This window comes from Watersipora subatra, chromosome 7, assembly GCF_963576615.1.
Source record: "Watersipora subatra chromosome 7, tzWatSuba1.1, whole genome shotgun sequence".
NCBI classification, from domain to species: domain Eukaryota; kingdom Metazoa; phylum Bryozoa; class Gymnolaemata; order Cheilostomatida; family Watersiporidae; genus Watersipora; species Watersipora subatra.
This window is the reverse complement of record NC_088714.1, coordinates 46,659,457-46,793,497: the sequence shown is the minus strand read 5'-3', so window position 1 is coordinate 46,793,497 and position 134,041 is coordinate 46,659,457. Positions and strand designations below refer to the sequence as shown.

General features: G+C 36.9%; 4 protein-coding genes and 1 pseudogene across 4 annotated transcripts; 1 reads left to right on the top strand and 4 right to left on the bottom strand.

Moving 5' to 3' along the window:
* Nucleotides 1-14,910: 14,910 nt before the first annotated feature.
* On the bottom strand, nt 14,911-37,240 carry LOC137399381 (E3 ubiquitin-protein ligase COP1-like). The gene is made up of 10 exons (XM_068085464.1): nt 37,189-37,240; nt 32,442-33,062; nt 31,651-31,864; nt 30,752-30,906; nt 30,388-30,579; nt 26,720-26,854; nt 23,848-23,971; nt 18,592-18,690; nt 17,614-17,758; nt 14,911-15,352 (listed from the first exon to the last, which is right to left on the bottom strand). The coding sequence occupies exons 2-10, from the start codon at nt 33,042-33,044 to the stop codon at nt 15,196-15,198; spliced, it is 1,824 nt and encodes a 607-aa protein (XP_067941565.1). The 5' UTR covers nt 33,045-33,062; nt 37,189-37,240; the 3' UTR covers nt 14,911-15,195.
* LOC137399627 (uncharacterized) lies at nt 20,813-21,463 on the top strand (annotated as a pseudogene).
* A 4,404-nt stretch (nt 37,241-41,644) lies between the features above and the next one.
* On the bottom strand, nt 41,645-45,373 carry LOC137400822 (uncharacterized). The gene has a single exon (XM_068087161.1). It carries the CDS (start codon nt 45,371-45,373, stop codon nt 41,645-41,647), a length of 3,729 nt encoding a protein of 1,242 aa, XP_067943262.1.
* Nucleotides 45,374-50,976: 5,603 nt separating this feature from the next.
* On the bottom strand, nt 50,977-123,556 carry LOC137399676 (talin-2-like). Its single transcript, XM_068085863.1, has 48 exons — nt 123,421-123,556; nt 123,184-123,281; nt 117,521-117,650; nt 115,535-115,684; nt 114,574-114,716; nt 113,694-113,821; nt 113,167-113,335; nt 111,217-111,315; nt 109,538-109,693; nt 107,130-107,206; nt 104,738-104,927; nt 101,087-101,230; nt 100,390-100,550; nt 98,507-98,696; nt 96,819-97,052; nt 94,961-95,062; nt 93,696-93,878; nt 91,477-91,635; nt 90,820-91,176; nt 90,217-90,360; nt 89,954-90,073; nt 89,697-89,781; nt 89,369-89,595; nt 88,920-89,078; nt 87,810-87,941; nt 85,617-85,818; nt 84,875-85,048; nt 83,776-84,020; nt 82,897-83,058; nt 81,148-81,288; nt 80,778-80,789; nt 79,182-79,428; nt 77,641-77,802; nt 75,407-75,564; nt 74,781-74,948; nt 73,776-74,003; nt 72,032-72,178; nt 70,187-70,356; nt 69,387-69,570; nt 68,100-68,498; nt 66,940-67,074; nt 65,216-65,324; nt 64,969-64,986; nt 62,171-62,295; nt 61,285-61,479; nt 60,519-60,708; nt 59,072-59,187; nt 50,977-51,871 (listed from the first exon to the last, which is right to left on the bottom strand). The coding sequence occupies exons 1-48, from the start codon at nt 123,554-123,556 to the stop codon at nt 51,743-51,745; spliced, it is 7,689 nt and encodes a 2,562-aa protein (XP_067941964.1). The 3' UTR covers nt 50,977-51,742.
* LOC137399626 (streptococcal hemagglutinin-like) lies at nt 52,263-58,922 on the bottom strand. Its single transcript, XM_068085808.1, has 4 exons — nt 58,913-58,922; nt 53,402-55,418; nt 52,835-53,354; nt 52,263-52,340 (listed from the first exon to the last, which is right to left on the bottom strand). The coding sequence occupies exons 1-4, from the start codon at nt 58,920-58,922 to the stop codon at nt 52,263-52,265; spliced, it is 2,625 nt and encodes an 874-aa protein (XP_067941909.1).
* Nucleotides 123,557-134,041: the final 10,485 nt, after the last annotated feature.

Here is a 134,041-nt window from a genome sequence, read left to right as displayed (position 1 = left end):
GTAGAGAGAGGGACAGCGCAGCTTATCATTCAGAATCTAGGGATCTTGCATCTAGCTCCTCAAGAGCTCAAAACAGGCTCTATCGGTGAACCTTATTGAGTTCACCTGTACTCAACAAGTGAACTCAACCTAGTATAAATTTATTTATTTTTATAAATCCTATTTTGTCAGTGCCCATGTGTCTGTCTGTTAGTCCATGTAAATTCTACGCGTTTCCATATTTTTTGCCGATTTTATCCAAACTGTACACATATATGCTTCGTGCCCTCCACCAGATCGCTAATGATATTTGGTTTTAAAACTCCGTCAGGTTCGAGAGAACCAGCCACTCAAACACCCTCCTCCAGGCTCCTCCTCCAGGCTCCTCCTCCAGGCTATCGGATTAACAATAAAAGATCTTTCGGGCATCCCTGAGCATTTAACAATAACTACCATTTTCTAAATATATATAAATATTTTTAAAAATATAATTAAATAATTAAATATAAAATAGCTAGTTTACTAACTTCCATTTTTGAGCTGTGACCAACCTACAGGAAGAAAAACAGTAAAAGACTCACCACATATGGCACAGCAGTGTCCAACAGGAGTTATGGGGTTATGGCAGTAGGCTGTTGGACAAGGTCCTACATAATCACATATCTTCTGTTTCCAAGGGGACTGATTAGTGCCACAGTAGCAGCCAGCAGGGTCGCCACAAACTCTACATGTAGAGGATGATCATGCAAAGCAGAATAGTAGAACGCTTACTACAATGGCCTTATGAAACAGTATTTATTAACTATGGTATGATTGGCGATGTTTGTGTAGTTTCAGTAGTGGGGTGTAGGTACATTTGGTATTAACCTCAATTTTTATCTTATAGGTGATAACCATCACTTATAAGATAACACCATAGCTGCGGTAGACAGCTTTCTAGCAAGCTGCATATTGTGCAAAATAGTTATGAGATTTTTTAACAAAAATAGAAAATACACACTACTAAATAGAAAGATTACAACAATTAATAACTAGATATTATACAATAATAACTGCACCTGAACATGTGTAGGTACATCTAAGCTAATAAGTGTTCTGCAATAATAATATTTGCTACATCAGCTGTGTTCGTCTGTCTGTGCAAACCCACCAATTGGGGTAAAGGATTGCTTTCATACGAGATTGAAACACCTGTCATTTCAGCTTACTACCTTGGCACTCTAACAGATGCACCAATCAACTGCCTTCCAACTTTTCCGAACAATTGTGCATGTATTTATACTTTTTGCTTTATTGGCACTCATGATGATCTCTCACGGCACACTAAACTGCCAGGGAACCAGTAGTAATAACAATAGAAAGGGTAAAAATAAAATATTGAGAAATACCAAGAGCTGGTAATACAACTTAGAAAACTATGGAGTGCTAAAAACTACTACGAAGTAGTATATGTATTGATTGTATAACACTCAGTGCAGTAGATAAATTGTTGAGGTGATGGGTCTCAATTTGGAGAGAAAGAGATCTTCTGGGTACAATTTGAAGAGCGGCTGAGATCAGCAAAGTTTCAAAAGTCAGCAAAGATCAGTAAAGCCTTCCAAACTAGTTGTTCTTAATTATTCATTTACCAGCTAAACATCAGTTATGAAAACACCCAGTAGTCTATATAAATCCTCATGTTTGACATTTGTCTTTCCAGTTATAGCGATACAGTTTTAGGATCGGAAATTCTGCTTTGCAGAGGATTTCAACTCATCCAGGTCTGCAGACCAGCAAGCTAATCCACTACACCAAGTTGCCCTTACCATACTATCGCATAATAGGGCACATACTCATGCATCAGTGGCGAAAATACTAACGTGCTTTTAAGTTCATGATGGGTAACGTTACAAGCGAGGTTCAGATGTAACACATGGCTCTTATTATAGTAAGTTACTAGCTTTACTAGCATAGTTACTCACATTTATTGGGCAATTATTTTATTACTTGTGCAAAGCCAGGCATTCAGTCAGACTCTACTACAATAAAAGCCATGTCTATCCACCTGTCCAAAGGCATTGTTAGAGGTTGTAAAAAGATTGTGTCATACAGGTTTTAAACGAACAACATTCAACTTACTAGATCGACACTCTACCTACCAAGTGACCAACTCGTCGCAATTAGAATAGTTGTGAATATAATTATTCTCTGTGCTTTATTAAAGCACCTGACAATCTCTCACAGCCCACTAGACTGCAAGTTATAACTAATAAATACTAATAATACTGTCTTAGCAAAAGGCGGTGTACCATCATATTTCAGGCCTATAAAATGCTTACTTCTGAGGTTGAAACTGTTGGCGCCGACTATAAGTAGTAAGATTCAAGATCGCTAGTGTCATGGGTCAAAAGGATGTACAAAAAGAGGCAGGGAAATAAAAGGGCTTGTAGTATATGCGATCATAAAATACTGCAAAATATGCTTTTTGCCTTTCTGAGTGACTTGTGTGTGACCTCCAAAAGGTTAACAACAAATACTGTTTTTTCTAATCTTTAAATAAAAAACATATTTTTATGTTTTCTGTAAAATGTCTCAATTTTGCTGAGTAAGACCATTTGTAATGGGTTTGGAATACTACAGTGTGCTTTTAAATGGCCAGAAAATGAGCAGGACCTGTTGTTAGTGTTGGTGTTAAATGTCCCAAGTCAAAGTAAATAATTGAATTTGAAGAACAAAAAGCACACTTGACTGAATATACTCTGGTCACGTGTCAGATTACTCTTATGAAAACCAGTGAGTGAAAGAAGTGGACAACTCCATAAGTAACTAAAGTAGAAAAATAGTTACAAGCAAAAGAAGTTCCCAGAATAAGACTTCCCTTACAATTTAGCTCAACAATTCTAAAGCTAGTTTTCATGTCCACTTTACAGACAGACAATAGTTCCATTTTTCTCAGTTTAGTGAACATGATTATTGGATGTATAGACTATAAGAATGCTTATGAATGCCTAACAGTATATAAAATAGACAAAAAGACAAGATATCGAAAGTTGGAGGGCAGTTCTGAAATGCAAAGTAAATGGTTTTGGAGAAGTGCACATTCAAAAGGTTAGTTTTATGACGATAGCCTCTCATCGCTTCTTTTCATCATAGGAATGATTTTGCTCATTTCAATATAGAGAAAGGCAAAACATACATGTTGCACTGTAGGTAGCTGTTTCCAAAAACAAGGCAAAAATCTACTACCTCCTTCATATGAAATATTTTAAAATATTTGGCAGTACAAAGCAAAGTATGGAGTACAGAGTGTCCTAAAATAATGTATACACTCTTTGACTTTAAATAGCTAATAGTATACTTTTGTTATCTCAGATTTTATTTAACATTATTATCTATTTGAAGTCTTAGAGTGCATACATCATTTTGGAACACCACCCTGTGTGTAAATAAACACAATAAGTGTATAGTGGGGACATTGGGGGTGCAGTTTGGAAGAGACAAGAGTGCTATAACAGTGTTAATGAGAGGCAACAGCGGCATCATACTAGATAAGCAGTAAGCTATGCAGTCATTGGGAGACAGCGACTGCTACAGTTACCTGAATTCAATGGATTTGTAGTCAAGCATAAAGGAATGAGAAGCAAAATTGAAAAGGATTCCAAAAGGCGCCTGAGAAAGAGGCCAAAATCAAGGTTGAATTCAGGTAACATGGTGAGGGGAACATGGTCTGCCATTAGTCAGATATGAAGTAATAAACAGAAATCAACAGGAACTAGAAAAGATGATGCAGGCTATGCGGCAGTGTACTAAAAGAGTTGATGGGAATCATCTCTATGTGCAAAGATAGGGAGGTGGAAGAGAACTGATGAGTTTACAGTTGCATCTGAAGAGCAGAACATGGTAGAAATACATTTGGAATAAAGACAGTGTTATAATGACAACCATACAGCAATAGGTAGGAGTACTGATAAAGGTAAGAGATTGAAGGTGAAGCAGAGAGAAGAGATTAGAACAGATTAAATAGTTTGTTGCATAAAGCAGCTGGATATAGGCTGAGAAGCTCGAAGCCCTAGACCCAAGTCCAAATTGTAGTGAATTAAAACAAAGCCTTCGAGTACTAACAACCAGAAAGTCAAAATTGAACACATGAAGGTTTACTTGCAATAAAATTCACATTTCAGTTATTTGGTATCAAAAGATTCACCATGTCTTACTCTGCTGTGTTTTAATTGCAAAATATGTGGAAATATGATTACAAGCTCTTAAAATCTCCAAAACGAATGGTTAATCAGAGCCATCATGAAAACGCCGTAGACTGGAATCCCTTTCCAAAACGGCTCAAATGGGATGTAATTGAACAAAATGGCTTCTGTTTACACTTTCATGCAACCTCATTCATTGAAATATTTTCAAAAATATACTTCACGCATTCAATAAAACCATGTCCATTGTCGTTACGCGTCTTTTTCTTCATCATTGTATTGCTGTTACTTTGAGCACAGATATCTCAAAACCGACCGTAAAAATTCGTTTAATTTTTTAACCTTATTTCAAAGGAGTGCATATCATCTTCTGATAATCATGAAGAGCCTGTGGGTCACCTGTGATAGTCAACAAATGCTGCAAAAATTGTTCGTGCCATTTGGCAGGAAGTATGGATCACATGATCAGATTACGACTAGATGATTAGACCAGGCTGAAATGAGACTGTAAAGTAGCAAGCATCTATATTTGATACGGGCTTTCCGGTAGAACCCGAAGTGTTTGTCATAAATTAGTGCTACGAGACGTTTTATATTGAGCTTTTTATTGGCCTTTATTTTCACGTAATAACATCACGTGTCAAAAAAATAATCACAATGTTTGGGTACGACGTCAAAATTAAGAGATTCCAAACTACGACGTTTTCGTGATGTGATTAACTATTCGTTTTGAGCTTGTGAGAGCTTGTAATCACATTTCCACATATTTTGCACCTACAACACAGCAAAGTAAGACATGGTGAATCTTTTGATACCAAATAACTGTAATGTGAATTTTGTTGCAAGTAAAACTTTAAGAGAATAACATGCAGGCAAAATGTTGGTATATTTGGTATAAAAAAGACCAAGATATTGGTACTTCTTCCAAACATGAAAAACATGGTTTTCTTTTTCCAAACATCAACACGCTTTGCCCACCACCGTATGTCTGAGTTTATGAACTATTTGTTACTATAACTTTCAATTCACTATCTCGACTCCTCCACAATACTGTTAGATTACCAACTTTTAAACACATTTGTTCAATTTCTCAACAATTCCTTATTTCTGTCATTTCATTGTTTTTTTTTGTAAAGAAAACGGTCATTTTAATGATGATCACTTACGCCAATAACAAGTTATAATACTAAAGATAAAATATTAACGCATATCATCAGAGAATATAGTAAACTGGTACCGACTATGAACTAAAACATGATAAAGAGGCTGCCTTCATACACTGGAACATCATTAAAGAAGCATGGAATGCCTCACACTAAGTCATGATATGAACACAGAGTTGAAAAAAAGAAGCAGAGAATGAGCGAGTGAAAGGGAGATGGAATTTCAATAGACATGTTGACGAATTCATAGAAGCAAATTGTCCAGATATTATTCAGGTCAAAAAAAAGCTAAAAGGCGGTTGCTGTACCATGAGATGGAAAAACAATAATAAAGGAAGATAAGAAAGAAGAGATGTATCGCAACTTAGGACAAGAGATCTAAAGACTGGTAAGTTGAAACAACAGCTAAATATATACAGTAAACACTAACATATTACACTATATCACCAGAATATTATTGCAGAACCTTATAAAAACTGACTAATTCGGGTTTTTTGTACATAAAGCTTAATATCTCCTTCTTCCTAATAACACTATCAGCTTAGATAAGAATACAAACAAAGATTTTCTGCATGCATATAGTTATTTACCCTGAGCAATATTTTAACATTCTGGATGTGACGGTTTTTAAAAATCTTCCTAGTTTTAAATCTGGCACTGTATAGCATGTGCTAACGAATAATTGAAGAGCTCACTGTGTTGTCATGTTGAGAATGGAAGGTGAAGAACCTTGCTCTTGTATGAACTCCATCTGTCCTATATCCGTTGCTATATATTCATTGAATGTGTCAGTTGAATAAAACTGCAAAAGATTCAGTAAACAAGTGTTAAGTAACTTGAATATAATATATGCAAGAGAGAACAACTCCACAAAATATTTCACGATCAAATGAGTAAAGGTTACAATCATGATGCAAACATTGAAATACTTAATTAATAAGTTATATAGTCACTTATCAAACAAGGCACATTATGAACAATGCCTTTAGTATATTTCAATTTCAAGAGACAACTTTGCTATGTGTTTCCAGTTTACTTTTACGTTTGCGTAAAACAATGAAACATTTGTCTTCAATAAAATAATTTAGAAGAAAAATTTATGTGAAATGTTAAATGTCTATTGCCCATTCTACCGTACTATTGCATGTACAAGCACAAGGAATAATGCTTTGCCAGAATGTAAGCGAATGTAAACATGTTTCGACCCCCCCCCCCTCCCTCTAACCTCTCACCAGTGATGAGCGGCCTTAGTGAAAGTTATTTAAGCAATGCAGACCCTGTTGTCAGATCTGATCAGCAGTTGGAAAAAAAACCAAATGACTCAAAATGGTGTACAATAAAAGTGTCAGCAAATGGAGCAAGGTAATGAACTCTCGAGCCAACGAACTTGTTTAAAAGTGCTTACCTGGTTACCAATTTTCAAAGTTCCAATATCCACATTCGCTCCAAGGTCAAGGTCAACATAGAATGAACTTCGATGTCGAGGATTGAGCAAGCCAGGAAACAAGACATCGTCAGTTAAACATGGCACCTGTGATGGACATGTCTCAGCGTATGACATGTGTGACCAATAAAGTTGTTAACATGTTAACATATACCAGCTTAGTTATAGCATGATACTCTACCTATGATTACTGGTATGTATATCATTTAAGCTATAGCATGCCACTCTAACTGTGATTACCAGTATGTATATTATCTAATCTATAACATCATACTCTACCTATGATTACAGGTATGTATATCATCTAATCTATAATGTGATACTCTATCTATGATTACTAGTATATATATCATCTAGGCTATAACATGATACTCTACCTATGATTACAGGTATGTATATCATCCAAACTATAACATGATACTCTACCTATGATTACTAGTATGTATATCATCTAATCTATAACATGATACTCTACTTATGATTACTAGTATGTATATCATCTAATCTATAACATGATACTTACCTATGATTACTAGTATGTATATCATCTAATCTATATCATGATACTCTACCTATTATTACTAGTATGTATATCATCTAATCTATAACATGATACTTTATTTATGACTACTAGTATGTATATCATCTAAGGTATAACATGATACTCTACCTATGATTACTGGTATGTATATCATCTAATCTATAACATGATACTCTACATATGATTACTTGTATGTACATCATCTAAGCTATAACATGATATTCTACCTATGATTAATAGTATGTATATCATCTAATCTATAACATGATACTGTGCCTATGATTACTAATATGTATACCATCTAATCTATAACATGATACTCTACCTATGATTACTAGTATGTATATCATCTAATCTATATCATGATACTCTACCTATGATTACTAGTATGTATATCATCTAAGGTATAACATGATGCTCTACCTATGATTATTAGTATGTATATCATCTAATCTATAACATCATACTCTACCTATGATTATTAGTATGTATATCATCTAATCTATAACATCATACTCTACCTATGATACTCATATACAAACTGCAGCAATAGCAGTTCTTCTCAAGATTCTCCTAAAAATTGCAAAGTCAACTAAATGTATTGATAAGAAAAGTAGATTACATAGGCACTTACCATCTCTGTATGTAACTGGAGGACATCCTCAAAGCACTGAGAGTCAAAGTAAGCCAGAGGCAGACACCAGTTGTTTGGATCCAACCAGTGAGCAGCAGTTGTGAAGTTATAGGTGATGTCTGTAAGGTAATAACTAACTATATTACAGAGGCAATAAGATACTAACACAGAGCTACTAATCACATCACAGTGACTAGAGGATAGTAGTGTAACTGCTTCTGTACGGCTATAAGTATATCATGGTTTCATTTTAGACAAAATAACAAATAATTCATCCAAGACTTGCTTCAATATATATAGTAAATACATGTATGGTCATATCATATATATAGTAGATAAATATCTGTGATGATATACATGTATATATAAATATATATATTATCACATATATAGTACATAAATGTATAGTTAAAAACTCATTTGACTTGTACAAGCCTTTGAAACAACAAAAACTAACCACTGCTCATTTTATGACTACCAAAAATATGGCCCCAATGATAGTCTCGAGTTAATCAACAATGAGTTTGTTTTCAAAAGCTCTCTTAAGATCAAACATGATATCAATCTATGAATATCAGTAAAATCATACAGTCCCAAGCCATGAAATAAAAACATCATACTTCTAGATATAGCAAAAGAGAAAAGCTGACTCAAGGTTAGACAGTATCTAGTAATTGTCTACTCTTCATGAACAAATCTTAACTAAGACCAATTTTGAAGATTTTCAAATGGTTGTTGAGACAACTACAAAATAATTACTGATAATAATTTTAAAATTTTCAGCCTTTCTGTAAAAGTAGAAGCAACATGAAGAATAAAATTTTTATGAAATAATATATCAATTATATATATCAATAATATATCAATTATATATATCAATAATATATCAATTATATATATCAATAATATATCAATTATATATATCAATTGCACAGCAGGATATATAAAGATAAATATTGCTGTTTATTGCAACATTTACTTACCAAAATACGTTTATACCTTTACCTACCAACTATGTTCTGTCTTAAAACTTGAGAAGTAGGGTAACATTTGTATAGAACCAAACAAATTACCTCTGGAGATGTTACACTTTGGGGTAAGTGATGGCTGGTCATTAAATACCAAAATGAGGTCACTCCCAAGCACAAGGATGCCATTTTTAGGCAGCGTCTGAAACAAACAATAGGTCACATGGTTTGTCAACTAGTAGTTTCTGTTAATGTAGCTTATCAGCAGTGCTGACAGAAAAATTTTGCATTGATTTTTTGGATATCGTACTTGGTGTGTACATTAAATACCAGTCTAGTTTGTTTTAGATAAAATTTTATTCGAGGTACAGACTTTTTTTTTAAAGATTAAAGACTTCAGTTATCTGCGAGCATGCAGATAAGCACCTTCTCATTAAACTAAAAATACATATATCTTGGTTCATAGTGGATTTTTTTCTACCAAAAGGACTTTACAATAAACTATGGCAACCTGTTTAACTTTACAATTTCATAACCAGATAAAATGATTTTAGTACAAAATACTCAACACCGTGAACGGGATTGATTATGAGTGAGCATAAAATAAATAAAATATGGTATTTTAATCCTCAGAATTCATCTTATCAAATTGCTTAGCAGATGGTGGCAGCAGTGTCAACCCGCACTCTTGATTCCTGAACCAAAAAGTGTACAAAAGAAGCTTAAAATAATTAAATTGCAAGATCAACAAACAAGCGATTTCCTGTTTCTGAAAACCGCTGTAAAAAGTAGAACAAAATCCAAAACACTATGACACAAGCTATGCATGTACTATGTACAAATAATCTAAATCTTACTATGTCTGTCAGTGTCCAGTCCTGGTTGATGGCAACCACTGGTGAGCTTTCAGGAAAAAATATTCTGTCTACTGGACAGGGGAGATGACCAAGATTCCAGTTGTTTGGGTTGTCAAAGTCAGTAGTTGTCTTCCACCGCTTATACACACCGTCAACAGGCAATATGCCAGATAAACATACTACAATCAGCATATGAACCTAAATATTTTATGTTGGGAGGCAAGTAGCAGAATGGGTTATAACCGCAATTGGGGTGTTTTTCATTTCAGATACAAAAAGATGTTTGGTGGTCACTTACTCCACAAAAATTACATATAGTCAAATATCAAAATATTGAGTTGATTTTTACTGAAATCTGCTTCATTCGTTAAAACCATTTCAGGTTAGAGTAAAAGTTTTGATAAAAGTTCCTTGTAATTTGTTCCTCAACCCAGCAACATTTTAATATATAGTATTAAAAATTAAAATGCATTATAATAAACCATATATTAAAATGATGGCTAATAATTTTTATAGATGATTTTAATAATTATAATCGATTAAAATATTACATTTTAATAAATGTATTATAACTTCATCTACTAAAATGCATTATACTAAAGCATAAATAAAAATAAATAAAAGAATAAATGATACATAAAAAACTCAAATCGATAAAAATATGTATTTGTTATTACTGAGCATTAGCAACCTGTAGGCACAAGAGTGCACTTGTAATGCTTACGTAAAGTTTATAAGAGATACACACCGTAGCTTATTTCAAATTAGACTAAAGTGCCACTGTGCTTAGATTATATATTTTTACATTTATTTTTAACATTTCATTTTTTGACTTTTTTTTACAAAACTGCAATGTTTTGAGATAATTAATGACAATACACAGCCATATCTATATATATAAACCTCAGCATTTGTCAGTTTGTTGTTCGCGTGTCCAGCTACAGTGATAACATTATGGAAACAAAAAAGCCCATTTCGCACTGCATTTGAACTCTGAATCTACAGGTCTGAAGACTAACGTGCTATCCATTTGACTACGCGTCCAACTGACATTACTATGGAATGATTGTGCATACCATAGATATAGTAAACCTAGGGTTTACTATATCTATGGTGCATACATTTAATTTTAATATTTAATTAGCACCAGCTAATTTTTAATGCTGATTGGCTAGAAGAGTATCCTTTTGCTAGCATGCTTGAAGATCATGGTTGCATGAGAGATAGTGACGCAATCCTTTTTTCTAGCGCTGGCTTCAGAGGGACGGACACGGATCTTATTACTAGCTTAAGTTACTTAAATTCATTGGGTCAACTTGGCCAATTAAAAATATATTTTCTATGTGCAAAAATGTTTATTACCTGTGCAACTGCGGGCATTCATTTAGGATATAATATACTAACATTATTTAAAGTGCTTCATGTTTTTTTCATCTGGTTTTTCCAGTTAGGGGTAGCCACTCAAATGGTCTTCTTCCTGGTATAGTATTTACTGTGACCATGCTCTCATGCGAATTGGCACAGGATAAATTGTGATTGGATGCTCTTTGTAACACCACCCATAGTCCTTACGTGACTTAAATCACTGACCGACCAATCATGAATCAATGCCCTAACCACTGAACTAAAGCTGTTCCTATATATTATCCTACCTGAATGCCTGGCATTGCACGCGTATTAAAAAGGCTTTTGCACAGAAATTTTATTTTTAATCAAATTTTACCATTCTAACTTTTAAATGAAAGTGTTTGTTTATTTATTTGCGCGTATGTTACAAGTTTCATTAAAATTATGCTGTACATATACCTACCACAAAACTTATAATTGAACTCCCTGGCGCTCTATTTTTCAACCTTCCCCTATTATAGTGGCAATCAAATAGAGGTGGTGTTCAAATAGAGACTGGCGTTGTATTCTTCACATTGCTTGTCAGAGTTATAGAAAGATAAATTTAATTCTTTTACGGGTGAAATAATGTCGCCTACATGTTGTACTCTCCTTCAGATGAAGCCACGTAACCCTTTTAGATACAAGAAATCTGCTAACTTACCTCCAACTTGTCAAAGATCTCTAAATAAACATGCATTGGGAAGCCGAGAAATATCTCTACCAATGAATATCTACCTGGTATTGCTTGCAATTAGCGTGTAATGATATTATAGCCTGTTCCCTGCTGTCCAATTGGTTGAAGCTTTCAATTTTTTATTTCCTTTTAAACTTGAAAGTATATTCTTCTTTTATGACTATGTTTACCAAAGTTGCAAAAAAGCTCATTGCACTCATTGATATGTTTGCTACAGTTTGCACCCAAAACTAGCTTTTTTTGTGCAATAGAAAAGGAGTTATGAGTGTCGCTCCATCGAAAACCTAGTTTATATAACAACACCGATGGTATCAAATAAAATACGATAAATCTGCAAATTTATAACGTATATAGTAATAATTTATCAAATGCTACAAATATTTATTCAAGAAAAAGTGACATAAGCAAACCATACTTATAATACATGCAGAAACAAGAATTAACATTTTTGAAACAAATATTTGCATCGTTTGCTCGGTCAGTTGCGTTCTGATGGATGTTCGTTATTCTTCTGGCTGTTCAATACCTTCCACAATGTCTTCTGATCTCAACTCTTTTTCTGCACTGCTGAACCATGTTAGTGTCCAAACAATTTTTTTGGTAGAGCAAAACTTTCACGTGCTGCTATTAAAATACTTTTCATGAAAATAGCAATAAACTTTTGTCCGCATGCGCTTAGCACGATATTTAGCCTCAATGTTTCGTCGTAAAAGTTCAACTATTTTTTCACATATGTCGAAGTATCAGGACCGCGTTAAACAAGGAGCTGCTTCTAGCCTGATAGTTATTAATTATTTATGCGGTGCTGCTTTCAAAGTTTTAACAAAAACCATAAATCTTTGGAGTCAGAAAATGAACTTTGATGAGAGCAATAACCACGAAGGAATTAATTGTTATTGGTTTAACCGAGTCATTGTTAGTACCATTTTGTGAACAATGTTTCACTGATCACTTATACATGTGAGTTCAAAAAAATCCCAAAATACTCAAGTGGTGCTCGAATAGAGGTGGCGTTCAATTGAAAGGTGGCGCTCTATTTTTCAACCCTTCTCCTAAAATAGCGGCGCTAAAATAGAGATGTCATTCAAATAAAGGTGGCTTTCAAATAGAGGTTGTGTTCAAATACAGGTTTTATGGTATATTCATAGCATTTGAGAAAATCTGGGCATCTATTTTTCTCTAGTACACTGGCAGTCTTGTGTCATTAAAGATTGGCAGGTGTATCAAGATGTCCACAATTATTTCATAATATGGCAATGTAGCAACATGGCGTGGTGGTTAGCGTGTCTGCCTGCAAAACGGGTGTTGCCATGTTGAATTCCGGTTAAAGCAATTTTTTCATTCCTAGCAAACGCTGCAAGCATGCTTATTTCATTGCCACAACTGGACATACGACAGACCAACACCAAACAGATTTATACATAGAGATGAATATAAAATGAGTATTGTTTCAATTAAAACACAAAGCTCGCCTAACTCACACAATCCATACAAATGATAGCTTTGTACATGATGGTTTCATATGTATTTTGCATGCTTTGCCAGATGACTTTGGCTTTGTATGCTATTGTACATGATGTAACAATAAACGATTTCGGAAGAGTATTTTTATAGCACCAGCATTTTATTTAAATACAATAGATCTCTTCATTTGTGTGATACACAAATGGTAGTCAAACATTCTATATAATTGGGATAATTTGAGCATAAATCTCTTCTATATGATGTTAAAAAAACTTGTTTTAAAATTTTAGCAGTTGTATAACTTATTTCAGCATTTACCTAAAAATTCGAGATGCGTGAAATTTCACATCAAAGAGTAGATATTGTAGGTCAGCAGTGATACTTACCTATTACGCTCACTGTCAGCAACATGCTTGCTTTAGGGAAAGAAGCCATCTTGTCTGCTTGACAATAACTGAGTTCAATAATTGAATTTGATGGAGTTACTCTTAAAACATACCATAGGAGGTTCTTATCAGATATGAACACAAGTCTGTGACAGTCCAAGTTAATCTCAGATAGATGAAGTGGCTTGTGTTGAAGATAGCGAGCTGATGGAGTCGTTATAAAAACACAAGTGGTGGGAGGGTTGAATAGCTCAGCTGTGATAATACTCTGTGATTTCAACCAACTGGCTAACTTATATTACAAGTAATTCAACTAACTTTTAAAGTTTGTCCCTACTGCCTGACAACAACTACGTTTATATAGGAAACACAGGCGAATGATTCGGCAGAGACGTTGTTTAATGTGCGATTAACGATGAAAACTTATTTTAGATTTTGAAAAATCCGCAATGAGCTATGTTTCGTATAAGGTCAGTGGCAATGATACATGCCCTTGATAACACAGCTTTTTTGTAATGGGAATAACAGGCCAATTATCAAATAAATAAAAATTGTGGAAGTCACGGATGCTTAATCTTCAACAAGGCAAAACTCGTTTCATCTTCCTTTGACTTTTAACTTCTGCAGGGCAATATGTAAGTTTTTGTTAGCAAAAGTACACCTACTAATTTACTATGAGCAAGTATGACTTATCTTGAAGGATACAGGAATAGCATTTGGAATGCCAACTAGTGCAACACTGCACGTCAGATTTGGTAATACATTTCCTTGTCAAATGAATCTGAACAAGTTTATTGATTTGTGAGACCTGTCTTTCGATGTGATGGAGATGATTGAGTCTAAGAGGCAGCAGCTGCAGTTTACATTCAACCATTACCACCATTGCAAAACTTCTCATGACTAGTTAATGCAAACTTGGAACACTACCAAGAATATGGATGCAAGGTGACCAAGATGTAGCTACTATTAAGACTAACTCTCAAGCACAGTAACCGTCTACTAGCATTGGAAGCATTTCAACAGCAATAGTTCAGTCATATACGCCAAGAACTCTCCGAGTGTCTAATTGTATTAACAGCTTCTTTGATTTGTTTCAGAAATTTCACTGTCAAACATCTTTAATCTGGTTTCATTTGAATTTTGTTAAATCATTATTCAACCCTGAACCCTAAAATGAATTGATTATAGCTGAATAACAAACTAATTATGTTTCAAATCTTACTCTATTAAAATCATTAGAGTAAACTGCAATGGACGAATTTAAATTAATTTTATCAAACATGGAAGAATATGAGGAGAAAGTGGATCTGCAGTAATGGATGCACTCCGGCAGACAAAAATATACAAAATATGTAGTATTTGCTTTGCAAATAAAAAACATTTTTGTGCAATAGTATCATCACCTGCTGATAAATCTTATCCGCAGCAAAAATAACATAAATAATAGTAACCTAACATTGCCTAAGTTTTACACAAGGCAAGCGAGCTGACAATGTCATATTAATTTAAGAACCTTGACTATACCCTGGCTGTTGGCCACTACAATTACGCTACTATTTGGCTTCCATGAAACCGCCGACACAAATTCATCACCATCCTCATCCCTAGCCGGTGCACGCTGCCACACAGAACGGACAACTTCAAACTTGTATCTGTAACAGCACAAAAGAGATGGGTGTTACATGCTGAATATAAAGGTATGATACCAGAATTTTAACAACCTCAGACAGTAATAATTTTTTCAACCTTAGATTCATGTCAAAACAGACTATCTAGACTTGTCTTCCTTGATCTGATTTTTAAACAATGAAATGTTGATTTGCAGATGACTACGTAATTGAATTGCTAAGTATGTAATATTTCAAATAAATGTAAGTAGCAAAAAATGCAAAATTGAACCTCTTTTCATTTTTAGTGCAGTTAAAAACAAGAGAGATTGCAAGTGCCATTTTTGTAATATTCAAATAGGTTAGATAAAAACAAAAACCAATAACAAATTTGCTGACAATGGCAGCTATATCAATAGTGATATAATATTTACCAGATTTATAGACAGCGGCGCACACACATAAATTCCTCAACAACACCCAGCCAAAAAAGTAGAATAAAAATCCACCCATGATTACGATAGTGTTAATATATGTTCTTGTGATGTTTTCAGGACTATTTTAAACGCGCCTCATCAAAAACTTCGGCGAGCAGAAAATGATGCGATGAGACCACATTGCCCTGAGCATAAAATATTTTAGTGAGATGAGTAGATGACCGACCACATGTGTGGTGAGTGTCGAGTTGTGTTGTGAAAACATGTGAAAGCATGAGAGGGCAATAACATAAAAGGACAATAATTAAATTGCATTGAATTACCGTTAGTCAGATGGAGGTAGATTAATGTATCGTTTTCACGTAGTATATCGAGCAGTCATGGCTAACCACCTAGAATAATTTAAACTGAATCTTGAGAGGGTTTGCTGGTTTTGTACAAAGATTTTAAATTTAGAAATTGGGCAAATTTCAATAATCACTATTTATTATCTAAACATAGGAACTTAGGGAAACTGTGTCAAAGTTAAGTTTTGCAAATCTGTGTCGATGTTGTGTTGGTAAGTTTAGAGTAGCAGTGAGTAAGATATTAGGGTGCTGCTTGTTTGGCAACTGTACAACTGAACTATATACATTCAACACTTAAATGGCTGTTACAAATAAGTGAAAAAAGTATCCAAAAAATTCAGGATTCTAAAAGCCTGATGTTTAAAATTTTGCAGTTAATATGTTTACGGCATTGGCCAGAAGTCTTGTCCACCATAGACAAACCTTTTGTCTCCTAAATCCACTATTGACTTTATGAAAACCTTATTAAATAGTGTTTGTGACCTTGCGAGTTGATATAATCCTGGTAAGTAATATACACATTAAATAAAACTAACCCATACCTAGAGAGCTCTACTAAAATTCACAAATTTTTAATGCCCTATGTTTATCTTTGCATTTCATGTCTTCATAAAATGTCTGGTGTTTCCTAGTCATCCATTCTGGTTTTACTTCTTGTATAAAAAAGGGTAAACAGATGTAAAAACCATTTTAATTTCATTCCAAAACCTTTGTGCATTTTTTTCAAAGGTTTTCAGAATACAGAACCAAAAGATTGAGTTCTTAGACAGCCATACCATCCAGCAATGAGGCGGAATATTAAAAGCGTGTCAAAAGTATCTTGTGGTAGCCGCATTACACAAATTATGAAACATTTAACATCAAATCTAGTAGCTCAATGAATTTGGTTTTACTGTAATAATCGTGATCTCAGTTCATAAAATGACTGCAGCTAGTTCCTACAACAGAAGATGTGTTCATGAGGTGCAGCTTAATATAAACATCTTGGGAAGTTTATAAGAAATAGCTAATGAATTAAAGTGTTTTGTGTTAGCCCAAAGGCTACTGTTGAGATGCTTCAATAGTCGATTCATATACATGTAGTTCTAAAAACATTGCCAAGATATGCCAAGTGTGGATATAGCATTGACCTGTGACAATGGCAAAGTTCGCTTGAGACAGCTAATCAGGGTGTGAACAAATGATGAATTCTTTTTAAGTGAAACATGGTTGATCCAGCCCTGCAACCAGATCCCTAACAAGCTGGCATTCGTCAACATTTCCGAATATCGTTAAAAAATTATGGCGACGTGAATCTACTGCAAAGGGTGTGGGCTGCTGATTGGTTGCTGGCAAATTTTTTCCTAAACAAAACAATCTGTTTTCTTACCGCAAAATCTCTATTTAAGCGCCACCTTCATGTGAAGACCTGCTTTAATAGAATACCACTATAGGAAGAATATTAAAAAATACAGTGTCAAGGTGTTTTAATAGAGGTTTTACAGTATATTGCTTCAATTCAGATTTGATGATTCATACTCACTTGTGTAGAACTTTTGTAAACTCTTTATAGTAGATGCATAAGGAGTTGTCCTCACTACCACAGGCAATAAAATCTGAGTCAGACGCTAAGCCAACAAAGTTTTTCTCATTCAGGTGACCTTGAAATGTCCTCACAACAGACGTCCCTAGAATAATGAACTCACATCGACTACCAAATGATGAGATGAAAGGTGATAAGAGTATCTGCTAACATTTATTGACAACAATCAAAGATTTCTTTTTTATGCAACGCACAGTTTGTTTAGAGGAGGTTACAGGCACATATTTAATTGTTGCATGTGATTAGATCTGGTTTACATAATATTCAAAAAGATAAATTAGTTGTGTAAATGGCAGAGGGTCTCAATGCCAAAGACTTGAAGTTTTAATGTATTGATTATTGAATATTTATTGAATTGAATTTATGAATTATCAAATGGTTGGTCAAACACTAATAAAAACTTAAACGAAGTTGGAGATGAATGAACCGGCAATGGAACCATACGCGGATGAACCATATGAAAGAACCATACATAATACATATGTACTGATATATCTACACTTATCCACTACACGCAAAGAAAACTATAGCAACCAATACTCTAAATTACAATATCTACATATGTCTCGGATGTCAATTTTAATAGATTTGTTGAATGAGAGTGAAAATGCCTAAGAATAGGGTTATATTTAGCAACAACAACTTAGACACAACTACACAAGTGCCACTAGATCAATTTTCCTATTGTTCTGACAAAGCCCGTGTGAAACACAAACTGTACTTCTGTGTACCCAGTAGCCTCACTTATGGATCATTCTCAACTTTCCCTACTAACCAATAGCAAGTCAATCAAGAGACAACATAACCTCTCAACTTAGTCAGGAACGAGCCCTTACTCCTTCATGTCCTACATAACCCAAGAACAGAAATTTGTGGTGCTGACTTTTAAACAGCATAAAATGGTCATAGCAAACTTACCTTTATTTACATTCCATAGTTTTAGTTGGCCATCAGTAGATGCAGAGACTATTTCACTTCCATTGAGAAACTTTGCATAGGAAACGGCCTTGAGGTGACCTTAATACAAACAGATTAATATCTACTACTGTATCGACTGATATCTACCAGTGTATATCCATACATATAAATCTCAATGTTTGTCTGTCCAACATCTGTCTGTCATTTGTCTGTCCAGTAATAGCGATAAAGTTTTAGCAATGAAACATCACCTTCGTACTGGATTTGAACTCGCGGCATTCAAACCATAAGTCAACTAACAAGTGTGCGTATCCCCAAGATTGAACCGTTCTTATTACAGCTCTTACCATATACTGTATATCCCTTCGCGATTGCACACACTAAAATATTAATTAATACAGTGTGCCCTCAAGTTACCATGCCCTTGTTGAGTTACCATGCCCTTGTTGAGTTACCATGCCCTTGTTGAGTTACCATGCCCTTGTTGAGTTACCATGCCCTTGTTGAGTTACCATGCCCTTGTTGAGTTACCATGCCCTTGTTGAGTTACCATGCCCTTGTTGAGTTACCATGCCCTTGTTGAGTTACCATGCCCTTGTTGAGTTACCATGCCCTTGTTGAGTTACCATGCCCTTGTTGAGTTACCATGCCCTTGTTGAGTTACCATGCCCTTGTTGAGTTACCATGCCCTTGTTGAGTTACCATGCCCTTGTTGAGTTACCGTGCCCTTGTTGAGTTACCATGCCCTTGTTGAGTTACCATGCCCTTGTTGAGTTACCATGCCCTTGTTGAGTTACCATGCCCTTGTTGAGTTACCATGCCCTTGTTGAGTTACCATGCCCTTGTTGAGTTACCATGCCCTTGTTGAGTTACCATGCCCTTGTTGAGTTACCATGCCCTTGTTGAGTTACCATGCCCTTGTTGAGTTACCATGCCCTTGTTGAGTTACCATGCCCTTGTTGAGTTACCATGCCCTTGTTGAGTTACCATGCCCTTGTTGAGTTACCATGCCCTTGTTGAGTTACCATGCCCTTGTTGAGTTACCATGCCCTTGTTGAGTTACCATGCCCTTGTTGAGTTACCATGCCCTTGTTGAGTTACCATGCCCTTGTTGAGTTACCATGCCCTTGTTGAGTTACCATGCCCTTGTTGAGTTACCATGCCCTTGTTGAGTTACCATGCCCTTGTTGAGTTACCATGCCCTTGTTGAGTTACCATGCCCTTGTTATAAAAATCTTTTCGCTTCTCGATATGGCACCCCACATTTTTTCCTCCTCGCCATACGAGGACATAATTTTTTCTGCCATACGATATCAACAAAAATTTCTCTCAAAATTCCAATTTGGCAGTCAAATTCCAATTTGACTGACTACGACGAAATAACAAAAATGTCAGTGTTCTATTCGCAGAAATTCCTCCCACAACGCCTAAAAGAGATACGACGCTAGCTTGCGCTCTAGCTCAGTTCAGCGTTATTCGTTACAAGTTATAATAAAAATGAAACCGAAACCAGAGTAATAAAAGTTTAGCTGATGACAAAGTTGAAGTTTTGTAAAATACATGCTAAAACTTAGCTTTATGTATGTGTTTAGTAAGCTAAATTCATTAAGTTAACTTCAATGTTTATGTTACACGTCTGTCTCGGAGGTAAGAACTCCCCACGGTAGGTACTACACACAGTACAGTGTAATGTTACATTTTATTGCAGATCATAACCACTAAATACACTAAAGTTACTGTAGATAACTATAGTTACTAAGGTTAACATATTATTTTATTACTAAATTTTAATATGTACAGTCCATATATAAAACCTTGAAAATTTTTACCAAAGGGGTATTTGCATTAAATAATTACTATGGTTCCTAGACCACTCTATACGAGATTTTCGCCTTACGATGCCAACGCTGAAACCAATTAAAATTATAGAACTGTATACCAAATCATTTTTCATTGTAATCGTAGCGAAACAGACTTCATTTAGCCATTACTTGCCAATTATTTCACAATTACATTAAAGCATCTTTACAGTTTTTTCTTATTTCTCTATTTTTTCTTAATTAATTCAAACTGTCCAAAACAATTTTCTCCTGATATAAAATTTAAGAGTTATAAAATACTTCTTTTAATATTAAATTTAAAAGTTAGAATGGTAAACATTGTAGGCCTATATGTTAAAAAAAATAAATTTTTGCGCAAAAACCCTTTTATTAGTTGGTCAATGCCAGACATTCACCTAGTACTGATATATCTACTTGTGTATCTACGGATATGTCTACCAGTGTATTTACTGATATATCTACCTGTGTATCTACTGATATATCTACCGGTGTATCTACTGATATATCTACCGGTGTATCTACTGATATATCTACCGGTGTATCTACTGATATATCTACCGGTGTATCTACTGGTATATCTACCAGTGTATCTACTGATATATCTACCAGTGTATCTACTGATATATCTACCAGTGTATCTACTGATATATCTACCTGTGTATCTACTGATATATCTACCGGTGTATCTACTGATATATCTACCGGTGTATCTACTGATATATCTACCGTTGTATCTACTGATATATCTACCGGTGTATCTACTGATATATCTACCTGTGTATCTACTGATATATCTACCAGTGTATCTACTGATATATCTACCTGTGTATCTACTGATATATCTACCGGTGTATCTACTGATATATCTACCTGTGTATCTACTGATATAGCTACCGGTGTATCTACTGATATATCTACCGGTGTATCTACTGATATATCTACCGGTGTATCTACTGATATATCTACCGGTGTATCTACTGATATATCTACCAGTGTATCTACTGATATATCTACCAGTGTATCTACTGATATATCTACCAGTGTATCTACTGATATATCTACCTGTGTATCTACTGATATATCTACCGGTGTATCTACTGATATATCTACTGGTGTATCTACTGATATATCTACCAGTGTATCTACTGATATATCTACCTGTGTATCTACAGATATATCTACCTGTGTATTTACTGATATATCTACCTGTGTATCTACTGATATATCTACCAGTGTATCTACTGATATATCTACCTGTGTATTTACTGATATATCTACCTGTGTATCTACTGATATATCTACCAGTGTATCTACTGATATATCTACCTGTGTATTTACTGATATATCTACCTGTGTATCTACTGATATAGCTACCAGTGTATCTACTGATATATCTACCTGTGTATCTACTGATATATCTACCTGTGTATCTACTGATATATCTACCTGTGTATCTACTGATATATCTACCAGTGTATCTACTGATATATCTACCAGTGTATCTACTGATATATCTACCTGTGTATCTACTGATATATCTACTGGTGTATCTACTGATATATCTACCGGTGTATCTACTGATATATCTACTGATATATCTACCAGTGTATCTACTGATATATCTACCGGTGTATCTAGTGATATATCTACCAGTGTATCTACTGATATATCTACCAGTGTATCTACTAATCCCACGACCACACGAGCGGAAGTGTGGGAGTTTTTATGATAAATGCATGTGCACACAACTTACGAAAATTATTCATCAACAATGAGACGAACCCTCGTCAAGAAATTTCATCAAAAAATTTAAGCATCGGAATGTAAAGTCGTTCAAGTATAATAACGATACAAAACACATTTAAACCTATTTAAATATGTTACCAAGGATTTGTATATTCTCGAAAATCTCTTAAAACTTACCCATCTGATCGGATTATACACAAATAGACAGATTAATTTGAACGAAAATTGCCACAAAAAGCTTGAAAAGCTCGGTTTAATAAAAGTTAAGACCGAAAATTGAAACGCCAATAAAGCCGTGCGACCGATTGTAGCACTATTTAGCAGTGCGCATTTCACGAGAAAACCGTCCTCATTTCATCAGTCTATGGCCTTTTGTACTTGTATTCGAATTTATTCGAAGGTTTCTGTAATAAACGTAGACCGTTTGAGGCGTAGACCGATTTACAGGTACGAAATTGTGGTACACAGTTTATCAGCCTGTGTTTTTTGTCCAATCACCGAAGGTTTCATTATTTGAAACGTTAGCTGAAATTCTTTACAACATATGTACAAGATAGGGCCGAACTACAACGCCCCTTCATGACGAGAACATTTTTTATTTTGCTACATTTTTATACGCGTGAATGCTCTTACACGCTTTCTGTTAAAGATCGCTTATCAAAACCATTCTACATTCAACGCAACCAACTTTCAAACTGTGTATAGTACACAGTAGCTTGCCATTTTACTTCTAATTTTGCATTTCAGAGTTATAATAAACATATTTCTTTATTGTTGTTGAATTACATACATTACAGTAAATTAGGCCTACAGCTTTATAACACTTTTATAACAGCTTTTATTTTGCTGCAGTTTGCAGAAATCTTCGAGACGCATGAACGCTCATAGGTTTTCTATTATTGCTGTATTACTATATTAACAATATTGGTTATTTTAATAATATTAGTGCATTTTACTTATAATATTGGCCAACATTGCATTTCTCCTATTGCAAGGGAGAGATATAAACGTGTAATATTTTCCTTTCATTGTTGTTGTTTGTCATGACCAAACACTTTTTAAATAAATTTTCTAAAAACCTATATAAATACCACAACTTCTCGATATTGCTACCTATGACGTTTTGAAATGTAAACAAAATTGTGTATTGGTTTTCTATTATTACTATATTAATAAAATTTATTATTCTAAGAATATCAGTGCATTTTACGTCTAATATTGGCCAATATTGCATTTCTCCTGTTGCAGGGGGAAAATATAAACATATTTTCCATTCATTATTGCTTATTGTTGTATATAATAACACCCACACCCAGTACATTACAGCTACCATTGCAGTTATCCTATTGCACTGCAGAGCCATTTGATTGCTAATATTGCATTTCTCAACCATCAGTACCCTTTATTTTTTTGCCAATATCTCTGGCCATCTCTTTGGTCGTGGGCTGTATGACAGTGGAATTTCTAGTATATATACCTGTGTATCTACTGATATATCTACCAGGGTATCTACTGATATATCTACCAGTGTATCTACTGATATATCTACCAGTGTATCTACTGATATATCTACCTGTGTATCTACTGATATATCTACCTGTGTATCTACTGATATGTCTACCGGTGTATTTACTGATACATGTATATCTACGACAGCAATAACACAAACCTTTGAATGTCAGTAGAGGTTCTGTAAGTTTTCTCAAGTCGTAGTAATGGACGCAATGATCAGCAGCTCCAAAAGCCAGGTGATAGCTAGAGCTGGGATTAAACTTAACACAACAAACATTTGCCTACAAATAAATGAACATGTCACAATGTATGGATGAGAGTCACTGATATGTCAGTCCACTGTTATGGGTGAAGACAGTGAAGAACAGAGCTGACTATAGTTTATGACTCTATGCTGAGTAAAACTGGCTATTTTTCATGTCAGAATTAGTGTATACCGAATTCAGTGCACTCTTTTTTGTTCTACATGTAATATACCAATTCAATTTTCACACTTTTCAACAAAGCTTTTAAAAACAATGGCTGGCTACTTAAGGCTATAGTAGTGAACAATGCCATATATTATTGGCTAAAACAGCGTAACATACTTATCTAGAAGTTCATTCTACTTATTGTGTACTTTAGCCACACATACTACTAGTGTTACGAGTGGGTGGGCCAGATACCATATGCTAACAAAGAGAATTAGATTGTCAAGGAGATTTCCGAAAAGAACCCGCTGGAATACCCAGCCAGTCATATGAACGCGAGACACATAAAACTGTTACACCCAGAGAACGCAAAATAGTGCACCGGATACAAAACAGCTATTATTCAGTCGGTGATTATGGTCTTTGCTTTTTAACATGAAAACTCAGCTGCCTGAGAGAGCTGCGATAGGCATACTGGGTGAATTATCAATCTCATCAAATATAAAGATAAAAACTCTGCCCCCTCTGCGCTAACACTGTTTACTCAACCTGTTCACACAAATACACAATCTGGCAATTGATGACTCATATGGATTCCCCTAATGTGTCTTGTAGATTTTTGATCACACATTCATATTTGACAAATATGACATACCGGTAACACAAAATTTTATATAAATTAGATGAAATGTGACATTTATTTCAAATGAGGTTTATACTAACTGGTGCTAGACATTTTAAAGGAGTACTGGAGATATTGTAAGCATTTGGGGATGAGAAGTAATAGAGGGATTGTAAGGGTTGGGGGATGAGAAGTATTGGAGGGATTGTAAGGGTTGGGGGATGATGAGAAGTGTTGGAGAGATTGTAAGGGTTGGGGATGAGAAGTGTTGGAGGGATTGTAAAGGTTGGGGAATGAGAAGTATGAGAGGGATTGGAAGCGTTGGGGGGAATGAGAAGTATTGGAGGGATTGTAAGGGATGGGGAATGAGAAGTATTGAATGGATTGTAAGGGTTGGGGGATGAGAAGTATTGAATGGATTGTAAGGAATGGGGGATGAGAAGTATTGGATGGATTGTAAGGGATGGGGAATGAGAAGTATTGGATGGATTGTAAAGGTTGGGGGATGAGAAGTATTGAAAGGATTGTGAGTGTTGGGGAATGAGAAGTATTGGAGAGATTGCAAGGGATGGGGGATGAGAAGTATTGGATGGATTGTAAAGGATGGGGGATGAGAAGTATTGGATAGATTGTAAGGGTTGGGGGATGAGAATTATTGAATGGATTGTAAGGGATGGGGGATGAGAAGTATTGGATGGATTGTAAGAGTTGGGGGATGAGAAGTATTGAATGGATTGTAAAGGTTGGGGGATGAGAAGTATTGAAAGGATTGTGAGTGTTGGGGAATGAGAAGTATTGGAGAGATTGCAAGGGATGGGGGATGAGAAGTATTGAATGGATTGTAAAGGTTGGGGGATGAGAAGTATTGAAAGGATTGTGAGTGTTGGGGGAATGAGAAGTATTGGATGGATTGTAAGGGATGGGGGATGACAAGTATTGGATGGATTGTAAGGGATGGGGGATGAGAAGTATTGGATAGATTGTAAGGGTTGGGGGATGAGAAGTATTGAATGGATTGTAAGAGATGGGGGATGAGAAGTATTGGATGGATTGTAAGGGTTGGGGGATGAGAAGTATTGAATGGATTGTAAAGGTTGGGGGATGAGAAGTATTGAATGGATTGTGAGTGTTGGGAGAATGAGAAGTATTGGATGGATTGTAAAGGTTGGGGGATGAGAAGTATTGAAAGGATTGTGAGTGTTGGGGGAATGAGAAGTATTGGAGAGATTGTAAGGGATGGGGGATGAGAAGTATTGGATGGATTGTAAGGGTTGGGAGATGAGAAGTATTGGATGGATTGTAAAGGTTGGGGGATGAGAAGTATTGAATGGATTGTGAGTGTTGGGGGAATGAGAAGTATTGGATGGATTGTAAAGGTTGGGGGATGAGAAGTATTGAAAGGATTGTGAGTGTTGGGGGAATGAGAAGTATTGGAGAGATTGTAAGGGATGGGGGATGAGAAGTATTGGATGGATTGTAAGGGATGGGGGATGAGAAGTTTTGGATAGATTGTAAGTGTTGGGGGAATGAGAAGTATTGAATGGATTATAAAGGTTGGGGGATGAGAAGTATTGAATGGATTGTGAGTGTTGGGGGAATGAGAAGTATTGGAGGGATTGTAAGGGATGGGGGATGAGAAGTATTGGAGGTATTGTAAGGGATGGGGGATGAGAAGTATTGGAGGTATTGTAAGGGTTGGGGAGATGAGAGGGATCGGAGAAAATAGAAGCACGAGGGATGGGAAATATCGGAGAGATTGTAATTGTTGGAGGAATGAGAAGCATTGGGGAATAGAAAGGATTTGAAAGATTGAAAGTATTAGAAAAAAGTTAAAAAACTAGTCAGAGATCAATGCAATTTAATAAGGTACACAAATAGAGTTGGGAGCCATTGTTAATGCTCACAAAAGATGATATGTACTAGCATGTTGCCTGAACTTTGGAAGCTATCTTCCTATGAGTTAGCCTTGAGCGATGAAATAGCTTAATTCCAAGTACCTGGGCATCGATACTTAGGATGGACCGCGATGAGTTGGTTGACCAAATTTTTACTTTGGAGTCATCTGATCCTGACGCCATAAGACGGGGATTCATCTTATTAAAATCGACGCACCAACATCGCTTTTCGTGTTCCTGTAAGAATATTCAGCAATAAAAGATTTGAAACTCTTGACAGACGAACAAACAGCAAATGTGTCATTGGCTAGTCATATGGTGTGAACAGAAAACATGGACATGCATACAATGTGAATGCCACTGAGTTAGACGACTGCTATTTAGTTAATCGTTAAACTAGTAGAAAACTGACTATTGAAAGACGTTACTTTAATAATTATCAACATTGTATACTGCATTGTAACTTTGGTGAGAAATATAACTGCAATAAAATTAAAATGTATATAAATAAAATGGAATAAATCTATTTTTACAAGTTATGTCATTATAGGCACCTAACCAGTCTAGGATTATCATAAGGTGAATCAGTGCATATACGAGACTAGACCTCGTAACTAGACAACACACACTAGCTTATAAATTTAGTAACTCATCATTTTGCCAACCTCTCAAAAAGACTCTCACATAAAATATTTATTTTAACATTTCCCTTACTACTTGTGACAACTCTCCAGATATCGTTGCTTGCTAATATATCCACTACACAATAACAAACAAACCAAAAGGTTATAAAATGTTCAACTACGCAAACCAATGGTTAGCTGTATTTTAACATGAGCAAATGAACATGAACCACCGGATGAACAAGAAGCCATCTTATGGTCACATCAACTCAACCAAAAGTCACCAAAGTCAGCTCAGACTAATCATTGTAATCCCTATTTATAAAGGGTTTTAAATCATGTATCTCAATTACCGGGTTTCCGTGCTTCGAATGGATTGAAAACTTCGACTTCGAATCATAGAAATGGTAAAATCCACACGAATTCAACGCCATTTCACTGCGCTAAATTTGTGCACAGGCATACACAGTGAGACTACCATTCGATGTTACAGAAATGCTGACAACGGATAGATTCGAATTGATAATGCCTGGCTAAGCTCTCCCCAGTGGAGGTAAAAGAAATTCAGCGCATTTCATCACACCACCATGCAAGTCTTTTCTAACTACTATCACAAACGATAGGTCGCTCATAACGAGATAATTACCTTTTTATTTATTTTAATATGGTTTGTGGTTATAACATCGTGCAATATCGTTTTTGTTTTGACTGCATTACCTATGTTGTTAATATCACGCTTTCATCTTGTCTGCAAATAAAAGCTGTTTTCATATTCAAATCAATATAGAATTAATCGTCATCATCATAAAAGAGACCATCATTCATGCGACCTTTGAAGTAACAACTGTATAGCAAGTAGTACACTTTGTTGCTGTTTTGTAATATACGTATACAGAGCAGCAATAAGGAAACAAAAAGGAAATACTCATCAGGTATCCTGGCTGAGTGAGTGCAACAAGTATACAAAACGTGAATTGAAAAGCGACCGTGAGTCAAAAGCGAGTCTACTTTAACAATTTCTGTTTTGAGAAGTACGTCACTAGTCTGGGAAAAATCGATAAAGTGCAACTCCCAATCATCAAAAAGGTAAGGTGCAACTAATCGACAGAAGTCAACTCCGAATTTATTGGAAGCATAGAAACCCATTGAACAACAGGCTTGGACACGAAACTGTCCAATCAAGCAGCTACATTGTTGTGTGGCACAAAATAATGCGAATGACCTATCCTCCAGTCATACAAGGAAGCTAAGCAATGAGACAAGTTAAGCAGAGTACAATCCTATGACTACCTTAAAGGTTTACTTGCAACAAAATTCACATTACAGTTATTTGGTATCAAAAGGTTCACCATGTTTTTCTCTGCTGTGTTGTAGGTGCGAAATATGTAGAAATGTGATTAAAAGCTCTTAAAAGCTCAAAAACGAACAGTTAATTGCAGCCATCATGAAAACGCCATAGTTTGGAATCTCTTTATTTTGACGAGGTACTCAAACATTGTGGTTATTGTTTTAACACGTGATGTTATCACATTAAATTAAAAGCCAATAAAAGGCTCAATATAAAACGTCTTGTCTCGTAGCACTAGTTTATGACAAACACTTCGGATTCTATGGGAAAATATATCAAATATAGACGCTCGCTACTTTACAGTTTCGTTTCAGCCTGGTCTAATCATCTAGTCGTAATCTGATCATGTGACCCATACTTCCTGCCAAATAGCGCAAACAATTTCTGCAGCATTTTTCGAATAGCACAGGTGACCAACAGGCTCGTCATGTTTATCAAAGGATAATATACACTGCTTCGATCTAAGGTTAAAAAATTAAACGAATTTTTACGGTAGGTTTTGAGATATCAGTGCCTAAAGTGACAGCATTACGATGATGATGTAACAGACGCGTAAGGACAATAGACATGGTTTTATTGAATGTGTGAAATATATTTGTGAAAATATTTAGACGAATGAAGTTGCATGAAAGTGTAAACGGAAGCCATCATGTTTAATTACGTCCCATTTTAGCCATTTTGGAAAGAGATTCCTATCTACAGCGTTTTCGTGATAGCTGCGATTAACTGTTCGTTTTTTAGCTTTTAAGAGCTTGTAATCACATTTCTACATATTTTGCACCTACAACAACAGCAGAGTAAGACATGGTGAATCTTTTGATACCAAATAGCTGTAATGTGAATTTTGTTGCAAGGCAACCTTTAATGTAATTGGTGAATCTCTTAGAGAGGTAAGAGGGATGTACAAAGAGACCACACAGATCAATCAAAAAATTTTACCAAAAAAGATTTATGGAAAGACGATTCCAAAAAAGAATCTGTGACTTCTATTTTGAGCTATGTATAATGTTATTAAAATTCTTTCTATTTCAAAAGCAAATTTACGAATTGTTATTTTTATCAGCTAACCAAGTCAATAAACGAAAACTAGCTGAATAATGAGAGGCAAAAAAGGCCCGCATTTTATACAAGGTGTTAATGACATTCCCTATAATATGCTAGCCATTTATGTAACTCTGTGAAGGCAAGATGGCCACTCTTTCAAAATTATATCATTGGTATAGTAGTTACAACAATACTGTACTGGTTTTTAGCACCTAGCCGGTTTTTAGCATCTAGCCGGTTTTTAGTCCCTAGCGGGTTTTTAGTACCTGGCCAGTTTTTAGTACCAAGCCGGTTTTTGGGAGTTGAATGAATAAAACCAAGGATCGAGGATACTCGTTCAATGCTTGCATTTGAGCTGATTGCAGGAAATACTTTGATGTCATAATGTCATTTATGACACTACAGTTTCAGCTACTGTTGCTATCTCATAATTAATTCTGCTTTACGGATTACTAAATAAACTCATAGGTCCTAACTTCAAAGGTCCTTCTGTAGAATTGTCCTGCACCTGGAGTCAACTATCTCCATCACGCTTGCTAATTCATGGTAGAGGAGTGTTTACAAATTTGTTACACACACAAATCAAGATTGTTTGTCAAGATCCACCAATTTTTTTGCACAAAAAAAATTCTGACTTGTCACACAAAAATTCATGATATAAATCAAGTGATTTAAATCATTTGATTTCTCGTGGCAATCCTGGCTGGAAAGGCTACATACTATAAAAATATCTATAGCTGTGTACAGAAGAAAACCTGGTAAACATGTGTCTTGCTTGCGGTGAATGGGTCCCACATAGTCACAGTTCCCTCGTAATCGCTGCTGGCCAACTCGTTTTTCAGATAAGGACTCCAGGCTAAGCATGATATTTTAGAAGCACAACTCATCTCAGCGAGTGGGTAGTGCACATCTACCACGTCTCTCACCACTTGCTGGTAGTCATACACCTGTGACAAACATGGTCAGTGCCAGGGGAACTAGAACACGCATTAAGACAGACAAAAGTAGGTGCCAGCATGAGTGATATTTTTAGACCTTTGAATCCAAAACTGATACAGTCAGAGGTTACCGAAGCTTATCTAAACAGGAAGAAGGAACATAACGCAACGACGTACTCACTTTGATCTTCTTAGTAACTCCGGCAATAGCGAAGTAGTCAGCATCCTTATCAAACTCGATGCTGGAGACGATACTATACATGCTGTACATGTCACTGGTGTAGTTGAGGCTTGCCAGCTGCCGGAACTCCTGGTATCTCACAAACTTTGACAAAGCTACAATAAAAGAATATGCCATCTGGGCATCGGAAGGTATCTTTCTCCGATTTAGCGTTGAACAATGATTCGGTGTTCCTGAACCTTAATGGAAGGTGTAACAGAACAACAAATATCAAGCTCTTAGACCTTCCGCTGTCAAACATTTGTATGGGTAGATAGAAATATTTTTGATACGCTGTTCTTCACACATGCGAAAAAACATGAACTCACTACAGCTCCTTACCTTTGTAGACGATTATTGAAAAGATGTGACCATCTAGTCCAAACATGTCACAAAGCAAAGAATGAAAAGTCTTACTACACATTCATAGAAAACCGATTGCACGATTTTCAAAAATATCAATAAAGCACGTTTAGTGGAAGCCTGCATCGTATTTCAAGGGAAGTCAATGATGTATAGTTAAATAATATATAAATTAGGGAAAGTCCATCTCCACTATGACTGCTTTGCAGAGTTTGTTTGACCCAAGTCATTAGCTATCTAACCCTTAAGGATGTTTGCCTACTTCTCGATAGGTCTATAGCATCGCTGAAGCTAGCCCAAGGCAGAGGTTAACACAGTGATGCGTCCGTCCGTCCGTATGAGTGGATGACAAATTAATTTGAAGGTATGACTCGATGTTTCATGAAGTAATTTCAATATTTACACAATGATTATGGTTATGACCCAACAAACAGTAAGTACGGTACATCTTAGTTCCTCTTCCATTTAGTTTCTCTAAGTTCAGACTCAAAACCTACCTGATGAAAACTGCTCCAGACCTGAGCTGTCACTAGGGTCCCCAGTCACTGCCTGACTTCTCATGGACAAGTAATAATCCCTAAGATGGCTGGAATGAGCAGTTATGCGCTGGCGTATCGCAGCATCAGAAACCAGTTCAGTATGGACATCGCCATTTGAGACATGCTGTGAATGTCTACTCTCGGCTTCGAGAGAAGCGACAGTGCCTGAAACCTGTGCAGTCACAACAGAGAATTTTTCAGAAGCCCACAATGCTGAGAATACTTAAAAAAGAGCACTTATGTTACACTCTCTACAGGACTAGAAAAAACAAATTTAGTTATCGCAAAGCAAACTATCTGAATTATCAATAACAGCTGCAGAAGGTCCACATTGTGCATTGTAACTAAAAAACACCGCATCGATATATGAAACTGGACAAATTTAATAGTTTGAATTCGTCATAAAAGAATGTTTATAGACTAACAAGTAGTGGCTAAAGAAGTTAACATTGAGCCTAAAAATCATCTGTAATGATGTTATCATTACGAATTTACAATGCAACTGTAAAAAAAGATTTCCAACCAAATTGTCTAAATTTATCGAATAATACATCAACAGATGCCAAGTGATCAAACTACACTGATCTTGCATAAAATATTTGAGGATGAATGATTTTCATTAATGTCCACAGTGAGTATGCGCAGATAGACAATTGACAGGGATTTTTAATGAAAATTAAACAAAATGGAGTTAAGAGCATACAGAACAGATGGGAAAATTGCTTGAATTGTAGTTTTTCGAAGCTCACCTTAGATATGTCATTTGATATTACCAACAATTCTTGCTGGAGCTTCTCCAATTCTTCATTTTTGCTGAACCGGATTTCATTTAGGAACTCGAGGGTAAGATTGGCATGTCCAATTTTTGTATCCAAAAGTAAGAATCGTTTCTTTTCTTGCAGCAAGTCTATGAGCGCCGTGATATTGTGTTGGTTTAACCTGCTGTTATCTGATAAAAGATCCGTCAGGGTATCTACAGACTCCGAGTCTGTTAAGTTGGCAGATGTTTGAGTTTTCTGTTCGGAGATCTTGTGCTTATGACTGGCTATTATTTCATTGAGGGTAAAATTGGGGTAGAGTCTATCAGGTTTCAAAGTACAGTTGCATTTCGGACATTGGTTTCTTTTTTCGATGGTACAGAGAATACATTTCTGGCAAAAACTGTGACCACACTCTGTCATATAAGCACATTCGATGATGTTGAAGCAAATAGAACATATGATTGCTGAGTCCTTGCAAATTAAACTATCATTTTTGCCATCAAATATAGCCGGCTGCTTTCGTTTGACACCCTTAGATCTAGTTGAGATTTGAGCAGATCGCTTAGACTCAGTGGGACCCTCTGCTGCCATGACTAAAGATTTTTCAGCCTAAACAAAAAACAAGAAATCAGTAATAAGCAAAAAACTATCTGCTATCCATAAACAATAACTTGGATGGTGTAGCTAAATTATGCTAATTGGAAACCTATTTATCTTAAATGTTTACTGTTTTTGAAACAAAAAGATTATGCATCACTTTGGTGTAAATAGAACTCGCTGTCTCTGAATATTGCCAAGTCACATGCTATCAAATTTACCTTTATGAAAACCGTATGCAGCCCTTCTACCACCATAAACAACACGAACATGAAAAATTTTGACAGTGTCATGCTTTTGGGTATACAAATAGACAATCATTTACAGTTCTCCAGCCATGTTGACTTGATTATCTCAAAAACTGGACTATCAACTCATAATCCAAATCAGCTCAGAAAGATAGGTGTAAAACAAAAAGGCCTATAACTCTTTTACTAGACTGGTAAGACAAAGGATACCAAGTTTGTCAGTTTTCGATATAAAAAGGATACCAAGCTGGTATTCCTTTGTATCAAAAACTGACAAAGAAAAATTAGGATACTTTCAAAAAATTTTCTTTAGGGTTATGCTACCTGATATGAACAGTTACAACCAGTGTCTAAATGCCCTCAATGCTGAAGAACTAAATGTGTTTTTAACTAGAAATTCCCCTGTCATACAGCCCACGACTTGATAATGGAATAAGTGATAATGGAAAAAAGAAAGGGTAGTGCTGGTTGTTGAAAAAGTAGTTGTCAGCAGGAATTGACAGAGTATAGTGTAAATGAGAGTTGTTCGAGATGATATAAAATTAATTTGTGGGAGCACGATTTCAAAAAGGAAATTCTAGTAATCTAGGAGTTTGACAGGGGAACTTGTTGGCACGTATGACATAGTTGTATTTGAGCATTGTGTGTAATGAAATGTTTTTCATTACATCCAGTACACATGAGCTGTGTTGTTGTCAAGTCTGCCTAGAAAGTTGTTAAGCAGTTCTTGAAAATCAGGACAATCTAAAGATTGAAAATGAGGAATGTGATGAAGGGGGGCAGCATTGGTAGGAGCAATATTGTTTTGTGCAATATTTTCACGGTCAATGATGTCCATAAAATCATGATCATCGTCTGGAAACAAAGGGGCTGCCAAGTCCATGTCATTTACATCGCCTACAACCTCTACTAAAGAATTATCTGAATCAGATGAGCTGTTGTTATTAATTTGAGTAGCGTATTGTTGAACATTAGCATTTGATGTTGATGGTTGCTGTGAGGACCTTCTATTTATCCTCCTATTGAGCTGTAATAATTGAGAGACACGTGGACGGCCACTGCGTCGGCCACAACGTGGTGTTCTGGGAAGTTGTATGTCCATGGTAGTTGTCAAGTTGTTTTGATATTAAATTCAAAAAGTCAATTATGCAAAACAAAAGGTTGTAAAAAATTCACACCTAATCTGCTACTATCTCAAACCTATTTTAACAACAATAAAATGAATAATAATTAAAGCTGTAGGCCTAACCTACTGTAATGTATGTAATTTAACAACAGCAATAAGGAAATATGTTTATTATATCTCTGAAATGCAATATTAAAAGTAAAATGGCAAGCTGCTGTATAATATACACAGTTTGAAAGTTGGTTGTGTTGAATGTAGAATGGTTTTGATAGCTATCTAGCAGATAGCAAGTATGAGCGTTCACACGTCTGGAAGTTTTCTGCAAACTGGAGCAAAATAAAAAGATGTTTTCATCATAAAGGGGCATTGTAGTTCGGCCCTAGCTTGTACATAAGACGTAAAGAATTTTGGCTAACGTTTTAAATAATTTAATGAAACATTCGGTAATTGGGAAAAAACATAGGATGGGACTGTGTACCACAATTTCGTACCTGTAAATCGGTCTACGCCTCAAATGGTCTACGTTTATTACAGAAACTTTGAACAAATAAATTCGAATAATTATTCTTATAATAATTTTATAAAATCAAATAATTGTTCTTATAATTAAATATTTTTGCAAGATATTAAAAACGGAAAAATATTAGAAACCTTCGGCAATTCGACAATGTTATAGACTGGTGAAATGCGCATGGTTTTTTCATGAAATGCGCACAACTTAATCGTTCTATTCTCTGTCGCTCGGCGTTTCGTTTGTCAGTCTTAATTTTGATAAAAATAAGGCTTTTCGAGTTTTAATAACGATTTCAGGCAAAATTAATCTGTCTATTTGTGTATAATCCAATCAGATGGGTAAGTTTTAGGATATTGCCGACAATTTTCAAAGACTTGGTAACATGTTTAAATAGGTTTATATGTGCTGTGTATCGTTATTATACTTAAACGACTCCATTGAAAAATGGTTAAATTTGTTGATGAGATTTCGGTACAAGGGTTTGCGACGGTGTCAATGAATAATTTTCATGAGTTGTGTGCACATGCATTTATCATAAATCTCTCAAACAATCGCTCCACTCGTGTTTGGTCGTGGGAATACTTCCTGTTTAAAATACTTGAATCGTATCTCTAACTGACCATTCATCGCATTCCTATGGCGCCTTACAGTGCCTCGCGTTTCGTGTTCGCAACTCGAGTTGTACAACTCGAGTTGCTGTTTAAAGAACTCGGCCTGGGTTTTTGATGAACTCGAGTTGTGTTACGCAAAACTAACATGGGTTTGTAAAAAAAGCAAAGTGAGTAATTAGGGTGTCTCATTTACAGAAATTTAATAATAATAATTTAAATATATATACATATTTAAATTATATATACTGACGATATTTGCGCATATTTATTTCTATAACTATAAAGAGACAAAAACAATTGTAGAATGTAAAAAGCAAACTAAAAACAATCTATGTGGGGGCCGGGCCACTTCTTTTTCAAATGAAAAAAAGAGTTATCTTTCTAGAACCTGACAAGAAACTGAATGAACACCGAAAATGAACAAACATAGAAATTATTTCAACGGCGTTTAATGATGCACCAAAAGAATTCCATATAACAAATATAGCTAGAGAAAATGAAATGATGAGTTGTTTAGTACAATGCCCCCACAGTGCTTTGCGTTCCATGTTCTCAAGCCGAGTTGTTGAACTCGAGTTGTTGTTGAAAGAACTTGGCTTGGGTTTTTGATGAACTCGAGTTGCGTAACTGAGTTGTACAACTCGAGTTATATTTACAAACTCGAGTTGGTAAATATAACTCGAGTTGTACAACTCGAGTTGCAAACTCGGCACACTATAATTCGCCATTAGCTCTGGTTTTACAGTACATATAAACATAGTTTAATTTCTATTAGCTAACGGGTGCCTATCGATGTATCATTGTTAATATAACAAGATCTACGGTTATGCTACCGTAGTACCAATATATTGCACCTTACTTTTACAAACTAGCGTTGCGTGTTCACAACTCGAGTTGTGAACACGCAACGCGAGGCACTGTAAGGCGCCATACATTCCTCCTTCCCTTAAAATCCCAATACATTTTATACCAGACACCAACATTATACCAGACACCAACACCTTGCTAGTTCACATTATAGAACGTGCAACAAACTTTTCCTTTCAATACACATAATGTATTTTACTATTTTTGTTTTGTCTCACGGGCTAATTTGCTTTGAACGTCATTGACCAGTGTAAATAAAATTAATATTTATCTATCTAACAACATACTCTGTTTGTTTCGTTGTTTAAGCAAAGTAAGTTAGGAAAAAGGCATTAAGACAAGTTCCGTCAAATGTAAGAAACCAAGAAAAACTTTTCCTTAGCCTTATATTTTCAAACGGATTTTTTTTCAATGTGTTTTTAAAAAGGTTAGGATTTACGCCTAGCAACTAAACACTTATTACACCTGAAATTGTTCTGCTCCCACAGCCGCTTCGAAGTAAACTTGCATCGAAGCACTTTTTAGCTACAGTTTTAGCTCAAACCCTAGTAAAAGTAAAGAAATAATCCTGATTATTTGCTATTAAAAATAATAATTATTTCACTGCTGAAGTTCACATTTAAAAGTTGCAGCTATCACCACATATATATTTAATTGATCTGGTGCAGAGTTAGCACGAGCAAAAATAGCAAATGCAAAGCTTTCATATAATTGTTTCTGAATAATTTGCTCCTAGTGCGCTCGCACAGATCTTTTAATAATTAGGCCCTACCTAGTTTGTGGAGGCATAGCAAAAACGGCACCCGATGGAGGCGAGACAAAAATACAGCGGAAACAGAAACGTTAGAACTTAGCGGTAGTTCTAAAATTTAACGCCTTGTTCCAAGCTATAAAGTTATCGGTATTGCAACACTCTCAGCATTGGCAGTTCTTCTCCAATACTATTATTGTAGAACAGACAACTCTAGGCAAAACAAAACTACTGGTAAGGTTGATGACGCTAGTAGCCTACATGTGGCCACATGTAAGTCGACTCTAGATGCGTCACTGGCAGTCACTAGTTGTAATATATATACATGTACTACTAGAATTACATACAGATTAATTAGATTCACATCTGTCTGTCATTCACGCTAAAAGTTGCACCATGTTTCATTGCGTTTTCAATACAAATAATAAAACCTGCAAACAGATCATGTTCTCGCTACATATGAACTTGCAGTGACTTAGCATATATCCTATTAGTGACTAATAATAGCCTGTATTCTAAATGTATCTTAATAGTCACTTAGCCACAAATCTTAACTTACTTATTACAAAATGCATGCCAGAAAAGTTGATAATCTCTTCTTTTTAAAATAATTATCTGTGAGCCTTTGCAGTTTTCAGACTGAATAAACTTTAGTCTGAAAACTACAAAGCGTTTAACAACATACTGGACATTTTAATCTGATATTAAATGCTAGTTTAAGAAGTTAAAATGTCAGTTTAAGAAGGCCGTAAGCTCTGCAGTTTGCCAGTGCTTGTCAACTTCACATTTAAACCGGCTCAAAACTACAGCTAGTTGTACGTTAAGTCGTAACCCACAGTACCACAAGCAAGCTAAAACAGGTACGCTAAAGTGAAAGCTCTCACTTCTTCCCTTTAACAGCCATCTTCCCTTAATACTTTTGTTTCGCTTCCATTTCTTCTGTTGCCCTTTTTATTTACATGATAAGCCAGCATCTATAAGGATTTGGGAGACGACCTCTCAAAAGACTTAACTCCTAAATTATCAGCCTAAAACGAGATTACAATTATAACTACAGAATTGTGTTACAGCTGACGACATAAATGTCAATCATTTACTTCCACGTTACTTACTACCATTCAGAGTACCAGAGGTAAAAGAATGAAGGTGATTATACAAGGAAAATTGTTTTTATCATAAAATGGACATAGTAGACAAATCACATAAAAATTCTTTTCAAAGGTTCATTCTAGTTCTTTTAGCACCTTACTGTTGACATACGCATACCTTTGGTGACAACGTGGTATAATAAGGAAGTTGTCTGTCCTCTAATCTGTTTCTCAAGTAGTTGCCATCTCCATCATGTAGTACTGCAGCATCCTGTTCGATGTCTACAGGGCATATTTCTGACTAAGAAATTTGTTTCAAATATGTTATAATTATGTGATAATCATGTGAGGTAATGTGAGAAATTGAGCATAGTTTGTGTAAACTGATGTATTGCTCACTCAGCAGTTGTGGTAAACTGCTGAAGGGTCTGTCTCATTCAGTTCCCGTTATCATCTATGACATCAACACGACAAGAGCTCCTTGAGGTAGAATTCTAGTGTTCACTCTTGTCAAGGTGGTTGTCAATTATCAGATCAACATGCTGCATTGTTTATTTAACAACATTTATTACATAAAGTGACAATCAAATGCATTTTGAGAACTAGGTAAACTTTCTACACATACCGATTATGGATCCCACTAGCTAGTAGGAAATGATGAGCTACACTATTCACTGTCAGGGATGCAGTAAAGGAAGCTTTGAATTTCACATCAGTTTACAACAAATATGCTCAATTTCTCAAATAACCTCCCATGATTATCACATAATTATAACATAGTTTTTGTATAACATGCTCATAATTTTCCTATGTTCACGTAGTTTTTACATAATTTTCTCATATTTTTCCCATATTTTTCACATAATGTTCCCATAATTTTCACATAATGTTTAAGAATGTACCCAAATGCACTTATTATATAGTGCAGATATTAATTCTAGCCTCTCAGTACATTTGTTTGTTGAAATGGAAGTTTTAAGCTCCAGTCTTAGGTGTTTCCATCATCTTTACCTTCTACTTAAAATTGTTTAAATGGTCGATGGAATCTCTGTCACATGCTGATTTGATTGCTGACTGCTGCCCTATTGTCATGCATCTTCAAAGATTATAAGTCATCATTCTCTATCTCTTCTCTTTTATCTTACTAGTTTACTAAAACTACCACAACCAGAAATGACATGAAGCTAATTCTTTAATTTTCTTATAATATTTGTGCATGGGATCCAATCAACAGTGACGTGTATGAACTAACTTTTATTGGTAAACTAACTTGTGCCTTTGCTCTAATGAAAGAACATGAAAAAATGATAGTTTAATTTGCAAAGACTCTGCAATCATATGATCTACATATTTGCTTCGACATCGAATGGGCTGATATGACCGAGTGTGGGTCGTCAGAAATGTTTTACCAAAAATATACTATCAAAGAAATAAGCCGATGTCCAAAATTCAACTGTACATTGAAACCTGATTGACTCTATCCCAATTTTACACCCAATGAAATAATAGTCAGTCGCAAACATAAGATCTCCGAACAGAAGACTTACCGTACATATGTGTAAGATTTCCAAGATCGGAAGCTTGTATAGAAAAGTATTTCTACCATACATAAACTATTTTGAATAATTGAATACAAAATTTTTATGCTAAATAGCCAAAAATTGAATTTACTTTTACAGAATTACTTATGAATATATAGAAGCCAGATAAAAAATGAAAACTTCCAAAGTTCTCGATTAATCGAAATTAATATTATTTTAGATATTTGATTTCAAACATCTTTACCACTATGACAGAATAGGTCTGCGTCTGTCTGTTCAAAGACACAGTTCAAAGTTGGAAAAAATATTATATCAAGCACGATTCGAACTCATAAAACTTGACCAATCACCAATCAACCGCCTTCCAAGATTTCAGAATAGTTGATCACATATTTACGCTCCGTGCTTTATCAGCGTATCTCATGACACATTGTACTGCCAAAACTCCAGTTATTTAATAAAAGTAACAGGACTCAATGTGTTAAATATTATTGCAGTAAAAGCCTAATAGAGCTGTTAAAACTTTCACACAGGACTGAAGCTATATCTAACATGGTCATTTTGAAGCCTTGACTACTCTACGTACATTTTGTCCTTACATTCTTAAATAAAGGCTGAGAAAATGAAAAACGTGCAATGATTTCTTCACCTATAATATAGGTTGGACCTAAAGAATTGTTTGGCGATCCACATCTGTAACTGCATTTAATATTTGTTATTGTAAGTTTACTGCTGTAATCTATTGTTAGTTGTTTGCTATTACCATTGGTAAGTGTAGAGTTTTATAGAAACTCTAAAACTCTGTTATGAGATTGTGGAGGGGTTCGACAATTAGATGAATTAGCCTGTTTATTCCTTTATTTAATTCATCAAGTCGTGAAACCTGTTAAATTACATATAAACAATAAGTCTTGGTGCCCATAATAGAAGCTGATACGCAGTTACATAGAGTTGAAAACATTGTGCATCAATTGTGGTAAAATTGCATAATCATACTTCATACATAACCATGCATCATAATTTCAACATAATTCAATTCAAGTAAATTAATTAAAACAAAAATTTAAGACAAATTACTGACCTGTGCCTCTATAAATCCCAATCTGTTTATTCTGTAGAAAAGCTGCTATATGTAGTGTTGAAATAAAACATTTTATCTTAGTGATAAGTGCTCGTGGATTCGAGTTTAGGTGCAAACTGGCAACAGGTCAAAATCTTCCCTGCCGGGTAGATCACTCTAAAGTTACAATTGGCCAGAAACATCAAGTCACAGGCAGCAAGGACCAATGATGAGGAGCCCAGCCAACTTCCGACAGGCTACCACTGCGAGACAGAGAGACTTCGTGATCGTAGACACTTTATTCCAAGCACAATAATTTTTTAACCATTTAATGAGTTCAACAGGTACCAAAGCTCAGTTGCCCATGGCTGAGATTTTTACACTAATTGCAAGGTTTAATTGAAAAAGCAGCCATGAGTTTTGCGCAAGAAAATGAGCGATTGTGAGTCACTACACTCCCACCTAAATTTCTTGAAATTTACTAATTTATTTTTATTTATTTATTTATTTTTTTTTTTATTATTTTTTTTTTTTTTTACAGGCATTTTCTTTGGGTTTGTATTTTAAACTACATGAGGTTATCAAATTCCATTATTCAGAACAAATGATGTAATAATTGTGTTAAAATACTTGTTAGAATATTTTGCTTTACTGCTAGCTCATGTGATAGGAGTCATGAGCACTTGGTTAATTAAACTGCTAAGTCTAATTGTATTACATCTACTACCATTACTACTACTACTATGCGTCCATATTGATGCAGCAAACATATTTGGCTTCTCTGAGACCTAGGCTTCTACCAGCAAGACCAGCTTGTTTACTGATCTGATCAGCCTTGTAGCCGGCTTGATAGGTTTCCCTTTCTTGTCTAGCATGTGGTTCCCAAGAGTAACCTCTGCTCTGCGCACCAGTCCATCAGATCCAGGTTTGACATTAGTGACTCTCCCTATCTTCCAGTCGTTTCGGTCCACACTGTCATCCCAAAGTAGAACAACATCTCCCGCTTTGATATTTTTGACTTTCGCAGTCCATCTTTGTCGTTGGGTTATGAGACTAAGATATTCCGTTTTCCAGGCTTTCCAAAAGGCTTCTGTCACTGCCTGAGTAACGATCCACCGTTTTCTGGAGTACACATCCTCTTCAGGAAAGTCTCCTGGGGGTGGTGCTGAGAGCTGCTCTTTGCCAGTCAGTAGAATATTCGGGGTCATTATTCCCTCATCTGGGTCTTCGATGACTGTTCCAGTCAGCGGTCTGTTGTTCACAACGTTGGCGACCTCACTAAAAACAGTTCTTAGAGTAGTAGAGTCCATTCTGTACTTCACATTCAAGCCATTCATGACTGCGCGGATCGACCTAATCATGCGTTCTGTGACTCCTCCATGGTGGCTTGCTTTAGGAGGATTAAACTTCATGGTAATCCTGCTACGTTGAAGATAGTCGTCAACCTTTTTGTCAGCTAGATTGAGCTGCCTTTCCATTTCGTTCTTCATCCCAACAAAATTTGTACCGTTGTCACATATGATTGTTCGAACCGGTCCGCGTATAGCCATGAAATTACGAAGTGCGAGTATCAGACAATCCGTTGTCATCTGGTCGAGCATTTCAATATGAACAGCCCGAGAATAGAGGCAGGTGACCACTAGTCCCCAGCGTTTCCTCTCCGTACGGTAATCCTTCACATGGAATGGGCCGAAAACATCCATTCCTACATGGGTGAATGGTGCCGTAAGTTCGAGTCGCTCCTTTGGTAGGTTGCCCATTTGTTGTTTCATAGGTGTCTTTCTCAGTCTCTTGCACAGTATGCAATCACGTAGGTGTTTCTTTACTGCTCCTGGTCCATTTACCAACCAGTACCCTGCTTCTCTGATAGCGCACAGCGTTGAGCGGTATCCTAGGTGCTGAATCTTGTCGTGTTCCCTGGCTATAATCAGTCTTGCAATGTGAGTATGTTTTGGAATTATTACTGGATGTTTATAGTCATGGCTCCAGTTGGAGGCATTGGTTGCTCTCCCACCTACGCGCAGTATTCCTTCTTCTGTGAATGGAGAGAGTGACGAGATCCCTGCTTCTTTCTCCCCCTTCGGATAGGCCAACTTCTGTACTTGACTTACTATGAATTTCTCTGCATTTTCTAAGTCTGTGACAGATATTTCTGGTTGTCTCCATGCTTTCTGTCTTACGCAGCCCTTTAAAATTGCTATGCTTTTCACAAGTTGTTCCATATTGCTGTAGCGATCATATCTGCTGGCCAGATTGATGGTGGTCTGAGCCGAGAAGGTTTTCATCATTCGCACCTCCTTATCGTGGTCATCCACTGTTACATTGACGCTGTTCTCTTTAATGTATCGCTGAATACACGGTTCATGTAGAAAGTCTGGTCCCTTAGTCCATGTGGACTCCTCAACAAAATCTTTTGTGGAGCATCCTCTTGATGCCCAGTCTGCGGGATTGTCTTTTGAGCGTACATGTTGCCACTGTTCCACCTCTGTTATGTTTCTGATCTGAGTAACTCGGTTTGTCACATATGTATGGAAGCGCTTGTTTTCATTTCTAATATATCCCAGAGTTATAAGAGAGTCTGTCCAAAATACTTCCTTGCTTATTTCCATCTTGAGCTCTTTGCGCACCACACTGGCAATCTTTGAGGCTGTTACAGCTCCTTGAAGTTCTAGACGAGGTATAGTTGTTGGCTGCTTCAGTGGGGCCACTCTGGCTTTTGAAAATACGAGGTTACAAGTTACAGTTGAGTCTGTGTGCTTCAGCCTGACGTATGAGCAGGCTCCGTATCCAGCTTCGCTTGCATCACTGAAATGGTGCAGTTCTGCCGCGGCAACGTCTCCTGTCTTGTAGCATCGCTGAAATGCGATAGAGTCCAGGTGGGTCAGGTCTTTCAGCCAACCTATCCATTCTTTACTAACCTCTGGTGTGAGAAGTTGATCCCATGATGTGTTTTCAGCGGTGACTTTCTGTAGAATCCTCTTGCCTCTGAATACTATTGGGGATATGAGTCCTAAAGGGTCATAGATTTGAGCGATGGTTGACAACACTCCTCTCTTGGTCATCTGTGTTTCTATCTTTGGCGAATTGAAGCGAAGTGTATCTGTGTCGACGTTCCATTCCATGCCAAGCGTTCGTTCCTGCGGTAATTGGTCTTTAAAGAGGTTGAGATTTTGTGCGGACTCTACTCTTTCAGATTCGGGAACAGAGGTGAGGACCTCTTTGTTGTTCGATATGAACTTGTGCAGCCTTATGTTTCCTTTAGTACATATGGCCCTTGCTCCTTGGATGAGATCTTTGGCATCCTCCAATGTTTGGACACTAGTCACACCATCATCTACGTAAAATTCCTCTCTCAGAAAGCTAGCTGCTGCAGGGTGTATGGTTCTATGGTCGTCTGCAAGCTTTCGTAATCCAAATGTTGCTACCGCTGGTGAACTTGTAGCGCCAAATAGGTGCACGTTCAGACGAAATTCCTCAATCTGCGTCAGTGTTTCATCAATCCATAAGAACCGTACGTAGTCCCTGTGATCGGCTTTGACTTTGAAATTATAGAACATCTGTTCTATGTCGCAGGTTATAGCTATCGGTTCTCGTCGAAACCTCATCAAGATTCCGATCAGCGAATTCATATGATCCGGGCCACTGAGCAGTCTATCGTTGAGTGAAACACCATTAAAACGTGCGCTAGCATCCATCACCACTCGGAGCTTTTTCTTCTGCTTGTGTCGAACACTGAAGTGTGGTATGTACCACACCTTGCCAGGTTCCGATGAAAGAGGAGCTTTTTCAACATGGCCTTGCTCAATAAGCTTATTCATGAACTTCCTGTATTCTGCATGGTAGCTGGGTTCAGCCTTAAACTTCTTAACCAGACCTCGAAGTCGGCTCTCTGCTTGCAATCTGTTATATGGCAGATCTGCTTTATTCTTGAATGGTAATGGTATCACATAGTTTCCGTTTTGATTGCGAGTAATTTCTGTTCGCATAATTTCCAAAAACTTTAGGTCGTCTTGTGAGATGTATTGTTGGTCATTGCTGGTGTCCTTGAAGTCTTGTTCCAGCAGATTTATAAGTGCTGTTGTCATTTCTGTTCGGAAGACATACTTACCTGGTTTCTGATTGCTGCTAGGTCCTCCACCCATAGTCCAACCAAAAAGGGTTCTGACTCCGAAAGGAAGACCTGTAGAGCCTGAGGGAGCGGGTCTCGTCTCAAGCGGCTGTAGAATTTCTGGATGATCTGCCCCGATCAGTAGTCCTACTGGTATATCAAGTTTTGGAGGAATTTCGGCGGCAATTTTCTGGAGATGCTGGTACCTTTTGGCTCTGCTGGTGTCTGGTATCTGGTCGCGTTTGCAAGAGACATGGTCTCTTCTGTATGCACTTATCTGCGCATTAGTGTTTGTAGTATAACCTCTGAGCATTAGATGGTCATACCTCTCTATGTCCACACACTCTGATCCATTTATGGTATGAATTGTGACATCTCTTTCTATGTCGTCTGGCTTTGCCTGTAGCATCTGTACTATATTTGAAGAGATGTAGCAAGCATCCGACATACTGTCGAGCATAGCATAGACCAGTATTTCTCTTCCTGTCTCAGCTGACAAGTATACAGGCACTAGCATGCTACTTAAGTTGCCCCTTGTTCCGATTGCTCTGCAGCTGAGTTCCTTCCTCTGCTGGTCAGTTGATGAAGCTTGAGATTTCTCCTGTGCCTTCTGCTGTGAAGCCTGGTTTGTTATCGGTTCCTTTGAGTTGTCCGTAGCTTCCGACTTACCCTTAGAATTGTCCATTTTTAGGGGTATCCAGTTGGGGTCATGGTTGACAGTGGCGTGTCCCTTCTTACAAACATAACACTGCTTTTTGTTTTTGCAGCCTTTAGCTCTATGTCCAACGTTCAAACATCGGTAACACCATCCTTTCTCCTTAATCACCTTGTCACGTTCCTCTTTCGGCATCTTCTGCAGTTTGAAGCATTCAGATGTGACGTGGTTGCTCATTGAGCAGTAGAGACAAAATTTACTGCCGTCTGGCTTCTTTGTGTCGCTTTCAGCTAGGAAGCTCCCAACACTCCTCTTGTCCGATCTCTCTTTTCTGTCCTTCTTTTCGTCTTTTCTTTCCTTTCTTTCTGATGTCATACTCTGTGTTATCTCCATGTTGGCAATCTCTGCTTCATCTTTAACAAACTCTTCAAACTCCTCAAAGTTTGGGTATCGTTTAGCCATTCTATTCTTCTGTGCAACTACCCTCGGCCATCGTAACTTTAGCCACTCCGGTAGCTTGGCTGCCATTTTTTCATTTTCCAGGGGGCTGTCCAAGATTGATAGCTGTCCCATAGACTTTTTCGCACTCCGCAAGTATCCGAGAAAATCACTATACTCTCTCAAACCCTTGTAGTCCTTTGACCTAATGCTTGGCCAATCAGAGAGCTTTTTAAGAAAACTTCTAGTAATGGTGAATTCATTGCCATAGCGATCTTTGAGTAGACTTATGGCGTCGTCATAAGAAACAGTTGTGTTGCTACATAGGTGGCTTTCCACACATTTTCGAGCCTCACCGCTTAAGTACTTCTTGAGGTGACGTAGTCTGTGGTGCCCGGTTATCTTCTCAGCTGTCAAGTACTCCTCTAGATCTACTTCCCAATCTGAGTACTGCAGAACATTTCCATAGAAGACGTCTGGCTCCACTGATTTTCTGTTGGTATCCTTCAACGCATCTGTAAACCCTTTGATTAGTGTAGTTAGAACAGTAGAGTCGGAGGTCTCTGAGAGGGCTGGTGATGATGGTGGGGTTATCTTACTCTCTGGTAAGCTGTTGAGTAGCCTTATGTTTCTAGTGGGGTTGCTGTTGAGTAAATCTGAATCTTCTCTCGATGGTTTCTCGGTAGAAGTGTTGGATCTAGCAAGTATGGAGATTTGTGTAGAGTTACTCTCTCCTGATTGCTCTGTTGTTGACATGCTTTGGACATCCTTGGTCATGAGTGATGTTACCTGTTTTTGCTTCTGAGTTGTAATCTTGATGTTTGACGGAAGTGCAGCATCGACATCTTTCAACAGCTCCTGGAACAGTTTCTCTTCCTCATCAAGTTGTCTGCTCCTTTCTTCGGCTTGCTGTTTCAAAATTTCTTCTTGCTCTGCTTCTTGTTCCTCGATCTTGTTGTAAATGAGTGCTTTGCATCCGTCTGCTTTAGAAATAACTGTTGCATACATCAACTTTGTACGTTCAGTTACCTGATCCTCGTCATTATTGCAAAGTGCAACTAATGTGTTGTACATTTCACATACATTACCTATGTTACTATCTAATTCATCACATACATTATATAAATGCTCTAGAGTGATACCCTCAGATAATGCCTTTTGGTTGGATGCTAAAAATCGCAGAACTGAGTTTACAGATTTACCGATTTTCAAGTTGAGTTCCGAGATTTTACTCTGTTTACCGTTTTCGGATAATTTTTTATCTCTGTGTGGTCGGGTTTGAGTAATAACAACTGAGCTTTCGGTACCCTTAGCCTCGTCAAGTTTGCTATCAGAATTTTCAGGATTATTTTCGCTTATATCATGTGTCTCTCCGTCACGCAGTGGTATCCCCTCATCCGCGGCTGAGTCATCCCCAACCTCAGACATGATGCCACCCACACACCCAATATATCCGACCAAATTTTAACCCAGAATAATCCACCCAGTTGGGATTACAATGTAATGCTACAAATCAAAATAAACAAAACCTATGCTAAGTAAACAAGCGCTTGCGTTAGGCAGTAGAATAAATGCCAGTACAGTAGATAATTAATTGTCACGGAAGCAAATATCCCACACAAATTTATACTAAACAAGATACTATATAAGAATACTGCACAAGGTTACTATTTTTGACTGAGCTGTCAAAACAAGATACAGTACGCAGCGATTCTGAATCTATAGTTGATGCTGGCAAATTGTCAATTTAAAGTGCATACCATTTGTGATAAAGGTATGTGATCAGCTGTTACTTTCGATAACTTTTGGATGCTGCTTCTGACTGTTCTGTGTAACTTACAGAATGTAGATCTGTAACTGTGTAGCTTACGATATGTCGGTCTTCAGTTTGTTTCGACATCAAATTCGGTTTAGACCTGTTCTGGTTTTAGTTCTGGCTCTGTTCTAGCTCAACTCTGTTCCGTTTGACCTTTGTCGTGACGTGTGTCGCTTCTGTTTCTCCACTCAAGAGGGAAGGTTTCACTGTAGAGTTTTATAGAAACTCTAAAACTCTGTTATGAGATTGTGGAGGGGTTCGACAATTAGATGAATTAGCCTGTTTATTCCTTTATTTAATTCATCAAGTCGTGAAACCTGTTAAATTACATATAAACAATAAGTCTTGGTGCCCATAATAGAAGCTGATACGCAGTTACATAGAGTTGAAAACATTGTGCATCAATTGTGGTAAAATTGCATAATCATACTTCATACATAACCATGCATCATAATTTCAACATAATTCAATTCAAGTAAATTAATTAAAACAAAAATTTAAGACAAATTACTGACCTGTGCCTCTATAAATCCCAATCTGTTTATTCTGTAGAAAAGCTGCTATATGTAGTGTTGAAATAAAACATTTTATCTTAGTGATAAGTGCTCGTGGATTCGAGTTTAGGTGCAAACTGGCAACAGGTCAAAATCTTCCCTGCCGGGTAGATCACTCTAAAGTTACAATTGGCCAGAAACATCAAGTCACAGGCAGCAAGGACCAATGATGAGGAGCCCAGCCAACTTCCGACAGGCTACCACTGCGAGACAGAGAGACTTCGTGATCGTAGACACTTTATTCCAAGCACAATAATTTTTTAACCATTTAATGAGTTCAACAGGTACCAAAGCTCAGTTGCCCATGGCTGAGATTTTTACACTAATTGCAAGGTTTAATTGAAAAAGCAGCCATGAGTTTTGCGCAAGAAAATGAGCGATTGTGAGTCACTACAGTAAGCACTTGTTTTCTTTAAATCTTTCTAATATGTGAAACGTCTTAAATGTAATAAGACAAGTTAAAAAGATGTTTGTTTTTTTCTCTGTAGCCAGTTCTTCATACCTCTGATCACATTTAAACAGTTACCAGGGTACAGACTTATCGCATAATACAAGAGATGTGGTTAAATCAAGCACATACGGCATAGATATATCATTTGAAATAGATTAAAGGAAAAAGAGAATAAGTTCAAAGCAAAACGTACCCAAGCAATGACAGGTATTTCAGCTATTATATGTTCAGCAGCAGAGTAAGTATTATCTGCTTCAGCATAAACCATTGGGTTACTAATATATATGTTGATAACAGTTGATTAGGGAGCTCTATTACATTAGCAATTTGTATATCCTAATACCTAGTACCACAGGCTATAAATAGTGCATAAAATACATGTAAAGCAGCCAAAACTGGAAATCACCGAATACATAATATTATACCAGCAATCACTTTCATGCAGCCAAACTCTGACATACCAAATTAACCTCCTCAGATACTTGCTTCAAATGTTGAAACAAACAAACATACATTGACGCAAATGTGTAAAAGAAAAGTGACAATTTGTTTACTTATTCCACAACTTAAAAAAACAAGAAATATAGTTTCAGACAATATTGAAACGATTGCGCTATAAAATTATACTAGAAACTGGATGTGAATACCTAAGATATACGTAAAAACTTTATTACAATAATAAAAACAATAATTGGTAATAATCAGTAGAAAGCGGTTTGTATTGTTATTACATACATCGTAACTAGCTTACTAAAAGGTTTATGGCTTCTTATACTTTCTACTAGTAACTAAATTGCTAATATTTTTCAAAATGCAAATTGGTTACTTCTGCACCCAAGTCTACTCCGAACTATTGACGGTACAGGGATAGTGACCTTAGCAGCTACCGCTAGAATGAATCTGACCACTAGAATAGATAATCTCTCTGAAGTGGATGGCATTGCAGATGTGTGTGTAACCATTGGAATGAGTGTGACTATTCGAGTGGATGGGACCACTGAACAAATGTGACCGTTGGGTTGGAATAGATGTTACCACTAGAGAGTGTGATCACTGAAATGAATGTGATCCCTGTCATGGATGTGTTGTGGAAAGTGATCCACTGAGAGCTGAGCCCAGGGCTGAGCTAAACCGAGCCGGGCTGTGCTCAGTCAGGCAGAATAACGAGGTGAGAGTAGTGCTGCACGATAAAACGATATTGCACGATAGGTGTCGATTTTAAGTGGGACGATATAATTTTGGGGCGGTTTTTACGTCGATTCTGTAATCGGGTATATCGACGTTTTCGATATCATGTCAAGACGATAAGTATCTGTTTATGGTAATTGGCAGAAAAAACATCGATTATCGCCGGCTTTCGTGACTCAATATCGGCACAAGACTAGTTCCTGAAAACTTATTTAGGAGCCCGCGAATTTCCTTTATCTTTGAGAATCCTCTAGAAACGGACCGGTTAGAAAGAACGAGTGTCTTAAAGCTAGAGAGTAAAGACAACTCCTAATTTTTGTATTTGGCCACGATTATTGACCTTGTATTTGTTTTTTTGTGAAACGGCACGATAATCTATATCGAGAGAGCATAACTTCAAGGTTTCGAGACTGAACGATATCGATAGCTCACAAGCCAATATATCGTTTTGGCATGTGGTGTAATATCGCGCAGCACTAGGTGAGAGTTAAGCCGAGCTGAGTAGAGCCAAGCCAAGATGAGTAGAGCTAAGCCAAAGTCGAGCCGGGTCAAGCCCAGCCAAATGGAACGAGAGGAGGCCTACCCGCTATATAAGCCTGAACATTTGCGCTAGAGAGCAGAGCTGTTCTGGGCTCTACTCTGTTCTACTATTATGAACTAAGCAGAAATAGATGTATAAACTCATGCACCGAGTCTTGAACTAGTGGAGGAAAGTAAGGGTGGCACAAAACCTTTACAGATGTGACCACTAAAGAGGAAGTGACCATTGGTGTATGTGACCACTGCAGTTGTTAGATTTTAGGAACAGGTGACTTGAGATGGCACAATTTGCTTACCTACAACCTTGTGTCAACTCTTTAAGCGTTGACCCCGTGACCTCTGCACTAGCCCATACATTGTCAGAGAAGCGTTAAAAAGGCAATAGTGATTATTTATTGAATTAATTGAATAGAATAAGCACATGTAGGAACTTAGATAAATAATCATTAAGCACACAGCCCTCGCACTCTTCCTAGGATCTCAGCTAACAAGTCATGGCATCGCTACAATCTATGCAACCAAAAACAAAGCAAGCAGAAGTAAGTTTAAAGAGATGGCAGTGCTCACTCTGTGAGTCGTAATATAGTCTTTTATACACCATCGTCATTTTATACACCACCATCGTCCTTACTAAGTGTTTATCCACCAAAATACATGCGGTAATAAAATAATAACATTAAATTCAAAGCTAAATGGCAGTAACATGATTGTGCTAAAGTATACAAATTCGTGTAGAAGAAAGATACAAAGAACAATTTTTAAACTGTATCTAAAGTGGTATTATAATACCACTTTAGAAAATTTTGAAAATTTAGAATCAGTACTGTAAAGGTACATGCAAAGCAAGTGTATAGTGTAAAGGCAGAGGTAAGCGGGGTGTAAATTACAAAGCGATGCAATAATGGCTAAGTTCAGTATTGCAGTGACACACATAATCTTATAAAATATGAGTGTGCTATAGTGTACATATTTCATCAATAGCATGATCAAAGTGACAAAATATTTAATTCATCAAATCACTGCAAATCACCTTACTTTTCGACTGTAAAAAGCCTGTGTCTCCTAGTAACAAATCGAGGTCAAGGTCGAGATTTCTACACTGACCATCTATGATAAGCAACAGAAATATAAAAAACTCAGAACATCCTGTCGCTCGCGTCTAACTCTAAGTGTTTGTACTTCTCTTTGCGAAGGGCAGCTAACTTCTCTCTAGCCCGTTGAAGCTCCTTTTCCCGCTCTAACACCTCTGCCTGCACGTCTATCAGCTATAAATGAAACGTAAACAGGTAATAACCTGCGGAGATCCAGTTCTGTTGAGTTACAACAGAACTCAACAACAGGGCATCATATCTGGCAGCATGTAAGTGTGACTTGAAGCAATTCTGCCAGGACAACATGTAGTTAGTAAATCGGAGTCGGCGCTGACAAGAGACGAGAACCACTGAAATATCAACTTGGCTATTGGAAAGCAGCATTCAATATCAAATAAACAGTTTATTTATTAAAACATTTTGGTTTGAGTAGCCCGAGCAAAGCAGTAAAAAATAATAGACCAATGATTATTTCCATTAAACAAGTAATAATTCCGTCTAGTAATGAAGTTTTCATTTTAGAATATTAACAATATTGATAAAATAAAATCCTTCGTGTATTAGCCTAGCCCAAGTTCATAGACAAAACTGTAAATCTATTACTTGGGGTGATAAGATGAAAGTTTAGGTAGCATTCAGCTGTCTGCATATAGAATCAAACATATGCTCATTTAAGGGACACTACTGTATGAAAATGTCTGATATTATCTAATGAGCAATAAAATATATTGGTACATCGCTATACACATTTACAAAAAATAGCGATGTACATTTATAGATACAAAATAGGATACACACTAATAAACAATAAAGCAAAACATCAACCACTTAAGTTTTACCGAGGTAATGTACTAATTTCAATAAACATTGGGCCATTTTTATTTTGCCTGCTTAGAAAGAGATATCAGGGGTTTTTACTTTTTAACTATCGAGCAACAAAAAAGGAAATTTTATATTGACTTTCCTTTTATGTGCTGTGTAGCTGTTATGGATGATTTTCCTTTTATGTGCTGTGTAGCTGTTATGGATGACTTTCCTTTTATGTGCTGTGTAGCTGTTATGGATGACTTTCCTTTTATGTGCTGTGTAGCTGTTATGGATGATTTTCCTTTTATGTGCTGTGCTGTTATGGATGACTTTCCTTTTATGTGCTGTGTAGCTGTTATGGATGATTTTCCTTTTATGTGCTGTGTAGCTGTTATGGATGACTTTCCTTTTATGTGCTGTGTAGCTGTTATGGATGACTTTCCTTTTATGTGCTGTGTAGCTGTTATGGATGATTTTCCTTTTATGTGCTGTGCTGTTATGGATGACTTTCCTTTTATGTGCTGTGTAGCTGTTATGGATGATTTTCCTTTTATGTGCTGTGTAGCTGTTATGGATGATTTTCCTTTTATGTGCTGTGTAGCTGTTATGGATGATTTTCCTTTTATGTGCTGTGTAGCTGTTATGGATGATTTTCCTTTTATGTGCTGTGTAGCTGTTATGGATGATTTTCCTTTTATGTGCTGTGCTGTTATGGATGACTTTCCTTTTATGTGCTGTGTAGCTGTTATGGATGATTTTCCTTTTATGTGCTGTGTAGCTGTTATGGATGACTTTCCTTTTATGTGCTGTGTAGCTGTTATGGATGACTTTCCTTTTATGTGCTGTGTAGCTGTTATGGATGATTTTCCTTTTATGTGCTGTGCTGTTATGGATGACTTTCCTTTTATGTGCTGTGTAGCTGTTATGGATGATTTTCCTTTTATGTGCTGTGTAGCTGTTATGGATGATTTTCCTTTTATGTGCTGTGTAGCTGTTATGGATGATTTTCCTTTTATGTGCTGTGTAGCTGTTATGGATGATTTTCCTTTTATGTGCTGTGTAGCTGTTATGGATGATTTTCCTTTTATGTGCTGTGTAGCTGTTATGGATGATTTTCCTTTTATGTGCTGTGTAGCTGTTATGGATGATTTTCCTTTTATGTGCTGTGTAGCTGTTATGGATGATTTTCCTTTTATGTGCTGTGTAGCTGTTATGGATGATTTTCCTTTTATGTGCTGTGCTGTTATGGATGACTTTCCTTTTATGTGCTGTGTAGCTGTTATGGATGATTTTCCTTTTATGTGCTGTGTAGCTGTTATGGATGATTTTCCTTTTATGTGCTGTGTAGCTGTTATGGATGATTTTCCTTTTATGTGCTGTGTAGCTGTTATGGATGACTTTCCTTTTATGTGCTGTGTAGCTGTTATGGATGACTTTCCTTTTATGTGCTGTGTAGCTGTTATGGATGATTTTCCTTTTATGTGCTGTGCTGTTATGGATGACTTTCCTTTTATGTGCTGTGTAGCTGTTATGGATGATTTTCCTTTTATGTGCTGTGTAGCTGTTATGGATGATTTTCCTTTTATGTGCTGTGTAGCTGTTACGGATGATTTTCCTTTTATGTGCTGTGTAGCTGTTATGGATGATTTTCCTTTTATGTGCTGTGTAGCTGTTATGGATGATTTTCCTTTTATGTGCTGTGCTGTTATGGATGACTTTCCTTTTATGTGCTGTGTAGCTGTTATGGATGATTTTCCTTTTATGTGCTGTGTAGCTGTTATGGATGATTTTCCTTTTATGTGCTGTGTAGCTGTTATGGATGATTTTCCTTTTATGTGCTGTGTAGCTGTTATGGATGATTTTCCTTTTATGTGCTGTGTAGCTGTTATGGATGATTTTCCTTTTATGTGCTGTGTAGCTGTTATGGATGATTTTCCTTTTATGTGCTGTGTAGCTGTTATGGATGATTTTCCTTTTATGTGCTGTGTAGCTGTTATGGATGATTTTCCTTTTATGTGCTGTGTAGCTGTTATGGATGATTTTCCTTTTATGTGCTGTGTAGCTGTTATGGATGACTTTCCTTTTATGTGCTGTGTAGCTGTTATGGATGATTTTCCTTTTATGTGCTGTGTAGCTGTTATGGATGATTTTCCTTTTATGTGCTGTGTAGCTGTTATGGATGATTTTCCTTTTATGTGCTGTGTAGCTGTTATGGATGATTTTCCTTTTATGTGCTGTGTAGCTGTTATGGATGATTTTCCTTTTATGTGCTGTGCTGTTATGGATGACTTTCCTTTTATGTGCTGTGTAGCTGTTATGGATGATTTTCCTTTTATGTGCTGTGTAGCTGTTATGGATGATTTTCCTTTTATGTGCTGTGTAGCTGTTATGGATGATTTTCCTTTTATGTGCTGTGTAGCTGTTATGGATGACTTTCCTTTTATGTGCTGTGTAGCTGTTATGGATGATTTTCCTTTTATGTGCTGTGCTGTTATGGATGACTTTCCTTTTATGTGCTGTGTAGCTGTTATGGATGATTTTCCTTTTATGTGCTGTGTAGCTGTTATGGATGATTTTCCTTTTATGTGCTGTGTAGCTGTTATGGATGATTTTCCTTTTATGTGCTGTGTAGCTGTTATGGATGATTTTCCTTTTATGTGCTGTGTAGCTGTTATGGATGATTTTCCTTTTATGTGCTGTGCTGTTATGGATGACTTTCCTTTTATGTGCTGTGTAGCTGTTATGGATGATTTTCCTTTTATGTGCTGTGTAGCTGTTATGGATGATTTTCCTTTTATGTGCTGTGTAGCTGTTATGGATGATTTTCCTTTTATGTGCTGTGTAGCTGTTATGGATGATTTTCCTTTTATGTGCTGTGTAGCTGTTATGGATGATTTTCCTTTTATGTGCTGTGCTGTTATGGATGATTGGTTCAAGTATGCAACTCGTCCAATAACCAGGCCCAATTTCTATATTCTGACAACCACTATTTTATTATAAGCATTTTATTCTTTATTATTTGTATGTGAAGGAGAATCTTGGCTGTTTTTAGACAATTTTCTAAATTTAGACAATCACTAAATTGGTTCTATTTTTTCAGCGTTTTTGTGCATTTCAGAGGGATTTTTCAGGGCACTTCAGGTTTTCAGGGCATTTCAGCACATCAGAAAAATTTGAGCTCGCAGTATATAATACTAATTGTGTTATGTTTATCTTATCCTCTATTTCCTTTTTTATTATTCAAATATTTTTTGTATACAAATTCAACTTAACTACATATCCACTATTTTAACTCATGTCTATTAAATCAAATTATCGGTGTTTAGTTTTAATATTTCTATGCTTGTCTTGGAATCAATTTTAGAGTAATTGTCATTAGAGCATATGGTACATTAGACAGATCAGATTTAGACTAATGGTATGAAATCCGCTATGTGGCCCCTTAAAATAAAACCATGCCTAAGCCTGACATGAAACGCATCCATCTTATAGTTTAATGATTCTGAAAAGAAATATTTCAGTAATTATTTAACATACACAAACATGGTATTACAATGCAGCATAATAGCAACACTCAATACCTAAAACAAATGGTCATGAACGAATATACACATATTAGTAGAGTGTAAAGTTGAAATCTCCACTATCAATCAGCTAGGGAGGTATGCATGGGAGACATAAACCCCTAGAACACTACTAAATGAGAGAGCACAATGTGCATGACTATCACAACATGCGCATCACAGTAATGCGTACAAACTTGTACATATAATGCATCAGTAGATGCTGACCTCACAGCTACATCGTAGTTTTATATGACTAAACTTTTAAAGAGCAAAACATGACTGAATGTCGAAAATGAATTCACATAAAAACGGCTATGATGGGCAGTAGTGTAGATACGCGTAACTTCAAGGCTTAACAACCCATGCTGTGTTTTCAAGCACCCACACACTCCTCTATACCAACAAATAACTAGCTAAATTCTTGAGAATGACCAGATAGAAGAGAATCGACTGGTGGCCCATGAGACACCACGAGTGCTCCTTACGTGTATCTTTTGATAGTGTTTGCACAAGCTGGGGTGGCACATCTAGCAAACATACAGTTCATTTGAAAACAAGCCAATTTTTGTGAGTAAAAACGACTAAATAACAACTTCTAGTCATCCACCTGGGAGTGTACAGAAGCTGGTGATCTGTTGATCACCCCTTTTGACTCTATGCTTGACGTAAATAACCAAGCCATATTCAAAAACACTTTCAACAGTGTTAAACACATAAATGTAGTAAATTTCCACTAACAATACCACAGGACTGACATAGATTTCCTAATAAACCTGTTTATTCATACAGCATTTTGATGCAAAGAGTATAGAACCATAGACGCTGACTGCAAACCAAACATTGATACCTTCACAGCCTTCTCACACCATGTAAGTGTTCTCACACTATGTAAGTGTTCTCACACAATGCAAGTATTCTCACACCATGTAAGTGTTCTCACCCAATGCAAGTGTTCTCACACCATGTAAGTGTTCTCACACCATGTAAGTGTTCTCACACCATGTAAGTGTTCTCACACCATGTAAGTGTTCTCACACCATGTAAGTGTTCTCACCCAATGCAAGTGTTCTCACACAATGCAAGTGTTCTCACACCATGTAAGTGTTCTCACACCATGTAAGTGTTCTCACACCATGTAAGTGTTCTCACACCATGTAAGTGTTCTTAGACCATGTAAGTGTTCTCACACCATGTAAGTGTTCTCACACAATGCAAGTATTCTCACACAATGCAAGTGTTCTCACACCATGTAAGTGTTCTCACACTATGTAAGTGTTCTCACACCATGTAAGTGTTCTCACACCATGTAAGTGTTCTCACACCATGTAAGTGTTCTCACACCATGTAAGTGTTCTCACACAATGCAAGTGTTCTCACACAATGCAAGTGTTCTCACACCATGTAAGTGTTCTCACACCATGTAAGTGTTCTCACACCATGTAAGTGTTCTCACACCATGTAAGTGTTCTTAGACCATGTAAGTGTTCTCACACCATGTAAGTGTTCTCACACTATGTAAGTGTTCTCACACAATGCAAGTATTCTCACACAATGCAAGTGTTCTCACACCATGTAAGTGTTCTCACACCATGTAAGTGTTCTCAGACCATGTAAGTGTTCTCACACCATGTAAGTGTTCTCACACCATGTAAGTGTTCTCACACCATGTAAGTGTTCTCACACCATGTAAGTGTTCTCACACCATGTAAGTGTTCTCACACCATGTAAGTGTTCTCACACCATGTAAGTGTTCTCACACAATGCAAGTGTTCTCACACAATGCAAGTGTTCTCACACCATGTAAGTGTTCTCACACCATGTAAGTGTTCTCACACCATGTAAGTGTTCTCACACCATGTAAGTGTTCTCACACAATGCAAGTGTTCTCACACAATGCAAGTGTTCTCACACCATGTAAGTGTTCTCACACCATGTAAGTGTTCTCACACCATGTAAGTGTTCTCACACCATGTAAGTGTTCTTAGACCATGTAAGTGTTCTCACACCATGTAAGTGTTCTCACACCATGTAAGTGTTCTCACACAATGCAAGTATTCTCACACAATGCAAGTGTTCTCACACCATGTAAGTGTTCTCACACCATGTAAGTGTTCTCAGACCATGTAAGTGTTCTCACACCATGTAAGTGTTCTCACACCATGTAAGTGTTCTCACACTATGTAAGTGTTCCCGCATCATGTAAGTGTTCTCGCACCATGTAAGTGTTCTCACATCATGTAAGTGTTCTCACACTATGTAATTGTTCTCGCATCATGTAAGTGTTCTCGCACCATGTAAGCGTTCAGGCATGAATTAAAGCATATATTAACTAGGATAACCAAAGCTACACTGTATATGAAACCAAAGCTGACAAGCGATGAGTCAACATCTAATTGCATTACTTAGCTGTGAAAATGTTGAGTGATCCATTTGCCATAGTGAGATATATTATGATATAGTATAACATAAAGACTATAGAATAATAATTTTCCTTCTGCAGAAATAAGCTACTACAGCATTTGTCTGTACGGCCATGTCAAACACAGAATACATGCGCCAATTTAAAGCATGGCAAACCATGGGGATTAAACTCAACCACCTTATCAGCCTAATCCTGTTTATATATGACACAGTCTGAGTGCGCACAACTTACTGCACACAAAACTCCTGTTTCTGATTTAGTTCATACAGCTATCTTTTAATGTGAACTCAATGGAAGCTGCAGCTTCAACAAAACTATAAAAGCCTTTAACATTGTCCCTATTCCCTTTCTAACAAGCAGGCAGGAAAATTTATGTTCTAGTAGACAGTAATAATGCAAACACCAAAAGATGTCCTTCACCTTGACACATGACGGTAACAGCAACGCACAGTTACACAAGTTGATCTGACAGAAGTAGCAACTATAGTAGTAGCAGAAGCCTTATCAAAGAACAAACAAGCGCAAGAATTGGAAAGACGAGCTCGAGCTACCAAAAAGAAGTCAGAGTTAGAATCTTACCTGTGCCACTCCTCCTACCATCCTCTTGTTCACCTGAACATTAGCCTCGTCTTCTCTCTCCTTCACTTGCTGTGCTGACCTGACTAAGGCCTCTGTCGCTCGCTTCACAGCATTGCCTGGTTATACATATAGCGTGTGTCACTTACTGGTTATATGTAACACTACACATGTTATATGATACTTACATGTTATATGTGACACTTGGATGCTACATGTAACGAGTACATGTTACATGTAACACTTATGTGTTACATGTAACATATAAGTGTTATATATTACATGAATATAACATATAACACATTAAATTGAAAAACTTAAACATGCACATGGCAAACTTGCACTTACGAGGCATTCATTGCTTAAAATTAAATCTTACACATGATATGTGTCATTGTGAGACTTACACATAACATGTATATGTGTCACTTACACATAACATGTATATGTGTCACTTACACATAACATGAATATGATAGACTTACACATAGGAGGCATTGCCTGGTTATAGTTAAAACTCAACCATAGCGAGCATTACCTGGTTATATGAAATTTCCACGACACACATAAATGCGCATTAGAAGGTACAATCATAAAAAATGCTGACAATCATTGACATATCCACAACCACTTTCTAAGAAAGTCATGATGTGTATCCGTCATATAAACATAGACAGAGAGGTTAGACCTATTACAGAACAACTATTTCAACTAATGGTGATGTTTGACATAGACAGAGAGGTTAGACCTATCACAGAACAACCATTTCAACTAATGGTGATGTTTGACATAGACAGAGAGGATAGACCTATCACAGAACAACCATTTCAACTAATGATGTTTGACATAGACAGAGAGGATAGACCTATCACAGAACAACTATTTCAACTAATGGTGATGTTTGACATAGACAGAGAGGTTAGATCTATCACAGAACAACTATTTCAACTAATGGTGATGTTTGACATAGACAGAGAGGATAGACCTATCACAGAACAATTATTTCAACTAATGGTGATGTTTGACATAGACAGAGAGGATAGACCTATCACAGAACAACCATTTCAACTAATGGTGACGTTTGACATAGACAGAGAGGATAGACCTATCACAGAACAACTATTTCAACTAATGGTGATGTTTGACATAGACATAGAGGTTAGATCTATCACAGAACAACTATTTCAACTAATGGTGATGTTTGACATAGACAGAGAGGATAGACCTATCACAGAACAATTATTTCAACTAATGGTGATGTTTGACATAGACAGAGAGGATAGACCTATCACAGAACAACCATTTCAACTAATGGTGACGTTTGACATAGACAGAGAGGATAGACCTATCACAGAACAACCATTTCAACTAATGGTGACGTTTGACATAGACAGAGAGGATAGACCTATCACAGAACAACCATTTCAACTAATGGTGACGTTTGACCAACCTGCAGCCTGTAGTCTCTTCATAGCCACAGAGTCCGGGTCAGCCTTCACCTTACACGCTACAAGCAGCTGCGCAGTTGAACCAGCTACCTGTTTAGCTGATGAAATGAGCTGTTCCTCACTGGCGTGACCCTGAACCATAGCATTTGCTGCCTCACAAAGGCTGTGAGTGGCAGCAGCAACCATTCGTGCCTGCAAGGACAGTATTATAATTCAGTTGCTAGCTACACTTCGTAGTTTAACTGAAAAACTATGAGTCTCAGTTAGCTGGCCAAAGGGTTACTGCAGACTGAAATAGCAGACTAAATAGTAGTCACTAAAAAAGAATCTGTAATAAAATGTAACAAAAAGAAAAGTAAGAAATAATTCTAAAAATGATGAGCCATCAGAGTTTGACAAGCCATGAAAATGGGTAAACTGGAACAGTCATTCTACTTTGAATGTATTACATTTAGTACAAATCTATGGAACACTGAATAAGATTACCTATTTGCCATCTTTCCATGTTTTTTATAAAGCAAATTATCTGTGAAAAATCTTTGATTCGTACTTCTCTCACACACAGCCAACAAAACTAATCAGAAGATTATAATACTTGGTAGCTTTAGATGCCGTAAGTTAGCTGTCGAATAAAATCAGTTTAAACAGCATACTTACAGTTAATATTACGTAATAGCATCAAAGCACATGATTACTAATGAAACCTATCCATTTTCACAAGCTTATTAAAAATATTTCATCGCCAGTCTTAATGTCAAGTACACTTACAGCTGAGATGAGGCCTTGGGACCACTGGCCATCTTCATCAGGCATATATCTGTTGAATGACATGCTCATCCGACCTTGAGACACCAGCTCTCTCTGCGCCGCGGACGCTGACTTAACTAAAGCCGATGTGGCAGCAGCAATAGACTTACAAGCTTCCAATATCTGTTCATCAAAGTTGAGGTCTTCATCTGCTTCCTGTACAAATAGTGCAGGACTAGCCAATGAAAAAATTAAAAGTTGGTTAAAAATGGAGGAGTAACTCTCCACCATTTTAAGCCTCACCATGAGTAATCATAAAAGAAAGTGCACATAATTAGTTGCTTCCTGCGTATCCAAACGAAACATCGTGCAAGAAACTGTTAAGACAAACTGCTTCTTTTGTTGGCAAGCATTTTGTGAAAAACTGCACAATCAACTAGCTATGGTGAAGGTTAATTCCATTCTTTCTGAACACAAAAGCAACTTGCATGCATTTGCTTTTACATTCTTATAAATTCTTAAGTTATAATTTTCTAAAGCTAAAAATCAAAAGGAAAATAATTGTATATAAAGTTATAATAAGGAATAAGCTCTAAGAAACAACTAGAGATTATGAATTGATATTTAAGAGAGAACTAAAGAGATTATAAATATTTAAGAGAGAACTAGAGAGCTTACGAATTAATATTTAAGAGAGAAGTAAATATAGACATTTACAAATAAACAAATGGTTAAATACATTTAGTAGTAAACCAGTAAGTAGTGATTGACTAATTCAAACCTCTTTTTAAAATGAAAACTGCCCTGGACAGCTTGTAGATTATTCACAATGGAGTCAATCATGCCTTCCGTGTAAAGTGCTCAGCAAAAGTTTACCACGGCAAAAACTTTATATCTGTACTGGTACCTTAGCAGAAGCTCTTGGCTTCAGTTGCATCAACTTTTTGGCAGCCGCCTCTATGGATTTAGCAGCGCCCAATAACTCATTCTCTGCTATCACTGTCGGGTCATCTGGGTCGACAAAGTCACTGCCTGTGAGATCAAAGATGTAAAACACTAAGCATACATACATACATTGGCTAGTTGTTAAAATTGAAATCAATTTAAAACAATATTCAAAAGCTCTAAATAGATACTTCACTACTAGATAAACCAAGAAATATGTTTTTAATCATATCAGCGAATTGTTCATGAGCTATGACTTGGTGTGACTGAGCAGCACTTTCAGTATATCTAAACTTATACTATGAAAGTTTGAGAACATACTATGTTAGTAAAACATACAGAGGAAATATAATCAGCATCGAAAATCATGAAGAATTTATAGAGAGGACCGCAATGACAGGTCATCAACTTAAACCGATGAATAACATACAGAAGCAGCATTCGCATGCATCATGCTGACTTCTACTATATACAGCAGCAGACTCCAAGAGTAGTACACTAAATCTATGTCAAGATAGCCGTTTCATCTACACACAGAAAGATGAGCATTGAGCAGAGAACTTTCAATGACTTGAATAGTGCAGCTGGTACTTGACCAGTGACACCGGACAGAAAGATAGGAAGAGACAGATAGAGAGCTGGGAGACATACACAGAGCTGAATTGGAACAGAGGTTACAGAGCCAACATTAAATGGCATGCAAGTAGTATACTGTGACAATAACATGAACATAAATTGCTGATAGTCTTAAAATAAGATAGAGCCAATGCAATAAAAATATTCTTTTACTTGTTAAAATTGATAAATGAATATTGACTCAAGCAAACAGTTACACAAATTTCATCATCAATACTTGAATACAAAATAACAGCTTCCACTCTAAAGTTTGGATTCTATTTGGTAGCATCTAGTTACCCGAGTGTATATAGTGGTGTGCGAATTAAACTGAGTCGCTTTGTTGGAAAACTAAAATATGAATTTAGTAACAATAGTCATAAATTATATATTAAAATAAACCTTATTTTGTCCAAAACCAAAAAGCTGTAAAATTAAGTTGTTGAATGATTATGTAGGCTAAATTCTGAGCATTTTATTTTTAATGGTTGAAGATCACAATCTGTACAGATATGATCACACCACATACATTTTTATTTGCTTTCTCCAAGTCATATACCGTATATATATATATATATATATATATATATATATATATATATGTAAATGAAGATTTTAGTTTTCCAACAAAGGGGTTCGGTTTATTTCGCACACCGCTGTAAATTGAAGCTATATTGGGACCAAGTTTAATTTTTATGAGAATACACCAGCTATGAAGGGTTCAGATGCTAGTTTAACCAAATTCAACTACTTTCACCTTACATATAAATAATGCCTAACAATGAGGTAAGAAACCCTTAACCCCCGAAAACAATGTCACAATCTTTCTGTCTGTTTTCAACACAAAATGCAGTAATTCTTTTCGGTAAAATCATATAAAACATATTATTCTAACAGTCAGTAAAAGTGCTACAGTGTTTTTACCCTTGATAATTATGTGAGTTCACGGAATTCCAAAGTTTCAAACACGCTAAACAGCAGTTTTTCATGTTGCCATTAACACGAAGCCAACATTATTATTTTAACAGATTCTTAGTATAGCTGCAATAACAATGTCTAATTTCCATCTGTTGGCGTTTTTAAAAGGTAAGAGTGCTATTGAATCAATTGTGAACGATATACAATTTTATTACATTTTATTTCTTAATCCTTTCACAACAAATTTTTTTGCCTATTTTCATGGAATAAACTTTTGCCAAAAATTTTTGAGACTCAGTAATTTTACTGTAAAAACTAAAAGTTTTGTTCTAGTGCTTCAATCCAAAGTTCTTTTGAATTGGCGAAAGAACTTTGGCAAGATTTGGCACAAGAATCAATGCATTTGAAATACAGAAGCCTTGTCTAATTGTCTTTAGTTCAGCAAAATTGGCTGAAAAAATGCTGTTGTTTTCGTAGTTGGACCCAAAAGACAAGTTCATTCTCTAATATAGAAATAAAATTATCAGAAATATCTGAGGTCAATGTTGAAGAATTTCAGTGGCATGAGTTACAGAAAATTGTTTTGGTCACTGCTACATTCTTCTTTTTATCCATCTTAAACAGGAAATTAAACAATTTCGAGACAGTGATTTTATGCTGTGAATTGTGAGTGAAAACGACACTACCTGCTTTGTTTTGGCGAAATAATACCGCAAAATCTTCAAATTATTGCGGCAAACTTTCAAGTGGATCTGTTAATTCTATGATCAGTGATGAATGTATCTGTTAAATAGGTACTAAGGCTTATAATGGCTTACCGTCAGAATGAACAATATAGATGAGCTATATGGATGGCTTTCGATAGTGAAAGAAGTAAATAAAATTTCATTTTCTTTAATTTAAATTAGTTTCAACTTTATACCAAACCACTAAAGAGAAACACAAAGAATAATGTCTACAAATTGCAGAGTTGAATGCGGCAGGGAAACAAAACCTACGTATTTTAATAAACATGATACATGCGAATTACAGAGTCAAGGCCACAAGCAACAGAGGTTATAAAATGTTCCCATTATATAAATTATAACACTTGGTGAAGGATGACATACTTTGCTAGCTACAGTTTTTAGCTAGAATGACCGAGTACGCTAGTAATCGGTAAAAATGTCTTCGAGGTCACATGACCTAGCTGATATCAGAAGACAAGGTAAAATTGACAGCGATTACCTGAGAGATGTCCGTATGCTACAAGAGAGAGAGGCACACAAGCGATTATACAAACTGGTTGCAAGGTAGCAATAAGAAAGCAAGACAGCCGAGTACCAAGGGAGACTTTCGGGCTGGTGAGCAATAAGAACTCATGCGGGCAGAGATACTCAACACAAAATACTTTCACGGCAATGAGAAGGGGATGGTGAGTGATGAGAGAAAGTGACAGCAACCATGCTGAGGCAGACACACGTGAGCCACTCACCTTTCAACGCCTCACAACTTTTTACCAACTCTCCCACAGAGTGAGCGACATTCATAGACAGGTCTCTCATGGCCGCCTTCAAATTCTGCTGACCTGGTTTTTGAAGGATCTACAAGGTAGACAGAAGATATAAACTACCGAAAACCCTCAAATTGCACGCCATGGCACTCTATTTCTTAACACTTCTCTCAGAGTGCCGGTCAATTGAAGGTGTCGTTCAAATAGAGGTGGCGTTCAATTAGAGGTTTACGGTATACTAAGAACTCCTGCCTAGCTTTAACAAAATGAAAATATAGAATGGTCAGAATAAACAGTAATGAAAGAGCCAATACTGTCAATCAGTGAATGCTGTTACCCATTTGATACAGTGGTTATGTCAGACTTACCAGCAAACAAACACAATATAGCAAAAGATCAACAAATAACATGCCTAAAAAAACTGGCTCAGCATCCGTAAAAATAGTCCTCCGTGACACCACTCTATACCGACATATCTAATAGGCTAAAGCTGAATTTCTTCCAAACCACTTAAGAACTTTGGCTTGTTGGGTTTGGGGTGGCTAGACAATCACAAGACTAGAATCAGGGAGTAGTGACTAATTATTGACCCCTTTGATTAGCCTTCAAGTTTCTACAGCAAGGATGCTGTCAGCAAGCCTTCTAATCACCCTTCAATGCTGTCTCATAGAGACTCAGCTAAGCTTGTGGTTACCAACGTAACATTTCTAGTTTCTACACAAAACGACAGCCACCCCTTCAACAAGGTCATATAAACAATGATAGTAGGGGCAGTAGATATATAACTCTATCAATATTCCTTATTATCACTTATTTAATCCTTGTCATTTTGCTAGTAAATATGCTCTGAACAAACCCAACCACATCTTAACAGAATTACTCTAAAATGATGCTATGACAAATATTATCACAGCATAATTTTAAAGGATAAATGTTGAATAATAAATGATAAATATTCACTCATAAACTAAATAGACAAGTTATTTCAAACTCAATGTTAAACAATAAGCATCCAAATAAACCTAATTCTTTGGTGGGTGTATTCTATATGAACGTATGGACTAGTTTACCTCCCCGATGTGTTGCAGCAAGGCATTGAATATGAATGTATGGACTAGTTTACCTCCCCGATATGTTGCAGCAAGGCATTGTATATGAACGTATGGACTAGTTTACCTCCCCGATGTGTTGCAGCAAGGCATTGTATATGAACGTATGGACTAGTTTACCTCCCCGATATGTTGCAGCAAGGCATTGAATATGAATGTATGGACTAGTTTACCTCCCCGATATGTTGCAGCAAGGCATTGTATATGAACGTATGGACTAGTTTACCTCCCCGATGTGTTGCAGCAAGGCATTGTATATGAACGTATGGACTAGTTTACCTCCCCGATATGTTGTAGTAAGGCATTGAATATGAATGTATGAACTAGTTTACCTCCCCGATATGTTGCAGCAAGGCATTGTATATGAACGTATGGACTAGTTTACCTCCCCGATATGTTGCAGCAAGGCATTGCATATGAATGTATGGACTAGTTTACCTCCCCGATGTGTTGCAGCAAGGCATTGCATATGAATGTATGGACTAGTTTACCTCCCCGATGTGTTGCAGCAAGGCATTGCATATGAATGTATGGACTAGTTTACCTCCCCTATGTGCTGCAGCAAGGCATTGCATATGAATGTATGGACTAGTTTACCTCCCCGATGTGTTGCAGCAAGGCAAGATATCTCTCAGCCGTAGTCTTAGCTGCTGTTAGAGTATTCTTCTTCACTTCTTCGTTCTCAGCTGTTTGTACGGCAGCCTTGCAAACCAACAGCAGGTCACACACAGCCTGTAATACTTCGGACATTTAGAGAGCTGCAAGAGATACTCATGACATGACAAGTGCTTTATTATGTCACCTAAATCTAAAAACATACTCTCCTATCATAACTCAGTCGAATGGAATGAATTATTCATAATATAAAGGGCTAGAAACAATTTCCACATTTAAAAATCTAAAATTTAAAAAAGTCGATTGCCGTTTAATACGGTCGCTCTGCATGTAGACTGAGTTCTACAATCAATTGTGTGCTATTGGTAAATGCACTATGGTCACCACATTTTGGACTATTTCCCGCTAAAACAGTGAAAACTCCAGCCGAGTATACAGTAAAGGTGTGCTGCTAACTGCTGTTCACTTGTTTAAGAAACCCCCTAAAATGGCATTAGTAAGGTGACATGCTTACAAGGCTCAGTTTAAACTGGGGCATCGATGGGAAAGTTACGCTATCAATGCGGGTGGATTGTGAATGCATGGGCTAAAGTGAAGCCAAGCTCTATTGTTAGAGCTTTCGAGAAAACCATCATGTTGGACTATGAAATAGCACAGCTGTTTAATTTGAAAAATGGTGAATATTTTATCAGGATAATGTTGAGCAAGCTCACTATTTTGCCCTCGGTTGTTATCTTTTGCAGACGTTTATTGCCCGCATCTTATAATATGGTGTCCATTATATTGGTTAAGTATAGATATAGACCATGGAAGTGAGACTGCTCTATGATACGGTGCTCCCTGTGGTGTGCAAAATACAGTAACTACTTTTGGTAAAACCCTCAATATGAAAGAGGCCATGACTCTCAATCTGTGCAAACTACCTATAAGCAAGGCAAGCTTTTAATGAGCAGTATTATCTGTAATCAATACCAACTGTATACAAGAGCAAAACAGTAAGAATGAAACCAGCAAAATAGGCAATGCAAATCTATCTTGTCCAGTAAAGACACAAAAATGTTAAAGATTTTTGATATTATCATGAATAAAGAGAACAGGTCTCCAAATTGTTTGTACTTAAGAAAATGGAGTGAGGAATCTACCTTCCTGCCCATGTTGCTAGCAGATATCACGTCTTCCTGTCGACAAGAGTTGCCAGCTGCTACTGTCTTAGCAGTTGCAGTAGTTAGTGGTTTAGTATATCTGATGACATCTTCGGCGCTGGCTACTCTGTCAACCTTCTCCGAACTCTCAAACGCTCTTATTTCCTGTCTCATGGCTTCTATTGTTGACTCCAAAGCTCGAGTGCCTCGCGCGGCTTCATCTTCTACAGTCTTCACAGTTTTAAGCAGAGATGTCACATTAGTAACCATGACCTTAGCCGAGTCCTTGAGAGATATCATTGAAGGGTCATTGGAAGGCTTGCCAGCGGCATTCTTGGTGCAGCTGATGAGCTCTGCAAGAGCTGAGGCCACATCCTTGACAGAGTTGATGAGTAGAACCTGAAAACAAAAAACAGCTGATGAGAGATCATCTGTATGGCTGAATTTTGGAAGATTGATTTAATGAAAATTCGTCCAAATCTAACTGGTCTAATAGACTAATTCGTCCAAAGACATTTCATCTGATTCTTCTAATAAACCAATCGGTCTAATGACGATTAGTCTAACATTGATATAAGAACAAGGATACAAATACAAAACCTTAAATCAAAGGCCGGTATTCAGTACACAAATTAAAATAGCAGAAACTTTATCGAATTAAATGTAAATTTAATCCATTTTAAAAAGTACCTGCTGAAGGACTGCAGATATTAGAATTGAATCAAAGATGCAGTCAAAATGTATACAAATGCTTGTCAAAAACTTTAAACGCGTATTCATCTAAATAGAGAACACAAACTACACATCCATTTTGAAGGATTTAAAAGGTGCCACCATGAGCACAAATTAAAATTAATCTCTGCTCAGATTACTATCAGAAATGGTCTAACGTGTTTCCAGAAATAACATATTCGCAACAAACAAAAACCGTGTCAAGTTTATAGACTTCTGAGATACTAAAAATCATAAAAATAAATACTAGATCACATCTAAAGTCAAGTAAAATGAGGAACTAGTGAACTGTGGATGAACTTTCACAGCCTGATTCAAGCTACATGAGTTTTACATTTCATCTCATTATATAACACCAAATATAATTTACAATAATAACTCCACAATAATCATATAACTCAATGCTCTGATTAACATATGAGACAAATGGAAAGATAAATAAACATGCCGTATATGGACTAAACATAAATGAACAAATGAAGAAGTGAATACAATCAATAAGCCATACAAACTGTACATTAAAGTTCTCCCCAGAGTCTGTGTAGATGTGCTCACCTGTGCCTCCGGCTGATCAGAGCCTATCGAGGCAGCACCCAATTTGACTACCTCAGCGAGACTCGTGATTGTCTTGACAGAGTTCTGCGCTGCCTCTGCAAGAGCTTCTTGGCTGCTTGCTGCTCCAGCGACCAAAGTCTTTGTGTCTTCTACGAGAACCTTCGCTGTCTTAAGAATAGCCTCTCTAATAAATTTAAAACAAAGCATGAAAAAATCGATGCATCGAACTGCTCATTCAATGGAATGTCATTGCAATGAAACGTCTATGCAATGAAACATCTATGCAACAAAATGTCGATGTAATGAAACATCTATGCAATGAAACATCTATGCAATGAAACGTCTATGCAATGAAACATCTATGCAATGAAACATCTATGCAATAAAACATCTATGCAATAAAACATCTATGCAATAAAACATCTGTGCAATAAAAAATCTATGCAATGAAACATTCACGCATAAAAACATTGACACTGTGACGTATTGGAACATTTAGCATTGAGACTAATGCATGCAAATCAAACAAAGCGGTGCTTTACTTTCTAAATTTGAAAAAGCTGCAGCGAACTGCCGGATGAGTCAATCACCCAACAGAAATGGTCACTTATTATTAAAATGTTTCACTGTCAACGAGCTAAAGACAAGCAAGCAATGATGATACTGCTCAGCAGCAGTGATCCAACCAACAATTTACAAAATAACTCCACATCCGTATACTTGAGTTGAAGCATACGAGTACTAATCATCAGCAACAGTACAAGCCATTACTATTATTACTACAGTTATAATTCACAGACCGGTGGTCGGTGAATTGGTCCTTATCGGCATCAGAATTCAAAGTTCCGGCAGTAGCAAACATGATTGTTGTATCAAGGTCTCCGATGATGCCGCTGACCACACTGGCAGCATTGATACATGCCTGTGTTCCTCTTGAGCTGTCCTGAAGAGCTGCCATCACGTAGGAAACCTGTAGACACGCAACCAGACATAATAGTGACCTTTATTTAGGACTCTGCCTACAGCAGAAGTTTGGTTGCACCCCTTACGCTGATAACAGCTGGTACACTGACAGTCCAGAGAGTTAGTATCTCCTCAATTATTGCAAAAAGCTAGATGGGAGTTGATTGGCACAGATGCGAGTGTCGGACTACAACGCTGAAAGTTGTGAGTTCGACTCCAGTATGTTGCAATATTTTTACACAACCTCCCACTGTGGCTACGGAAAAGATGGACACGGCTTTTATTGCTGGTAAAGATGTTTTAACAATCTAACATAGGGTGGTTTCTTAGTGTTTCTTTCTATTGTTACTCGCCTTTACGTTGCGACCTTTTACCACTTCCCTATCTATTTATTCAGGCACAATAGATATTTTACCACAACTAGCACACACACTAGTGCCATGACAGTTTAATGTGCTGTGAGAGGTCCTCAGGTGTGCTGATAAAAAACAGTGACTAACTACTTGCATTGTCTCCCACAAACACCACAGGGTGATCGAATGCCATTGGTAAAGAGTGTAGTCTACCAAGCTGAACGTTGCGAGTTCTAATCTCACTTATAGAAATCTTTTATCTTAACCCGTAATGGTGGCTCAAGAGCATGATATAAAATGAACGAAGAAAAACTCTATCAATACGCACACTATAACTCTTTGTGTTTACTCTTGCACGACTTTCAGTAAGCAACCTGTCGTTACTTAAAGGTTGAAATGCAGCAAAATTCACATTAAAGTTATTTGGTATCAAAAGGTTCACTATGTCTTACACTGCTGTGTTGTAGGTGCAAAACATGTGGAAATGTGATTACAAGCTCTTAAAAGCTCAAAAACGAACAGTTAATCGCAGCCATCACGAGACCGCTGTAGATTAGAATCTCTTTCCAAAACGGCTCAAAAGGGACGTAGTTGTACAAGATGGCTTCTGTTTACACTTTCCAGCAACCTCATTCGTCGAAATATTTTCACAAATATACTTCACGCATTCAATAAAACCATGTCTATTGTTCTTACGCATCTATTTCATCATCGTTGTAATGCTGTTACTTTGAGCACAGATATCTCAAAACCTACTGTAAAAATTCGTTTAATTTTTAACTTTAGCTCAAAGGAGTGCATATCATCCTCTGATAAACATGGCGAGCCTGTTGGTCACCTGTGATAGTCAAAAAATGCTGCAGAAATTATTCGCGCTGTTTGGCAGGAAGTATGGGTCACATAATCAGATTACAATTAGACCAAGCCGAAACAAAACTGTAAACTAGCGAGAGTCTATATTTGGTAAGGGCTCTTCGGTAAACCCGAAGTGTTTGTCATAAACTAGTGCTCTGAAAAGTTTTATATTGAGCCTTTTATTGGCCTTTCAATTTCTGTGAGAACATCACGTGAAAAACAATAATCAAATGTAATGACTACATCAGAAAAATAAACTGATTTCAATCTACAGCGGTTTCATGATGGCTGCAATCAACTGTTCGTTTTTGAGCTTTTAAGAGCTTGTAATCACATTTCCACATATTTTGCACCTTCAACACAACAGAGTAAGACATGGTGAATATTTTGATACCAAATGACTGTAATGTGAATTTTGTTGCAAGTCAACCTTTAACTTTAAACAACCAAATCACAATGCTTTCAATTTCTTACCTTTTCAGAAACCGATTTGGCATTTTCGGCAAGGTCTCTCTTAGCGAAAGTGTCTGTTGGATTCTGCTGCACAGTGCCTGCATTCTGAACGAGTTGGATGCATGAGTTTCCTAAGTCCTGAACTCTTGCCTTCAGTCTAGCCGCGACCTGAGTGTTAAAGAGCTGTTGACAAAACATGTATAGAAGGCGAATGCTTATCAAGCTATGACATCATTTCCTTTCAATTCCAAGTAAAAACCCATTTCATCGCATGCAAAATACGGCGTGCTAGGATCAACCATGGTATGTTTGAGCACACATAAATACTACACGAGGGAACACTTCTACCATCTTGTCTGATACGACAGCAGCGTAGATTAGCGACAGCAAAACAGCCAATAAGAAAACTCCTAAACGACCTTCATGAAATTAATAAACTTAGCGATACCCCAAACAGCCAAAAAAATTGTCCCCAGAAAAACACTTAGCTAATCATATTGCAAGCTCCGTAATATGTAGAACCACCCATTATACGCGCAGACATACAGGCAAGCAGCAGCACAGCACAAAACCAGTCAGCAAATGAGCAAGCAAATTATCGAGCTGACCAGCGAGAAGGCATTATAATCAAACTTTTCAACATCGATACCTTAAAACCTCATCTATCTACAAACCTATCATCTCATACATAAAACTAAACTGTAACATCAGCGGTAGTGGCTACTGATGACGACCAATACAGACCAGGAACAGCTCGACCTGTTATATACAATCTTGACATAGCTTCAGGTCCATATGAGCAAGCAATAAACTAAGATATTTTTTTAATTAAAAAATAAACATTCGTTCACCAGTTGTTATGGGGCCTCTTCAAACCAAACATGGGTCAAATCTAACCTCTACATCGCGCCACGTGACAAACCACTCAAGGTATGAGAGGATTTTGTCAAAGACAAATTGAGCGAAGCTGCAGCTCTCTTTTATGATGAGGTAGTAAAGGTATTGTGCCAAGCAATAGTGATGATTCGCTAGTACCTGTGAGATACCCGGCACCTGATCGACTTGCTCCACACCCTACGCAAGTTTGAGGCATAAATAAAATCACAACGCTATAACAAAATGGAAACAATTCCAGTTCTTGAATGAATGCTGACCTAGGCATATGTAGAAGGATAAAAATAACATGTTGTAACTCCAGACAGCCTTGAAACATGAATGGGATCACACTACAATGACAAGTGCTTTATGGAGAATAATGAAACTGGGTGCTTTTTCAGTTTATGCTGAAACCTTACATGAGACCAAATCTGCTAAGAAATAATCACTCAGCACTGAAGCAATAAACTTCTGCACAAAAACCTTTTCACCTAAATGCTTGACAAGTACATGTTTATAAACTACTTAAAAGAATGCTGCTTTGAAAGTGGATTATTTTAATTTCATTTTCAGCAGTCAAAAATATCAGTAAGACTGCCTACAACCAAAACACATATAGTTAAAGAGATGCTTCTATGGTTCCAAAGGCCCAAATGAGTACATCCTACTGTTTTTACCAGCTTTACCAACCAAAATCTTTTTTTTCAAAGTCTCAAGAATTTATCTTACATGTCATGTTGATTAAAGCTCATATACCGATCTACATAAGTAGCTCTCTCAACTCGCAACAGGATGCACAACATGGCTAACAGTGATAACCCTACAGATAGGATGCGAGTCAATGAGAATAGAATCAGCCACAAGGAAACTAAACAAGACGTGTGCACACCTCTGTACTAGAGCAGACAGCAGAGGCGCACTGCTGCTGTTCCGCAAGATCAGCGTATTGCTTGGTTAAAGTGTTGGCCATGATGCCGAGCTCTGCCGCTGTCTCAGGAGAGCTCGACTTGCTCACCATCTCCCGGGTAACCTGAGCAATGCGCTTGCACAGCTGCACCATAGACGTCTGGTAGTCGACAAATGAAGTGTTAGGAGAAGGACGACCGGGCTTCTCCGTCTGTCAAAAAAAGAACAAATGAAGGTGAGGCAACTTCTAGTCAAAAATTACTGGGAATCGTTACTAGAGGAATGAGAGAAAATTAATTTATATAATATAACAATCAACCATTATGTTATTAATACATCCATAGCCACAAATTCATCACAACCTCATAGTGACTAAAAATAATACTGAAATCTTTACACACAAAGTAACATCTACACTCGTAGAGTAACACTTTCGCATACAGAGTAGTTTAGTCATGTAAAAAGAATGACATCAGCACTCAGAGTAATATAAGCGGACAGCAAGTAATATAGACACGTAATTAGAATCATAAACTTCCCCATTTAACCTAAAATTCTATAATTACAAAGAAACAAAAATACAAAATTACAAAATTACATACATGTAGCTGTAGAAAGGCAGAGCCATGTAGAACATAATCATTACAGAGACACATGATCGTATGAGCCGCATAGTCACGTGGAGCTGTATTACATGCATATCAGAAAACTATCTGATCATACAGAATGATGGAGCCATGTAGAGAATGATCTAGTCATACAAAAAATGATATAGTCATACGGAGAAAATGACCACATTTACCACTGACAGTCACATAGACAACCATACAGTCACACAGAGAACTATATAGTCATACAGACAACGATACAGTCACACAGACAACTATACAGTCACACAGAGAACTATATAATCACACAGACAACTATACAGTATATATATTGTGATACTAGTAACAGTTTATTAGCCAATGAACTATAGCCCGTGTACCTTGGCTATGGCTTTGCTGATATTATCTATCATTGTAGTGACAGCTCCGGCAGCACTAGCTCCTTCCTCCATTGTCGTCAGCAAATCTTTGGTAGTCGCTCTCAAACACTCCGCTGCCTCATTCATGGCAGCGTGACAGCTTGTAGCATTGGGATTGCCTCCACTCTCCTACAGATTAAGGATGACACTAAAGCGCTGAGAATAAGTTTTACTCATGGCCATAACCTAGCGACATTTTCAGACGGGCAGTATCCCTTAAACGTACACCTTAATTTGACGATGTAAAGAGACACACCTGGCATGCAACACCTAGGCAAACCCTATGTACCACTGAAAGATTTTTAATGTTCAAGTGGTGCCACCGAAATCTCGTACCAGTCCCTGCTTATGATGACATTGCTGGAAACATCAAAAAGTTAAAGCCATCTGAGCACAAAAACAAAGGGCCGTTGTCTTGAACGTTTGTCACCTCTGAAGGACTTGTCGCTGAGTGATTGAAGCATCGAGTTGGTGAACCAAAGAATGATTGTATTTAACCAAGTCCTATTAGCTCGGAGTATAAGAGCGGAATAAAACCATTAACTATATAGAACACACCGCAAGTATCACCACCATTATACATGTACCTTTGCCAACATAACTAGTTGAAGTCCAGACTCTGTGACAGCCTTGCTCTGTTCCAAGATGGCTGTCTGAAGACGGGAGTTGTATATCTTTGAAGCACAGCCTATTCCTCCATCGGTGAGAGGATCAAAATAGTTGGTAATAAGGGTTGTCCTATGGCCTAAATCAATAGTATACAATAACTAAAAAGTACTACTAGACAACAAACCGAGAGTATAGACAGCAAACCGAGAGTATATACAATAGAGTGAGAGGTATAGACAATAGAGTGAGAGGTATAGACAATAGAGTGAGAGGTATAGACAATAGACCAAAAGTATAAACAATAAAAGGATAGTATAGACAATTGAGTGATAGTATAGACAATTGAGTGATAGTATAGACAATTGAGTGATAGTATAGACAATTGAGTGATAGTATAGACAATTGAGTGATAGTATAGACAATAAACGGAAACTATATAGTAAATAAACAAGAGTAGGCCTATGATCAATAGAGCCAGAGTTATCAGATAGAGTGAGAATGTAGACAATAAACTGAGAGCAAAGTCAGTAAGTGAACAATATACAGTAAAACCTCTATTTGAACGCCACGGAGCTGTATTTTTCAACCCTTCCCCTATGGTGGCGTTTTATTAAAAGCACAGTTCAAACAGAGATTGGCGCTGTATTTTTTGACTAGCTCGTCAGATTCTGGGAAGATATATTCCGAACAAAAAGCAGATGCAACGATGCTAATGTCACCTACATTTAGCACCCTCCTTCGGGCTCCTCTCCTCTTCTTCATTAATGCAATCGAATGCAATTGCAAAAATGCAATTAATGCATTTTTGCTGAACCGTTTTTCATATACGTCGAAGTATCAGATCGTGTTGAACAAAAAACTACTTTAGCTAAACAAATATTAGATGAATATGGTTGTTGATTATTTCGATCGTGTCGTTTTTATTGTTTAAAAGATAACACCATGAAGCTTTGGAGTTAAAACAACAGACTTTGATACGCCATAACAATGGATGCTATTATGTCATATGGTGTTCCTCAGAAGCATTCTCATCACATCATCGATTGTAAACCAAATTATGGACAAGTCTGAAAACAATGGATATGATTTAGACCTTGGTAACTTCAAATCAGAGTGTAGTTCTGATTATTGTATGATCGATCTTCTCGGGTACAACGTCAGTAAAACCATGGCAACCACTACAGCAACAACAAAATAATTATTATTGGTGTAACCATATAATATTAATTTATTAGTACTATTTGTGAACACCTTTTTACCGATCCCTTTCTATTATAGGTTCGTAAAGATCAAAGAATGTCACAGAGAGGAGCACATAGAAGTGGCCTTCAAATAAAGAGTGGCATTCAAATAGAGGTTTTACGGTAACAGCCAATGAGTCTACTGTACATTATATTAACCATTTTATTATTAACCATAATTTCTTGCATGTCATTGATACACACAAGTACATTATTGTGCAAACCATAAGCAGTCAATGGGTGTAATAGTATTGCATTGTATCTGCTCAACAGCACTGCTAGTCAACAAAAATATGACGTGAAAAATAATTGACTATTTGAACAGTGTTTATAAAGATAAAAACCTGACACAGCCATGATCCCTCGTGCCAGAAAAACTGCACGCAGACCATCGTAACAATGCCAATGAGCCATGAAGCTTTGCCACTCGAGCATGATGACATCACCTAGTGCATAGTTTAAAATTACTACATAAAATGTACCACAATTTAGGAGCTATGTCAAGGTTGATAGCAAGCTTCAGAATCCGTATGCTTTTATTTAGCTCTTTTAAACACTCGGGTTGATGAAACATTTTATTTCCTAATATATTATATGGTACCTAATACCTAATATAATTCTATATTTGCCCTACTTCTTGCTTTGTTTCACGGTAAAGCAAAATTGTTGCAGTTATCAGGTCAATCTTTCAAGATGGTGTTTCTTACATGAGCATTATGGTCATAACATATCAACATGGACGGAATCAATCTTCAAAATTGTATTGCAACAAATCTATCGATTTTAGCTGACGGGTTGGAGGTTCATTGTCATCTGTTTGCTTATCTAATTTATCCACCTTTTTGTCAATCAAATTTTTGTCACAGACAGACAGCGGCTCTTTGATCGCTATCAATAGCATCAAACAGAAAAACCATTGTGATTTGTTATCATTATTGTAAATCCAACAATATCATATGCTATGAACATACCCAGCTTCTCGGCCTCACTACTGGCAGCGCTGACTAGAGGATCAATGTTAGCCATTATCTCCTTGCAGCTGTTAATCACCTGCTCCTGGAATCCCTCCAATGAGTTGTCTTCTCTCGGAACCAGTGACTGACTCATAGCAGCGAAGCCAGCAGCATCCAAGTCTAAACAACAGATTACGGCAAGAGACTAATAAAGAGTTTCCATGAATACTAGTGATAAAAATAGCTAGTTGTGAAGGAACACGTTTATGTAGAAGGTAAGCCCACTGTAAATTCAAGACAAGACTACTTGTCGTACTGACGAGGAAGGGTTGCGACTCTGAAGAAACAACACATAGTGCCTCAAAATATAGTTTATTAAACTACCAATCAAAATTTAACCTTCACATTTCTCACCTCATCAGTACACAACTCCTCATCAGTACACAACTCCTCATCATGACATGACTCCTATTCATGACACAACTCCTATTCATGACGCAACTCCTCATCATGACGCAACTCCTCACCATGACGCAACTCCTCATCATGACACAACTCCTCATCATGACACTACTCCTCATCATGATACAACTGCTCATCATGCCACAACTGCTCATCATGACACAACTCCTCACCATGACACAACTCAGTCCCTCATGTTGCAAAATGTACGGCGCTGATGAACGTGAAATTGCAGATATCAAGGAAATAAGGCTATTGGATTTCAATGCTTAATGGTTGTCTTCACTTGATTGCACATGTACAGTAATCTCCCATTTTTCGTGGTCAATTGAGGCTAACGCCACCATCTATCCTTCTGGAGAAAAATGAAAGCCCGTAAAATAGAGACTAACAAACACATACCTAATAGTCACTTTTCCATTCTTCGTAAACATTTTCCTCTCTTTCTTAGGTTCATAAGACTATTTGAAGGGTCAAGGGCAGCTAAGAGTCATGATAAAAAGTTTTGCAAGCGCTTTACACTTTCACACTTGACAACCCGAAACAGAAAAAAGCGAACTGCAATGACTGCTAGTATAATGATGCTTGCGAAGGGATTGGGATCGACAAAAGTATACTATAGATTTGCATATTTTGTGTAAATAGGTTTATTATTCATAATTTTATTATGAAAGTAATTTATTTTTTTAACTTCAAAAAATAATAAAATTAACTATTTATAATTAAAATATAAACAAAAATATAAAAATAATTAGAAATGATTTTTAATTAAAAATAATCTAATTTTTTAATAAATTGATTGATTTTTTTATCTCACGAAATATTGAAACGACGGAATCTGAACTGCCAAGTAGTGAAGGATTACTGTACACATATTACAAACTATAGACTGCAAAACTATTTCGACACTTTTCTCCTTTTCTAGCTCTTTTCAACACTTTTTTTAGCCGCACTAAATCTTACGCGTAAATCACATTCTGCAGTTAAGAAAAAAAATCTCAATAAGTGATAGCATACCGATCTTTGGCCGACTACTTCTCTATTTGGCTTTATATTGCTGTCACTAATATAAAAAACCCATGAAAGTAAACCCTTACCTTTGACCCACGACTGCAGACTGTCTATTGCTTGATCTGACTCCCGCTGCCCGGGTGCTGACTCTTTAATGGATGTGATAAGCTTCTTCATAGCATCTGACAAAGTCTTGGAATGACCACTGAATGTCTGATAGATGGACGGGTCCCTGGGTGTCCCCGCCAGCTTTTTGGCCGAGGTGACCATCTTGCACGAGCTCTCTATCATCTGCCTACCCGCTGCTATGATTGGCTCCTGAGCCCTTCGAGCCTGCACAATGGAATACGTCACCATGTTTAAAAAAGGAATGATGATCCTCGTATTTTCAAGCTACGATGAATCCGAGCCAAACTGACAGAGGGGTTTGTTGAGGATGCTCAAGGACACAGAAGAACAGAAAGGTTTGAGGGAACATAGGAAGGCGTGAACGAGAATGACAAATAAATGTTGCCGGTGAGGGTTAAATGTGTGTAAAGCCACTTCACAAATTTGACTAACAAAGGTTTGAGAACAGGGGAGAGCTTTTCTTTCACCTGAAAGGCAATGCTGACTACGAACCAAGGATACTTTCGGCGCATGTTTAATGTTTGAATTCTGATCGCATACCTCTAGCAATCGTAAGAGAACTTAATAGTTAGTGCCTTGATTAGGCAGAGTAAGCCCGGAAGATGCCTCAATAATATCGAGACCAGAGATTATTTTAATGATTTCAGGCTATGATACCCTAATTCTTTCCTTATAACAAAGCTTTATGAGTGTATGCTAATAATAACGCATCAATAAAAGTCAGTGCTTTTTTTACTTAATAATTACTAAATTTAGGGCGATCATTTTACGTCATCAATAATTAACAAAACCTTGGAATTATGGAGCATGTATGATACAATGGATCGCAAGTTTAAATCTTCGCACTACCATGTCAAGACTTTGGCAAGATTGAATTAAAACTCTGTGAATGTAACGACCGTGACAAGATATTGAGGTAAACCCCTATAAATGGCACTACCTTGGCAGGATATTAAGTTAGAATCCTATAAATGGCACTACCTTGGCAGGATATTAAGTTAGAACCCTATAAATGGCACTACCTTGGCAGGATTGTGTTTCGACTCTATGAATTTAGCTGTAAACGCTAGATTTACACATTCGCAGCAACTTTAACACCAAGCGCAAACTGAATTCCATTGGACTGCTTGCCTATTGAAAGAGTTTCATCTGAGCCATTGCTCTGTGTTAAACACGACACCCTCCCTTAGCTATGTTTAGTGAAACGACACGATAGACTTGTAACAACAAGAATCACTAGAGATGAGCAGAGACAAATGTTAGCAATGAGAAAGAATTACTAGGACAAGAAGACAGCTTGTTACCGATGAATAAGGTGAAACTGATCGTAAGAGACCAACAACCACCACCCGTATCATAAAGTCAGCGAAAAACTGCCTCTCTCCAAGCAATATGGCTACACGCCACTGACGTTTGAGCTAGTCGCAAAAGTGGCACAATCTCACATAATTATTATGATTCTTAAAGACAGCCATAGAGTTATTATCGTAGAGTAAATTAAAAGCATAGAGTTATATTCATAAAGTGGTAGTTGTAGGCTTACACATACTTACTGGATCATCCACCTATTAATGAAAAGCAGAAAATAATAAAGCCAATTATAATTAATAATATAATAATATAAAACATGATTATAAAACAAATAAAACTATAAAACAATAATAATTAATAAAGCCCTCTTCTTTGTGACGCATAGACTCACACTGACACATATGGCCCCTGCTTGGTAAAACCTTGATGCACACACTCAGACTAACACCTATACCATCAGCTGCTATGGCTGAAATTGTCTCCTCCTTAAAGTGAATCGCGAGTCTTTAACAGCTTCTATAGATTATACAATAGCCTCAACATCTCAGCGTTTATGACTCAAGCTCAGCAAGGAGAAGAAACGAACATGACGAAAGACCTGGTGATACCTACCTCCTTGCTGATGCGAGCAGGAATACTTGCAAATTCAGGTGACGAGCCGTAATTGGTCAGTTTCTCTACAGCCTCAATAAGAGGGCGAGAGGCCTCAGCACAGAGCTGCTTGTTATGTGGAGTGAAATCTCCATCCAATGTCTGCAAAACAAAGCTTTCGTTGAACATGTTTGAAATAAAGGCACCTACCTGATAAATGCGACACGAATCTATTTAGCAGCTGTATTTTGATTGGTGGGCAGACTAATAACATAAATAGTGTCACCCCATTTTTATTGATTTAAACCAGCATATAAAAGCTGTCTGCATGTAGGACAGAGAAATCGAATCAGAGAGCTTCGCAGATATAACGATTTTACTGTTTGGTGGCGATTTTGACTGCAGACAGTTTGAAACTGCCGATGTTTAAATAGATATCGTCAACCGTATAAACAATGGCATTTCATCTCACGGCTGATGACGTTCAGAGTGAGCGATACTCTAACTAAAAAGCACAGGCTTGCTAGTCTTATAATAGGATTTTTCCATGGCCCTCCACACATACAGACATTCATGAAATAAATGTTTCTAATTATCACAAAAACAAAGCAGTTTCTCTTCAAATTAAAATATGCAAATACATCTTAACAAAAATTTACTAGCCTCTTTCACATAATAATAATAATGAAATTGCGATATAATCTATAAAAAACATACATAAATCAGCTATAAATACATATCGCGATTCGATATTGCAAATTTGCAATACCGAATCGTCCGGTGATTTTGGAAATCGCGAAACTCTTTTCAACCACTGAAATCCTAATCCTACAATTACTGACCTGCCTAATCTACTTGTTCTATCATGAATAACAAGCTTCTACGCTGTACAGATGACTTTTTATAGAAAAAAACATCGTTGGCTTTTGAGTTTCTGTCAAATGGCGTTAGCAGATGTCTATGATGTCACTGCGCATGCATGATATTGATCATAATGGGGTTCTGACATTTATTGCTACGACTAAAATGCATACTATATCGTATATACTCTATTGCATATGTCAGCTGACACCTTGCATATAATGATGTCATCAACCCGCTAAGAGATATTTTATGTACGGTCTGTGCGATTGAAATCGTTCTGAAGGCAGGGGAAGCACCAAATGAAGATAGTAATTAAAATGGCGTGAAGAGCTGTGAAGAGTACCATGTCGGCTATCAAGGCAACGGTGAAAGGACAACTCCAACACCAATGGCAATAGCATCTAGCACTGTTAGGACTGATTCCGACTGAATCAGAGCAATGCGATTGAGATAGTTTTAATAATGTGATTGTGCAGCCGTTTTAGTCAGAAACTCTTGAGGCTTAGATACATCTATCGTGACAAGTCATACATCAAGTTATGGCATCACGACTTGCCCATTGCCACAACCTTGTATAACATATGACCTTGGTCTAGAACTGAGGAGTACAAACATCAACATGAAGATCTATCTGATGCTACAAATGCTTTATAAACAGATATCTCTCTACTCAACATGTGAGCTTACTGAAAGTTAATGCAGATGATGAATAGATTAAAAACTGAAACTGGATTCTTTGGTGCAAAACTGTAACTAAAAAATTCCAGATTTGTTCATATGCACAAGTTGTCAAACTTTTAACCAGCCCTTCAATGCTTCGCTTATCGCATGACTATTTTGACACAAGCCTGCTTCTCTAGCCACTGCACCTACATGTGTCAAGGCAAGAAAAAGACTGAGACTGACCTTAATGGACTTGACGAGGCTAGCCGTGCTGTTGGCGACATCCTTGGCACTCATCACAAACTGTCGCTTAGCAACCGGGTTATTGGTTTTACCTGCAGCTTTTCTGCACGCATTGCACAGTGCTGAGGTATGCTTAGCAACAACTGTAGCTGCAGATAGCACCTGAAATAGAATATATACTTACTTTGCTTACGTAGAGTGTGACAATAGTTTCAAGACGAGAATGAAGTCTTTAATACATAAGTTTTTATCAAAACCAATAAAAACACAAAAATAGGTGTTTTAAATTCTAGGTCTTAACAAAAAACAATTAAAAAAAAGTTACTAATGCTTCTGTTAAGCTGAATTTCTTACACGCTGTGCTTTAGAGAGCTCCCCGGCAAGCAACTGCTTGGATGTATGATTTGCATACTAGTTTTTCAGGCATATATTATTCCCTACCGCGATGAATGACAACTTATAAACTGATAGGTTAGTTTCCTTGTTAATCCTTACAGCAATAAACAGGAAACTTGACCATCAAACAAAAAACAGCTCGTCAAAAAGAGGACAAAATAAAAGCTGTGCGAGCTCTGTCAGTTACTATGAGTTCTCCTTGAAACTTTCTGTTAATCTTTTTTAAAAGTCTTAACTCAAAACGCTCAATACTCACAGGATAGCAGCTAATATCTGATATTTGATTGGAAATATACATACTATAAAATTGGATGTGTAAACTCTGGTTTTAAAATGAATTATCAAATAACAAAAAAGCAATGACTGAAAACTTGTTCAGTCACCTTCCATCATCTGCAGGTGGTGAAATTGAGATTCGACTTGCCACTGTAATCTAGTGGGGTTAGGTAAAGTTTGACACGCCTGCCATAATCATGATCTTACCTGCGACTGAGAGCTGGTAGGACTAGCTAATGTTTGACAGGCCTGTTGAATGGCCTGGTTGGCTCTAGAGAACTGTGACTGGTCTACGAGTCCGGGTTTACCAGGTTCTGAGGCTTTGTCAGCAATACCGACCAGGTACGCTGATTGAGCTGCTGACTCCGTAAGGGTGCATACAGCCATAGAGAACTGTCGGACCGACACGCAAAATGACTCCATGTTTCCTTCACGAGAGTAGGTGGCTATACCTGTAGAGATGCAGAGCAATGTAGGTGAAAAATCCCTTGGAGATCGAGCATGATATAATGTAAGTCTTAAATAAGAGCCATTATGCACAAACAATGGCTTTGTGATTTTGGCTGAACATGTCTGAGCCCAGTGGCAAAGAAACTTTAATGGTTGGAAACATGCCCATTTTAAGGCTGGATGTCACTCCTGTCACCACAAGTGGCCTTATGGGGAATTGAACCGCAATCTGTTGTTTGCAGATCAAGCACTCTAGCCAATTACACACAGCGATGAGTAGTCATACTTAAAGACAAGATATATAATAGAAATGCCATTGAAAAAGTTCAGCAGAAAAAATAGACATATTTATCACTATGACAGAAATAATATAGAAGAATATCAGCCATACACACATATACAGTGTCCTATTGCAAATGAATCTCCAAAAGATAGAATATTGTTAGATATCTCGATAGAGAATAAAAGACAAAGATATAGAATAAAAGACAGTATTAAAAGTTTTCCAGCATCTACAAGACGTGGCTTAAAGGCTGATATTACTGAACTGAGCTAACATGGCTGACTCAATAGCCAATAAATTCCTTCACCTTCACTCTATTAAGACTCTTCATGTTGTGTCATAACATTACAGCTGTTCTCTCAGACTCAGCTGATAGCATTGACAACAACTATGCAAGTTTAACCAGCCAGAGATCACAGATCACCCAACATTTCATAACCATTACATGTCATTAATCATAACTACCTTCCGCAAAAAGAAACTGCAAAGTACTTGCCAGGAGATGCCACAATTCACAAAGGGTGTAGGTATCACTGATACTCTATGGATCAAACACGCCATAATACTACACACCTGTCATAGACTGGCCAAGTTGACCAGATCTCTCCATGACTGCGTCGAGACACTGGAAGTAGGAGTTGTCATTTACCGGTTCATTGGGTGTGTCTAAGAGGGTGGAGGCTGCTTGAATTTCCCTCAGCGCGCTGTCACACTCTTTTTGTCCAGGAGCAGCTGTTGTGCATGTGTCTGCGATAGAGCCATGACAGTTGACTCATAGATGCAGAGATGAATGTAAGCTATAGCTTTACGCGTAAAAGGTTATAGCCTACATGCTAGGGTCGTAATTTACACATAAGGGGCTGTACTTGAGGCATCAGGAGTTTTACCCTACGCGTAAGGGGTCGTACCTTGTGCATAAGGTGTGATACCGTACATGTAGGGGTTACAACTTATGTGTAAGTTGTTATGCGTATGAGTTAAGCAATTGGGCTTCCAATAAGGTATCTCTCATAATAGTATCTCTTCTTAACAATGCCAGTCATGTGAGACTCATTAAAGCTACAGATTTTCACTAATTTGGGATCTATGGACTTTGGGTGATTTTTATTGACTAGTAGTACTACCAAAAGCGATTAATTTTATCTTTACCGCATGGTTCAAAAGTTAGGACAATATATACGCACCCTTGTCAAATATTAGATTTTACCAAATATGTAATAATGTCCCAGTAAAAAAATTAATTTGCTAGCAAAGAAGTTAAGGCCTTATGGCTCTGCTACTGCAAAACCAGCCACCAATAATTATGACAGCATACCTATGAGAGAGTTGATGCTCTCTGTCACATTCCTGGCAGCCTGAGCGAGCAGATTTTTGGCATTGGGTGCTGACGGGTCAGAGTGCAGCGACTTGGCAGCAAGAAGAAGTTTGCTGGAGACAAGGGAGACTCCCTTCAGACCACCAACAATCAGTTGCTGAGCCTCCGTATCTTTGCTTGCTCCGGCCACTGTCATACCATCCTACAAGAAGTACGCCTTGCTATGTAAGTTAGGCTATCGTAGGACATTGAAATGGTACAAAAGCTCAAACATTCAATAATGAGCTGAATACAAAAAAACCTGCAGATTTTGAGATTTTTATTAGAATGATAGTTTTTTATGCCAAAAAGGGTAGACACTTTTATTTTAAGCTGACCTGGGTTGATGACAATGACTCAGTTTTAACTGATCGCTATAAACTTATAAGTATTATTGCATAGACATAGACACATACATAGACACATACATATGTAGAAGTGATTGTCAACAGACCATGGCATCGCTCAACGGGCAGGTTGAAACGAATCCAAAAAGTAAGTTGCTCACCTCAAAAAATAGTTCTCATTCGTTGAAACTTTTTAAATCGGTCGCTCATGGAGTCTAAGATATAAATGGAATGTCATAATTGTGTGAATCCTCAACTTTTAGTACGACTCCTTATTTACATCTTTAGCATTGGAAAAAGTATTTAGGACTTCTTGTAAGCTGTGACAACAATGTGCTCTTTAGCAATAAATGCGTGAAGCCAGCTTAGGAATTCTACGCATGAATTCTTTAAACAAACCTCTAAACTAGTGATGAATCTTAATAAAAGCTATTAACTTTATTATCACAGGTCAAGGCCATTTACAGAAAATCAGACCTCGAGACAAAAACAAAAAATAGTAAAGTAAATTATGCGTATTGAAAGAAAAAGCTCTTTTTGTAGAATGCTGTTCCATAATGTAAATTAACAAGGTGTTGGTGTCTGGTATAGTCTGAAAAGTAGGAATGTAATGGATGGTCAGGCAGATTGGAGATACGATTTGAGTCTTTTAAACAACATAAATGTTTGCTTATTCTGTACGAGGACATTGACGTAATGCAGATTATTTTCCTAAAGTATACAAATAAAAACAATATGGCCTAAAGTCTTGAAAACCAGAAAAATGGTTGAATAATGATCTACTAACAGAAATGAGAGTTATACGGTGCGTAGACAAGAAACAATTACGATTTTGTTTATAACTGATGGAAAAGATTTTAGCAAGTCCAACGTTGAAGTGTTAGTAGAAAGTTGTTTCAATTTACTTTATACCAGTTTAGGTGATGATTATGTTTTCATAGTTCTGCCTAGAGATAATTATAATAGGTATATGTAGTAGTAATACTCATATAGTTTTTTTTCGATTTACCAAGACAATTATTTAGAAACAAACAATTAAAATTATGCCACTTCAATAGAATTTAGTAGAGATGTTTGTGGCGGATGACTACATATAATCAATCGATTGGGTAGACAGCACAATCATGAACAGTACAATTACAAAATCTGATTGATTATGTTTTTAAAAGTATAAAAAATGCCCAAGAACAGTAAAATATTGTCTATGTCACTCAGCACAGCACTCTGAAGCTCCAACTTCTCTCCGTGTCTCCTCTTTTACATACTAACAACAGATATGCCACATATGCCAGACTTTCATAATAAATTCTACCTGTTTCTAGCTGTCTAATTAAATGGCATGAGTGCCAAATCTAAAATTCTTTGAACTGCGTATTGAGGACATATACTATATTATAATCACCTATGTTTACACTACATAATGGACATGGCATATATCATATAAAGCTGTAAAAAACTAATAGGAAAAAATTCAAACGTTTTTTATCAATTAAATAGCACTTCATAAAATATTAATTCTGAAATGCTGATAAAAGTTTTTATATAAATTAGGTAAGTTATAGTTTGTGTTACACTAATACGAGTAACACCAGCTCACTATTAATGATAGAGTCGGGCTATGCCTTATGGAGTGAGTTGTAAACATTAACGCTATATCCAGTAACCACCTGTTGACACTTGACCTTCACATAAGATAACGAGGACCTAACCACCTGTAGACAGCCATACAAGATAACACGGACCTAAAATAATATTATTTCAGTGACAACCAAAGCCATCTGCCATAACTACCTGCTGAACTGCTCACCTCAATAAATGCTACATAGCTGTTGCTGTACACATTACTGCTGCTTGCCAGCTGCTGGGGTGTTCCTCGCGCTGCCGAGACAATATCAGCTGCCGCTGCATTCAACTCACCAGCTGATCCAACCAGAGAATCCTACAGAAACAAAATAAATTATAAGGGTTAACTTTGGAAAATAAGAAACGAACATAATATCACCAACTGGAGATCTTACGAGAAGCCAGTCAAACAAACCAATTAACATACCATTGTGTAAGGTCAAAGGTTAAACCTACCACTGTTGGCTTAAAGAAAAACTTGCACAAAATTTTTGAAGATGTTACCAGAAAATATTGGAGGTATTTTATTTTATCAAAAGTGTTTTACTATCATTTGCAATTGTTTTTCATGTTTGAGCTCATCTGACTGCCGGAATGTTTTAAGATTAAAATCGATAAAACTTGATCGTAATTAGAATGCTTAGGAAAAAATGCACGCAAAATGATATCACTAGTTGTTATCATTGTGATAGTTGATATCAGCTATTGCGTTCAAATTGAATCGCTATGCGTCTCTATTCTGACATTCTCTAGTGCAACTATAAACGACTTTTGTTGGCTCTGAGTGTTTTAATGACAATCAAGTTTTATTGATTTTAATCTTGAAACATCCTGACAGTCAGATCACCTTGAACATCAAAAACAATCACAAACGATAGAGAAATAACAATACTTTCTGATGAACTTACCGAAAATTTGGTGCGAGTTCATCTTAGAAAACTCATCAAAACAGCCTGACACACCTTATGATTGTGTCTCTAGACATCGCACTAGCTGCATTACATGACACAGCCAGTATAACAACATTTAGATAGCTTATTGATATGATTTTCGGGCTTGATCACAAGGCCACGTAGGTTAAAATAACATAGCATGTGTATAATGCATGTTTGTCTACTAAAATCTCCCACCAGACCGTCATCGATTACAGGACGCAATCAAAGTTTCGATATACGTACATATATGAAACCTTAACCTAGTTTCATGACTAACAAGAAATAAGAATATCCTCACAGATAGGCAAGACTATGTTAATACATCTCCATTGTTGAGACGATATACAACAATAGCCTACCTGGAGGGTAGCATAAGATCTACCATCTGCAGGAGGGAAGGCAGAGGCAGCCAAAGCATTCTGAGAGTTGTTGATAGTTTTGAGCACGTTGTCGATATCCCTTTGACCGGGCAGACAACTCACGCATGAGTTGAGAGCGAGAGACACAGCCTTAGCAACCTGACAATAGAAAACAAACATGAACAGGATAACCAGCAGAACTAAAAAGCTGTAAGTAAATAGAGTTGAGAATCATAAGAGTAGAAATCGTGGAAAAAAGCTACAAGTTGTGTTAAGCCTAAAGACCAAGCACCCTGAAGATGGCTGTAAGAGAGCATTTAAACATAAAAAGTAACTTTTCCAAGAAACAAGATGAGATCAACATTCCAAACTTTTGTAGTAACACCACCATGACTAACGTTAAAAAATGTCAACAAACCAGCATAAAGGAAAATAGTGTGTTGATTTACCTGCGCAAGCCTCATCTGGTTATCTCTATTATTTGGGTCTCGAAGAACTCGATTGGCTTCCTCTAGTAATTGGCCGCTCTTGTCTAGCACATCGCTACCAGAGTCTATCAGTGCCAGGTCAGTATCGCGATTAGGGGTGGTCGCGCAAACCCCCCGAACAGCTGATGCCAGATGTTTCAATGCACCAACCGTCTCCAATGAGGCATTGCATGTATATTCTTCATTGCCTATAACAGAGTGTAGGCATGGTGGCATCAAATGTACACAAGAAAAAGCATATATCCATAGATTTATAGCCATAGATTTATAGCCATAGACATCGAAATACCTTGTGCAGCTGCAGTAAGTAATGCAGCCATTGAAGCGCCCATAGACTTACAGGCCTGACCTAGTTGAAGAGAAGTGGACTCAGACTGCAAAGAAAAACAAACAATTGCAGATTGCAAGTCACAAGACAGCAAGAGACCTACAAACAATCAAAATGCTGATAATGCTCTATAGCAGAGTGAAACTTCAGAAGTACAAACTTTTGTGGATACTATGCAATAAGTTCAAACCTCCTCCTAACGAGGGAAAATAACTCACAGTTTCTCCTGGCAAAGGCATCAGAGCTCCATTGACGGCAGCTTGTCGAGTGTCCCTAAGCTCTGATTGAAGACCCTTGACTTGCTCAATGGCACCCTCTATCTGCATACCACCACACACCTAAAGCAGACATGTGTTATGGTCCCACTAGACTCATTATCATAAGATAACTAAATTTTAAAAAGTTTATAAGATGGTTACTAAGGTTACTGACTATATTATAGCAGCTAAGTTATATATTAATCAGAAATAGTCCAACCAACCTCGTCCGCATTGGCTGCAGCAGTGCGGAGCTCTGACAGAGCCACACCCATTCCTCGTGTTGCATTGCTGACAGAGAGCTGCGCTGCCTGGTCTCCAATAGTAGGTACAGCTGCCTTGGCGGCAGAACACATCTTTCCTCCCGGCTATGCAAAACATACCGCCTTTCGTATTGACAACAACATATCACAACTGACAGCGTAACAATGAGAATAACTAACTAATGAACCACTAGAACAGCTTGGCAGCTGCATTTGAACGCTTGACATAATCTAACAATTACTCTAATTATCGAAATAAAATATACACAATACTAAAAGAATGTGTTTTGACTTATATATAAAGACGCATTGGATGGAGTGAATCAACGAGTACTGCAGACGATCTCTTTGTTGAACTCACATCGGTAGCTGGTGGCTGTTACTGACACACAGGCATCTTCGGGGAGCTAATCATACAGTAATGTTAGCACTTTTCTTTAAAAAAACAGATTATAGATTATGTTAGACATATTATTTCTTAATATCATTGATGCCTTACTCACGTATGAAATATGTCTTAAATGTGTGAAAAACTAAACCTGTCAAACACTAAACTGTACCAACCTGCAGCAGAGCTTTGCTACTGTCTATCAGAGTTCTGACTGCCTGCGCAGACTCTGGATGATTGCGGGCATCCCTCATAGCCCCGAAGAGCGCCAGTACATGCTCATTAACCTGCTTGCACTGTGCTGATAGCTCTTGCTGAGAAGGTTGGTTTCTATTGAAGTGAGCTGCTGCCTCACTCGCATTGCCTAATTGGGTGGCAGCAGAGCAAGCCTGTCTTGCCGCTGACTCTAGAAGCTGGAGTTGCTTCTTCTTGAGGGCATTTTGAGCAGCAGCATTTGTAGCTGATCTTAGGTCTTCCGCTGCCGAGCGTAATGACTGCTGCTGATTGGAGTCATTCGGATTGCCAGCACACCCCTTAGAAATAAAAAGTATAGCACAATGTGAAAATAGAGCAAAGAACTCTGAGTTGTCAGCCAGGCAAGTACAAAGCACAGCGAAACAAATGCAGAGTTTTAGTAGTCATCACCTTTAAATTACAAAAAGGTTGATAACTCCAAACATTCTTATTCGGTTCAGCTATTGCTTCTCGTTTTGTAAATGTGCATACAGTGCAAAACTCCGAATCAGCAGCCATCTATCTAATGGTACGACACAGTACGCAGAGAGATGTGATAAATTTTGATGTCGGCAAAATAAGCTTAATCCAAGGCTTACCTTGGCTGCCTCAACCATACGGTAAGTAGCATCGGCCAACGCCTGTGCTGCTCCTAACAGCCTCTTCTGCATGTCAGAGTCACTGTGTTCCATAGCCTCTCCTTTGATGGAGTTCACAAGGGAAGAGGTAGCCTGAGCCACTGACCTCGCCTGTTTTACCTGTACAATGTAAAGTCATTGTGATAGAGAATGTCATTACATCCGTACACACAGAAAGTTTAGACAACTTTAAAGTTAAAACATATCAAAAATGTGTTAGCAATATTTTGCCATTGGTATGTCCAGAATTTTCTATGAATTGTTTTTTTCTCTAGAACTGAAATCCAGCAGTGTTAGCGTGGTACTGTTAGCAGCACACACAAAGCTCGCAGTTGACAACTCATGGGTCGCCAACTCTATTGTCTAGAGGACAACTCTGTTGTCTAGAAGACAACTCTATTGTCTAGAGGACAACTCTATTGTCTAGAGAACAACTCTATTGTCTAGAGGACAACTCTATTGTCTAAAGGAAAAACTCTAAAGGACAAACTCAAAGTATGAACAAAGTAGAACCCTGCTTGTTGACAACTCACCTTTTCAAATACAGAAAACTGTGGATAAACTCTACATCACTTTTTCAATAGGGGTCAGTTCCAGCCATGTAGCCATCAAAAGAATACATGTATCACTTATTCCCAGACCTTATCAACATCTAATACTAATCCACACTAGTACTAAAGACTGCAGGCAATAATTGACAAAAAAACACTCTCACCAACATGGTACCACCCATAGAGTTATCTCCCCTTAGAGAGAGTGATAACAGTGCCTTCAACAACAAGAGCGCTTCCGGTGCCAACAAGGAGCGTTTAGGCCACGCCCCTTTTTTGTGTTAGTCAATCGTAGTGATTGACTAGATTAATAAGAATGGTTAAACAAGGATCATGAATTTCCACAGTTAAGATAGTAATTATTGCTCATATTAAAGAAATGATGATTATAGTTTACTACTCTAATATATGCTTATTATTTAAAGCAATTCCATACCTACATGACTTGCAAAGGCACCGAATAGATAGTGTTAAGTGAGTTAATGCAATTAGTTACTCATAGATAAGATATTTAGTCATACTGGGGTTGTATTACATTGATGTGATGGGAAGCTAATCGACTGCCATCAACTGAAAGTATTGACATTGTATGGTGATAGAGTGATTTATTGACACCAAAGTCCACAAACAGCCGTTGCCATCCCCATCAATCAAATACATAAACTAACTTGAAGCAAAGATGTCCACTAGTTAGTGGAAATCCTTGCTCGATGTAAGCAAGCAAAAAGTTTAAAAGTTAGAGTGGCAAATGTTGTTATATGTTAAATAAAAATAAATTATACTTAATTATACTAAATTATAATTATATAAAAATAAAATAGACTTTTGCATTACTTTATTTATTAAATAATTTTTCATTGTAACTATAACTAAACAGATTATATTTAGCTATTACTTGCTAATTATTTCACATTTACATTTAAACACATTTGCAGTTTCATTTTTCTTCCTAATTTATTTCAACAAAAAACTTATTTCATGATATGAAATTTAAAAGTTGTAGTTGTTTGAAAAAGCTTGAAAACCTTTACAGTTGTTTTCTTTTTTTTTTTAATTCATTTGAACTGCTTGAAAATATTTTCTCATGATATGAAGTTTAAAAGTTAGAATGGTAAATGTTATATAAAAATAAATTTTCTGTCCAAAGACTTTTTTATTACTCGGTCAACGCCGGGTAGTATAGCTCATAGTTGATGGCAGTCGATTAGCTTCCCATCACACAAATGTAATACAACCCCAGTATGACTATCTATCTTATCTATGAGTAACAGATTGCATTAACTCACTGACTTAACACTATCTATTCAGTGCCTTTGCAAGTCATGTAGGTATTGAATTGCTTTAAATAATAAGCATATATTAGAGTAATAAACTATAATCATCATTTCTTTAATATGAGCAATAATTACTATCTTAACTGTGGAAATTCATGATCCTTGTTTACCATTCTAATTAATCTAGTCAATCACTACGATTGACTAGCACAAAAAAGGGGCGTGGCCTAAATGCTTCTTGTTGGCACCGGAAACGCTAGTGTTGTTATCACTCTAGGGAGAGATAACTCTATGGTACCACCCACCAAACCCACCACTGAAAAGCCAAAAATATAACATACAAAAATGGGCTCACCATTTCAGGAGCATCTCCCATGGAGTTGAAAAGCTTGTTGGTGGCAGATAGAATAGCGTCGACGGTGTCCTCGTCGGCAGCACCACCATGTTTCATGCAGGAAAGGAGGGCATTGAGTGCCTGAGTGACGAGCTGAGCCCCAGTACTCAACTCCCCCAGCAGCCTGTCATCGTGACACGCCTCCTACAAGAGCTATAGATTATGTGGCTATCTCTACGCACAATAACAGTCAAGGATCTCAAATGTCTGACTGAACCTCCAACAAGAAATTAGTACATGAACTGACTCATGTGTGTACCTAGTTGTATCTATGGCATTTCCTAAAAATAAACAGCCTAATGGCACCGGCTTAGAAGTGTACTTTTCAATATGTAAATGTCCTGAACTTATGTCATATTTTAATGCGAGGCCTTTTTTAATGACTTAGTGAATAGACAACATGAATGAACAGTTAACTGAAAAATAATGTGACAATCACATTCGCTAGCACTCAACTGTCAACTTAAAAATCCGGCTACACTCGTGCTTGACTTAATGATAATATAGAAAACATAAACAGTAACATTAACACGAACATGTAATATGTGAGCAGGTACACAAAGCAGAGCCACTACCCATGACACAAATTAGATCGATAAAAGGTCGATACAATAGAAAATGCAAAAAATATAGCCATGGCCGCCATAGCACCAGCAAAGATCAACATAAATTATGTCGATACAATTAGATTGGCACAATTTAAAACATCAATCCGGTTCAAAAAAATATCACCCTTGGAAAAAAGGCTGCCCTGAAACATCGACCATATTATTCCACAAAGTAGTCATAACGTCGCAAAGCAAAAAATAAGGCTGACAATTTGTTGACAAGTGGCTGAGTCATATATTGTTGCTAGCCTTGACACACAGTTCGCGTGACCACTACAAATGTTACTTGGATGTTTATTAACACACAGAATTAGACTTCATGAAATTGATTAAAAAAATTGATTTTGGGAAGTCTCAAGGACCAACTAACACTTTTCACATCTTGACATTTTTGCAATATTAATTGCTTAGATATTCGATCCAATTTGTCACAGACAGTGGCTTATAGAAAGAACTGCTTTCTCACATGCATTACCATAGATTCAAATTGAATTTTAAAAGGCAAATGTATAGTTATGGGCGGCTATATGACAGTATGATCATACAATTCTGACCGACAAGAGCAACACATTTACGGACAACCATGCTACAAAAAAAAAACATAAACCAGTTACATACCTGACTCGTTTGCACGACTCCTTCCACTGTTTTGGCTACTAACTTGGCTGCATCCACCACTTGTTCCTGACACGCAGGATTATATATAGTTGGAGCAGCCACCTACATGTAATAAACTTACTCATTTAAGGGTACAATATAACTTGCAGAGTGCCACAGCGTCTACTAAGCATGCTCAGTATGACTACACTAAGCTATATTGTAAAACAAACTTAAACGAGAAAAGCCACAATACTGCTATTCTAAATGAAGCTGGTTCGTTTTTCTAATAGGAGTTGTTCTCCCTGGTTAAGCCATGACAATGCCACTTCTACGAAACAAAAATATGAAAACTTGGATATTTTGTAATGTTAGTGGATTTCATCAAACTTGTTTACATACTGTAATCGTAAAATCTGATTGGATCAAACTTTGAGTACGCTGACACAGTAGAAAAGAAAATGTCTGAATCAATACAATAAACAAGACTCTTTCACAGGAACAATGATAGAAAAATATCCATTAAAGACATAGCTCATAAAGAGCAAATAGAGCCAATATCTTATACTCAATGAATTAGAAAGGAGCTATGCCATGATTCAAGCAGCAAACAGCGATTATCTTACCTTGCACGCATTCACACAAAGCTGCAATAGGAGTCAGACAACAGATCAATACCCTACTAACCGGTCATCTAGACTATTGCCAAGGACTACAATGACCACCCTAAGCTATTAATAGTGGCTCACAACCAGACCAGACATCTCACAAGGAACAGTGTAAACACACTGCCTTACTTGTGTATTTACCAAGTTGTTCCCATCATCCAAGGCACAGCTACAAAGGTCACCAGAAAATGACCTTGACATAGTGCTTAGTGACAATGAAGGTCTGTTGAACCAGAAACTGTTAATCTGTGAAAGACGTTACATGAACTATTTTGTTTGTTGACTTAGCTAGCGTTTTACAAGTTTGTCTACTTGGAAGCGCTGAACAAATCTTGTTGAAATGCAATTAATGTATGGAATTGTCTACTAGATTAAATACAGCAATGACGTTGCGTGAAACATTTCCAAATAGTCAAGCCACTAACATGAGCTTTTTTGATGCCGACTACCGAACGCACACAGAATAGCTGAATGGAAATATTATGATTGAGAAAAAGCAACGAGATTAATAACATCTTGGGGATGTTCGCTAGACCCAGCGACACCGCGAGTCTAGATGCTTTTGGGCTAATAGTAGTGATATTCAGTAAATTTAAATATCTACGCAAAATTCATTTGCCTGATAATCTACTATGTATATATTAAAAATCATAAAATATGTTAAAAAACCACTAAATAAGAATAAACTATAGCTTTATTTAGTTTTTCCCGCATTTTAAACACCGGTTGAAACTCCTTAAGAAATACCTAACAGAATTAAAATATATGCATTATATAAAAGTGTGTAAAAAACCAAATTTTTTGTAAAAAGAACTACATAATAATATAATGACCAATAGAAAGGTTGTTCTTGATATAGTGCCTTAGAAAAACCATGAATGGAAGAGGATATTTGGAAATGCCTAGGTTCAGAGGTAGATATGGTGGTGGAGACGTGCGCCGTACCCCACGCTAACTTACACTAGAGAAACTCGAACTTTGTTTATATAGTTCAATTGGTTTTATAATTTTTTAACTATTTTTATTTTCACAAAACTTCACTTTTACCTATAAAACTGCGATGCTCTAGGAAACCTTAAATATGGTATGTTGGGGTTAGTTAGCGGTGTGCCGTCAAATATTTGTGTCATATGCTAGAAGATTTGTTTCAAGGCAATTGTAGGAGGAGGTTCGACTGCTTAACTTAAATAAAAAGCAGACACATCACTGACCTTGGTGCAACTGACAAGCTGCGAGGTGGCGAGAGCACACTGGGTGGCCATGGATATGACCTTGTTCTGCAAGGCCTGCTCGTCTGCATTGTTCGCCACAGCCTTGGCCCGAAGGACAAGGTTAGCTGTAGCATTAGCAACTGCCTTGGCTAAGGCGAGCAAGGCGTCCTCATAGCGCGAGTCCTCTTCATCATAGCCCACGTCTCTCATTATGTCACCGCTCGCCTCCCCGACCTGAGACACACGCAAACTCAATGCTGACAATTTGATTCAATCATAAGAATTGAAAGGAGTTTTCTATGCAACTCATAATTTACAAATAGGAGTTTTAAATTAAAACTCAATTACAACATTGAGATTTAATAATCATTCTGTGAGGAGTGCGCCCAATCACGTGCCAGGATAGCAGCAGCGGTGAAAGTAAGAGTCAACTGCATTAATATGGTTGGCTAGTAAAGAAGAGGTTCAAGAGCTAAAGTTGTGTTGAAACCAACAGATGGACACTATTACACTATCCGCAGAACTAAGGCCCACATGCTCACATCTAGCTGGTATTAGCCATTAGAGACCTTCCCTGCCTGTTCACTCATATAATGCGTGGTATAGCAAACTCAAAGGACAGTTTGATGACCATTATTAGTTGAGAAGCACACAGCTCTCTTCCATTTTAACCATCTTTAGAAAAAGAGCAGCCAACTCCCTATGTTATATTTTACTGCAGTTCTTAAAACCTGTGTGAATTCTTGACATAACCAACATTGTTATAACCTTGATAAAACAAATTGTGAACTTGTCTATTGCTGAAAACCAATGAGGCTGCTGGGCCATTTGGTGAGCCAAACTGGACTATGTTAACCACACAATCCTAACAAAAGTATACAGGAAAAGCGAGCGCATGCCCACAGCCATCAGTGAATGACAGGAAACCTTATGGCTCGTTACCTATTTGCTCTCAAAATTTTAGGTATAAAAATTGTGAGTATAAAAATCCTGACAATAAAACTCAACCAGAAATCATATGCGCAAATGAATAGTGTTGAAGTGGTGAAGGAAGTGGCTGTAGTCACTTATTTCATATCAATCTGCAGTCACAAATGCATTTGTTTGGAATTTTCATGATCATTATAAAGCATTCAATTCACACATATATATATATATATAATGCTTATAAAAATACATAAACATTAAACATAAAGTAAGTAGAGCTGAAACATCTTGAAACCATTTCAAGTTTATAAACCATCCCTAGTTTATAAACCATCTCAAGTTTATAAGCCATGTGAAGTTCATAACACAGTAGAACAGGGTCAAGTATGTTAGCTGCTGATAGAGAAATATATCTGCTATCAATGTATCAAGTATAACTTGCTACCAATGTAAAATTGATAGTAAAATTTGTTTTTCGGCAAACTAATGTAGTCCGAGTACTATTAGTGACATCAGAAAAGAATGTAGCTCGAGTACTATTAGTGACATCACAAACTAATGTAGTCCGAGTACTATTAGTGACATCACAAACTAATGTAGTCCGAGTACTATTAGTGACATCACAACTTCCCAAAGGGTTTTACCGTGTCCGGAGCCCAAAAGAGTAACTTAGTTGCTAAACTATCCAAAGATAAATTGGCTGAGTATTTCCCTTCTAACTCATCCAAAATATCCATTTCTTAACTGATGAGTTGTCTTACCTTGGTGGCAGCACCAAGAAGAGCAGTCCTTGGCTCCTTGCTATCAGGTTGGGCAGCATTGAGGAGGTCACTGAGTGCTCCAGTCATCTTACGGGCAGCATCCAGTAGCGTTCTACCATTCCTGCCCTCTTCCTCCTTGAGCGCTGCCAACATCTTCACATCCTTCGTCAGCCCATGCATGTTGGAGGAGCTAGAAAATGTTTATGTTCGACCATAATTATCAAAATATCATTCCCTTTAAAGACCAATATGACTATGAAGCAATCCCTCGGGGATCAAGTCGGATGTCTGCAGAGGGCTGCACATGTTTTTAAAAGCATCGTTGAACAGACAATGGCTCCATGATCTTAGCTGAACATGTCTGAGTCCAGTGACAAGGGAACCTTAATGACTGGAGACATACCCAGTTACACGGAGAAATTTAAGGTTGGATGTCATTGCCATTCACCACCATTAGCATTTTTTGGTAATTGAACCCAGACCTGTTGTTTGCATGTCAGCAGTTCTAGACCACCATACCATGGCTGCTCTTAGTTCTATTTTACAATAGAGTGACACTCACAAATACAACATGTAATACCGATGTATAAGCGGATTTAGAACACAAGCTTTTTAGTCTAGTCGCGGTAATCATAAAATTGAACTGCCGTAAAGTGAACTTGTCAGCACTTTGCGATCTGGCAACAAGTAAACTCGTGTCGAGTTGTCCCTCATGGCTGAAAACGAGCATATTCATATTAGATGTGATCAAAATAGAATGTTTTTATTTAGCAGTTTAAAGCTCAATACTTTGCGACAGATGAAACCTCAAATTTTGTTTAGGCAGCATACTGAAGCCGGTGTATTGTCAAAAGTTGTGCTTCAGCAAAAACTGGTCTGATCGATGCGGTTGATTATGCAAAGTATAAATACAGTAGACATTCCTACAACGTAAATAATCCATTTCAGGAATGTTTATGTCATAGGGAATTTACGTTATATGAACAGTAAAATACATGTAATTCGCCTAATCCATTCAAAGACATTTTCAAACTCATCCTTTTGGCCAAAACTACTAGACTTAACTTTTTAATCTGTTGGCTGTACTATAACTGCAGTATAATTGGTTTGCATCGGCAACTTTTCTCCTTTTTCTTATTACTTTCACTCGTTTTATGGTTCATGATGCGGTAATTTTACAGTAAGTTAACAAGCATTGATGTGCAAACAACAGCTCTGAGAACAGTTACAAGGGAACCTCGATGGATGGAGACATGCCCAGTTGCCCAGAGAAATTTAAGGTTGGATGTTACTCCTGTAACCACCAGTGACATTTTTTGGGAACTGAACCCCAACCTGTTGTTTGCAAGTCTGGTGATCTAGACCACTAGGCCATGACTGCAGATAAGTAGGACACAAAGCAGGGGATGAATTTAAATTACGATTCACTAGCTAGTAGTTTTACAGTTCAATTTGTTGATGTGTGCGTGAAAGACAAAGTTGTTGAGCTGTGAGAAGTAAATGTTCTTTTTTCTAATACAAACCAGAACCCTACATTTTACACTTTAATAAACATGAAATGATGATCGAATGACATGAGCTATCGAAAGTCGCATTACAGATTAGATTTTCCAAACTTGGATTTTTCAAACTTGGATTTTTTGCGTTGTTGCAAGCACATGCAAACTGAGTCCACATTGGTTGCCATTACGAAAAAAATGACAGGAAATGATGAAGCATGCATGTAAACATAATTACATTAGACAAAGAGAATGGTTTGATTTGATTAAACTTTTTTCCCGCTTTACCAATGTGAACCATAACAGCGCATGGATATACACGGTGATGCAAACATAACGAGGAAGCCATTGTGTGCCATGTGACAACGGAATAGAGGTACTAACATTGTATGCACAGCTGAGCCTACTCCGGAGTTGTCTGTCTCGTCATGGCTACCAGAGGTAAGATTAATTATCTGGGCAGTCGCAGCGTTGACGGCCGACAGTTGAGAGTTGACGTTCTGTTTTGAGACATCAAATGTATTTTCTCTCCATTTACGGGATGCCTAGGAAATGAAAACATTAGGAGACGGTATAACATACAAAATTATTCATTCAAAGTATAACCTACAGCACTAACCTATTAGATGGAATGTCTGATAAAAGCGGCCCATCAATTAATGTAGCAAACAAAATTGATCGATTTGATAGCATTGTATACAAAACTAACCATTTGAAAGGTATAGCTTCTAAAGTTGTACAAGTGAGTTACTGAGTGCGAATTCAATATGGCCTTTACACAGATACAAGCAAAATAAGATGTAGCAGGGTACAGTTCCAAATAACCAGTGGGTCTGTAGAATACTTAAGAATGGCCAATCACAAAGTATATAACAATGGAAAGCAACCAATAGTATGCCCTTTCATGTTTATTCGACAAATATTACTAATTAATATTGCGACATTATGAACAAATATATTATTTGTTATAATTTATAAAAAGGTATAATATTCGATAAACTAATAAAATTGTTTAGCAAATAAATAACCAACAGAATTGAGCTAACAAAACTCAACAGGTTAAATCTTAAGCAGGTCTCACCGCATCATCTCCAAGGGGAGGCAACTCTGGCCGGCTGTCAATTTCATTTTCAGCATTCTGTATGCCGGTGATTGCAGAGTTAATGGTGCCAAGGAGAGCCCGTTGACTCTGGTTTAGACCAGCATGCAAAGCAGAGTTGTGTCCCTGCCGTACAAATCATATGATAGTCTAAATAAATGGGTTAAATGATAAGAAAAACTACATACAAGCAAACATGCCAGCGTATACTTTTACCTACGACTGAATGAAAAACTATTAATCTATCCATCACATTAGCTACACACATACAATCTATACAACACATCAGCTACACACATACAATCTATACATCACATACGCACATACAATCTATACATCCCATCAGATACACACATACAATATAATATATACATCACATCAGATACACACATACAATATATACATCACATCAGATACACACATACAATATATACATCACATCAGATACACACATACAATATAATATACACATCACATCAGATACACACATACAATCTATACATCACATCAGATACACACATACAATATATACATCACATCAGATACACACATACAATATATACATTCCATCAGATACACACATACAATATATACATCACATTAGCTACACACATACAATATATACATCACATCAGATACACACATACAACATATACAACACATCAACTACACACATACAATCTATACAACACATCAGATACACACATACAATCTATACATCACATCAGATACACACATACAATATAATATATACATCACATCAGATACACACATACAATATATACATCACATCAGATACACACATACAATATAATATACACATCACATCAGATACACACATACAATCTATACATCCCATCAGATACACACATACAATCTATACATCACATCAGCTACACACATACAACATATACAACACATCAACTACACACATACAATCTATACATCACATCAGATACACACATACAATATAATATATACATCACATCAGAGACACACATACAATATATACATCACATCAGATACACACATACAATCTATACATCACATCAGATACACACATACAATATAATATATACATCACATCAGATACACACATACAATATATACATCACATCAGATACACACATACAATATATACATCACATCAGATACACACATACAATCTATACATCACATCAGATACACACATACAATATAATATATACATCACATCAGATACACACATACAATATATACATCACATCAGATACACACATACAATATATACATCACATCAAATACACATATACAATATAATATACACATCACATCAGATACACACATACAATCTATACATCACATCAGATACACACATACAATATATACATCACATCAGATACACACATACAATATGTACATCACATCAGATACACACATACAATATATACAACACATCAGATACACACATACAATAAAATATATACATCACATCAGATACACACATACAATATATACATCACATCAGATACACACATACAATCTATACATCACATCAGATACACACATACAATATATACATCACATCAGATACACACATACAATATGTATATCACATCAGATACACACATCCAATATATACATCACATCAGATACACACATACAATATGTACATCACATCAGATACACACATACAATATATACATACCATCAAATACACACATACAATATATACATCACATCAGATACACACATACAATATATACATCACATCAGATACACACATACAATCTATACATCACATCAGATACACACATACAATATATACATTCCATCAGATACACACATACAATATATACATCACATTAGCTACACACATACAATATATACATCACATCAGATACACACATACAACCTACAGCCATAAACAATGCAGTTCCCATCAAAATTTAAGAAATAGGATTACGCCTGTCAATAATGTGTAGCGCAAAGACAAATTAGCAGTCTGTTGACAATGGACTGAGACCCTCAAAATCTTCCGATCTTCCCATTTAGGTGCAGATGGCAATGTCAGCTGAAAAGTTTAAACTCATCACAGAGTGATGTCTGATATAAGATAATAGCCAATCAAATTTTAGTGTTTAGAGTAAACATTTGATTGGCTATCACACCATCACACATGTGAATTTAAAGTAGCAATAATAAAAGACTTAGTTTTTCTCAATGTTCAATATTAAAAACTGGCACAATATATCTTTACTGACTCCCTGAGCACGAGTATTTTCAGACTACCTAAATCTCAGCAACTTATAACAAACTTTTGCAAATTACATTTTGTTAAAGACAATAACTTGGCAGTTTCACTCGAGGCATAAAAATACAGCAAAGAATGCAGCTAACACTAAAATGTTATGACAAACCAGTAAAGACCCCACTAAAAATGGCAGCGAAGATATCTTGACTGAGAACTCTCATTAAGCAGGAATACAGATACTATCAACGTAGTGACCATGATTGTTTAGTAATAAGCTAGCTAGTAGAGGTTTACAATAATTTACAGAGATTGTGGTGATGTCTGGGCAAGATCATCCAGCGAGCAATCACAAAGTAAGTAGAAAACACGTTCATCTTACATATATTGATATCTAACCACTTGCCACTACGCTGCGACTGCTACAGTAACGGGTGAGATGAAGTAGTAACCTTGAATATTGCTTTCAGTTTACACAAGATCTGGTTCCATTCGGGATAAAAACATAATTTATAGTTAAATAAATGAAGGTGAGGACAAATACCATGCTGTTATTCATGTATCCTTTAAACAAACTTAATTCAGCATACCAGCTTCATTTAGATAAATTCATAAAAGCTGATAACAGATAGAGTGGTTATAATAATCTTAGAAGGCAACAGGGAAGACTTCAATGGATGATTTAGCACAGGGGTTCCCAACCAAGGGAAAAGGGAAAACACAGAGGTGTATCATTTGTTAAATTTTTAATTTATGTCCTTCAGTGCCGTGTGAGTTAGGGTATCATCATTAAGCATTTTGGTTTTATCTATAACACTAGTTGCTAATAATGAGCTACTAGTCAGAACCCAGATATATGTGAACACATCCATCCAGATTTTGATTGGATAGTAAGTTAACCTAGTCATCAACCAATTTTACTACCGAAGGTCATGTATTGTTGTGTGTTGTATGTGTGCGGTATAAAATTTTATATTATTTTGTTATATGTTCAGATACGTACAATAAAATGGAATTATAAATTGTATCGATTGTTATTAGTCATGCGAGTTAAAAGTGCGTCGAGAATCAAATTTATGAAAAGGCATAAGGGGGAGCTGAATGAAAAAGGTTGGGAACCTCTGATTTAGCGGAAATTACAGCCATCCAGTCAGTAGCAGCAAGAGGTTGAATTCAATATAACAGCAATGAGTGAACATGGATGTTTGATGAGCCAAACAAGTCCATTTAATGAAAAAACTTGTTCTTCAAGTGTCAACTTACAAACTGGAGCAAATCTCTGAAAACTGATAAATGACCATAGCGCTACCTGTAGGGTGAGCACGCCACTGGGCAGCCATAAAAAGGGACAACCATTCTCGACTGAACTTCATGACCTAAGCGCAAGAGACGGCCATACTCACAGTTCGTGAAGATGGAGCAATATGCTGTATGTTTGATTGATTCTGCACTGTGCCATACTGAGCATTGCCCATACTCCACTGCTGGTAGGAAGAGGGGCCGTGTTGGCTGTTTCGTATCACGCCTGGCATAGCCACGCTCTCCATTGAAGCATGACCCATGTTGGAAGACTGATGTTGAATAATGGTAGCCCTGGATATAAAACAGCGGGTTGGGGCTGTCATGAATAAATTAGTTTTGAAAAATAGCAAGCAGATTCCCTGCAGTAGAAATTAAGTAAATGTTTTTATGATTTACTTGCGCATTCATCAAACTTGCTTGTATCTGTATTTGTGTTACAGGTTCCAAACTCTTGCATAAAGTCCATAAACCATGCCCAGAATATTTGTATCTGTCTTTCCACACATATGACAAACATCGTTTTCTATTCCGTGACACCAACATACTACATCCACCATCGCATGTTTCAGTTTATGAACTTCCTGTTACCACATTCAATTCACTATCCCAACTCTTCCGCGATTACTATTAGATTACTAAATTCCAAAACACTTTTTTTTAATCAATAATTCCTGACTTCTGTCATATCATTTTTGTTTTTGTCATGTAACAAAAAACATCATTTTGTTGAAGAATGTCAATAACAATAAAACGTTACAATTACATTCCTGTCAACTAGCTGCGATTTGCATTTTCCAACCTTGTAAACAAGGTTATACGTTAGTCACTGATTTTATTCAATCAGGAGTCTGGTAATAAAATGTGGAGCATGTCATAAAATTCGTCGCGTTTCATAAAATACGTTACATTCAATCAATTCGTTAAATAGACCAAACTTCTTGAAGTTGATTACATACCATAAAAAAATACCCAGCATTCCGTAGCGCACTACGTTCTATAAAATTCACCAATTCACATAAACTACACATAAAATATACATACAGCGCACTATAATACTCCATGAAACACATTACATCACAACAAATGTACTGCATCACCGCCAACTATGCTAGAAAAAATATACTGCATACCCTAGGACACTTATGTATTCGCGGCATCTAACTTTCGCGTTTTCGCGGCAACAGCCTCTCGCGAAAATTTCATGAGCGAAACTAAACTATCATAACGAACGAGTGAAAACGCGAAAATAAATGGCTTTCTTCATTGATATTCACAATAAAATCGTCATATTAGAAATGCAGGCAATTTTCGTGTGTGGTTGGCTCATTGGGCAAGTTTTGCTAAACTCATTATAGCTAATACACCGACTGAGCAGCTTGGCAAAACAAATTAAGATAATAATTTTTTTTTGGAAAAGCCTAGACAAATGAAGAAGATGATGATATTAGTTTAGCCATTGAATTTGTAACTGATGAGGATGACAGTCTGGTAGAGAAAGTCATAAAATTGAATAATAATTATTGTGGTGATGAATTTTATTACCAACCAAAAGCAATAACAACCCGGGGCCATGGCCACCGCGGCACCGCGTGATATAAATACTTGAATTCTAATATTGGTACAACATCAGTCACTGCTGCAGGGACCTTGACGATATTGATAGTCCAGGAGACAAACTGCAGCAAGCGATCAAATTGTATTATTGATCTCGCCTACACATTTCTACCTGCGGTTCACGAATACAAACTACCGTATTTTTCAGACAATTAACGGCTACTTTTTTTCTGATGATTTGAGCCATGCGGCTTATAGGTAGGCCTACAAGGGTGCGGCTAATCACTGTGGCTTATTCTGTGGCTTTTTCTTTCACCGCTAGGGCGCACTAACGGGAATCTCCAATTAGTGCACTTCTAACTGTGAAAGAAAATACGAAACAATGCCTCACGGTACTGTCCCCTTAGGCACTAAGTTAAAAAGCGTCGGATAATACGAAACTGTGCCGTTCTGCACTGTTCCGTTTTAAATGGCAAAGTTGCTGCCGCGTTAAAAAGCACAGTCCTTAGTTCTGCGGCCTATAGTAAGGTGCGGCTTATGTATTGTTTTATTATCGTTTTTGGAAAATAAAGCACATGTAGCTTATATAGAGGTGCGGTTTATAGTCCAAACAGTACGGTAGTCCCAAATTGAAAAATATTTCGTACCAGTGAACTGGACCTGAGGAATCTAATGTTTGTTCCACTGCATTTATTTTCACATCACTATATTTTCGCACTCATGAGAGCTGCGAAATTAAGTTCCAGCGAAATTTTACTCTGTATGCTACTCATGAAACTAAATACTAGCGAAATATAAGTGTCCTAGGGTAGTGTAAACTACACTAGATTCAATATTACTAAATAACAAATCGCACTACACTTGATTCAATATGCTAGACTTCATGACACAATATACCCATAAAAAATATTTCCAACTATTGGTATGTATATTCCATACTTAGCTGGAGTTACGCTCTCCTCGAGCATTGTCGATTCCTCATCACCATCAAGTCCAAAATGGTCTTTTTCTCTTTTCTGCAAAAGATAGTTCGTGTCTTATATATTAGCTTTTTGAACTGCTTCTATATGATACTGACTAAGAAATAAGTGTGGAACCTCTATAGAGAGAGAGAAAATCTTAATAGAAAAACATTACACCTTGAACCATAACTGTCACGTACAACTTTTATTGTATTAACTAAGTAAGTCAGACACGCTGATTCCGATTTTGTACTCAAAATAAAGATTAGTCCACTAACTTTCAGAGTAATGAAGGCTTTCTTACAGCGTTTTAATAACGGTCTCGAAAACAACACGATCGACACAACAAGCTCCGCCCATAAACACGTGACGTAACCTAGCTTTTTAGGAACAGAAGTTACATAGGGAAGTTTAGACCGATTTAGAGTAATAGAGATGGGTGTTTTAAAGTCTATTAATATCTAAATTCAGCGTTAAAAATAATCTCAGTCTTTTCTGAAAGGTAGTTTAGCTATTTAACATTGCATATTTAAAAAAGCGCGATAACAACGCCAGCTTGTGATAAAACCGCGCTTTTTGAGCTCATTTTTCTCGGCGTCCAGCCTATTTAAACATCATGTAACAAGCTACGAGCAATTTTAAATAGTTGATATACCTTTGATAAAAAACTGCGATTATTTTACAGGCTGGATTTAGATAATAATGGGTTTTGAGACACCCATCTCTATTCTTCTAAATCGGACTAAACATTCCTAACTTCCGTTCCTGAAAAAGCTAGGTTTCGTCACATATTTATGGGCGGAGCTTGTAATGCCGATTGTGTTTTTTTCGAAATGGATATTGAAACGCTTTAAAAAAGCTTAAATGACTTTGAAGGTTAGTGGACCAATCTTTATTTTGAGTACAAAATCGGAATCAGTGTGGCTGATTTACCTAGAAACTACGATAAAAGTTGTACGTGACAGTTATGGTTTAATAGAGAGACGTAACACCTTATTAGAGAATACAGTAATACTTCAACTTATGAGTGCTCCAACGTACGAGAAACTTGAGATACGAGCCAGCTTTTAAGCAAGTTTTAGCACTAACATACGAGCCATGTTTGAGATACGAGCACGTGAGTCAGTTGCTAAGTATGCCAGAGGTGTTTTATGAGAACAGCATCACTTTGTATTTTTCAACTGCTCAGGTTATACTTTTGTACCGTGTTTTTTGTGCGCGATTTTCAGTGCAGAATTATGTGAATTAAAAGTACTGTGCGTAGACCGAAAGTTTGCCAGTAAAATGAAAGATGAAATGCAAAGAAAAAGCAAATGATAACAATTATTAAACGGAAAATTATTGAAAAAATATGCGAAATGTGTATGCGTGATTGAGCTAGCTCAGCAATATGACAGAAATACATCTACAATTATCAAACAGAAGGATTATATTCAGGGCATTTATTTAGTTCGAAAAATGACTAACCGTAGTTTCTAAACGGCCCAGCGATCTTCACGACCGCTGATGGAGAGACTGCTCAGACATTGGATAAAAGATCAACAATTGGCCGGTGACAGCGTAACTGAACGACGCTATGTGAAAAGGCCGGTGCTATCTATCAAAACTATAAACATTCGGACAAGTTGGCTAGTGGTCGTACATTAACCGTTTGTGACGACACCTGTGTTCGTCCTAATGGCAACATGTTGAATGGGCGACAAAGGCAAATATCCTTAGATAGGTTTATCTTAATACGACCGGCTAGTCGTGAAAGCGAAACAAAGGAAAAATTAGCTAACTAGCTAGAAACTTAAAACTATGAACGCCGAAGAAATTTTAATTACGTTAAGTTAAAAATGAAAGTTTGCTTTTAGGTTTGCTTCTTAAGTTTGTCTTTTAAGACCGATAAAATCCAAATTTATCAAAGTCAACTGTTGTAATGAAGGATAACTCTCTATAACTCCCTAGGATATCTCCCTCTCTGGCAAATGCTAGCGTTAGCTGCTGTTGTATGTATTTAATTTTACATTTTAATTAATCACATTTTCTTGCATTATTTTTATTTGTTGCTTTTTAAAAACTTGTGGTAAGTTAGGACAATAACCAACATGTTCTTTCTGTTACAATGTCTTGTTTTGAGTGTTTTATTTGCATTTATTAGAGTATGGAAACCAATCAATATATATATTTAATTGTTCTATATATAAATAAATTGCACCAACATGCGAGTAAATTGACATACGAGCTCAGTCTCAGAACGCATTAAGGTCGTAAGTCGAAGTATGACTGTAAACACATTAAGTGAGGAATATTACATTTTAAGAAAAACAAAACCTATGTAAACGAGTCAAATTATTGGAAGTCCATCACAAAAACAAAACGGCAGAAGTATGACAAACCCACCCGTTTAAGTATGATATCGATATAACCAGCGATGAGGGCACTGATTTGCTCGCCCTCTGATGTCTGCACGCTGTATAATACATCGTGGTCTCCAAAGTCCAAGTTGAAACTGTTCGGAGAGGCAGCCCATCGTTTCACATGTGTCAATGGCCACGTCTACAAAAAATAACACTTATCATAGAACTGCTGAACATAGACACGGCAAAAACATGGTCCTACTAATACTATTAAAATCCAAAAAGACATTTACTCAAGTTCGGTCGACTATAAAAAACATAAAACAACAGAAATTATCTGCTTTTACCTGAAAATCAAACAAAAGATAAGACAACTCTAAATTGCACACTTGGCTTCTACCTAGCTAATTAGAGCAAAGCATATAAAAACGGTACATATTTCGCATGACTAGTATTGACTGTACCTTATTCATCATATAACAGTAACAACTACAAGTTTGTGTATATTCAACAAGAACATAGATTAATTGAAAGAGTATAACTAAATTATGGCTGTGAGCACTGCTTGTCAATGCATTGTAAATGAAACCGTTACATCACAATAATATTGCGCAAGACAATTTCGAAATGCTAAGTGGCTTAGCACTAAGCGGCTTAGCCTAAGCCTGATAAGGTAAGTATGATATTCAACATTTACTAAATTTCCACACGGTGATAGTGTAACGACACACCCCTATATAATGATGCAATGCCATCATAGAACCAGCCATGATTCAGTGTTGTTGTTTGAAAGCAAAACGCTCTTGTGATGTGTGGTCTTTGTGCTAAGAAAACCGTCTTTGTGACCGACGGCATCGCACTCGTGCGTGTGCATAGGTTTTGCATTCCTGTTGTTTCATATGCAGACATCTTTGTCGTCAAAATACACTGATCTGTCGAATTTTACTTGATTTATCTTAATACTTGTTTTTTGTTCTTGACCTCTTAAAGAAACAACCTTGACCTAAGACATTGCATAACCATCGCTTTATTACAGCGCCCTATGGAAGCATGATCTGCTTGTCAGTTCAGCATAGCGCTTCAGCTCTGACTCACCCAGATGTTGCCTCACTATCACTGTATGGAGATTTAGTATTTAACATCTTGGCTAACAATGGAATTAAAACTTGTTGTTAACAGGGATAACAAGTTTGACAGCTAACTTGTTGTTAACAGGGATAGCTGTCAAACAAACTTTTCAGCAATAAAAAATAGTTGCTTGCAAGAGATCATGTTATCAGCAAAAAATACACAAGCTAAACACAATTCTTCGATTCATTATTGCCCATTGTGCCATTGTTACATTTGTCTTTCTACTTGGTGTGGCAGGAGAACAACTGAGAGAACAAAACAAAGATCTTTATGCGTTAAGATTTGTTTAACGATAAAAACATTTTGCTATACAATTTAATATGATCAGTGGTACATTTAGCAGCAATTCTGTGTGAATATTTCACAGATCTGTAGTGATAATCCAAAGATTAAAATCTGTTGATAACTTCAACCAAACTATCAACAAAAGTGAACTATATCTATTAAATACAGACAACTTAGAACTAAAGCTAACTGAGGATTTTGAAGATCTTAAAAAGTAAGAACACTCAACAGCCGTAATTTATAACATACTGTGTATCTACATGTACATAACATGGACATATATTACATAGACACATGTTTAGGTACCTGAAGTACTTCCTTCGTCTTTTCATCAATTCTTACAATAGACACCTTGTTGACTCCAAATAATCTTAGTGCCAGTTTCTTTGAGCTCTTCATTCTCTCCTAAAGTAGTAATAGAAATGAGCTAGTCATATACCAATCAAACAGATTTTAAAATATGGAAAACCAAATTGAGTTAATATCTTGTAGAGAAAAAGGGAGATAGCGAAATGCGAAAAAATTGTTGTATTTATTTGTTATGCTCGATTTTTATTGCACACGAAATGACTTAAAGAGTGGAAAGAACTACTTAAACAGAAACTGACAGCGTCTGGCTTCTGGGCACACAAATAGACAATCATTTCTGGTATAAAGCCATGTCAACTTTATTATTTCAAAAACTAGACCCTTCAACTCATGCTCTAGCTCAGAAAGATCGGTGTAAAACCAAAAGGCCTGTCACTCTTTTACCAGAATTGTAAGTTGTCCATTTTGTCGCATGCTGCTCTAAGCTGGTACCCTTTGTATTATGGACGGGCAAAAAAATTAGAAAACTTTAAAAAAAAAATTTCTATAAACTAATAATATTTTCTATAAACTATGTTTCAGGTTTATGCTACCTGATATGAACAGCTGCGACTAGCTTCTAAATGCCTTTAATGTTGATGAGCTAACTGTGTTATTATATATTTGCTCTCTAAAATACTCAAATCATATCTCCGATCTGCATGACTATCCATTACATTCCTATTTCCCCAAAGAATCCCCTCCACCTTATACCAAACACCAGCACCTTATTAATCCACATCTACTAGGTTTCCATGCTTTGGATCGATTCGGAGTTTCTTCCACTCTAAATCATTGAAATGGTAAAATCCTAACGGATTTGATGCCCTTTCGCTCTGCAAAATTCGGGCAAAGGCATTCGCAGTGAGGACTAGTATTCGACGTCACAGAAACGCTCATTGCGGATGGATTCAAATTGATAATACTCAGTTAGCTCTTCCCAGGGGAAATAAAAAAATTCCACTCATTTCATCATACTACTACGCGGTAGGTACATTCCACTATGACAAATGATAGGTTGCTCATACGACAATTATGAGATAATTACTAAATTTCATTTACTTTATTCCCTTATTCAATAAATAAATGAACATACCAAATTGTACAGATTCTCACTACATTAGTGCCGACACCTTCCTAGGCTTAAATCTTATAACACAAAAAAAATTTTTATACTAAAAATGATTGTCGTTCATGCGACTTTTGAAGTAATAACTGTATAGCAAGTAATAAATTCTGTTGCTGCTTTGGAATATAGAGGGCAGCAATTTGGAAAACAAAAAACTCTGATTAGGCATCGTGGCTGATTTACTGCAACAAGTGTACGAAGCGTGAATTGAAAAGCGACCATGACCTAAAAGCGAGTCTACCTTAACAATTTGTGTTTTAAGGAGTTCATTGCTAGTCCGGGAAAAATTGATAAAGTGCAACTCCGAATCGTTAGAAAGGTTAGGTGTGAATTCATCGGCAGGGGTAAATTCCAAATCTATTTGAAGCATGGAAACCCAGTGATTATAGAACAACGTTATGCAAAAAGAAATTTTTCTGCCAATACTTAATTGTTTACTTGATTATTCTTTATTGTTTTGTTTCATGGTCTAATTTACTTTGAATGGCACTGACTGGTGATAATAAAGATTATGCCATATCGAGGACTCTGAAAAAACTCACTCTGACCTGGAAAAGATGATGCCATACAAAAGACCTCATTTTGACCAGAAAAAAGGTGATGCTATATAAAAAAGTCCACTTTGATCAGGCAAAAGGTGATGCCATATAAAAAAGCCCACTTTGACTAGGAAAAGGTGAAGTCATATAAAAAAGCCCACGTTGATCAGGAAAAAAGTGATGTGTCTTATAAAAAAGCTCACGGTGACAAGGAAAAAAGTGATGCCATAAAAAACTCACTTTGACCAGGAAAAAGGTGATGCCATATGTTTTGAGAGAACGAGCAAGCTGCGTGTATCTCACTTTTGCCTCGACTTCGTTTAGGCCGTAGAGTTGCCGATGCTCCTGAAAAATCATCTTCTCGATGTTCTTGCTTTTGACGTACTCCTTGGGCAGAAACTCCTTCAATCTATCAGGTACCAATACATATTAGCTGCTTCTCTATCAAATGGGTGTTAGTTAGTGCACTTCAAATAACTGTAAATTTGACAAATTCTTCTTTCTATACAAACCACTTCAGAATAAAATGTTCATTGCTGTTAATTTGAAGTGCACTCTAGGTGTTTTACTTATAAGTATACCTAGAAGGGTGGCCGCGTGACAGGGGTTACAATGCCTATGAAAAGCGCACATTAAGACCAATGTAAACAAAGTTTACAATGAACGACCATACAGGATTGAACCAAACTCGACACTGTTTCAGTTTAATCTCTGATAAACCCGAGCGCATGCATGATCAAGTCACAGGAAGGTCAATTCCAACTCACTCAAGAAATCCAGGCTTGTGTTTTGTTTCCACATATGCACCGAACTGTATATGACACTGGAAGCCAGCAAACTGAATAGCCTCTGCCTGTGAGACTGGATGGGCTCCGTTTAATATAGCATCCCTCATCTAAAAAGAACAATGTTACCGTTCCCAATTTATCCTTTATAGTGTTTATATTGTACATCTCACCTCCAGTCACGGTCATGGCTAAAGGTCTAATTTGCACATATTCAAATAAAACAATGTTATATCCAGTTGTTAAGCAGTCTTTTATGTAGAATTACCAAACTTCAGGTAATTTAAAACACCAGTTTTCTAATAGCTGACCAGAATGTACATGCATATATGGCCAGGGCTTGAAAAAAAAACTAGTCCTGACCAGTCATTTGGTGATGTATATGGAATACGGCCCTATAGGACCTTTAAAATTTCACTTCAATTGTATCAGTTTTCCAATGAGTATATGGCATGTTTTGAAAAGACCATTTTACCTAGAAGATGAAAGCATAAAATTCAAGAAAATTTCCACACTCGGTGCGTTGAATGCAATTTGTATATCCAAAATGTGTAGCTGGATATATTTATCAATAGTTGTACAAAATGAGACAGTTGTGTGTCCAACAACAGTGGAGACTATAGAGCTTTTCAGGTGATTTGTTACAGAAAATTAAACTACAACAACTTAAAGATTGCGGTGATGGCGAAGAGACTGGAGGTCACAATCATGAAAACCAAAAGCCTATCTTATATAAATTAGTGAACAGGGAGTTGCACTAACCTGCACATAGTCTGTCTCATATAAATCGGTGAACAGTGAACTGTAATCAACTGCACACAGTTTGCCTAGTAAGAACCAATAAACAGGGAGTTGTGCTCACCTGCACATAGAGTAAATTAAGTTGTATCGGGTCTCTGGCATCAATATTCTGATCAGAAAAGAAGAGTTTTCTCTTGAGTAGTAATGTGTCACCCTCAGTTACTGACTGCTCCCGGAGTGTTTTTCCATGGTCCAACCAATTCACTGTAAGCCAACAACCAGAAACGATCTAGCCATAGTCTCACTATAGATTCAGGCCATAGAGACACAGTGACACCAGTATGTGAGCGCTTTAGAGTGCCTCAGGTACTGAGGAATTCTATTATACAAATTTACTTCTATACTTTTTAGATGGAGACTTCACCGGATAAGTAACTATAAAATTGATTTCCTTTATCAAGTTAAATAAGTAATGGTTAAGGCAATGGACAAGCTTACAGTCACTACCATACCAGCTCCTACATGGCATGGCAAACAACATGGCCTACAAACAACATAGCCTATAAACAGCGCGGCCTACAAACAACATGGCCTACAAACAACATGGCCTATAAACCGCACGGCCTACTAATGACGCGGTTTACTAATGATACAGTCTACCAACGATGGGCCTGCAAACAATACACCCTACAAACAATGCGCGATACAAACGACATGACCTCCAAACAACATGACCTACAAACAACATGGCCTACAAACAACACGACCTACAAACAAAATGGCCTACAAACAAAATGGCCTACAAACAACATGGCCTACAAACAACATGGCCTACAAACAACACAATCTACAAACAACACGGCCTACAAACAACACGGCCTATAACCAACATGGCCTACAAACAGCACGGCCTACAAACAACACGGCCTACAAACAACACGGCCTACAAACAACACGAGCTACAAACAACACGGCCTACAAACAACACGAGCTACAAACAACACGGCCTACAAACAACACGACCTACAAACAACACGGCCTATAAGCTGCTAGGGACAAAGTCTGCAGGTTAAACAACTTGCATTCATCATCAGTCTGCAGTTTTTTCTTCATCTCATCCATCTTTTTTCTTTCCCTTCTGGCAATAGTTGACTGTTTTTTTAAGGTAGACATGTTATCCTTTTCCTCAGCTGTCTCATATATAAGTGAGTACTCATCGTGGTTAGTTATTCCTTAAAATGAGCAAAAACTTCATGGTTAACAACTCAAACTTACCATATCTTATTCTTATATGAACGGCTATGAACAGCATTAAAATTTGTCTACGCAATCGAGGGATAACAACTTTTTCATGAACTTAAAAGCAGTATTTTTCTAGATCTTTCAGTAATGACTAATCAGTGCAAATAGCAAATAGTTCATTCGCCATCATGGTTTCACATGCTCAAATTCTTTCAATTTAAATGCTGATTCTAAATACCGACTGACAATCAGGCTTGGGGCCACTAGCAGTGCAGTGCGCACTGCACTAGTGCACTGCACTAGTGCAGTGCATAGTGCAGTGCAATTTAAAAATAGAAATGTCTAGTGCAATGCTAGTGCAAATTTGACATGAGTCCCTGGGTGCACTAGTGCAAGTGCACAGTGCAACATAAAATGCTCAAGTGCAATGCCTAGTGCGGATTGGAAACTTTTTCATAAATGCACTAGTGCAAGTGCAGTGCCTAGTGCGACATAGTATGCACTAGTCTAAACTAGATCTAAACTGACTGACGCCAACTTTGAAAGGCTAATGTTCCTTCGGTCTAATAATCATCTTCTCTGAACAATATTGCTTATCAATTTCGCCATCAATATGACTTACTGTTTACATGATACTGGTTTATCCAAGGGTAGATTTTCTTGTTGTACATAGTACATTTATGTAATAAGAAGTGAATTCTTCCATTCTATGCTTGCTTAGTATATTTAGTTATTGTAATTGTAATACATTGCGCTATTTGATATCTGTTGTCATCTGCAATATTTAATATTGAGCATTATTGTAGGTCTATGGTTTGTTTGAAATTTTAGGTGAGGCTAGTTTATTTGACAAATACATGGCTGACATCCTTTGCACGGCTATAATTGTACTATTGCAGTGGATAGCAGTAGATATCTGTTGATTAACAAGCAATTCTTGCAGCTGCTATAGCAAAAAAGCTCATTGGTCTAGTGCCTAGTGAAGTTTAATAGTGAAGTGCCTAGTGCATTTATGATTTTACACTGCACTAGTGCTAGTGCAATGTCCAGTGCACAAGAATTTTTGCTATTGCAGTGCCTAGTGCATTTTTGAATTCACTTTTTGATGCAATAGTGCTAGTGCAGTGCCTAGTGCACAAGAATTTCTGCTAGTGCAGTGCCTAGTGCATTTTATATTATTACTATGCCATGCACTAGGGCTAGTGCAGTGCCTAGTGCACCTTACTGTCGTCTAGCCAACAAATAGTGCAGTGCGCTCAATACTCACTAGTGGCCCAAAGCCTGCTGACAATCTTATCATATCTTATCTGACACTAGTAGAAGTAACTAGTCCTCAACCAACATATTACATCTCGTCATCCACCATTGTATGGTTAAGTTTATGAACTTTCTGTTACGAAAACCTTCAATTCACTATCCATTTTATATTTTTCCATTTGGTATTAAGGAAAAAGATAATTTTGTTAATTACTAATGCTAATAAGAATGTATACGTACAAATGTACATACATACAAACGTACATACATACGTAAATACGTATATATATATATACGTATGTGCATACATACATATATACCGAGTATTACCCAGATTCAAAGGAAAAGGTTGCCCATCAGAAAATAATAAAGTCTAAAGTAAAAATTTAGTTTTGTTTCTTGATTTTCTCCTTTTGCTAATTTGTCCACTCATGTATTCACTGTTATGCCTGGCATCCCATAATGCATTGCATTCTTTTTAGCACGCATACAGATTAAGGTCCGAAGAGTAAAAGAACATGAACATTCAATTCAATACAAATTACAGTCAAACTAACAAGTCTGCTCACCAATCCTAGAGCAGATGACAACCATGAGCTGGCTGACTACATAACTGTCATCTACTTGTAACGTCTTCACCGCTCCATCCAGCATTTTCACCTTAATAATTCTCAGCTTGGATTTGTAGTCGAGGATGTCCTGCAAAAGACAGTCAGCTATTACAGCCACTACTGCTATTACAAATATCTTTTACTTGTCAGCAGTACAAACTAACATAAAAAATCAACTTCAGCAGGGAGTGGCATAAGGGGCATGCTAGACAAAATCCAGGGACACAAAAAGTTAAAGCTTACAAAGGCAGCTTGTAGCTAGAAACAACAATAGTAGATCTATTTTTGGAAGAATATATGCAATTGTTTACGTTTTAGCGTGTCTCGTTGAACAATTTGCTTGCTGTTGTAAAATGAATTTCTAGGTACACGATGAACATTTGAAAAAAATGAATTATTCTCATGCGAGGTAAATTCAATATATTACAGTGTTCAACATTTTTTGTTCATGTTTTAGCAATTTTTTTGCATGCATATCAATTTATACTTATTTACCATTTACCAACTTATACTTATTTACCATGGGCATCAAATATAAGATAAAGAAAACAGTAAAAAGAAGAGAGTCGCTGCATTTATACAAAAAAAAGATAATAGAAAATCATGAAAAAAGTAAAATGAAAAGTATGAAAAAGTCTCGCTCATGAACACGGTCACATTCCATCTAAACATTTGTCATGATAGTCCTTGAAGATACAGCTGAGCCAAAAGACCTCTTCGTCAATTTAAAGAAGAGGTCAGCAGGGAATGTAGAACTAGAAAGATGGCTACTTGTGTGGGGAAAAGGAGAAAGGTATAGCTGGAGACAGCGACAGACACCATAATTATGGAAAATACAGCTTTCATTTTTAATGACCTCTTGAAGAAGGAACCGCGATGAGAGAACTACAAGAGGAGCTTAAGGTATCGTGTTGATTGCTGAAAAAGTTCAAAAACAAGACAGTACATCGATCTGTTGTTTGGCATGAGGCAGATGATGAATTTGTTTGAAAAATTTTAATTTTAATAGTGGTGAAATGGGTGAAAATAGAAGAGAAGATTCCAAGCAACAACTTCATGAAGGATCATCTCCTTATGCCTGTCATTTCAGCCAATACCAAATAAAAAATTTAGGGTTGGCTGGTGCACTGCTCCAAAAAGCCCGAGTGCACTCAAGACTGACAAGAAAAATGCAAAAAAAACTCGCTAAATCAATGCCAATGCCGATGTTGTCTCACCCAACAATTCATAGTTCAGTCTGATCAATTATACATTCTCCAGTCTTCTAAGGTAAATGAACATCTTTACTCATTACTGTATTCAGCATGTTTATAATTTGTCTTGTATACGTGTATACATCTACAGTGGCTTAGCTAATTCTATGATGCGCGGTGTTATTACAGGGTTTGATACATTCTTATATGATACACAAACCTTGATGTATATATGAAGAATTATATAAGACCTTTGAGTGTTTTTAGTGTAAATAGCGTCTCTATTTACAAAATTTTCACATTATGGGACAACTTTCACCATGAATTCACTTCATAAGGAGAGGTACTGCTGTATTAAGTTCCCATAACTAACTATAGGAAAGTACATGAGAATGCACATCTTGGAATCTCTTTTATCCACACATAATCCCATCCTATTCATGCGTAAGATTTTATTTAAAGTTGTTCTGCATTTTTAATAAAAGAGAACCATGGAGAGATATAAGTTATCAATTGTGAAAATATGGCTCATCCAACTTTGAACCTTACTACTGAGTAGTCGAGTGATAATATCCACGCCAAACGCTTAAAGGGGTGGTCACACGAGAACCGAAACGAACTAAATGACGCAAAACGACGTCGCTGTCAGCTGTAAACTGTTCGGCCGAAGACATTTCTGGCCGAAACGAACCATTTCGGTCCTGCTCGAAATTTCTTGACCGAACCCTTGCTCTTATTGGCTGGTTAAAATTCTAGAGAGCAAGCGTCACATTTCTCCTTACGTGCGTGTGAGCAAAGTTAAAAAAGAAATGGGACGATACTTTTATTTCGCTAAATAAACAACATGAAGCAATTTACGACAAGGCTCACCCGGACTTGTGATTGTGTTGCATAAATGTAAGATGTTGCACCTAAGTTTTGCATAAATGTAAGAGAATGGTTGTGATTTTCTTTCGTGTAGAATATGAGTAATTTGTCATACTCATCCTGATGAAGTATCGTTGACTGATTTATTTATGTAAAACCACAGTGCTATGATAAGGACTGTTTTTGTTTGTTATGTACTCAGCATAGAAAAACATTCATATGTTAATAAAAAATATGATTATGTTGATGGGAAGGGTTGGCAAAATCTTTGTATCGAGTGATTTATTTTGAGCAGCTGAACGATCTTCTGATAAATCTGCTGTGTAATTATAATGTATAATTGTTCCTCAAAGTTTTTTGTTTACAATAGAAATATTTAACTCAAATAAATAAAAACTACCAATGAAACAGTGTCCTGTTTCTATACGTATGGTATCTAGGAAGAGGAGTGACTTCGGATGTCGTGTGACATGTGCCACGAACCGAACCAGCCTCCGAACCGAACCTACGTCGGTTCGGTGCTCGTGTGACCATGCCTTTAGTCTATCCTATGAAACTACCGAACGGCAAGGAATTACTGATGCTACCTCTAAATGGTTTATAGTGGAGCCGGACTGGAGCGAACAACGGGAAAAAATTAAGTTTTAGAGCGCTCTACGAGCAATCCATCACTTGATTCACCCCACTATTGGTGGATCATTTGATGTGACAAAAGCAAAGGTGTGCACCCTGTTGCTCTTTGGTTTTAAATGCCTTTTTGTTATCTGTGTACAGTTGATTATCTATTTTATTCAGCAACAAATGCAATATATATCAAGTTATTGACAATCTCATACACCTAACTTTAGTGAAAACCAGATTGTAATATTTGTACTGCTGTAGTTTGAACAAAAAAGGTAAGCAACTTTCAAAGACCTTTAATTAGGGCTAGAAATTTAAAACTTTCAATTTAAAACTTTAAAATTTCAAACCTTTAATTAGAAATCCCACTAAAGTGTACCGACCCACAATCTTAATTGTTTATGTGATTAGTTCTATTACAAATTGCATGGGCTGCTCATATAATTTGATAGGGACAACCCGTGCAAGATTCAAATAATCTTCAGGCATGCCAGAGGTCTATGAACCAACAGTAAATATTTCCTTCGGTCTTTCTCAAGGTACAAGCAGCCTTCAATTATCTTTCATTTTTTCAGCTACTGCCAGAAAGAGTAGATCTAGCTCAGTAACTGTCACAGAGCTCACTATTACTGGGTTTACTTGAATCAGCATTACCTGGATATTTTAAATGTTTCTATTCGTGTTAATCAAGTGATAGAAAAAAGCTTCTAACTGGATAATACGGTTTTAATAATGATATTCTATTTAAACTAATTAATATTATTCTTATGTATGCTTACGGAAAAGGCAGCTTACAAAAGACTAGCTAAAAGGTTAAATGATAGCATTTTAAAATTACATCCACTTGTAACAGTACAATCATGATATTTCATTTTTAGCAATGATTTTGATGTTGGAAGAACAAAAAAATTTGGGACAAAAGCACTCGCAATGCAAGCTCTCGGCTGTGACATAAGGCAGTCATCTTTTCGGCAAAACATACACATATGATATACAATGTCATCACACATGATTATCCAATGCATAAACACGAGACGAAATCACATCTGTTCGCCGCCATTTTTATACATTTTCTTCAATTTAGTAGCAACACTACATCATTACGGTTACCTAACATGGCAGATAACTACAATGGTAGATAATTATAGGTCAAAGTAGATTCCACAGAAGAGTCTGCAATGCGTTTATAGGTTCCACATTAATTTCTGAACGTTGGTCACAGAAATGCACCAGTTCACTTGCGCATACATCTGGCGGAGTGTGCTAGCAAGAAATACTTCCTTCATGCAAATTGAAAATTTTAAAAATTGTCTGTAAAACTTTGCTATTGTTGAAAGTCCTCTGTTACAAACCTATTAACGCATGCTCTGCTTTCATGAATATAGATTTCAAGCAGACGATATCTAGATAATCGAGTTCAAAAGACAAGCGATTTTGATATACAGTGATCCCTCACTACTTCGCGGTTCACAATTCATGGCTTCAGTACTTCGCGAGGTAAAATGTTTCCATTAAAAAATAACAAAAATGAAATAAGTAAAATAACAAAGATACACAAATTTTTCTCATACTCTTGCCCAGTGAGATCCTTCCGCGAGCGTCATTGTGACAGCAGTTACCGTAGTTTGCCGTTTGTTACATTTTGTAAACCATAAAAAGTGCAAAGCGCTTGTGACATCCTTCATCATGCCTCTTAAACGTCATTGACCCTCACAATTGTCTGATAACCCTATAAAAAGGAAAAAGCTAACAATTAATGAAAAGTGACCTTATTAGCTATGGGTTTCTAGTTCGCAGGTTTTCATTACCAGAGGGGGCGCCGGTACCGATTAACCATGCAAAATGAGGGACTACACCGCAACAATATAGCATCACAGCTGTACGGTTGATATTCTGCAAAAATGGTTAATCTTTTTTTCCACTTTCATCACTTGAAAATGTTGATAAAACCTGGTATTTGGTCGAACTTACACAAAAATATTACTGAAACCTCGATCTGTCATATTCTAATCTGCTGCTGTTAACTCAACAAAAATTTGTGCTGTCAGCTAACCTTCAATCAAGCCTTCACAAATCTGTGCACTAACCAATTTTGTATATCGTATAGACCAAACACTTGAAACTTTTTTTAATAGTAAAACTTTCAGAGAAACGCTGCTCAATACAGAAAACCAAGATTAAGCTATGTAAGTCTTAGCAACACTTGTTCACTAAAGTACAGTTGACCCCTGCTTCTTCGGACTTCACTTGTGCGGATGATTGTCCGATGTGGCTACGTGTGTCCGGAGAATTTTAACTTGGACCGATAGGTGGCTCTCTTGGAGCTACCTATTGATCCAGGTTGACAAACCTCACATGTAAGGCGTGCGCATGGGTCTCCTGCCACAGGGTTGTACTGAGGAAGTATTGTACTGCAATTTGGTTTGTTACTATTACTGCTATTGATATTATAACCCAATTGCAAATATAACCATATTTTACTCTCTCATGTATACTGTATACGCATATTGTACCATAATACAGCCTAGGAGTATGTATGCGGAACAATATAGACTGTTTAATATACACTCACAGTATATTAAACAGTTATATTGCAGTTAAAAGTCATAATTATAATTAAAAGTTACATATATCGCAGGTATAACCATATGTTACTCTCTCATGTATACTGTATATGCATATTGTACCATATTGTAGCCTAGGAGTATGTATGCGGGACAATATAGGCTGTTTAATGTACCATACAGTAAAGTACTCAATCTTTAATGGCCGGAATTTTTCAATGTCTGGACATGGTACAGTCTGTGTGAGTTCAAACCAACAAGGATTGTCTGCACAGTAATTGCAGATATCAGGAGGTAGAACAATCAATTGATATTATACTATTATACAAATTAATGGAACCCATTGAATCTGCAGCTATGGCTCAACAAAACTTACACCGTTCCTCAGTAAATAATATTCTAATGAACGAGAGTTGTCCAACCATACTCCTTTCTTTGGATCTTCATCGGAGAGAAAGAGGCCAAACTCTTGTGCTACAAAGCATAGCAGCACGTAAGTGTATCCAGTAAGGATCAAGCTGCCTATAAAAATGTGGCATTGCTGTTCCCACAAACTAACAAATCAAAATGAATGGTTACGAATGGCAAAAAATTCAGAATAAGAAAAACTCACGATTTCCCTTGTTTGCCTCTGGAACTTTCTGTCTGATAAAATGGCAGGCATCAAAGACCAGTAAGCTTGGCTCGAACTGCATGGTCTTCACCTGACCGCTGCTGTCTATTCGAATCTTCAGGGAGAGGGTGGCCATGATGCCTGTGCAACCCTAGGCCGACCCTGCCCTTGAAATCTGACTTATGTGCCCTACCCCTCAATCAGACCTGTAAAAAAGAAACCACATAGCTGTTTCAGCTGCAGCAATTGAGTCATACCTTATGTTATGACAATGGGTTTGCTTGTGATGACAACACAATTGAATATGTCATATGGTCAGGTGTGTCGTGGGGAAAAAAGGTGCGTCAATAGAAAAAGTTTTGTGACTGATTTCATTGCCTATGGAGGCAGTAAAGGCTTGAAGCCCCCACACATTTAGAAGAAAGTCATAAAGGTGCGTATACACCCGACAATGTTATTGGAGTCGTGTTTCCACTAAGAGTGTTAGAGTTGGATTGGCTTCTATTCCGTTTATGATTTGAAATACATTTTTGCAAAGACTTTACATCAAACCAACTTGAACTACGATCATACAAAATGGATCACATTTTCAGCCAATGAAATACAACATCGATATCCATTGTATTTGCTTTTATTTTCGACGATATCGACATTGCGAGATATAATTGGTCAATTTCATGTTGTACTCCGTCAATAACTGCAGTCAAAAGCAGACAAAACTGGTATACAGCATTTTACCAATCTTGTGTTGGCGACCAGAACCAAGATGTTTTAAAAAATGTATTTCGTTTTACACCAAACTGACTTTGTCCGCGTGGAAGCAACTCCAATAAACCATCCTATTGTAAACCACCCGAAGATTAGGGATCAAAAGTTCACTTTACCAGAATAAAAAGTGCTCCGAAACTGCAATATTTTGAAAGAGAAAAGCAAAAATTAACCAAAAACTACAAAGTCAGTCCAGTGCTAGGAGCCATAACAATATTTCCTTAGGCAATATCAACTAGAATCCATACCCAGGTCTCCAGTTAACGTTAGATAGTAGCCTAATAACAGTAACAGTACTAGTGTCAGCAATAGTAAAATAACCAATAGTCACATCAGGAGTAGTAGCAGTACACGCAGTAGTACGACTAATAGTAACAGCAGTTTAGTAGCACAATCAGCAACAGCGTCAGTAGTAACAATAGTGCCAGTCCAAGTAATAGCAATAGCATATTGATTGACTGATACACTATGTTTCCATGACGGGCATCATGATGATTTAGAGTTGTGTTACCATGTGAATTAAGTGTTTCTATGGACATTCACATGATGCGGATTGACTCCGGCATCTTGTTGAAAAAAGGTAAGGAATTGTACGCTATAAGTTAATAATTAGCGACGCACATGTTAGCGACGCAAACGCGTGAAACTCGATCGAGAAAGGATGAACGGAAGTATTGAAGATGTTTAAAATTGAACAGCTGGTCATCTGGAACAACAGCTCATCATTCGCGAGTGCTGTTTCCATTATTCGCAAGCATAATGGATTCGATAAAGTTTTGCGTATCGCAAAACTCGCTTACCTTGCGGATTTTTGCCGTTTCCATGATGCTGTTAACTTGCGGATTGGCTCTAATTTGCGCATCATGAAAACATAGTGATAGAGATTAGGCATAAAGAAAAATTTGCTAAACAGGTTTTACAGAAATAAGACAGCAGATCTACTTGTCCCCAATAAATCCAGTAAAAAGATTATACCAGCACAAAGTTTACAACAAAAACTGATCTCAACGGGTCTATGGATCGCCAAGCTTTCCCTAGCTATCATGAGCTACAAACCTATAATAACCAGTTGGACATAATTGGATGAAATTTTTATTGGGATCTTTGATGGCAAATGCATTCTTTGTCTACAAATCTGTTCCTTGCATGCATTCTTTTAATTTTTCAAAGATATCTAGTTGCAATGACATCTCCTAGGTACAAGACCTTGATGGGAGCAACTGACGTGCCATTAAAATGCGCTAATTTACCACTTCTTACAATATCATAAGCACCCTTAATGGATACAGCACCATATGCGTTGATTCCACGACTGGAGACTAAACGATATCATGGTACACGGGAACCACATAGTAGATGAAAACTAAAGGCTGGTTTATACCATCGCCGTATGTCAAAGTTGTGCACTCGGCGATTATTCATTGACTATGTGCACCGTAACCCGATGGCCTCATCGAGGCAACGGCGGTTACATATAAAAGATTGCAGCTGTCAAACGTTTCTGATAGTTCAGCGTGCGTCTACGACAGTCAGTGCAATGCGTACCACTTAGATGGTGATTGGCCATCATGGATTGCTTGAGCTATATTTTCTTTGCTGACTGTTGCTGTGGTACTAGTATTTCTTTGTTTCCGTGACAACAGTGTATAATGAATACGCTATAACACAGACTCTGCTGATGTAGACGCGGATGGGTTTGCGAGTGTGAACATTTTTTTCACAGATGATCACCCGAAGTATTTTGTGATTAACATAGACATACTGCGATATAATGTGAACCAGAATTAAACAATATCATGGCACATTGGAACCACACAGGAGATGAAACTAAACTGAAACAACAGCCTTCTGCTGGACAGACATGTAAATCTGTGAATAGTACTAGATGCATTTTAGTACAGCGTCTAGTAATCTACACGCCACAAAATTTTATGTGCTTCTACTAGTCAAAATAACTCAAACCAGACGTTGTGCGAAATTGTTTACAGCTTATCGTCAATAGAGTGCAGCCAAGAGGCAGCTCTAAGATGAGAGGAAAGATGGAATTCGCTCCCTAATGACTGCGCAGTAATCATCAAACCAGTTTATCTTAACAATACCAATTGTAAACTAGACAAAAGATTCACCTAGGTCTGGTCTTGATTAAATTAAACATTTTGAATAGACGGTTCAATTGAGGCATGCAGATGAGAAAGAGCTGACAGAAACTGTACTGCTACAAATACCTAGTACAACCAGCGAAATCGCGTGTTTGGCGAGCAGCCAATTTAAGTTACAGCCAATGAACTCCATCTGATACATTCACTAATCCTTTTGACTGTTCACCAATTCATCAGATCTTTTGAAAAGCAACATTCTAAAAGCGGATTTCACACAAAGCAAGTGTCTGAATGATAGAGTGAGCATGACTACAAGGGTGTGAATATAAAAGGCACATTCCATTAGAATTAAGGAAGCAGGTAGCCGGCCTAGTGATTACTAGGGGTTAGTAATTGACCCAAATATTAAACACTCAACTCTATAGTTAGAGGGTCAGTGTTAAATTACACAAAAGATAACAACTACGCAGGTTAGACGTGACCTAACACATAACTTATCCTGCTTATATGACAAACACAGTGGGGCTAGTTTATGGTAGCCTGTCTGGTGCATGGACTAACTCCATGAATCAAAGATTTGATTCGTCATGTACGGAAATGAACATGGGCATCAGAACATATTCTGACAATTTACTGCAACTTCAAGTACATTGCAGAGGCTGATCAATAATCATCAGAACACTCATGTAACAAACGCATCACAATCGTTTGAAGAACGCTTCCAAATCGGAGGCAGAAAAATAACACTATGCAGAAAATAACAATATTTGTTTTCGCTCGAAGAATATGCCAAGCTCTATAACATACCCTTGACACTAAAACTGTCATGGCACCGACTGTCACTCTCGCTTTTACTCTATGTCAACGACGCACACAGAAATGTGGCCGGCGCATCATCGCGTGACCAGACTTTCAATGTGAATCTTTATCAAAACTTCATGATTAGGACAATCCAGAGAGCATTAGACTTTCAGAACTAGATGCTTGATGACAAATACAAACTCATATATTAGGGATTTAAGACGCGAGTTGATAAGAGCGACTGTGTCAATGCTAAACAGTTAAAAACGAACTTACACAGAATTTTGGTAAACTTTATCAAAAAGTACGTATCAACAATTTTCTATAATTTGTAATTGTTATTGATGTTTGAGGTGATCTGACTGCCAGGATGTTTCAAAATTAAAATCAACAAAACATTGTTGGTTGAAAACTGTAAAATATTGGAAATATCTCAAGCCACGGCTTTCACCGATGCATCGAATGCATGCACTTATCCGATTCAGTGGTATCATATACCATCATGCAACTTTGTCAAAGCAACAAAATCTACTATAGCCTATCTGTCCTAAAATAGGGAAGGGTATTCGATTGAATTCGAATGCCTCCAATGCACACAAATAGCGTATCCCCATGCAGAGGGTACATGAACGAATCCTAAATCACCTAGAAGCAGCTACCCGTCACCTCCAGATATACCATTTATGAGATTTCATTGATGAAGCCGCCTTCCAAACCCTGAAAAGCTCTGTTCATACAAGATACTGCCACAGATATTTACTGACTGCAATCTGAAGTATATCACGGATGCCAGTGTTAACCACACAATGCTTTGGTGATTGTCTATAATAACAATGTTCACACTATTACGATCCCGATCCGCATTTACATCTGAAAATAGTTCACCGTATAGCCTTCTCATTATACAATAGTCACGGAAATGATTAAACACTAGTGTCGCAGCGACTGTCATGAAAGGAAATATAGATAGAGCAATTCACAATGATCAATCATCATCGTCAAAGTGGTGCACATTGCACAGGCTGCCGTGGATGCTCGGGCGACAACCAGAAAAAAAACTGACAGCTGCAATCTTTAATGACTTATCCACGTTACCTCGATGACGCCATCTGTTTACGGTGAACATAGTCAACAAATAATCACCGAGAGGACAACTCTGGCACATGACGATAGTGTGAACCAGCCTTTAGAAGCGACAGACACAGCAAACAAGAACTCAAAATCAAATCATGCAAAGGAAGAGCTAAGAATAATCTAATACTGCTTCAAATATGTAAGCTCTAATAGAACAAGTGCCTTTGACCGCGCTGAATAGAGTTAGTCAATCGCTATGGCAACACAGTGACCTACTAAAACAATTCAGACACTGACATTATAGCTTGTATGAACACAATGGGCAGCAGGAAGAACTAGACAGCTGATGAGACTGTGTAGTGAATATGGCTGGCTGTTACGTTTAAATAAGATAGGATGGTATTTGTTAACATTAATGAATGTATAACCTGACAAGCCAACCGATGCCCCTTTTCCTCTTCGCCTATTTAATTGTCTACTATGTAGTTACTAACCTATCAGTACTAGACAGCATAAAGATAAGCTTCCACAAAATTTTAGTAAACTTTATCAAAAAGTATCAATATTTTTTGATTATTTGCGATAGTTTTTGATGTTTGAAGTAGGCTGATTGCCAGGATAGTTCAAGATTAAAATTGATAAAACTTGATCATGGTTATAACGCCCAGATCAAGCGCAAGTACGATTATGACGTCTGTAGTTGCAAAGAGACCGATAGAATTGAGACACCTTTACTAAAGCTGCAACTTGAACGCAACAATTATCAACAAATATGAACTATCGCAACAACTAGTGATATTTTTTAGCACAAATATTTTGTCTGAGCGTGTTTATGGCGATTAAGTGTTGCGATTAATTTTAATCTTGAAACATCCCGACAGCCATATCACCCAAAGCGACGAAAACAATTTCAAATGATTAAAAAAAAAACTATCGATACTTTTAGATAATCTTCAAAAATTTTGCGCAAGTTCATCTTTGAAACAACATAAAATTGAGGTTTTTATTGTGAATCAGACAAAACCCTACTTTCGTAATTTTGGTCTTGAAAGTTATTAGAGTTGCTTTTGTGTCGCACTTTGCGTCGATTAAAAGGGCCGATGTTACTTGAAGAGCCTTAAAGGGTCACTCATATCAAATTTTAAAAAATTTTATCAGAAAAGTACAGGTATTTTTTTATAACTAAAGATTTTGTTTCTTGGTTTAGGTGATCTGACTGTGAGGATGTTCTAAGATTAAAATCAACAAAACCTGATCGCAATTAAAACGAGCAGAAAAAAAAAGATGTGCCTAAACTTTTCGAAAAATTATATCGATAGTCGCATTATAATTGTATTAAATTTAATGCAAGCTCAACTAGCAATAACATCAAAATATCTGGACAAGGATCATAGGGCATCCCAAGTTTGGCTTTTCTAGTTTTAAATTAAATCTCGAATACTGCTGAGCATCTGACTGATTTGTACTAAGCAACAAAAAGTACCCAACTGTCCATGTGAACTTTATTACTAATTGATAATCAACTTATGAACTTTGGAGTAAGCAATTACACATGCCTCAGGAACGTTCGACTGCTTCGTTGCATAACTCCAGCAGACTAATGGACTCGACAAATGGAGAGCACATTGATCATCGTTTTACAATGCTTAGCTGTCAAGTAGCCACCAGTGCCATCTAACAGTGGAAACACGAGTAGTAAGCCATGGTGTCAGCTATTCAATATGCCCGCAGGCAGCAACTTCCTCCCTCCCCTTAGCGTAGGTGAGAATAAATTATAGTCAGCATTCATTCAAGCTGCAACTGTAGATTCGATGCAGAGCTGATATTAACACAACTTCTAACTAACCTTGGAATTTTAGCAACTAATCTCTGATTAATATAAAAAATGCCTGTAAAAGTAAAAACACCGTTAAGCTTAATGTCCAAAAAAATTTCTCTTTTTTTTGGAATATGAGCGTACTCGAGAGTTTACAGGTTTCAAAGGCGATATCAGGCAGGCCTCGGCGAGTATGGCTCACCCCAAATGGTTCTACATCTAGCAAGCAAATGTTGGTACAACACTCGCTAGTGTCAACCACACTGATTCTTCACCTATGGAACACCCTAATCTAGCGCGCTATAACTACAAAACAATTTATATTGAAAGGTTTATCAAACTGGTAAGAAAATGACCAGTTTATATGATCGAACCAGATGTGTCTATAGAAAATATTTCCTAAAATGTACCAATCAGACCAACTCTGTGGAAACACTCCAGTTTGCATGATGCTAAGTCACCACATATAGCTTTACTGCAATCCTTTGTTTTTTCGTGACGTCATTTTATCGTTGTCGGCAATCTTTATAGACAATTTTATCGTTAAAAACACGAAGCTTTTGCAATGAATTTTTGAAAATGATGCTTTTGTTTGCATTTTTTTGTTATAGTATCAAAACAACACCAAAAAGTACTAGTAAATAAAAGAAAAACGATCGTTTTCTACAAATATGGCGGCTTTTTCATTAACGAGCGCATGTGCAAACGACTTGATGACGTCAAAAAACCGATGGATACCGAAAATTGATCAAATTAAACAAAAATAATTCATCTTAATCCTTATACCACTTTGTAATTTAGTACTACCTAACTTTGTAATATTTAATATTACAAAAATATAACATTAAAAATATTTCATATTTTTATGCCTATTTTGAAGCATGGTCCAAAGAAATCAGAAAAAATTTTTGTTTATTTTTTGCAAAGAAAGCATGCTGAAGTAGATAGAGGACAGCGTGATTGAGTACCGATAGTTAGATCGATCTACCTCATAAGTAACTAATATCAGGCGCGTTTGAATGAGCGTTTTCTCATCATGCTAACAAAATGTTAACAAAAATTCGGTAGTGTATTTAAAACATGTTCAGTTCTACTAAATACGGACTCGGTGATAAGAATAAACTGTCTCTCAAGGAAAATTCCTAAAAAGGTTCATATCCGCAGATGTCTACCAAGTATATTATAGATTCCTTAGGCAGTCGATTAGGACGACTCCCTGGAAAGCTTGAATGCTTTCAAATGCTATAAAAAGTCTAGCATCATTGATCCAGTAATGCATATCATTACGATTTGAGTGTGAGATAAGGCATGCATAGAAATAGGCCTGTGGCACACGATACACCAGCCATATGATATCTGACACACGGCTAACTAGGTTAGGATGCAGTCAAGCCTCCAGCCTTCATCAAATCCAACAGATGCTCCTTGTATTCGTATCGATAATTGGAAACACGTTGAAGAGCTCAAGCACCTGATCAATGATTCCTAGGTAGACATAATGTAAAAGAACACTGCAAATGTCTGTTTGTCCTTATGTTGAATCAAGTGTTTATTTAAACTGATGATAAGAAGCAGGGTGATATTAAACTGTGAAGATCAATTGGAATCAGATGTGTGAGAGCCAAAGTTCATATTTGTACTCTTGTACTATTTGTATTAGATACACCGGCCACTATAAAGGAAAGAGAGATAAGCAGATTCTAAGAGTTACTACACATTTGATGTAATGGAATATAAGCGATCATCCGCACATGATTTTATTTTGTTACCCATGTCTATGGCGCAAACTATGGATATAACATAGATTTAAGTGTTTCTAGAGAATGCCAAGAAATATCATTCAACTGACATATGACATCACATGGGCATGGCAGTGAATGAGCAAAATCAGTAATACAACTGAATATTTCACATCATGAGAGAGTCTTATGGTGGCAAACAAAATCATTATATGTTGATGTTGCACACCAACATTACCCTGTACAAGTAATCAGAGATGTGCAATAATGAAGTGTAAATTGCACATCGTGCTAAATATTTATATAATCAAACACCTTTATTAACTTTTTCTCTTGTCATGGTATGAATGTGTTTAGTAAACAACGCCTATATAATTGTAAGCTTTGTAGCCTATAACGTGAAATGTTGTCACTTTCCAATACAGCTTAAAAAAACCAGCTACTGTATCAAACCAGACCAAATATGACAGGAGATTAGATGAATTTAAAGAGCAAAGACAAAGTGATCACAGAAAGAGACTCTTCATGCTTGGATTAGGCTTGACTTGAGAACAAGGTTGTAATTCTTTGAGAAAAATAACCGAACACCTAACACAGTGCAAGTTTGAAATGTTATCACTATAGTGTTTACACTACCCAGTGGCTGTGAAGGCTCAGCACTCTCCTACTATTAGATAACCGTAGTTTTTGTTTGCACATCATACAGCTGAAAGCATCACCAGGTATAGATTAGCGAAAGCTCGTGCAAGATAAGCGGTTACAGCAAGTGCAAAGTTTTGTGAAACTATTAAACACCTATACTCTCTAACCCAGGGTGATTAGAACTCAACACACTATGAATAGTAGTAGTCTGCTTGCATTTTTATATCGGGTAGTTTCAAATATAAAAATGTTTACATAGAAATAATACTGCAGTATCCCACAGACCAACAGCATATTTTGACCGCAGTTTATAAAAGGATTTTTAAAAGTAAATTGTTATATATATTTCAAATGAGTAATCAAAGGACTTTTGATTATTCGTTTGCAATATTTTCAATTTCAAGCAATGAAGTGTACCATAAGTGGTATCACTTGACAAGATGACTAGTACAAACAGGTTGCGTATACACATAAGCCTCTGAAGTACCTACAGATATTCTATATTTATGGATATTTCACATTTATAGATGTTGGAAGCAATTGCACACACAAACTACACAAATACAGTAATTTGAAAAGTGAAATATGTCGATTTATTTGCTTTATCGCTATGACCTGAAAATGCCAAATATTTGATCGGGTATGCAACTGGCAGCAGTCAATGGTGGTTCGTTATTTTTGTTTACTACAACTTTGCATTCCCTTAGACTGCCTACAGTGGAGAGAAGTTGTTACATGCATGTGAAAATCTCAACATTGTGCTCCTTAACAAAATAATGCATAAATAAAATATATGAAAACACAATTTGAGGAATAAGCAGGCTATTTACGAAATTCGTCAATTTTTCTATAAATCACCTTGGTCCGACGATTTCCAGATAAAGCCAATAGATATTATTTGATCACCTACTATATGGTGATACTTTAAGTTCTTTAAAGGTATACTCCGGTGGTCATTTACGCGAGACAAGAATATTACTAATTACTAATCTGTCCGTAGTACTACGTTCCATTCATATTATAGGCAGTGTGCTATAGCCGATGCACCTCTAAAACATGAAGGATCGGGCAACGCTGAGATATATTATAGTGATGATGCTTATCGTTCAGTAATACTTGCTATCAATTATAACTATCCACTTTTTATTTGGTCGTTTTTTCTTAGCCGAAACACGTGGTGTTTGCGCATATAATTGTTTGCAGTTAATAAAGTCATTGTTACCTGCAGCAGTTAAAGCGGAGCAGCGGAAATCGCGTAACTTGCACAAATTAGTAGCAGAAATGCTCTATACCGACCTTGCGTATTGTATTGCTACACTATTGCATCTGAACAAATACATAGTGCTATATTTGAGGTTATCGTACATTTATTGTTATGTAAATGCTATTCATTATTAAATAGATCGTGATAAAATACCGATATTATATTAGATGTATTTGTATCACTTTGTGCGTGTTCTCGGTTTGAAAAAATATTATCCTCGATGCAAGATGCTGCGATGTAGGCTAACTAGAAAACTATTTAGGCTGTAGTACAATCAGCTTGCTATTTACAGCAGAAGCTATTTGCTTTGTTTCATAGTGTTGTTTCGATTTAGTTGGATTATTGTTGAGGCTGGTACAACACTCAGAATTGTAAGCGAAATCGTTTGAAGTGGGTGTGGACAAGTCTCACTTTTGGC

What these genes read in the sequence shown, in the direction of transcription:
- LOC137399381 (XM_068085464.1), bottom strand. Translation starts at nt 33,044, where the DNA reads ATGGCAGCAGAGGGTCCCACTGAGTCTAAGCGATCTGCTCAAATCTCA. An exon ending in TATCAAATGACATATCTAAG is followed by an intron (nt 31,865 to 32,441) that starts GTGAGCTTCGAA and finishes GTGACTGCACAG; the next exon opens with GTTTCAGGCACTGTCGCTTC. An exon ending in ACTATGGAATGTAAATAAAG is followed by an intron (nt 17,759 to 18,591) that starts GTAAGTTTGCTA and finishes TCATTATTCTAG; the next exon opens with GGACGTCTGTTGTGAGGACA.
- LOC137400822 (XM_068087161.1), bottom strand. Translation starts at nt 45,373, where the DNA reads ATGCTACAGGCAAAGCCAGACGACATAGAAAGAGATGTCACAATTCAT.
- LOC137399626 (XM_068085808.1), bottom strand. An exon ending in ACACAGCACATAAAAGGAAA is followed by an intron (nt 53,355 to 53,401) that starts GTCATCCATAAC and finishes CATCCATAACAG; the next exon opens with CTACACAGCACATAAAAGGA. An exon ending in ACACAGCACATAAAAGGAAA is followed by an intron (nt 52,341 to 52,834) that starts GTCATCCATAAC and finishes TTCTATATGCAG; the next exon opens with ACAGCTGAATGCTACCTAAA.
- LOC137399676 (XM_068085863.1), bottom strand. Translation starts at nt 123,556, where the DNA reads ATGGCCACCCTCTCCCTGAAGATTCGAATAGACAGCAGCGGTCAGGTG. An exon ending in GAGTCGTGCAAACGAGTCAG is followed by an intron (nt 93,879 to 94,960) that starts GTATGTAACTGG and finishes TAGCTCTTGTAG; the next exon opens with GAGGCGTGTCACGATGACAG. An exon ending in CCAAATCGGTTTCTGAAAAG is followed by an intron (nt 70,357 to 72,031) that starts GTAAGAAATTGA and finishes GCGTGTCTACAG; the next exon opens with GTTTCCTACGTGATGGCAGC.